At 45.4% G+C, this 127890-nt stretch overlaps 3 protein-coding genes and 1 long non-coding RNA gene across 12 annotated transcripts; 2 read left to right on the top strand and 2 right to left on the bottom strand.

The window, feature by feature from the left end:
- Nucleotides 1-6826: 6826 nt before the first annotated feature.
- Nucleotides 6827-34489, top strand: LOC100432263 (tumor necrosis factor receptor superfamily member 10D). 3 transcript variants are annotated; one of them, XM_009243620.4, is made up of 9 exons: nt 6827-7342; nt 15976-16081; nt 22389-22502; nt 23842-23953; nt 24996-25255; nt 25833-25864; nt 26287-26472; nt 31824-31896; nt 32081-34489. In XM_009243620.4, exons 1-9 carry the CDS (start codon nt 7226-7228, stop codon nt 32212-32214), a joined length of 1134 nt encoding a protein of 377 aa, XP_009241895.3. In that variant the 5' UTR covers nt 6827-7225; the 3' UTR covers nt 32215-34489. The 3 variants fall into 3 exon arrangements, with proteins under 3 accessions (XP_009241895.3, XP_063582657.1, XP_054417325.2); XM_063726587.1 differs by having other exon boundaries at nt 6828-7342; nt 26386-26472; XM_054561350.2 differs by having other exon boundaries at nt 6830-7342; nt 26320-26472.
- Nucleotides 34490-40599: 6110 nt separating this feature from the next.
- LOC100431896 (tumor necrosis factor receptor superfamily member 10D-like) lies at nt 40600-70577 on the top strand. Of its 5 annotated transcripts, none has more exons than XM_054561347.2 (9): nt 40608-41174; nt 49864-49969; nt 60162-60275; nt 61010-61121; nt 62161-62417; nt 62996-63099; nt 63547-63633; nt 69987-70059; nt 70244-70577. In XM_054561347.2, the coding sequence occupies exons 1-9, from the start codon at nt 41058-41060 to the stop codon at nt 70375-70377; spliced, it is 1104 nt and encodes a 367-aa protein (XP_054417322.2). In that variant the 5' UTR covers nt 40608-41057; the 3' UTR covers nt 70378-70577. The 5 variants fall into 5 exon arrangements, with proteins under 5 accessions (XP_054417323.2, XP_054417322.2, XP_063582658.1 ...); XM_063726588.1 differs by having other exon boundaries at nt 40610-41174; nt 62161-62354; XM_009243621.4 differs by having other exon boundaries at nt 40612-41174; nt 62996-63027.
- Nucleotides 70578-83173: 12596 nt separating this feature from the next.
- TNFRSF10C (TNF receptor superfamily member 10c) lies at nt 83174-102273 on the bottom strand. Of its 3 annotated transcripts, none has more exons than XR_008527817.2 (6): nt 101781-102273; nt 93142-93247; nt 90226-90339; nt 89382-89490; nt 87794-88358; nt 83174-87523 (listed from the first exon to the last, which is right to left on the bottom strand). XR_008527817.2 is itself a non-coding variant. In XM_024250839.3 (6 exons), the coding sequence occupies exons 1-5, from the start codon at nt 101838-101840 to the stop codon at nt 88148-88150; spliced, it is 600 nt and encodes a 199-aa protein (XP_024106607.3). In that variant the 5' UTR covers nt 101841-102273; the 3' UTR covers nt 83174-87523; nt 88102-88147. The 3 variants fall into 3 exon arrangements, 1 of the variants encoding a protein (XP_024106607.3); XM_024250839.3 differs by having other exon boundaries at nt 88102-88358; XR_010141073.1 differs by lacking the exon at nt 90226-90339.
- Nucleotides 102274-113831: 11558 nt separating this feature from the next.
- Nucleotides 113832-122452, bottom strand: LOC112134638 (uncharacterized). The gene is made up of 3 exons (XR_002916005.3): nt 122066-122452; nt 116338-116478; nt 113832-115549 (listed from the first exon to the last, which is right to left on the bottom strand). It is a non-coding gene; the product is annotated as an uncharacterized LOC112134638 (long non-coding RNA).
- Nucleotides 122453-127890: the final 5438 nt, after the last annotated feature.

Raw genomic sequence — 127890 nt, 5'->3', positions numbered from 1 at the left:
ACTGCCTGTGTGTGTTGACTATATTTGCATGAGTGCTTACGTGCAAAAGCCACACAATAAACTGTGAATTCATAAGAATTTCATTGGCCATTGAGTCATTGTGAAACCTCCTGGTCCCCCCACAACTAGGCTAATTGGAACCCGACATGGGAGCCACCAGCTGGAAATTCCCATGATCCCCTTCTCAGGTTTCATCATTCACTAGGCCGGCTCACAGAAGCCAGGAACGCAGTTTACCTGCTATTGCCAATTTATTACAGAGGATATTTTTAATGATATCAATCAACAGCCAGATGAAGAAGGTGAGGGTTGTGAGGGTGCCCAGTGCAGGAGCTCTGTCCCTGTGGAATTAGAGGGTGCCACCCTCCCTACATATGGATGTGTACTTGTTCACAAACCCAGAGGCTCTCTGAACTCTGTCTTTTTGGGCTTTTTTTTTTTTTTTGGGCTTTTTTTGAGGCTTCATTGCTCAAGCATGAGTGATCACTGGCCATTGGTGATCACCTCAACATTCAGCCCCCCTTCTCTCAGCAGAAGCTGGGACGGGGGAGGGCATTTGCAGCTTCCACCAGGTAAGCAAAACCCAAGCAAAACTTCAGCAGGGGCTGAAGGTTCAACCCTCTGATCACAGGCTGGTTCCCCCTCCCGAGGCTGTCCAGGAGCCTCCAGCCATCAGTCATTTCACTAGCATAGAAAAAAAAACATTGATCACTTGAGAGATTCCAAGGATTTTCAGAGCTTTACTGCAGGAAACACGGCAGAGATCAAACATGGCACAAATAAAATAATACATATTTAATCTTTTGAGTTGCATATCCTTTTGCTATGAGGGAGTCCATGGCCAGAGACCAGACTGATCTCTGGCCATAGACTCCCTCATAGCAAAACAATACACAATTCAAAAGATACTGGTAGGTTACTAGGTCCTCCTCAGTCATTTATAATTAGTCCACTGCAGCAGCATATCATATAAAAATGTCTCCCAGGGGCCGGGTGTGGTGGCTCACACCTGTAATCCCAGCACTTCGGGAGGCTGAGGCTGGTGGATGATCTGAGATCAGGAGTTCAAGACCAGCCTGACCAACATGGAGAAACCCCATCTCTACTAAAAATACAAAATTAGCTGGCTGTAGTGGCACATGCCTGTAATCCCAGCTACTTGGAAGGCCCAGGCAGGAGAATCGGTTGAACCCAGGAGGTGGAGGTTGCAGTGAGCCGAGATCGCGCCATTGCACTCCAGCCTGGGCAACAAGAGAGAAACTCCATCTCAAAAAAAAAAAAAAAAGTATCCCAGGATGAGACCACTCAGGTTTTTAGGCCTCCATTCCATCTGTCAGGTTCCAAAAGCAGTACAGGTCTCAGCAAATATGGAGCTTCCCCCTCTCAGACATCTGAGATAATTGAGCTAAGAGACAATGTCTTCCCTTCCTCTGCGTCTCTTTCTTGGTATTACTGTAATAGAAGATTTTCCTCATTACATAAACCATTTATTCATTCTTTTACTCTCAGCTCCTCCTCCTTCTTCTTTTCACTTATATTCAAAGTTTTCCACTTTAAAAGGAATAGTGATGGGCCAGCTTGCTGACAGCAATACTCATGCAGCAAGCGTATCCCCTCAGTCCACTTCCATTCATATAGGGCAGGGTTACACAGGTGCAGAACTAGTGGGCTATCTTACCAATAGGCAATGTATTAGTCCATGTTGTGTTGCTATAAAGGAATAGGTGAGGCTTGGTAATTTATAAAGAAAAGAGGTTTATTTGGCTCCTAGTCCTGTAGGCTGTACAAGCACGGCACCTGCATCTGCTCAGCTTCTGGTGAGGGCCTTAGGGAGCTTCCAATCATGGAAGAAGGCAAAGTGGAGCCAGCACATCACATGGACAGGGATCAAGAGACAGAGGTGAGAGGTGCCAGACTTCTTTAAGCAACCAGCTCTCGAGTGAACTAATAGAGGAAGGACTCATTCACTACTGTGGGGAGACAGAGAGCCATTCATGAGGGTTCTTCCCCCACGATCTAAACACCTTCACCAGGCCCATCTCCAACATGAGATCCTGTTTCAATATGAAATTTGGAGGGACACACATCCAAACCATATCAGGCAATGTAGCTGCATATACGGTTAGCCTCTATTTTGCCAGGTGGGGCAAAGCACAACCCACACCTGTCAGGTCTATAAGAAAATTGACAGAAAAGTCTAAACACATAGTCTCAGTTCCTGGCTTAGGAGTCGTCGCTACTTCCAGCACTTGTAGTTGTAGCCCTGGTCCTGTGGCCACTGCACCAGGTGGTGGGTGGGGAGGAGGGGAGGGTTGAGGTAATGCGGGGAAGAAAGACAAAAATCACAGTCCTGGCAGGGCGCGGTGGCTCACGCCTGTAATCTCAGCACTTATGGGAGGCCAAGGTGGGTAGATCACCTGAGGTCAGGAGTTTTGAGACCAGCCTGACCAACATGGTGAAACCCTGTCTCTGCTAAAAATACAAAAATTAGCTGGGCATGGTGGTGGGGGCCTGTAGTCCCAGGTACTCGGGAGGCATCACTTGAACCCGGGAGGCAGAGGTTGCAGTCAGCCGAGATCATGCCATTGCACTACAGCCTGGGCGACAGAGAGAGACTGTGTCTCAAAAAAACCTAACAACAACAACAAAATGACAGTCATTATACTAGCATCCTCCCCACCCCCTCATCCCCAGATCCACTGGAAAAATGGAGGAAAGTCTGGTGGGGACACTCCTTTAGCCCACTCGTGCGGAGTGGGGGCACACACCAGTGAAGGTGTGGAAGCCAGCCCTTCATGCCTGTATCTCCCCCCCATTTTAGACAATCAATGTTTCAGTTGACTGTTCTGCTTCCCTATCAAATTATTACTCTAAGGAGGATATCTCTCTGCCCATTGCTAAACATTATGCACTGAACAGCCTGTTTCTTGGTCCAAGGAAGTGCGACTTAGTGGTCCAAACTAGAATAATACCTTATTTCAGTTCTTTTATATTAATAGCACTCTGGGCATTTGCAGCCTCCACCAGGTAAGCAAAAGACAATCCACAGTCAGTTTCTGTTCCTGTCGAGACTCACCTGTACCCCCCACGGCACTGTCCTCAGTCTCACTTTCCAAGTATGTTGAGGGCCTCCCCATCAGGGAATCTGCCTCATAGCCATAGGCAGTCTGTGTCTCTCCTGCTGCTAGACAGAACAGCTCTTATTGGCGTTATGTGCCTGAGAGAGAGCAAGAGGAATGTGTTTCAATTCAGCCCATCTCTGCATCACTGTGGTTCCCCCATATCCACTTATTTTACTTCATGGCCTCTGGTGACCACCTCAAGGGAGTACACGGGGGTATCTCTTGCTGATTACAGTCACTTTCTAAACTTTAGGGTGGGTTCTACTGACCAGCATGAGCGTGTCCTACTTTAATGCACTCCTCAAGCTCCCCTAGAGATTTCCATAGGGTCGGGCCTCATATGGACATCCCTACACTAGGTCAGTTTCCCCTTACTCTTGGAAACAATGGAAAATGTAAAGATGAATATCCAAATTTAATACCCTTTATTTGGAAAGCAAGAATTGCAATTCTTGGCATACACAAAGACCAAGTTGTCTTTGGTACGTCCAAAGAACAAAGAGAAGTTTAGAAGTTTTTTTTTTTTGAGACGGAGTCTCGCTCTATTGCCCAGGCTGGAGTGCAGTGGCGCGATCTCCGCTCACTGCAAGCTCCACCCCTTGGGTTCATGCCATTCTCCTGCCTCAGCCTCCCGAGTAGCTGGGACTACAGGTGCCCGCCACCACGCCTGGCTAATTATTTTGTATTTTTAGTAGAGACGGGGTTTCACCGTGTTAGCCAGGATGGTCTCGATCTCCTGACCTCATGATCCGCCCATCTTGGCCTCCCAAAGTGCTGGGATTACAGGCATGAGCCACCGTGCACGGCCAGAGGTTTTTTTTTTTAAATGAGAAATACTATTTTTTTTCCAGAAAGTTCATTTGCGCTGTAAAATTTGAAGAAGTGGCATGCTCTGACTGGTGAGTGACTGCAGTGGGTCAGGCCGGTCTTAGAGCAGCAGCCGGTTGTGTCAATAGATATAAGATAGAACTATTAATAGTTTCAGGTTACAGCTGCCAGACTTACAGAGAATTGCAGTTTGGGGGTAATACAGTGATTATTTCCCCCATGGCCTCTTGACGCTGTTTTAGTTGGGTGTGACAAGAATGACCCAATTTGTGCGATCAACTTTCACATTCTCCTTCCCAACTCTATGATCAGGACGTTGACGACTGTTCATGAGCCAGAAAAAAACTCAAGTACAGGGGCTTTTGCTCCTGTTCAAATCTCCCATCACGCTAGGAAAAGAGCATGCAATCCAACCCACCTAGCCAATTTGCCTTTGCCTTCTTCCATCAGTGGGGTGGCCTTCCAAATAGGATGTTGTCCATTCACCTAGGAATGACTGTCTACAAACTAAGTAGCTCTTGGTCAGTCAGTAAAGAGCTGTGTATAGGGCAGTGTCCAAGTGACCACAGAGTCCAGCAGCTCCTCACTCAGTTCCAGACTCAGTCTGAGAGGAACAGAGGCTCCCTACTCATGAGTGTCTCCTGTTTGCCTTCCTCAGGCACCAGGATCCCATATAAACCATTTCCATTTTTTAGGCTGAGTGAGGTGGCTCACGCCTGTAATCCCAGCACTTTGGGAGGCCGAGGCGGGTGGATCACGAGGTCAAGAGATCGAGACCATCCTGGCCAACATGATGATACCTCGTCTCTACTGAAAATACAAAAATTAGCCAGGCGTGGTGGCATGTGCCTGTAATCCCAGCTACGCAGGAGGCTGAGGCAAGAGAATCGCTTGAACCCAGGAGGCGGAGGTTGCAGTGAGCCTGGATAGTGCTGCACTCCAACCTGGCAACAGAGTGAGACTTCATCTCAAAAAAAAAAAAAAAAAAAATCCATTTTGTAATAGAACTCTTCTGGGACTGCCCTCCCCGTTAGAGCTTTTCCAAGATCACTGAAGACATCATGAGTTTTTCAGGTTTCAAGATTATTTTATGTCCTTCAGTCACAGGGGAGACTTCAGTTAGTGTTCCATCTCAAGCTAGTAAGTGCCTCTTAAATGGAAACTTGAGTCTAAAGGCCCAGTTCCTTGGAGGTGCTCACAGCCTTTTGCCATTAGCCCTAGTCAGTGCTCCACACAGGGCACAGAGAATGCACTGTTACCCACAGTCTGGTTTCTGGTCTACACTGTGTGGTCCACCCTCCAGGGCCAAGGGAGTTAAGGTGTTCTAAGGACTCTCCTGCAGGCCCTGGTGGCTCTGTGTTGATGCTGTCAGTCTTCTTGAAGTCCCTGCCCTCTCACCTCCTGCCTGGATCTGCACCCCGCACACTTTCCTGACCCCACACATTTCTCAGTGCCTGGGTCCTGGCACACATTTCTGACTCTAGCTCAGTGTCTGGGGCCTGGCACACATTTCTGACCGTAGCTCAGTGCCTGGGGCCTGGCACACATTTCTGAGTCTAGCTCAATGCCTGGAACCTGGCGCACATTTCTGACTCTAGCTCAGTGCCTGGAACCTGGCGCACATTTCTGACCCTAGCTCAGTGCCTGGGACCTGGCTCACATTTTTTTTTTTTTCTTTTTTCTTTTTTTCCCACAGAGTCTCGCTCTGTCACCCAGACTGGAGTGTGGTGGCACGATTCTCAGCTCACTGCAACCTCCACTTCCTGGGTTCAAGCAATTCTCCTGCCTCAGCTTCCTGAGTAGCTGGGATTACAAGTGCCCGCCACCACGCCCAGCTAATTTTTGTATTTTTAGTAGAGATGGGGTTTAACCATGTTGGCCAGGCTGGTCTCGAACTCCTGACCTCTTGATTCGCCCACCTCAGCCTCCCAAAGTGCTGGGACTACAGGCGTGAGCGACCGCGCCCGGCCCTGGCACACATTTCTGACCCTAGGTCAGTGTCTGGACCCAGGAAGTTGCTCAGGGTGCTCCATGGCTCAAATCCAAGCCTGTGTAGAGAATGACATTTCATTCCCAGGTTTCTCATGAGCCCAAAAACCTTCATTTCTATAGCGCTATCCTCTTCTATCTACCATGTGAGGGGTCAGGAGCCGACTCACCCCAAGGGTCTAGGAGTCGGGCCATTGACCTTACTGTGTAGGGTCACAAGCTGGCACCCTTCAATACCACACATTGGGTCTGCCCTCACAGCAGCAGTGTTCTTAAGTGGATGGGGAGGTAAGTAGCCCAAGGTCAGACAGTTGGACCTGGGTAGACAATAGACGTGGGGACAGACTTTGGAAGCCACTCTCCTGATTCCCCTGTCTCCATGGGGTCTCAATACTAGAGCCCTCAAGGTTGGTCAGGGAGTGTTTGTGCCTTGACCATGCTAAGGATGCCCGGCTGTGGCTGGGGATGCCCCAGGCGTTCCTCTCCCTCCTACCTACTCCTCAGCCTCTGCAGGTGCCCGTTATGGCCTCTGTGTCCTTCATTCTGTCCACTGATGTGTTCACTGGGCCCCTCCTTGGTGCCAGGCACCTGCTACTGAGGGGTGCCAAGCCCCTGCCAGAGAAGCTTGGAGCTGGGTCACAGCAGCAAGGGGACTGGAGGCAGTGGCATCAGTGCACTGGTCAGTGAGGCCGCTGTGGGAGGAGGGAGTGGGAGCAGAAGCTAAGAGTGGACTGAAGTCCTTAGGCCAGGAGGTAGTTCAGGGTTTAAGAAGAGGAGAGACAGGCATCCCGGGGAGGGAGCAGGCTCAGGATGGGCCTCCAGTGCCGCCTCTGAACCTCACTACCCAGACTACAGCAGCGCAGTGGGAAGCGCCTCAGCTCCTGCCCCTTCTGCTGGCTACAGCCCGGACAGGACCCGGAATCAAACCACAGGCCCTGGGTCACCGCTACCGGCAAGAACTGGTTCCTCTCCGTCCATGCACCCACCCACACAACCTGGGCCCTCTGGGAGGTGCTGGGGGAGGCCATGCCCCTTTTCTGAGTGCCTGGAAGTGACTGCGGGAAGGGAGTACAAGTGACCACGCCTTTTTTCCGGGGTATTAAAGCGGAGGAGCACGCTTCAATTCTGGCAGTGTAGCTGGCACCCTTCAACGCGCACAAACTGCGGGGACGACTCCCGACGATTTCTGATTGATTTTGGCGCTTTTGACGGGAACTTCAGGGGGGCGAAGATCCTCCACCTCCTCCTTTCTCTTGGGACTTTGGGAACAAAGCGCCCTGACAACCATGAGGGCTCCAGTAGGGCGCTATCTAGCAGCCAGGACAGCGTCGGGAACCAGACCATGGCTCCCGGGCCCCAAGACCCTAAAGTTCGTCGTCCTCATCGTTGCGGTTCTGCTGCCGGTGAGTGTCCGCCGCGGTCCCTGGCAGGGGAAGAGCGCACCTGGCGCCGGGACTGGGCAGGGAGAGAGGGAGACACGGTGGGGATGCTTGCCCCGGGTCGCCTGCGGCCGGGCATGTCCGGGCAGGACGACCCCGCCATCGGAGTCAGGGAAAGAGCGGGGTGCCCGGGTTGGGCGGGAGCGACCCTTCCGCGAGGGAGCAGAGCGCGGGCTCCCCCTGGCTGTCCCGTGCAGCGAGGAACGCACTGAGCTGCCCCAGAGGAAGTTCCAGAAATCAGCAGAGGGAGGGAGTCAAGATGGAAACTCCCGAGTGAACCTCAGGAAGCCACAGAGCGGTTGCCTCTTTCCTTCTTTCGTTCGTTCCTTCGTTCCTTCCTTCTCTCCTTCCTTCGTTCCTTCGTAACATTAACGTAGGCCGCGCGCGGTGGCTCACGCCTGTAATCCCAGCACGTTGGGAGGCCGAGGCGGGCGGATCACCTGAGGTCAGGAGTTGGAGACCAGCCTGGCCAACATGGTGAAACCCCGTCTGTACTGAAAATACAAAAATTAGCCGGACGTGGTGGCGGGCGCCTGTAATCCCAGCTACTCGGGAGGCTGAGGCAGGAGGAGAATCGCTTGAACCCGGGAGGCGGAGGTTGCAGTGAGCCGAGATCCCGCCATCGCACTCCAGCCTGGTGGACAAGAGGGAGACTCTGTCTCAAAAAAAAAAAATTAACCCTATTTTTGCATTGTTAAACATGTTCCTTGGAGATCAGTTTAACAAACACGCGGTGAAAAAGCTTTCCAACGCTGTTTTTTGCGACTTTCATTTCCTATAGAACCCTGAAAGTGGCAGGAAGCGGTTAACCAAGGTGCTTGCAGTCAGTGTCTTCCACTGCCACCCGTGTGTCCCCTCTGTATCCCATAGGCAGGACCGCGGGGTGGCCCCTTCCTTCTGCATAAAAGGTGTAAAGTCCTTGTGAGTTGGCTTTGGAAACTGAGATTGGTAGTGGGGTGCACAAGAAGGACATAAAAATAAGATGTGCAGATTGCCAGGACTTTTTCAGAGTGATTGACGTTTCTGCCAACAGTGCTTTCTAAGGTTCCTTACATAATACCAAAAGACAAAAGGGGGAGGATAAAACAAGATTACAGGAACGACGAGAGTCTCCATGTTTTCTTTCAACTAGGTAATACTAAATTCAGAACAGCAGTGACATTTTCACCTCTCAAAAATTACACAACTGACTTCTACAATAGTTTATAGTGGGTGGACCTACCTGAGGCAGCTAGAAGAATGGCTGTGTCAGGACAGTGGCCCTGAAGAGAGAATGTGTGGATGACCTGTGTAGACAAGGCCAGCAACCTGAATTTCACGGTTTTGCAAATGTGAACTCTGTGCGTCCCAAAGGAGGCTTTGATCCCTCCACCAGTCTTGCCTTATTAAATGCATTTCAATGCACAATTGCTTTTTAAAATTTTGGAGCTAACACAAATCACATTAGATGTTTTATGGCAGTACATTCAGATTGATCTTCTTTTAAACAAAGGTATTGTATTTTACTACATGGGTAAGCCACAGGTTAATTCACTGTTGCCATCTAGAGGCAACTGGTTATATCCCATCCGGATGGGATATAACCCAAAGCAAATTTGCCTTTGCTAATTCTAACAGCATTGTACTAAATACCTTTGTATGTATCGTGTGTCCACATATCCGTGTGCACCCGCTTATTGGGCAACTCCATAGAAGTAGAATTTTACTTTTACTTCCGTGGGATAAATGATTTCAGAAGTTTCTTTAGATGTTCACAAATTTTCTTCCAAAAGACCCTTGAACTCAGCTTACACTCACACCTAGTCCACACATGTGCCTGTGTCCCTACACCCTTGCTACACTTAGCTTTATTCGTTGCTAATCTAGGAGGTAAAACATGATTCATCACATTGTTATGTATTTTCATTCTTTCATGGTATTAGGAATTTTCAAGGATACAGGAGTCTTTGGTAGTGGAAGTAGATGACCGGGGGATCCAGATGAGACAACAGGGGAGGGTGGCAGGGAAGACTGAATTCCCAGCTGTGAACTTGGAAAACCGTGGTCAGCTGGGGCCAGTCCTTGCCACCCGCCATGCCTGTAAATGGAGATAAGGTCTCCATCTTCAGGCTGTCAGGAGGACATCAGATGAGCCCGGAGCTGAGCTGAGTTCCTGACCCCAGGTCTTGGCTCTGTCAACGTTGGACTGGTCCAATCTGTGTGACAGGTGCTTCCACCCCGCCCCTCTCTTTATCAGAGTAGGAATCGAAAAGATCCAACAGCTCAGAATCTCGGACTCTGAGGCTCTCACGGACTCCTGAGATTGGAAGCTGGGAACAGCTGGGCCCTGCTGTGCTTCCCCTCCAGCTCTGTGACACTGGTGTGGCCCCAGCTCCTGCCTGTAAAGTAAAGAGGAGATAAAAATCTTCAGCAGTCCTGTGTAAACCTCAGAGGGCTGTGTTATCAGGTGTGGGAGGATGAATCACATCCTCAGGGCTGGTGTCAGTCACTCTGGACTGGATCCCCAGGGCACATGTCCTGCACCCAGCAGAGGCTGCACCTGTTCCTACCTGCACCTCCATACCGGGCTCCCTGAGCTTGGGGCAGAAGCTTCTGAAGACTGGAGTGGAGCACCATGCGGAGGGGCCATCGAGGATCAGAGGAGCCAGAGGTCAAGTGAGGACAGCGATGGCACTGCAGGGCCACAGCCTGGTTTACCTGCCATGCTTCCAGTTGTGCTTCTGGTAGGCGCCCGGCCCGGGTTGGAGTTTGAAGATGAGCAGGAAAGGTCTCCATCCAGGTGGCTGCAGATGGCTGCTCAGCCAGCCCCTACTGAGAGGCCACGGTCCCAGTTCTGGTCCTCTGTCCTGTATCTAGGAGTGGCAGTGTAGTGAGACTCTAGCTTTCAGGTTGGGGATGGGGACAGTGGGGACAGTGCCATGCCTCGAGCCTGTGCTGTTGGGCAGCTGGTATCCTGCTCCCAGCCAGAGACTACATCTTCATGTAGTGGATTTTCCTAAAAACCCGGGGACATGAGGGTAGGTTGTTTTCCCTGTTTTACAAGTGGTAAAATGAGATTCAGGGGCAATGTCTCCAGCATTTCTGTCTTCACCTTCTGTATAATTACAGTCATATTTGGGCCTCTGCAGGGCTAGAGTTATCTGAGCAGCTGCTTCTCTGATCTCTGTCCTGCACTTGGCCTCTGGGAGCTCCTATGGGTCCTCAGTAGAGTCCACAGGGCTCTTCGGGATCCCCTCCCAGTGCCACAGCCTGGAGCCTGTCCTTAGGCGGTAAGCTGAGGCCCCCGCTGTGCTCATCTCATGGGCTTGAGGGGAAAGTGATTCACCCAGGAAGTAGACAGTGAGCCCTTTATTGTCTTTGGAGTCTACTGGAGCCAGGGAGCACAGACGAACGCCATGTGAATCCTGCTCCCTGGAGCCCACAGTGTGGTGGGTCAGGTGACACCAGGAATCATATAACTAATAGGAGGTAGCATGAGGGAGGCCTGAGATCTGACCATCTCACTACCCTTGCCTCCCCCTCCTCCAGAGAGGCCGTGCGGGTGCAAGGCTGTAGGATGTGGTATTGTTGGCCTGGAGGATGGTGTTTGGTTAGAGTCACCATTGAGAGTCAGAGAGGGGGAAGCAAAGCTCCCCTCGAAGGGCTTTTTTTTTGGCTGGACCTGAGAATTAAATGGACATAAGACAGGTACACAGGAGAAAAGCACATACGACTTCTTTTTGCTTGAGATGGAGTCTTGTTCTGTAACCCAGGCTGGAGTGCAGTGGTGCAATCTCGGCTCACTGCAACCTCCGCCTCCCAGATTCAAGTGATTCTCCTGCTTCAGCCTCCTGAGTAGCTGGGATTACAGGTGCCTGCCCTTGCGCCTGGCTAATTTTTGTATTTTTAGTAGAGATGGGGTTTTGCCATGTCGTCCAGGCTGATTTCGAAGTCGAGCTCAGGTGATCTGCCCGCCTCGGCCTTCCAAAATGCTGGGATTACAGGCATGAGCCACCATGCCCAGCCAACACACACGTTTATTTAATGCAAGTTTTACCTGGCACAGAGGAAGCAGTGATAGTCAGTTACTCATATACTGAATTAGACCAAGTAACTTGTGAAGAAGCAAGTAAATATGTGGAGGCCAAAAAGATGAGTGGTTCTGTTCTAACAAGGTCTGCATGGTACTCTCTTGGCCTCGACTTCTCATCCTTAAAAATAAGGAGATTGTCCTATGTTTCCCTGGGGACTTTCATCTCCCGCTTTTAGGAAACACAAAAGAGGTCAAAGCATCATCTTGCACCTGCTGTTTTTCAACAGCCTTTAATTCATAATAGTCAGTGGGCCAGGGTGGGCGGGCAGGTGCGATGGCTCACATCTGTAGTCCTGCCCAGGTGGATGGATCCCTTGAGCCCAGGAGTTCAAAACCAGCCTGGGAAACATAGTAAAATGCTGTCTCAAAAACCAAAGCCAAAATACAACAAAAACCAAAACAAAAAATCAAAAACCACACACACACACACACACACACACACACACACACACACACACACACACACAGAAAATCATGTCGTGTGAAGGAACCCAGGCAGAATGCATACCATTTGATTCCTCATCTTATTAAAATACAAATAATCTATTTATTGTGACAAAAAGCAGAAGTGTTGCTGGGGGACATAGGAGCAAAGCAGAAGAGAGGATTACATTGAAAAACCAAGAAACACTGCAGGACGGTAGACAAGTCATTATCTTATCATGGTGATAGTTCAACGTTATATACATACATCTCAATCTACCAAACTACATGCTTCAACAGTGTACACTTTGTTTCATATCCATTATACCGCAATAAATCTAGTTTTAAAAAACCTTCAATAGAATATAAACACTTGAGTGTATACTGTATTCCCTATAGCACTTGCACATAGATCATGGAAATATGTATGCATAAAAAGTGAGTACCCAATTAAAATGTAATTCTAAAAGGTAATTAACATTAAAATGTGCAGGGGAAAAGGAGCAAAAAAATTAGACTAGACAACCATAGTTTAAATGGTAAACTTATAGGTCTATGTTGACTATCAATTATTGCACTAACTGTAAATCCACTGGGCACTACAGTTCAAAGATAAAAAGGGTTTGAAGGGCTGAAAAAACAAGACTCAGCTATATCTTGTCTATATGAGATGGGCCTTAAAAGGAAGACACAGATGCTGTCTGTGGAAAGCAAATAGATGGGAAAAGATACACCATGCAGAGTGTAAGGCCAAGAAAACTGCCGTGGCTATCTCAGTATCACATGAAGTTGATTTTGTTAGCGGTGGATGAGATCTGAGTTAGCCTACGTTGAAAGCGGCCAATCCGTAAGGGTCCACAGCACCTTCAGCTCTTCGCCTCCTGAGAAGAAAGAATTGGACTGAGGGGCATAAGGCAGAAGGAGAGACGGAGGCAAGTTTCAGAGCAGGAGTGAAAGTTTATTAAAAAGCTTTAGAACAGGAAGGAAAGGAAGGAACGGAAAGAAAAGGAGGAAAGTACAACTTGGAAGATGGCCGAGCAGGTGACTTGAGAAACAGTGCGCAGCTGGACCGCCTGAGTTGGGGTTTTATAGGGTGGCATACTTCCGGGATCCTGCCTTACTTCTCCCCACTCCTGAAATCTTATTGGGAAGCTGCTGATCAGTTTCAGGTGCTTTCTATGTATTAGGAGACTGCCTTTTTCTGGCATCGGCTGTAACCAGTTCTTACTTTAGAGACAGTTATCAACCACCTGATGGTCGCCCAACACTGCTGGTGTCAGAAGTGGGGAGCCCTCTCCTGCCTTGCTCATACCTGATTAGCTACCTACTGTAACAATTTTAGGACATAGAATATTATGGGAGCTCAAAAGGGACCCTTGTAGTTAAAAAGGTTAATTCTTCAAGGAGTATAATAATAATCACAAATTGTATATGCCTAGTAATACAGCTTCCAAACACGTGATGCAAAAAGAGAATGAAAAGGAGATTAAATCAGCTGTTTGTCTGTAATTGATAGAACGATCAGATGAAAACCCCGGTAAAGTGGCAAGCAATCTGCACACTATCAACCACCTTGATTTAACATTTAAAGAGCAGGAGTGGAACATCCACTGAACACTCATTCCTTTCTATGCTCATGATACTTTCAGCAAGATAGACTGGGTTCTGGGATATGAAACACGCTATATGACCTCTCAATGAAACGAGACTGGAAATCAGTAACAGTATCCATAGGGAATTCTAAAATTTGGTTATTGAACAATACACTTCTAAAAAATCTGTGGTTCAGAGAAGAAATCAAAAGGGAAGGTAAAATGTTTCAAAATAAATCATAATAATATAACATCAAAACTGGTGGGAAATGGCTAACAGTGCTCGGGGTGAAATAATACAGCTTTCAATGTTTCTATTAAAAAAATTGGGGGTTGGTGAGATGGGGAGTTACTCCTGAAGGGTATGCAGTTCCTTTCTGGAGTGATAAAAATATTCTAAGATTGATTATAGTGATGATTGCATACCTATGAGTATATTAAAAACTACTGAAATGTAGACTAAATGGGTGAATTATGTGAATAATCATAATTACTAATTATGTGAGTTGTGTCTCATTAAGTCTGTCAAAAAAAGAAAAACGTGAAATTTATGGCCTGAATATCTACATTAATCAATCATAAAATATAAGCATAAATTTAAACAAAAGTAACAAGGGGGAACATAAGGAAACAGAATAGAAGCCACAAAAAGAACTGACAAAACGGACTGTGTGTGGTGGCTTACGCCTGTAATCCCAGTACTTTGGGAGGCCCAGGCAGGCAGAACGCTTCAGCTCAGGAGTTAGACCAGCGTGGGCAATGTGGGGAAACTCCAGCTGTACAAAATACACGAATATTAGCCCAGGTGTTGGGGCACTCTCCTGTCTGTGGTCTCTGCCACCTGGGGACTGAGGTTGGAGGACCACTTGAGCCCGGGAGCAGAGGTTGTAGTGAGCAGAGATTACGCACTGCACTCCAACCTGGATGACAGAGGGAGATCCCGTCTCCAAAAAAGAAAAAAAAAAAAGAGTTGAGAAAATGAATAGTTGGTCTTGAAAAGGAGTAAGAGTGAGAGCAGAGAAAGGAGACAGAGACATCGCCTGAACCTAGAGGGACCCCAGCCCGAGAAGGAAGGATTTGGGAAACATGCATTAGCTTCACTGTCACCAACTACTAGGCAGGCTTTGGTGTGGAGGAAGGCTACATTTTGTCTTGTTGAGATCAAGGCAGTTGAACAGAGCCCAAGGGTAAGTAGCTTTTATTGTAACCATTTTGTTTTTGCTCAGGAGCAAGATTATATTAAATTTAATTCAATGTAAATTTATAATTAAATTAATTTTGTGCTTTTACACACTCCCAACTTAAAAGTTACAAAAACTATGCAAAAAAATTTGAAAAATAGCTGTTGGCATGATGAAAGCTATTATTGAATTCTTCAGTGTGTGCTTTCTACAAACAAGGAAATTAACATCAACACATTACCACTATCTAATACGCAGACTCTATTCCGATCCTCTAGTTGTCTTCTCGTCGTCATTTGTGACACAGAGATCATGGCCATAATCCCTGAATTGCTGTTTTATCTTTTTCTGTCACTCTTTGATATTTAGTGGGAACAGCTTGTCAAGGTCGTTTGTGAAGCAGAAATTACTTAATGTTTGATGCTATATCCTGACTTTCTTTAAGGTTATATTATAACCCTCATTTGTAAAAATGTGTATTTTTATGTGTGTGTCTGTGTGTGTGCGAGAGAGAGAATATTCACCCACTGGTCAATTAAACACTTGGTCAAACTAAATATATTAGATGCTATTTCTGTTTGAAGGGCTCATATGAGTTTTTTTTTGTTTGAGACAGAGTCTCACTCTTTCGTCCAGGCTGGAGTACAGTGCAAGCTCTGCCTCCTGGGTTCACACCATTCTCCTGCCTCAGCCTCCCAAGTAGCTGGGGTTACAGACGCCCGCCACCATGCCCAGCTAATTTTTTGTATTTTTAGTAGAGACAGGGTTTCATTGTGTTAACCAGGATGGTCTCAATCTCCTGACCTCATGATCTGCCCCCTTTGGCCTCCCAAAGTGCTGTGATTACAGGCGTGAGCCACCGCACCCAGCCTTTTGTGTTCTTATAAAATCTTTTCTTGCCAACTACAGTGGTGTGTTCCTGTTACCCAACTTGCTTGGGAGACTGAGGCAGGAGGATCACTTGAGGCCAGAAGTTCCAGGCTGTAGTAGACTATGATCACACCTGTGAATAGACACTGCATTCTAGCCTGGGCAACTTAGCAAGACTCTATGAAAATAAAAAAAGTAACTCTTCTGCTCACATTTTCTGGAGTAAAGATATTTTATGTTATAATATAGAAAAGGATACAGAGGTGTTTTTCTTTATAGAAAATAGCTGCCTAACAGGCCAAGAGACAAACATGGATGCAAAAGAATGAAAGTTTGGAGCAGGAAAAAAGTCCAAGCTCTGATGGGTTTTGTCACTTGGGGTGAAGGGAATGTGAGACGGAGTCTGGGGGAAGTAAGGTCTGGAAGCCACTCACAGCCATCTCTGCCTTGTCCCCACAGGTCCACGTTTACTCTGCCACCATCCCCCGGCAGGACGAAGTTCCCCAGCAGACAGTGGCCCCACAGCAACAGAGGCGCAGCCTGAAGGAGGAGGAATGTCCAGCAGGTGCACTCTTATTTTTAAAAATCAGTTTATTTTTAATTGACAGATAAACATTGTATATAATCATGGTGTACACCATGATGTTTTGAAATATGATGTTTTGAAATATGTATGCATTGTGGAATGGCTAAATCAAGCTAATTCACATACTTATCATGTATTTGTTGTAAGAACACTTAAAAGTCTACTCAGCAATTTTCAGCTGTATGGATACAGAGCCCTGGGATAAGCCCTCTTTGCCCTCCTCACCTGTGGGTTCTGTAGTCCTCCTCGTCTGTGGGTTTTGCATCCGTGGTTGCAACCAACACAGATCAAAAATATGTGGAAAAAATAATGAAAATGATAACATGTCAATAAAAGTAGATAAAAGGCAATGCAGTATAGCACCTAGTTACATAGCATGTCTATTGCATTAGGTATTACAAGTAACCTCAAAATGATTTAAAGCATATATTCCTGGAGTATATGCAATACTATCCCAATTTGTATCAGGGACTTGAGTAAGTCCAGAGTTTGTTCCATGGAATATATTCCCTGTGAATAGAAGGCAGGACTGTACAACACATTGTTTTAATAACTGTAGTCACCATATCACACAATACATCTCTTGAATTTATTTCCCCCTGTCTAACTGAAATTTTGTATCCTTTGACCAACATCTCTCCAACCCACCGTACAAATGCAGCGCTGGTAATCACCATTCTACTCTCTACCTCTATGAGATCAACTTTTAAGATTCCACATATGTGAGATCATGAGGTGTTTGTCTGTCTGTGCCTGGTTTATTTCACTTAGCATAGTATCTCCAGGTTCATCTATGCTGTCACAAATGACAGAAATTCCTTCTTTGTTAAGGCTGAATAGTATTCCATTGTGTCTATGTACTACATTTTCTTTACCTGTTCATCATCGATGGACACTTAGGTTGATTAATGTCTTGACCATTGTAAATAATGCTCCAATGCACATGGGAGGGAAGATGCCTCTTTAACATACCGATGTCCTTTCCTTTGGATGTATACACAATACTGGGAATGCCAGATGATATAGTTGTTCTATGTTTTGTTTTTTGAGGAACCTCCATACTGTTTTCCACAATCGATGTACTAATTTCCATTCCCACCAACAGTGTACCAGCGTTCCTTTTTCTCCTCCTCATCGTCAACACTTGTTATCTTTTGTCTTTTTGGTAATAGCCATTTTTACAGGTGTGAAGTGATTCTTCATTGTGGTTTTGATTTGCATTTCCCTGATTAGTGATGTTGAGCATTTTTTTCATATATCTGTTGGCCACTTCTATGTCTCCTTTCTAGAAGTGTCTCTTCAGGTCCCTTGCCCATGCATCCGTTTTAATTGGGTTATTTGATTGCATGCTATTGAGATGTTTTGAGTTCCTGTGTATTTTGGATATTAACCAAAATCTTGGATCTTTTGGATATTGATCTCTCATCCTGTATGTTGTCTCATCACTCTGTTCATTGTTTCCTTTGTTGTGCAAAACCTTTCTAGTCTGATGTAATCTCATCTGTCTATGTTTGCTTTTGTTGCCTGTGCTTTTGGGGTCATAGCCAAGAAATCATTGCCCACACCAACGTCATGAAGATTTTCCCCTATGTTTTCTTGTAGTAGTTTTACAATTTCACGGCTTATGTTTAATCTTTAGTTCATGTTGAGTTGATTTTTACATATGATGTGAGATAAGGGTCTTATTTCATTCTTCTGCAGGTCAATATCTACTTTCCTCTACACCATTTATTGAAGAGCCTGTCCTTTCCCCATTTTGTGTTCTTGGTATCTCTGTCACAATCAGTCAACTCTAAATGCATTGATTTATATCTGGGTTCACTATTTCATTCCATCAGTTTATCTTCGTTTATGCCATTACTATTCAGTTTTGATTACTACTTTGTAATATATTTAAAAGTCAGGTAGTATGATGCCTCCATCTTTGTTCTTTTTGTTTGTTTTGCTTAAGATCACTTTGGCTATTTGAGGTCTTTTGTGGTTCCATACACATTTTAGAATTATTTTCTCTATTTTGGCAAAAAATGTGATTGAAATTTTAATAGGCGTTGCTGAACCTGTAGATCACTTTGGGTCATATGGACAATTAAGCAATATTGAGTTTTCTAATCCATGAACATGTACTGTCTTTCCATTTATTTTTGTTACTTTCCATTTCTTTCATCAACATTTTACAGTTTTCAGACCTTTCACCTCTGTCATAAATTTATTAAAAAGAGTTGCTGCCTTGACATCCATTTTTATGCCCGATATAAGTTGTTTAAATCCCAATCATACCACAGCATCTTTTGCCCAATTAATAATTCCTTTCCCTGTTCAATTGTTTTTGATCTAGCACATGTGTTCATCATCTCTCTGACCCCAGACCCAACACATCCCGCAGCAGCTGACTACAATAAAACCTAATGGTTCACACCAGAGCAGTGTGAACCTTCTTTGCAGGTGTTGTCTTCCACAATCCCTGTGGGAAAGCCTAGGGTATAATGCCCATGGATCTTTATAAAGTTGTAGTCCCACAGGTCCTCTCTCTCTGTCTCTTGCTCCCCACACACCCGTTAGTGTCCTCGGACTGGATTGCTCCCCACTTCCTGTAAGTGCTGCAAAGTATCCTCTTCTCTCTGGAGTCTGTAAGTAATATACCACTTCTGTTTCCTATGTTTCGTTGTGTTGCTTCCTCTGTGTTTTCCTTAATTGATACGTCTGAACCTAACATCTTTCTCCATCTTGGCTCTCTTAAAGAGTGGCTATCTCCTAAAGAGTAGAGATAACTTAAAACTGGACATAGGTCAGACAAGAGCCACCAGGTCTTCTGCTAGTAAAAGTAATAGTCTTGTGGAAGGGACACGTACAAGATGAACACCTAATTAGGCATTAGACAGTCCACCGGGACAAATAAGTTTCCTGTGAACATCCGTGATGAAATCTTCTGGATCTCCCACCAGGGCAAGGCTAGAATTTATAGCCACTCTACAGAGAGAAACCTCAAGACCAAATTAGAAAAAAATACAGCTACCTCCTTGGTTGAATTTATTCCTAAGCATTTTTTTGTAACTATTATAAATGGGACTTTTCAGATAGTTTCTTGTTAGTGTATAAAAGCACTACTGAATTTGTAAGTTGAGTTCATGTCTAACTTTATTTTTCACTGATAACAATTTATCTTTGATCTCTTAAAAAAACTTGACACCTTTTCTTCCTCTGCTTTATTTTATGTTTGTGATGTCATTAGTTACATCTTTTTATGTTGTGTATTCCTTAAAAAATCGTATTAACTATCATTTAAAAAAATACTTTGGTCTTTTAACTTTTATACTAATGATATAAGTAATTTGTACACTATTGTGATTGTATTAGAATATTCTGAACTTGAGCAATTATTTAACCACCTAGTTTTATATTTTCACATGGTTGGGTGTATCTAGTTAGTGTTCTGTTCTTTCAGATTGAATAACTCTCTTTAGCATTTCTTGTAAGGCAATACATGCTAAAGATGAACTCCCCCGGTTTTTTTTTTTTTCTTTGTCTGATAAAGTCTTTACTGCTCTGCATTTCTAAAGCACAGGCTTGCCAGGTGTAGTATTCCTGGTTGGCAAGGATTTTTTCCTTTCTATACTTTGTATGATTCCACTCTCTCCTGGCCTGTAGATTTTCTGCTGAGAAGCCTTCAGTAGTTTTATAGGGGTTCCTTTGTACATTGCTTTTCTCTTGCTGGTTTCAAAATTCTCTTTGCCTTTGATGTTTGGGAATTTGTTAAAGATGTGTCTTGGTGAAGAGCTCTTCATATTTATCTGTTTGGGGTTTTTTGGGCTTCATGAATGTGGACGTGCATTCCCATCCTGATTTGGGACATTTTCTTTAATTATTTCTTTAATTACACTTTCTGTTCCTTTCACTTTCTCTGATGCTGCTTGGACCACAATAATGCATATATTGTTTTGCTTCATGGTAACCATTGGTACTGTTGGCTTTCTTCCCTCTTTTTCATTCTTTATTTTTTTTTCTTCCTGTGACTTGGTAATTTCAAATGATCTGTTTTCAAGCTCACTGATTCTTTCTTCCAGTTAATCAACTCTGCTGTTGACATTCTCTGTGGAATTTTCTTAGTTCAGATACTGTGTTGTTTAATTTTAGAATTTCTGCTTGGTTCTTTATTATGTTGTCTGTGTATATTAAACTACTCATTTTGTTCACGTATTGTTTTTCTGACATGACTTAGTTGTCTATCCATATTCTCTAGTAGCTGACTGAGCTTCTGTAAGATGAGTATTTTCAATTCTTTGTCAGGCTGTTGTAAATGTCTATTCGTTTTGGGTTGGTTACTTGTGCTTCATTTTGTTTCTTTGGTGCCATCACGGTTCCCTGACTGCTCAGGAGCCTGTGGCAATGTGTTGGAATGTGCACTTTGAAGAGGCAGGGACTTATTCCAGTATTTACAGACTGGCTTTCTCAGGGAACGCCCTTCACCAGTCAGCCTGTACACAGATTCTGGGCAGGCCATGTGGTGTGGTTCAAGGGTGGTCAGAGCCAGTATCCAGAGAGGTGACCTGAGGCCTGGCTCCATGGGGGCTGAACTGGCACTGGAGTAGGCCTTGTACTTGGGTCTGCAGATGTCAGCCAGGTGCTGTGATGGGTCTCATCGCTGGGTCCACAGGGAAGGGCCTGGAGCCTGAGTTCATGGGGACTGACCTGGCACTAGGGCAGATCTGGAAGCTGAATCTGTGGAGGTAGGTCAGGATCCTGGGTCTGTAGTGCTAGCCCGAAGGCACAAGCTAAGACCAATATCTTAGCTTATCATGCCTTTATCATGCCCTTATCTCTATGGGCTTCCAGACTTCTGTTTCCTGCACTTTCTGGTTCTTTATTCCATGGGGAGATGTTGGATGATTTCTGTCAGTCAGGCACCATGCTAATGGGGATAATTATAAGAGGCCCTGCCCTCATGGAACCTTTTCTCTGGGATAGTATTAAGACACACAGATCAAAATAACAGTCAGAAATTCCTGATAGGACCCTTGAAGAATAATTAAGTAATGAGTGAGACAGAGACGAGGTTGGTGGGGCCTCTCGGGGATGGTGATTTTGGCCAATCTCCAAAGTTGGACAGGGATAGTTGTGCAGAGAGCCAGAAATAGCACTCCTGAGCAGCCTCCCTAGGAATGACAGCCCCAGGGTGCAGGGGCTGGGGGATACTGAGCAAAAACAGGGCCACCGTAGTGAGTGGACAGCAAACAGGTCAGGTGGACCAGCATGGGGAGATCACATGTAGACGAGGTTGGATTTTATTTTGTTATTTTATTTTATTGTTAATAAAAAAAAAAAAGTAGACTGGGCGTGGCATGGTGGCTCACACCTGTAATCCCAGCACTTTGGGAAGCTGAGGAGGGTGGATCACCTGAGGTCAGGAGTTCGAAACCAGCCTGGCCAATATGATGAAACACCGTGTCAACTAAGAATACAAAAAATTAGCTGGGCGTGGTGGTGGGTGCCCGTAATCCCAGCTACTCGGGATTGAACCTAGGAGGTGGAGGTTGCAGTGAGCCAAGATCGCGCCATTGCACTCCAGCCTGGGTGACAAGAGTGAAACTCTGTCTCCAAAAAAAATAAAAGAAAAGATAAAATATTTCTTTTCTTTTTTTTTTTTTTTTGAGACACAGTCTTGCTCTGTCACCCAGGCTGGAGTGCAGTGGCACAATCTCAGCTCACTGCAAGCTCCGCCTCCTGGGTTCACACCATTCTCCTGCCTCAGCCTCCCGAGTAGCTGAGATTACAGGCGTCCGCCAGCATGCCCGGCTAATTTTTTGTATTTTTAGTAGAGATGCGGTTTCACTGTGTTAGCCAGGATGTTCTCGATCTCCTGACCTCGTGATCCACCCGCCTTGGCCTCCCTAAGTGCTGGGATTACAGGCATGAGCCACCGTGCCCGGCCAAAAAAAGATAAAATATTTCAAAGATTTATATTGATTACGTATTGAAATGTAGTGTTTTGGATATTTTAGGTTAAAAAATAGATAGTTAAAATTAATTTGACCTCATTCTTTTGACTATTTTAATGTGGCTTTCATAGAATTTGAATTTTGCATGTGGTTTGTATTATATTTCTGTCAGCAGTGCCAGTCAAAGATATGTAATAATGTAATAGATGCAGAATTGATGACAAGACCAAGCCAAGAAGAGTAGATTTCTCTGTCTGGATTCCACTGAGGGCCAAAAGAGAAATTTGCCAGCCACTGTCAGCCTCTGGGAACTCTGTGGAGACTCATTCATTAGCTTTTCTCTCCCTTCCCAGGATCTCATAGATCAGAACATACTGGAGCCTGTAACCCGTGCACAGAGGGTGTGGATTACACCATTGCTTCCAACAATTTGCCTTCTTGCCTCCTATGTACAGTTTGTAAATCAGGTACAGAATGTGTGGACCCCTTGCCCAGAGGTGGAGTGCATAGTGATGAGGTGGGAGCTGTAGCCGGTGTGAGTCAGGGAACCGAGTTCTAACCCAACTTGGTCGTCTTCATCATGCCCTGTTCCATGATTATAACTGGTTGATTTAAAAAAAAAAAAACTGAAATCTTTTTTTTCTTTTTTCCTTTAGGCAGTTTCGCTCTTGGTGCTGAGGCTTGAGGGCAATGGTGTGATCTTGGCTCACCACAACCTCTGCCTCCCAGGTTTAGTGATTCTTCTACCTCAGCCTCCTAAGTAGCTGGGATTACAGGCATGCGCCACCACGCCCAGCTAATTTTTTTTTTTTTTTTGAAATGGAGTCTCACTCTGTCACCCAGGCTGGAGTGCAGTGGCGTGATCTCGGCTCACTGCAAGCTCCGCCTCCTGAGTTCATGCCATTCTCCTGCTTCAGCCTCCTGAGTAGCTGTGACTACAGGCGCCCGCCACCACGCTCGGCTAATTTTTTTTGTATTTTTAGTAGAGACGGGGTTTCACCGTGTTAGCCAGGATGGTCTCAATCTCCTGACTTCGTGACCCACCCACCTCCGCCTCCCAAAGTACTGAGATTACAGGCATGAGCCACCGTGCCCAGCCAGATTTTTGTATTTTTAGTAGAGAGAGGGTTTCTTCATGTTGGCCAGGCTGGTCTCGAACTCTCGACCTCAGGTGATCCGCCCGCCTCAGCCTCCCAGAGTGCTGTGATTGCAGGTGTGAGCCGCTGCACCTGGCCAAAATCTTTTCTGTAATGCATGCCACCTGCCTGGGAAATCTTCTAAACTATTGCCTTCAAGTGGGTGGGGGCATCATTACAGCATAGAGGAGGCCTGGCCCAGTGGACAGGGCGGGTTCCAGCGGTGGCACAGGTCTGCTCTGCGGCCAGGCTCTCTCCTCCCCAGCTCTGTGCTCCTGACAGGTGCTTGGCCTCACTCAGCCTTCAGGGTCTCAGGCCCCTTCCTCCTCCGCAGCAAGGCCGGGGCTTTTGGGAAGTCCCCCAAGGGCCCCTCTCCTCGCAGAGTCTCTCAGGTGATGCCCTTGCGCCTTCCTTGCTACTGACCATGCCATCTAAATAATGCTTTTCCCCTAATCTGATGTAATAAATAATGAATCACGGTCCTTTTGTATCGGTCCTTACGTACAGGGTGGGTGTCGTGTATGAGTCCCGAGTGTGCTGGTCCAGAAACCGGCCCTCAGAACTCCTTGGTGAACTGAGTAGAGCTGAGTGGGAGGGGATGGGGTGGTGAGGAAGGGTCAACAGACATGTCAGGGAAATACATTCCCAAAACCTTATGCTCTGTTGTCAGGTCAAACCACTAAAAGTTCCTGCACCACGACCAGAGACACCATGTGTCAGTGTGAAAAAGGAAGCTTCCAGGATGAAAACTCCCCTGAGATGTGCCGGAAGTGTAGAGCAGGGTGAGACAGCAGCCAGGGGCTCCCAACAGCTTTCAGGAACCTGAAAAGACCTGAGTCACCTGGTACCTCTATCTGTCCCCTGACCCCATGGATCCTCCAGCCCCACGAGACATCCCTGAGCCTGTGGGGTTTCCTGAGCCTGTGGTGGCCCCTCCTAGTCCATCTGCCTTTCCCCAACCCTACCCCCTACAGCAGCCCTTTCCCATACCCTCCCCAGCAGGAGTCCCTTTGTCCAGGCTGAATTGTTCACTGGGCACAGGAGGTGACTTTCTAGTTCCCTTGAACCTTTTCAGGGGACCTAGGAAATGTGATTTCCTTTTGAAATCAGAAGAAAACACTTGAATCCAGCCTGGCTTGTATTTGTCCTTACTCTAAGTTGATTTAAAAAATGTAATTTTTAATATGTTTTAGGTGGGCAAGGACCCATAAAGACAAAAGTGCCCGTAGCCCACAAAAGTCATAATAAGGCCGTGGGTGGAGCTCCCTTAAGTTCCCATGAGGACCTGAGCCCACCCAGCCGGCCTCACCCCTGGCCCCTGATTTCTCACTAAGTCCTTCTTTTTCCTATTTGGGTTTTAGGGGCAAAGAGTAACTTGCTCTTCTCTGGCCCTCCAGTGTTTGCTGTGATTGGGAGGAACCAGCAGCAGACAGGGTGGGGTGTGGGCTCACTTGTACTGTGTGTTAACTGGAGGAAGGAGCTCAGTTTGTGGCCACAGGGGCTTGTGATATTCCCTGGAGTGCGGCTCCTCCTAACGCAGGCCTCCCCTGCAGCCCAGGGAAGCTCAGTGTGTGCCCAGCACAGAAGGCTCCTGGAGCTGCAGCTCTCACCCCAGAGCAGGGAGGCCGAGGGGCTGAAGTGCACTTGCTCAGACCCTTCCCCAGCCTCCAGAAGGGAGCATAGGGGGACCCCCTGCTGACATGAGGAGCCTGTCCTTCTCCTGACGCCTTCTCAGGGACTTTGAGCAGGGAGGTGGCTCCTCTTTCATCCCAGCTGGCCAGCTTTCCATCAAGAGTCCCCGTCTCCCTCTCTGTGTGTACCCAGGTGTCCCAGAGGGATGGTCAAGGTCCGTAATTGTACATCCCAGAGTGACATCAAGTGCAAAAATGAATCAGCTGCCAGTTCCACTGGGAAAACCCCAGCTGCGGAGGAGACAGTGACCACCAGCCTGGGGACTCTTGCCTCTCCCTGTTGCCTTGCAGCCATCATCATAGGGATCTTAGTCAGCATTCTGGTTGCGGCTGGGTTGGTTTACATTTTACGTCGGAAGAAACTCATTTCTTACCTCAAAGGCATCTGCTCAGGTAGGTGCTGGCTGAGGGTGGGAGCGCTGGGCACTTTCTGCCCTGCCCCCTCCCACTCCGTTCCCACAGAGAGTAATCCCTATCCCTGCCCCTGGTCCAAGTGTCTCCAGCCTGGCTCGATCTTCCTTCTTGTGATTGCCCCATCCCCACATCCCGTGTATCCCCCAGGACCCTAGTCTCATCAGTCCCTCTCTCGGGGCTGGGGGACCCCTCATCTCCCAGCCAACTCCAGGAAGGCAGGGCCAGTTTCTCCCGTCTTTAGGCCCAGCCAGGCAGGGGGCTGTCGGCTCCTCAACTGGGTGACAAGGTTCAGGATGAGAAGTGGTTGTGGGATTTAGTCAACCTCGGTCAGAGCAGAACACAGAGATTTTCCACGTGTTGGTTTTTACTCTAGTTCCCCTTCTCATCCCCCTTCCTCAGGGTGTCCCCGAATTGCAAGGTCCTATTCCTGTCCCCAGCCCCAGGGCTCCTTGTCCAGTGTCCCAGCCCCCAGCCAGCCCTGCGCCCCACTGTCCTCTGGGAGGGAGGTGCTGCATGGGCCCCTCCCCGTCTGCTCAGGAGACTCCTTCTTCTCCAGGTGGTGGAGGAGGTCCCGAACGTGTGCACAGAGTGAGTTGGTTTCTCCAGAACCTGGGGGCTTTGTGGGTTCAGGAACTGCTTCCCGTCCACTGCCGAGCCTGGGTGGGCACAATCCCTTGTCCTCATGGCTGCCCTGACTCTCTGACATGGCCTGGGGACCCTGGGGTGACTGTGGGGGACACATGGCCATTTTTAGCAGCACACAGACTGGCAGACCATGCTGCAGCCTTGTCCTTCCTGCAGCCTGGGTGACACCATCACTCCACAGCTGGCCCTGTGGGGATGGGGTGACCACCTGACCCACCTCAGCAGTGGGTCCTGGATGTGCCGAGCCTCAGCTGCCTGGGGTGACCTCATTGGAAGGGGTTGGGGATGGCAAGTCCAGCTGCGTACTGGGGACCCTGAAGCTGAGCCCTTGGCGTGGACTTGAGTGGGCTCTTTGTCTTCCCAAGTTCCTTTTCCGGCGGCATTCATCTCCTTCACAGGTTCCTGGGGCAGAGGACAATGCCCGCAACGAGACCCTGAGTAGCAGATACTTGCAGCCCACCCAGGTCTCTGAGCAGGAAATCCGAGGTCAGGAGCTGGCAGAGCCAACAGCTGTGACTGTAGAGTCGCCAGAGGAGCCACAGCGTCTGCCGGTGAGTTGAGGAGGGACTGTGCCATGCCTGGCCTGCTGCCTGCCCAGGACTTTGTAGACAGAGATGGCAGTGCCTCCTCTCTCCGGGGGTCCAAGGGGACATAGAGCCTTTGGGAGACAGGGGACTGCAGGGGATGGAGCAGCTGCACTGAAGTGGTGACTGTGCCAGTCTGCAGGACATCTGCTTCTTACTCCCTGTCCTGTCCTTGCTGTGTCCCCAGAGCCTGGAGCTCCACAGGCATAGAGTGGGTGTCACAGGGTTCATTGAGGACTGAATAAGGCTGCACAGTCTCCATCGTGTGCTCCTAACAGAACTCAGGGAGCCCTTGCTTGAAACAGCAGAAGTTTTAAATGTTCTTCAAAATTCTTACTACATTGAACATATTTCACGGTAAATCTTTGTCCAGATTTCTGATCAAGTATGTAAGGAGGCTTCCGGGAAGAAGTAGGATTTCTGAGTCGGCGCGTAGAAGTGCTTTTATATTACACAAACACACACATCGATAGTTATTCACATCGATTGACTAGTTTTGATAGGACATTGAGTAGGTGTGAAATCTGGACACATACTTGTTTTTTTTTTAAGCTTCGAAAGTTCTTTCCTTCAAGATAAGATAAGATGATCCTATCTAATTTCTCATGGACTTTTAAAGAACGATTTGGTTTGTAGCATACACCAGTGCAACGTAGGTGCCATTTCTTTTGTGATGCTGTGTGAAGTGAGGAACTCCCTGAATTGTTCTGGGTGACTGTCTCCTTCCTCCATGCCTGTTTAGGAACTGATTCTCTATTTTTCTCTGCTTTTGGCTCCTCTTTGATCACTTGTCCAATACTTACCTAGACAAGGATCACTTTCCACCCGTTTTCTTCCTTTCCTATAACTATACCCCATGTTTTCTTTTTTTAATGAAGAGAAGTATAAAAAGAGAAGAAAACAAACAAAAAATATCAACAATTACTCCACACTGCTGAATCGCATTGCACCTTTGTTTTAATTTGTAGAGATGTGATCTTGCTATGTTGCCCAGGCTGGTCTCAAACTCCTGGCCTCAAGTCATCCTCTCACCTTGGCCTGCCAAAGTGGTGGGATTACAGGCAAAAGCCACTGCACCTGGCCGCGCTGCACATTTTTTGAAAGTGGTAAATGCAGAGCCACACATCTGCCACACTACAGAAAGGTGCTGAGTCATAGTGGTAGTCCCCTAACACTTCCTCCAGCCCCCAGCCCTTCTTCATTCAGGTGAATACAACAGATAATTTCTTGTGATTCTTTGTAGAAATCTTTATGCATATGCCATGTATATTCATACAAGCATAAGTACATTTTGTTTACATTACAGGGATTATGTTATATATAATACACTGCCAAAGGAAACTTTTTTTCATTTTTTCTTTTTCCTTTTTCAAATTTATTTTGATTCAGGGGGTACATATGCAAGTTTGTTTGATGCTGAAATTTGGAGTATGAACGATTTTATCCAGGTTGTGGGCACAGTATCCAACAGGGAGTTTTTCCAACCTTCCTCCTCTTGCTCCCTCTCCGCCCTGGTAGTCCCCAGTGTCTATTGTTGCCATCTTTATGGTTGTTAAGTATCTGGTGTTTGGCTCCTACTTATAACTGAGAACGTGCAGTATTTGGTTTGGCGTTCCTACATGAATTCACTTAGGATGATGGCCTCCAGCTTCATCCCTATGGCTGCAAACAATATGATTTCATTGTTTTTTATGGCTGTGTAGTATCCTATGGTGTATATATGCCACATTGTTTTCATCCAATCCACTGTTGATGGGAACCTAGGTTGATTCCATGTCACTGCTATTATGGATAGTGGTGTCTTTTGGTAGAATGATTTGTTTTCCTTTGTTTTTGTTTGTTTTTTTTGAGACGGAGTCTCGCTCTGTCACCCAAGCTGGAGTGCAGTGGCGCAATCTTGGCTCACTGCAACCTCTGCCCCTCCAGGTTTAAGCAATTCTCTGCCTCAGCCTTCGGAGTAGCTGGGATTACAGACGTGTGCCACCACACCGGGTTAATTTTTTGTATTTTTAGTAGAGACGGGGTTTCACCATCTTGGCCAGGCTGGTCTTGAATTCCTGACCTCGTGATCCACCCGTCTCGGCCTCCCAAAGTGCTGGGATTACAGGCGTGAGCCACCGCACCTGGCAGAATTGTTTTCTTTTCTATGTATACCCAGTGGTGGGTTTGCTGTGTTAAATAGGAGTTGTTTTAAAATTCTTTGAGACCTCTCCAAACTCCTTTCCATAGTGGCTGAACTAATTTACATTCCCACCAAAAGTATATAAATGACCTTTTTCTTCATAGTCTTGCCAGCATTTACTGTTACTGGCTTTTTAATAATCGCCATTCTGACTGTATGGGATGGTATCTCATTGTAGTTTTGATTTGCATTTCTCTGATGATTCATGATGATGAGCATTTTTTCATATGTTTGTTGGCCACTTGTATGTCCTCTTTTGAGACATGCCTGTTTATATCTTTGCCCATTTTTAATGGGGTTGTTTTCTGTGTGTTCATTTAAGTTGCATATAGCTCCTGAATATTAGACCTTTGTCAGATGCATAGTTTGCAAATATTTTCTCCCATTCTGTAGGTTGTCTGTTACTCTGTTGATACTTTCTTTTTATTTTTTTTTTGAGATGGACTCTCGCTCTGTCACCTAGGCTGGAATTCAGTGGCATGATCTCGGCTCACTGCAACCTCCGCCTCCCTGGTTCAAGTGATTCTCCTGCCTCAGCCCCCCTAATAGCTGGGATTGCAGGCATGTGCCACCATGCCCAGCTAATTTTTGTATTTTTAGTAGAGATGGGGTTTTGTCTTGTTGGTCAAGCTGGTCTCAAACTCCTAACCTCAGGTGATCTGCCTGCTTCGTCCTCTCAAAGTGCTGGGATTACAGGCGTGAGCCCCCGCACCCAGCCTGTTGAGAGTTTCTTCTGCTGTGCAGAAGGTCTTTAGTTCAATTAGATGCCACTTGACAATTTTTGTTTTTATTGCATTGCTTTTGAGGACTTAATCATAAATTCTTTGCCATGGCTGATGTCCAGAAGGGTGTTTTCTAGGTTTTCTTCTAGGATTCTTATAGTTCGTGGTCTTACCTTTAAACTTTTAATCCACCTTGAGTTAATTTGTGTATATGGTGAAAAGTAGGGGTCTAGTTTTCATTCTTCTGCATGTGGCCAGCCAAATACCCGAAGCCTCTGCTGTTGAATAGGGAGTTGTATTACTCCATTTTCATACTGCTATGAAGAAATACTTGAGACTGGGTAATTTATAAAGAAAAAGAGGTTTAATGGACTCACAGTTCCACATGGCTGGGGAGGCCTCACAATCGTGGCCTAAGGTGAAAGATGAGCAAAGGCACATCTTACATGGCGACAGGCAAGAGAGCGTATGCAGGGGACTGCTCTTTATTAAACCATCAGCTCTTGTGAGTCTTATTCACTATCACAAGAACAAAACTGGAAAAACTAGTCCACGTGATTCAGTTACTTCTGATAATTTTTTCCAATTCTGTGGAAAATGACAGAAGTAGTTTGATAGGAATAGTATTAAATCTGTAGATTGATTTCGACAGTATGCCCATTTTAGCTATATTAATTCTTCCAATCCATGAGCATGGAATGTTTTTCCATTTGTTCATGTTATCTATGATTTCTTTTAGCAGTGTTTCGTAATTCTCCTAGAGATCTTTCACATCCTTGGGTAGAGGTATTTCTAGGTATTTTGTGTGTGTGTGTGTGTGTGTGTGTGTGTGTGTGTGTCTGTCTGTCTGTTGTAAATGGGACTGTGTTCTTGATTTGGTCCTTGGCCTGAACATTATTGGCATATAGATATGCTACTGATTTTTTTTTTTCTTTTTGAGACAGTCTCGCTCTTTCACCCAGGCTGGAGTGCAGTGGTGTGATCTTGGCTCACTGCAACCTCTGCCTCCTGGGTTCAAGTGATTCTCCTGCCTTAGCCTCCTGAGAGGCTGGTATTACAGGTGGGTGCCACTATGCCTGGCTAGTTTTTTTTTTTTTGAGATGGAGTCTTGCTCTGTCGCCCAGGCTGGAGCACAGTGGTGTGATCTCAGCTCACTGTAACCTCTGCCTCCCAGGTTCACGCCATTCTCCTGCCTCAGCCTCCCAAGCAGCTGGAACTACAGGCACATGCTGCCACGCCCTGCTAATTTTTTGTATTTTCAGTAGAGACAGGGTTTCACCGTGTTACTCAGGATGGTTTCGATCTCCTGACCTTGTGATCCGCCCCTCTTGGCCTCCCAAAGTGCTGAGATTACAGGCATGAGCCACTGCTCCCGCCTACGCCAGCCTAATTTTTGTATTCTTTAGTAGAGACGGGATTTCACCATGTTGGTCATGCTGCTCTTGAGCTCCTGACATCGTGATCCACCCGCCTCGGCCTCCCAAAGTGTTGGGATTACAGGTGTGAGCCACTGCACCTGGCCTGTATCTGCTGTGTTTTTAACATTCCTCCATACATACATTTCTATTTCCATATTGTAGTTTCATTCCTAGAGATTTTAAATGACATTGAAGATAATGATTATTGCGTCTGCCCTCTTCCAAGAGTCTTGCCTCACTTTAATTTTCCATCTTGTTGCCTAGGCCCGACCTTTCAGAACCATGTTCAGCTGTGCTTAGGGAAGGCAGGTGTTTGGGTCTTGATTTGAATTCTGGGGAAGACCTCCAAAGTGTCACCCTTAGCAATGGCGTTCCATTTTTGCTTTCATATAGAAATTCTCATCATGAAGAGTGCAGCCTACTTTTCTAAAGGTTTTGAAAAAAATCAGAATTGGTGTTTAATTTTACCAAATGTCTTTCCGGCCTCCATAGAGACTGGTGTTTTATTTAGCTACATTATTAATATGCTACAGTATTAATGATCAAAGATCATTTACAGTCTTGGGATAAATTATTTTGTTAGGTTTTCCTGGGTGCTCTCATATATAGTCTTCTGCCGAGACTCTGCTGGTAAGAATTCTGGAAGAAAGTGATCATTTCCTGTGAGGGTGGGTGGGAGTTGATGAGATGGTGCAGAAGGGGACTTTCTGGGGTGTGACAGTGTTCTATGTCTTGATCAGGGGATAATTACACAGGCGTATACAGTAGTCAAAGTTGGGCAGAACACTTACAAAGTGACACTGCATGTCACTTATGTCTCAATGAGCCACCAGCACACAGAGCCCAAGAGCTATGCAGGACCAGAGGTTTGTCTCCATCTCCATGGAGACCCGAGAGGGGAAGCGCTGCAGGTCTCTTGCTGGCTGGTGGTTGGGGTCAGTACTGGACTGCAGGACTCCTTACTCTGACCAGAGCATTCCCCACTGTGTGTTACAGGAACAGGCAGAAGCTGAAGGGTGTCAGAGGAGGAGGCTGCTGGTTGCAGTGAATGATGCTGACCCCACTGAGAGTAAGTGTTTTGTGCCTTGAGATGCAGCAGGAGGGCAGGGAATGGGGACAATGTCCTAACTGCTGTCCCTATAGCTGAGAGGACTCTTCTGGAGCATTTATTGCTGGAAGCAGGGGGTCCTATGTCGATCTTGTGCTGATTGTCCTTGGAGTATCAAGACCCTAAATCTCTTTTCTCTTCTCAGTCAGCACCTTGCTGGATGCCTCGGCAACACCGGAAGAAGGACATGCAAAGGAAACAATTCAGGACCAATTGGTGGGCTCCGAAAAGCTCTTTCATGAAGAAGACGATGCAGGCTCTGCTACGTCCTGCCTGTGAAAGAATCTCTTCAGGAAACCAGAGCTTCCCTCATTTACCTTTTCTCCTACAAAGGGAAGCAGCCTGGAGGAAACAGTCCAGTACTTGACCCATGCCTCAGCAAACTCTACTATCCAATATGGGGCAGCTTACCAAAGGTTCTAGAACTTTGTCAACACACTTGGAGTAATTTTTATGAAATACTGCGTGTGATAAGCAAACGGGAGAAATTTATGTCAGATTCTTGGCGGCATAGAGCTATATGATTGTGTATTAAGGGTAGTTTTAGGCCACGTGCGGTGGCTCATGCCTGTAATCCCAGCACTTTAGGAGGCTGAGGCAGGTGGATCGCTTGAGCTCTGGAGTTCGAGACCAGCCTGGTCAACACAGTGAAACTCCGTCTCAATTTAAAAAGAAAAAAAGTGGTTTTAGGATGTTGTTCTTTACAGTTCTTCATCATGAGACAAGTCTTTTTTTCTGTTTCTTATATTGCAAGCTCCATCTCTACTGGTGTGTGCATTTAATGACATCTAACTACAGATGCCGCACAACCACAATGGTTTGCCTTAGAGTTTTTTAACTTTAGAACGAGATTATCTGGTTATTACCTGTATTTTCAGTTTAGGACATTTTTGACTTGATGAGATTATCAAGACACAGCCCTATGAGAAGAAGTCATGAGCGTATGAACTTATGAGGGTTCGACTTAAAGTTTTGAGCTTTAAGATAGGATTATTGGGGCTTACCCTCACCTTAGAGAAACATTTGTATTGCTTACTACTATACGCTGTACATCTATTTTCCAACTTTTGTATAATGATGTAAACATGGAAAAACTTTAGGAAATGTACTTATTAGGCTGTTTACATGGGTTGCCTGGATGGAAATCAGCAGTCAAAAATGACTAGAAATATAACTAGTGACAGAGGGAGAAATCTTCCCTCTGTGGGAGGCACTGACTGTGTTCCAGTCTCCCTCATGCGCCCTGAGACTGTACCAGGGTGTGATGGCTGGTAACTTCTGAAGGGCCAGTCTGTCTTACTTGATAATTTTAGAGGTACGTAGCCGTGTTTATTTATAAATAAATATTTATTTATATTTATTTATAAGTAGATGTTTACATATGCTCAGGATTTTGAAGAACATGGTATCTTTGGGAAGCCATGTGTCTGGTTTGTCGTGCTGGGACAGTCATGGGACTGCATCTTGCTACTTGTCCACAGCAGATGAGGACAGTGAGAATTAAGTTAGATCTGAGACTGCGAAGAGCCTCTCTTTCAAACACCATTACAGTTGAACGTTAGTGAATCTTGAGCCTCCTTTAGGCTGAGGGCAGAGAGTGTTTATCTGCCCCGGCATCTGCCATGGCATCAAGAGGGAAGAGTGGACGGTGCTTGGGGATGGTGTGAAATGGTTGCCGACTCAGGAGCGGATGGGACCCTCTCGCTTCTGGTGGTCTGTGACCCTGAGTCCCTGGGATGCCTTGTAGGGCAGAGATTCCTGAGCTGCGTTTTAGGGTACAGATTCCCTATTTGAGGAGCTTGGCCCCTCTGTAAGCATCTGCCTCATCTCAGAAATATGAATTTTTAAACACTGTGACAATGGGCCCTAAAATGGCTGACACATTTGTCTTTGTGTCACATTCCATTATTTTATTTTAAAACCTCAGTAATCATTTTAGCCTCTTTCCAGCAAACTCTTCTCCACAGTAGTCCAGTCGTGGTAGGATAAATTACGGATGTAGTCATTCTAGGGGTTTCGGTCTTTTCCATCTCAAGGCATTGTGTGTTTTGTTCCGGGACTGGTTTGGCTGGGACAAAATTAGAACTGCCTGAAGATCACACATTCAGAGTGTTGTGTCCGTGGAGTTTTAGGAGGGGGTGGCCTTTCTGGTCATCGCACTTCCGTCCTCTCTCACTTCCATCTGGCGTCCCACACCTTGTCCCCTGCACTTCTGGAAGACACAGGGTGCTGCTGCCTCCTGGTCTTTGCCTTTGCTGGACCTTCAGTGCAGGACACTCAGCCTCAAAGCTCAGAGGGAGCCAGTCCGGTCCCAGCTCCCTTGTCCCTTCCTTAGAGGCCTTCCTTGAAGATGCATCTAGACTGTCAGCCTTATCAGTGTTTAAGCTTATTCCTTTAAAGTAAGCTTCCTGAGAATGTGAAATTATTGGGGTTTTTTGGCATTGGATGATTTGTTTAGGTTTTGCTTTATACCCAGGCCAAATAGTACAAAACACCTGGTTATATATGAAATGCTGTTATGTTTACGACCAAAATAAATGTGAAACCTCATAAAGAGGTGTGGTGTTCGTTTATTTCCCTGGCCCCCTCCTCCTGTGACACAGCTCTGAGTGACAGGAGGCCAGGGCTTCCTTCCTGCTGGGAATCCTTACTTGTCCCTTCTCTGCCTTCAGGCTTGGCTGGGGTGGGGGGCGTGGAGGGGGTGTGGGGGGTGTGGCGGGGGTGTGGGGGGCGTGGCGGGGGGATGTTCCTGCCTGTGTCTCCCTGGATTTTAAAGGGCCAGGTTCTTGGGCACTGGAATTCGCCCCTCCTCCCTCTGGGGAGAAGGACACCAGCCCTTGCCTGTATCCCCATCAGTGGACCCAGGTTGCTCAGCCCTGCAGGCACCTAGGAGACCCATTTCCCGCTCCCCTTGCCCTGGAGGACCAGCTTTCCCTCTCATCCACAACTCCCAGGAGGCCCAGGCGTGCCCCCATGCTGTCTGTCTTCCGCAGAGGGGAGATGGGGCTGTTCCAGCCACCCCCTATTTCCCTCCTGCACTGCCCATGGCCTCACTTGGAACCCTCGGCTGGGTGAGCTGCATGGAGGCTGAGCAGCCTGTAGAGGGCAGCACATGCCAGAGCTTCCCAGCCAGCTGCTCTGGAGGCGGTGGAGGGGAGGCAGCCACAGCCCTGGAGCCCTGGAGCCCTGGACCTGGACAACATGGCTTCCCCCAGGGTTGGAGCTGCTTGTCTTGCCACAGCCTGCTCTCTCTCAAGGATTTAACCCCTGATCTCCAGGTCTTGGTGCCACGCAGCCGTGCCAGAGGTTGTCTTTGTTTCAAGTTTGCTGTATCCCAGACCTAAGCAGCGTTTTCCTGGAGTCCACCCCATGGCCAGGCCCTCTCAGCTACGACACCTTTCTCAGGCGAGGTGACTCCTGAGCTCTGAGCCCACAGCCCCACTGGCTCCTGGCTCTGCCCCTCCTCCATGGGACTGCATCTTTTACACCTAAAAAGGATGGGGGCGGTGAAATTTGGGTCAGGGTTAGAAAACAGAAAGGGGTAGCCAGGCACGGTGGCTCAAGCCTGTAATCCCAGTGTGTCTGGAATTGGTGGGTTCTTGGTCTCACTGACTTCAAGAATGAAGCCGCGGACCCTTGCGGTGAGTGTTACAGCTCTTAAGGTGGCGCCTCTGGAGTTTGTTCCTTCTGATGTTCGGATGTGTTGGGGGTTTCTTCCTTCTGGTGGGTTCGTAGACTCGCTGGCTCAGGAGTGAAGCTGCAGACCTTCGCGGTGAGTGTTACAACTCTTAAGGCAGCGTGTCTGGAGTTGTTCATTCCTCCCGGTGGGCTCATGGTCTCGCTGGGTTCAGGAGTGAAGCTGCAGATCTTTGCGGTGAGTATTTCAGCTCATAAAAGCAGCGTGGACCCAAAGACTAAGCAGTAGCAAAATTTATTGCAAAGAACGAAAGAACAAAGCTTCCACGGTGTGGAAGGGGACCCCAGCAGATTGCCAATGCTGGCTCCGGCAGCCTGCTTTTATTCTCTTATCTGGCCCCACCCACATCCTGCTGATTGGTAGAGCCGAGTGGCCTGTTTGACAGGGCGCTGATTGGTGCATTTACAATCCCTGAGCTAGATACAAAGGTTCTCCACGTCCCCATCAGATTGGTTAGATACAGAGTTTCGACACACAGGTTCTCCAAGGCCCCACCAGAGTAGCTAGATACAGTGTCGATTGGTGCATTCACAAACCTTGAGCTAAACACAGGGTGTTGATTGGTGTGTTTACAAACCTTGAGCCAGATACAGAGTGCCGATTGGTGTATTTACAATCCCTGAGCTAGACATAAAGGTTCTCCAAGGCCGCACTAGAGCAGCTAGATACAGAGTGTCGATTGGTGCACTCACAAAACTTGAGCTAAACGCAGGGTGCTGATTGGTGTGTTTACAAACCTTAAGCTAGATACAGATTGCCGATTGGTGTGTTTACAATCCCTGAGCTAGACATAAAGGTTCTCCAAGGCCCCACCAGAGCAGCTAGATACAGAGTGTCGATTGGTGCACTCAAAAACCTTGAGCTAAACACAATGTGCTGATTAGTGTGTTCACAAACCTGGAGCTAGATACAGAGTGCCGACTGGTGTGTTTACAGTCCCTGAGCTAGATATAAAGACTCTCCACGTCCTCACCAGACTCAGAAGCCCAGCTGGCTTCACCTAGTGGATCCCGCACGGGGCTGCAGGTGGAGCTGCCTGCCAGTCCCGCACCATGTGCTGGCACTCCTCAGCCCTTGGGTCGATGGGACTGGGCGCCCTGGAGCAGGGGGTGGCACTCATCTGGGAGGCTCGGGCTGCACAGGAACCCACGGAGGCGGGGGAAGGCTCAGGCATGGCGGGCTGCAGTCCCGAGGCCTGCCCCGCGGGAAGGCAGCTAAGGCCCGGCGGGAAATCCAGCGCCGCACCGGTGGGCAGGCACTGCTGGGGGACCCAGTACACCCTCCGCAGCCGCTGGCCCGGGTGCTAAGTCCCTCATTGCCCGGGGCCGGCTGCTGGGAGTGCGGGGCCCGCCAAGCTCACGCCCACCTGGAACTCCAGCTGGCCCGCAAGCGCCGCATGCAACCCCGGTTCCCGCTCGCTCCTCTCCCTCCACACCTCCCTGCAAGCTGAGGGAGTGGGCTCCGGCCTTGGCCAGCCCAGAAAGGGGCTCCCACAGTGCAGCGGTGGAAGGGCTCCTCAAGTGCCGCCAAAGTGGTAGCCCAGGCAGAGGAGGCGCCGAGAGTGAGCGAGGGCTGTGAGGACTGCCAGCACGCTGTCACCTCTCACCAGCACTTTGGGAGGCCGAGGCGTGCAGATCACGAGGTCAGAAGATCGAGACCATCCTGGCTAACACTGTGAAACCACATGTCTACTAAAACTACCAAATATTAGCAGGGCGTGATGGCGGGTGCCTGTAATCCCAGCTAATTGGGAGGTTGAGGCAGGAGAATGGCGTGAACCCGGAAGACGGAGCTTGCAGTGAGCCAAGATCGCACAACTGCACCCCAGCCTGGGCAACAGACCCAGACTCTGTCTCAAAAAAAAAAGAACACAGAAAGGGGCAATTGTGGCCCAGCTTTTTCCCCATGGGGGGTGGGGGTACTGTTTCAATCCCCCACATTCCTCCAGCCCCACCCTCCTCCTCTCTGGACCCACCCTGCTTTTCCTCCTGCTCCATTCTCCCTCTTTTTCTTCCCGTTATCCCACCCAGGAGTAAGTAAGTGTCACAGGGGAGAGACAGGTATCTGGGCCAGTGGTGGGAAGATAGTGTGGCGATTCCTCAAGGATCTAGAACTAGAAATACCACTGGACACAGCAATCCCATTACTGGGTATTTACCCAGTGGATTATAAATCAGGCTACTATAAAGACACATGCACACGTATGTTTATTGTGGCACTATTCACAATAGCAAACACTTGGAACCAACACAAATGTCCATCAATAATAGACTGGATAAAGAAAATGTGGCACATATACACCATGGAATACTATGCAGCCAAAAAAAGGATAAGCTCATGTCCTTTGCAGGGACATGGATGAAGCTGGAAACCATCATTCTCTGCAAACTATCACCAGGACAGAAAACCAAACACCGCATGTTCTCACTGATAAGTGGGACTTGAACAATGAGAACACATGGATACAGGGAGGGGAACATCACACATCCGGGCCTGTTGTGAGGTGGGGGGTAGGGGGTGGGATAGCATTAGGAGAAATACCTAATGTAAATAATGAGTTGATGGGTGCAGCAAACCAACATGGCACACGTATACATGTATGTAACCAGCCTGCACCTTGTGCACATGTACCCTAGAACTTAAAGTATAATCATAAAATAAAAGAATTTTCCAAAACAGTTGTAGGTAAAGAAAAGCAGATTTCTGGCCAGGCGTGGTGACTCATGCCTGTAATCCCTGCACTTTGGGAGGCCGAGGTTGGTGGATATACCTGAGGTCAGGAGTTCAAGAAGAGCCTGGCCAACATAGTGAAACCCTGTCTCTACTAAAAAATACAAAAATTAGCTGAGCTTGTTGATGCATGCCTGTAATCCCAGCTATTCGGGAGGCTGCAACAGGAGACTTGCTTGAACCCGGGAGGTGGAGGTTGCAGTGAGCCGAGATCGCACCATTGCAGTCCAGCCTGGAAAAAAAGAGTGAAACTACATCTCAAAAAAAAAAAAAAAAAAAAAAAAAAAAAAGCAGATTTATTAGAGAAAGTAGGAAAATGTGTAGCAAGGAGGCAATGGGCAACCCGCAGAAGAGGAGCTGACTGCAAAGTAACAAAGACTTGCTGGAGATTTTATAGGCTAGTGTTTATGCTGACTGTTGAAGAGGGCTTTGTGCAGGACAGGTGAGCCAAAGTTGCAGTGAGCCAACTTGCATATGTCTGATGACAGCTGAGTGCGGGAAGATTGTGAGTTATTTGCACAGAAGGGCTCTCTGTCCTGGACCATGAAGAAAGGCAGACTTATGTAAACTACGAAAATCAGAGACAGGTTGAGGATGCAAGCCCATGACATAGCCACAGGAGCTTTTGATGACATGTGCCCAAGGTGGTTAGAGCACAGTTTGGTTTTATACAATTTTTTTTTTTTTTTTTTGAGACAGAGTCTCACTCTTGTTGCTCCATTCACCTAGGAATGACTGTCTACAAACTAAGTAGCTCTTGGTCAGTCAGTAAAGAGCTGTGTATAGGGCACTGTCTAAGTGACCATAGAATCCAGCAGCTCCTCACCCAGTTCCAGAGTCAGTCTGAGGGGAACAGAGGCTCCCTGCTCATGAATGTCTCCTCTTTGCCTTCCTCAGGCAGCAGGATCCCATATCAACCATTTCCATTTTGTGATAGAACTCTTCTGGGACTGCCCTCCCCATTAAGAGTTTTTCCAAGATCACTGAAGACCTCATGAGTTTTTCAGGTTTCAGGATTATTTTATGTCCTTCAGTCACAGGGGGAGCTTCAGTTAGTGTTCCATCGCAAGCTACTAAGTGCCTCTCAGATGGAAACTTTAGAGGCCCCGTTCCCTGGAGGTGCTCACAGCCTTTTGCCATTAGCTCTAGTCAGTGCTCCACACAGGGCACAGAGAATGTGTGGTTACCTGTACTTTGGTTTCTATTCTACACTGTGTGGTCCACCCTCCAGGGCCAAGGGGCCTGAGGTGCTCGAAAGACTTTCCTGCAGGCCCTGGTGGCTCTGTGTTAATGCTGTCAGTCTTCCTGAAGTCCCTGTCTCCTCATCCCCTGCCTGGATCTGCACCCAGCACACATTCCTGAACCCAGACACTCCTCAGTGCCATAAAGACCTGGCACACATTTCTGATCCTAACTCAGGGTCTGGGGCCTGGCAGGTGCCCAGGGCGCTCCATTGCTCAAATCCAAGCCTGTGGAGAGGATGACATTTCAATCCCAGGTTTCTGGTGAGCCATAAAACCTTTGTTTCTATAGCGCTATCCCCTTCTATCCACCATGTGAGGGGTCAGGAGCCAACTCACCCAAGGGTCTATGAGTCGGGCCATTGACCCTACTGTGTAGGGTCACAAGCTGGCACCCTTCAATACCACACATTGGGTCTGCCCTCACAGCAGCAGTGTTCTTAAGTGGATGGGGAGGTAAGTAGCCCAAGGTCAGACAGTTGGACCTGGGTAGACAATAGACTTGGGGACAGACTTTGGAAGCCACTCCCCTGATTCCCCTGTCTCCATGGGGTCTCAATACTAGAACCCTCAAGGTTGGTCAGGGAGTGTTTGTGCCTTGACCATGCAAAGGATGCCCGGCTGTGGCTAGGGATGCCCCAGGCGTTCCTCTCCCTCCTACCTACTCCTCAGCCTCTGCAGGTGCCCGTTATGGCCTCTGTGTCCTTCATTCTGTCCACTCATGTGTTCACTGGGCCCCTCCTTGGTGCCAGGCACCTGCTACTGAGGGGTGCCAAGCCCCTGCCAGAGAAGCTTGGAGCTGGGTCACAGCAGCAAGGGGACTGGAGGCAGTGGCATCAGTGCACTGGTCAGTGAGGCCGCTGTGGGAGGAGGGAGTGGGAGCAGAAGCTAAGAGTGGACTGAAGTCCTTCGGCCAGGAAGTAGTTCAGGCTTTAAGAAGAGGAGAGACAGGCATCCCGGGGAGGGAGCAGGCTCAGGATGGGCCTCCAGTGCCGCCTCTGAACCTCACTATCCAGACTACAGCAGCGCAGTGGGAAGCGCCTCAGCTCCTGCCCCTTCTGCTGGCTACAGCCCGGACAGGACCCGGAATCAAACCACAGGCCCTGGGTCACCGCTACCGGCAAGAACTGGTTCCTCTCCGTCCATGCACCCACCCACACAACCTGGGCCCTCTGGGAGGTGCTGGGGGAGGCCATGCCCCTTTTCTGAGTGCCTGGAAGTGACTGCGGGAAGGGAGTACAAGTGACCACGCCTTTTTTCCGGGGTATTAAAGCGGAGGAGCACGCTTCAATTCTGGCAGTATAGCTGGCACCCTTCAACGCGCACAAACTGCGGGGATGACTCCCGACGATTTCTGATTGATTTTGGCGCTTTCGACCGGAACTTCAGGGGGGAGAAGATCCTCCACCTCCTCCTTTCTCTTGGGACTTTGGGGACAAAGCGCCCTGACAACCATGGGGGCTCCAGTACAGCGCTATCTAGCAGCCAGGACAGCGTCGGGAACCAGACCATGGCTCTCGGGCCCCAAGACCCTAAAGTTCGTCGTCCTCATCATCGCGGTTCTGCTGCTGGTGAGTCTCCGCCGCGGTGTCTGGCAGGGGAAGAGCGCACCTGGCGCCGGGACTGGGCAGGGAGAGAGGGAGACACGGTGGGGATGCTTGCCCCGGATCGCCTGCGGCCGGGCATGTCCGGGCAGAATGAACCCGCCATCGGAGTCAGGGAAAGAGCGGGGTGCCCGGGCTGGGCGGGAGCGACCCTGCCGCAGCGGAGCAGAGCGCGGGCTCCCCCTGGCTGTCCCGTGCAGCGAGGAACGCACTGAGCTGCCCCAGAGGAAGTTCCAGAAATCAGCAGAGGGAGGGAGTCAAGATGGAAACTCCCGAGTGAACTTCAGGAAGCCACAGAGCGGTTGCCTCTTTACTTCTTTCGTTCGTTCCTTCGTTCGTTCCTTCTTTCGTTCCTTGCTTCTTTCCTTCTTTCGTTCCTTCCTTCTTTCGTTCCTTCGTAACATTAAGGTAGGCTGCGCGCGGTGGCTCACGCCTGTAATCCCAGCACGTTGGGAGGCCGAGGCGGGCGGATCACCTGAGGTCAGGAGTTGGAGACCAGCCTGGCCAACATGGTGAAACCCCGTCTGTACTGCAAATATAAAAATTAGCCGGACGTGGTGGCAGGCGCCTGTAATCCCAGCTACTCGGGAGGCTGAGGCAGGAGGAGAATCGCTTGAACGCGGGAGGCGGAGGGTGCAGTGAGCCGAGATAGCGCCATCGCACTCCAGCCTGGTGGACAAGAGGGAGACTGTCTCAAAAAAAAAAAAAAATTAACCCTATTTTTGCATTGTTAAACGTGTTCCTTGGAGATCAGTTTAACAAACACGTGGTGAAAAAGCTTTCCAACGCTGTTTTTTGCGACTTTCATTTCCTATAGAACCCTGAAAGTGGCAGGAAGCGGTTAACCTAGGTGCTTGCAGTCAGGGTCTTCCACTACCACCCGTGTGTCCCCTCTGTATCCCATAGGTAGGACCGCGGGGTGGCTCCTTCCTTCGGCATAAAAAGTGTAAAGTCCTCCTTGTGAGTTGGCTTTGGAAACTGAGATTGGTAGTGGGGTGCACAAGAAGGACATAAAAATAAGATGTGCAGACTGCCAGGACTTTTTCAGAGTGATTGACGTTTCTGCCAACAGTGCTTTCTAAGGTTCCTTACGTAATACCAAAAAACAAAAGGGGGAGGATAAAACAAGATTACAGGAACCATGAGAGTCTCCATGTTTTCTTTCAACGAAGTAATACTAAATTCAGAACAGCAGTGACATTTTCACCTCTCAAAAATTACACAACTGACTTCTACAATAGTTTATAGTGGGTGGACCTACCTGAGGCAGCTAGAAGAATGGCTGTGTCAGGACAGTGGCCCTGAAGAGAGAATGTGTGGATGACCTGTGTAGACAAGGCCAGCAACCTGAATTTCACGGTTTTGCGAATGTGAACTCTGTGTGTCCCAAAGGAGGCCTTGATCCCTCCACCAGTCTTGCCTTATTAAATGCATTTCAATGCACAATTGCTTTTTAAAATTTTGGAGCTAACACAAATCACATTAGATGTTTTATGGCAGTACATTCAGATTGATCTTCTTTTAAACAAGGGTATTGTATTTACTACATGGGTAAGCCACAGGTTAATTCACTGTTGCCATCTAGAGGCAACTGGTTATATCCCATCCGGATGGGATATAACCCAAAGCAAATTTGCCTTTGCTAATTCTAACAGCATTGTACTAAATACCTTTGTATGTATCGTGTGTCCACATATCCGTGTGCACCCGCTTATTGGGCAACTCCATAGAAGTAGAATTTTACTTTTACTTCCGTGGGATAAATGATTTCAGAAGTTTCTTTAGATGTTCACAAATTTTCTTCCAAAAGACCCTTGAACTCAGCTTACACTCACACCTAGTCCACACATGTGCCTGTGTCCCTACACCCTTGCTACACTTAGCTTTCATTCGTTGCTAATCTAGGAGGTAAAACGTGATTCATCACATTGTTATGTATTTTCATTCTTTCATGGTATTAGGAATTTTCAAGGATACAGGAGTCTTTGGTAGTGGAAGTAGATGACCGGGGGATCCAGATGAGACAACAGGGGAGGGTGGCAGGGAAGACTGAATTCCCAGCTGTGAACTTGGAAAACCGTGGTCAGCTGGGGCCAGTCGCTGCCACCTGCCATGCCTGTAAATGGAGATAAGGTCTTCATCTTCAGGCTGTCAGGAGGACATCAGATGAGCCCGGAGCTGAGCTGAGTTCCTGACCCCAGGTCTTGGCTCTGTCAACGTTGGACTGGTCCAATCTGTGTGACAGGTGCTTCCACCCCGCCCCTCTCTTTATCAGAGTAGGAATCGAAAAGATCCAACAGCTCAGAATCTCGGACTCTGAGGCTCTCACGGACTCCTGAGATTGGAAGCTGGGAACAGCTGGGCCCTGCTGTGCTTCCCCTCCAGCTCTGTGACTCTGGTGTGGCCCCAGCTCCTGCCTGTAAAGTGAAGAGGAGATAAAAATCTTCAGCAGTCTTGTGTAAACCTCAGAGGGCTGTGTTATCAGGTGTGGGAGGATGAATCACATCCTCAGGGCTGGTGTCAGTCACTCTGGACTGGATCCCCAGGGCACATGTCCTGCACCCAGCAGAGGCTGCACCTGTTCCTACCTGCACCTCCATACTGGGCTCCCTGAGCTTGGCGCAGAAGCCTCGGAAGACTGGGGTGGAGCACCATGTGGAGGGGCCATCGAGGATCAGAGGAGCCAGAGGTCAAGTGAGGACAGCGATGGCACTGCAGGGCCACAGCCTGGTTTACCTGCCATGCTTCCAGTTGTGCTTCTGGTAGGCGCCCGGCCCGGGTTGGAGTTTGAAGATGAGCAGGAAAGGTCTCCATCCAGGTGGCTGCAGATGGCTGCTCAGCCAGCCCCTACTGAGAGGCCACGGTCCCAGTTCTGGTCCTCTGTGCTGTATCTAGGAGTGGCAGGGTAGTGAGACTCTAGCTTTCAGGTTGGGGATGGGGACAGTGGGTACAGTGCCATGCCTCGAGCCTGTGCTGTTGGGCAGCTGGTATCCTGCTCCCAGCCAGAGACTACATCTTCATGTAGTGGATTTTCCTAACAACCCGGGGACATGAGGGTAGGTTGTTTTCCCTGTTTTACAAGTGGTAAAATGAGATTCAGGGGCAATGTCTCCAGCATTTCTGTCCTCACCTTCTGTATAATTACAGTCATATTTGGGACTCTGCAGGGCTAGAGTTATCTGAGCAGCTGCTTCTCTGATCTCTGTCCTGCACTTGGCCTCTGGGAGCTCCTATGGGTCCTCAGCAGAGTCCACAGGGCTCTTCGGGATCCCCTTCCTGTGCCACAGCCTGGAGCCTCTCCCTAGGTGGTAAGCTGAGAACCCCACTCTGCTCATCTCATGGGCTTGGGGGGAAAGTGATTCACCCAGGAAGTAGACAGTGAGCCCTTTATTGTCTTTGGTGTCTGCTGGAGCCAGGGAGGACAGACGAACGCCATGTGAATCCTGCTCCCTGGAGCCCACAGTGTGGTGGGTCAGGTGACACCAGAAATCATATAACTCTGAGGAGGTAGCATGAGGGAGGCCTGAGATCTGACCATCTCACTACCCTTGCCTCCCCCTCCTCCAGAGAGGCCGTGCGGGTGCAAGGCTGTAGGATGTGGTATTGTTGGCCTGGAGGATGGTGTTTGATTAGAGTCACCATTGAGAGTCAGAGAGGGGGAAGCAAAGCTCCCCTCGAAGGGCTTTTTTTTTGGCTGGACCTGAGAATTAAATGGACATAAGACAGGTACACAGGAGAAAAGCACATATGACTTCTTTTTGCTTGAGATGGAGTCTTGTTCTGTAACCCAGGCTGGAGTGCAGTGGTGCAATCTCGGCTCACTGCAACCTCCGCCTCCCAGATTCAAGTGATTCTCCTGCTTCAGCCTCCTGAGTAGCTGGGATTGCAGGTGCCTGCCCTTGCGCCTGGCTAATTTTTGTATTTTAGTAGAGATGGGGTTTTGCCATGTTGTCCAGGCTGATTTCGAAGTCGAGCTCAGGTGATCTGCCCGCCTCGGCCTTCCAAAATGCTGGGATTACAGGCATGAGCCACCATGCCCAGCCAACACACACATTTATTTAATGCAAGTTTTACCTGGCACAGAGGAAGCAGTGAGAGTCAGTTACTCATATACTGAATTAGACCAAGTAACTTGTGAAGAAGCAAGTAAATATGTGGAGGCCAAAAAGGTGAGTGGTTCTGTTCTAACAAGGTCTGCACGGTACTCTCTTGGCCTCGACTTCTCATCCTTAAAAATAAGGAGATTGTCCTATGTTTCCCTGGGGACTTTCATCTCCTGCTTTTAGGAAACACAAAAGAGGTCAAAGCATCGTCTTGCACCTGCTGTTTTTCAACAGCCTTTAATTCATAATAGTCAGTGGGCCAGGGTGGGCGGGCAGGTGCGATGGCTCACATCTGTAGTCCTGCCCAGGTGGGTGGATCCCTTGAGCCCAGGAGTTCAAGACCAGCCTGGGAAACATAGCAAAATGCTGTCTCAAAAACCAAAGCCAAAATACAACAAAAACCAAAACAAAAAATCAAAAACCACACACACACACACACACACACACACACACACAGACACACACACACAGAAAATCATGTCGTGTGAAGGAACCCAGGCAGAATGCATACCATTTGATTCCTCATCTTATTAAAATGCAACTAATCTATTTATTGTGACAAAAAGCAGAAGAAGTGTTGCTGGGGGACATAGGAGCAAAGCAGAGGAGAGGATTACATTGAAAAACGAAGAAACACTGCAGGACGGTAGACATGTCATTATCTTATCATGGTGATAGTTCCACAGTGTATACATACATCTCAAACTACCAAACTACATGCTTCAACAATGTACACTTTGTTTCATATCCATTATACCGCAATAAATCTAGTTTTAAAAAACCTTCAATAGAATATAAACACTTGAGTGTATACTGTATTCCCTATAGCACTTGCACATAGATCATGGAAATATGTATACATAGAAAGTGAGTACCCAATTAAAATGGAATTCTAAAAGGTAATTAACATTAAAATGTGCAGGGGAAAAGGAGCAAAAAAATTAGACTAGACAACCACAGTTTAAATGGTAAACTTATAGGTCTATGTTGACTATCAATTATTGTACTAACTGTAAATCCACTGGGCACTACAGTTCAAAGATAAAAAGGGTTTGAAGGGCTGAAAAAACAAGACTCAGCTATATCTTGTCTATATGAGATGGGCCTTAAAAGGAAGACACAGATGCTGTCTGTGGAAAGCAAATAGATGGAAAAAGATACACCATGCAGAGTGTAAGGCCAAGAAAACTGCCGTGGCTATCTCAGTATCACATGAAGTTGATTTTGTTAGCGGTGGACGAGATCTGAGTTAGCCTACGTTGAAAGCGGCCAATCCGTAAGGGTCCACAGCACCTTCAGCTCTTCGTCTCCTGAGAAGAAAGAATTGGACTGAGGGGCATAAGGCAGAAGGAGAGACAGAGGCAAGTTTCAGAGCAGGAGTGAATGTTTATTAAAAAGCTTTAGAACAGGAAGGAAAGAAAGGAACAGAAGGAAAGGAAGGAATGGAAAGAAAAGGAGGAAAGTACAACTTGGAAGATAGCCAAGCAGGTGACTTGAGAAACAGTGCACAGCTGGACCGCCTGAGTTGGGGTTTTATAAGTTGGCATACTTCCGGGATCCTGCCTTTTTTCTCCCCACTCCTGAAATCTTCTTGGGAAGCTGCTGATCAGTTTCAGGTGCTTTCTATGTATTAGGAGACTGCCGTTTTCTGGCATCGGCTGTAACCGGTTCTTACTTTAGAGACACAGTTATCAACCACCTGATGGTCGCCCAACACTGCTGGTGTCAGAAGCAGGGAGCCCTCTCCTGCCCTGCTCATACCTGATTAGCTACCTACTGTAACAATTTTAGGACATAGAATATTATGGGAGCTCAAAAGGGACCCTTGTAGTTAAAAAGGTTAATTCTTCAAGGAGTATAATAATAATCACAAATTGTATATGCCTAGTAATACAGCTTCCAAACACGTGATGCAAAAAGAGAATGAAAAGGAGATTAAATCAGCTGTTTGTCTGTAATTGATAGAACGATCAGATGAAAACCCCGGTAAAGTGGCAAGCAATCTGCACACTGTCAACCACCTTGATTTAACATTTAAAGAGCAGGAGTGGAACATCCAGTGAACACTCATTCCTTTCTATGCTCATGATACTTTCACCAAGATAGACTGGGTTCTGGGATATGAAACACGCTATATGACCTCTCAATGAAACGAGACTGGAAATCAGTAACAGTATCCATAGGGAATTCTAAAATTTGGTTATTGAACAATACACTTCTAAAAAATCTGTGGTTCAGAGAAGAAATCAAAAGGGAAGGTAAAATGTTTCAAAATAAATCATAATAATATAACATCAAAACTGGTGGGAAATGGCTAACAGTGCTCGGGGTGAAATAATACAGCTTTCAATGTTTCTATCAAAAAAATTGGGGGTGGTGAGATGGGGAGTTACTCCTGAAGGGTATGCAGTTCCTTTCTGGAGTGATAAAAATATTCTAAGATTGATTATCGTGATGATTGCATAGCCATGCTTATATTAAAAACGACTGAAATGTAGACTAAATGGGTGAATTATGTGAATAATCATAATTACTAATTATGTGAGTTGTGTCTCATTAAGGCTGTCAAAAAAAGAAAAACGTGAAATTTATGGCCTGAACATCTACATTAATCAATCATAAAATATAAGCATAAATTTAAACAAAAGTAACAAGGGGGAACATAAGGAAATAGAATAGAAGCCACAAAAAGAACTGACAAAACGGACTGTGTGTGGTGGCTTACGCCTGTAATCCCAGTACTTTGGGAGGCCCAGGCAGGCAGAACGCTTCAGCTCAGGAGTTAGACCAGCCTGGGCAACGTGGTGAAACCCCAGCTGTACAAAATACACCAATATTAGCCCAGGTGTTGGGGCACTCTCCTGTCTGTGGTCCCTGCCACCTGGGGACTGAGGTTGGAGGACCACTTGAGCCCGGGAACAGAGGTTGTAGTGAGCAGAGATTACGCACTGCACTCCAACCTGGATGACAGAGGGAGATCCCGTCTCCAAAAAAGAAAAAAAAAAAAGAGTTAAGAAAATGAATAGTTGGTCTTGAAAAGGAGTAAGAGTGTGAGAGCAGAGAAAGGAGACAGAGACATCGCCTGAACCTAGAGGGACCCCAGCCCGAGAAGGAAGGATTTGGGAAACATGCATTAGCTTCACTGTCACCAACTACTAGGCAGGCTTTGATGTGGAGGAAGGCTACATTTTGTCTTGTTGAGATCCAGGCGGTTGAACAGAGCCCAAGGTAAGTAGCTTTTATTGTAACCATTTTGTTTTTGCTCAGGAGCAAGATTATATTAAATTTAATTCAATGTAAATTTACAATTAAATTAATTTTGTGCTTTTACACACTCCCAACTTAAAAGTTACAAAAACTATGCAAAAAAATTTGAAAAATAGCTGTTGGCATGATGAAAGCTATTATTGAATTCTTCAGTGTGTATTTTCTACAAACAAGGAAATTAACATCAACACATTACCACTATCTAATACGCAGACTCTATTCCGATCCTTCAGTTGTCTTCTCGTCGTCATTTGTGACACAGAGATCATGGCCATAATCCCTGAATTGCTGTTTTATCTTTTTCTGTCACTCTTTGATATTTAGTGGGAACAGCTTGTCAACGTCCTTTGTGAAGCAGAAATTACTTAATGTTTGATGCTATATCCTGACTTTCTTTAAGGTTATATTATAACCCTCATTTGTAAAAATGTGTATTTTTATGTGTGTGTCTGTGTGTGTGCAAGAGAGAGAATATTCACCCACTGGTCAATTAAACACTTGGTCAAACTAAATATATTAGATGCTATTTCTGTTTGAAGGGCTCATATGTGTGTTTTTTTTTTTTTTTGAGACAGAGTCTCACTCTTTCGTCCAGGCTGGAGTGAAGTGCAAGCTCTGCCTCCTGGGTTCACACCATTCTCCTGCCTCAGCCTCCCAAGTAGCTGGGTTACAGGCGCCTGCCACCATGCCCAGCTAATTTTTTGCATTTTTAGTAGAGACGGGGTTTCATTGTGTTAACCAGGATGGTCTCAATCTCCTGACCTCATGATCGGCCCCCTTTGGCCTCCCAAAGTGCTGTGATTACAGGCGTGAGCCACCGCACCCAGCCTTTGGTGTTCTCATAAAATCTTTTCTTGCCAACTACAGTGGTGTGTTCCTGTTTCCCAACTTGCTTGGGAGACTGAGGCAGGAGGATCACTTGAGGCCAGAAGTTCCAAGCTGTAGTAGACTATGATCACACCTGTGAATAGACACTGCATTCTAGCCTGGGCAACATAGCAAGACTCTATGAAAAAAAAAAGTAACTCTTCTGCTCACATTTTCTGGAGTAAAGATATTTTATGTTCTAATATTAGAAAAGGATACAGAGGTGTTTTTCTTTATAGAAAATAGCTGCCTAACAGGCCAAGGGACAAACATGGATGCAAAAGAATGAAAGTTTGGAGCAGGAAAAACGTCCAAGCTCTGATGGGTTTTGTCACTTGGGGTGAACGGAATGTGAGACGGAGCCTGGGAGAGATAAGGTCTGGAAGCCACTCACACCCATCTCTGTCTTGTCCCCACAGGTCTACGTTTACTCTGCCACCATCCCCCGGCAGGACGAAGCTCCCCAGCAGACAGTGGCCCCACAGCAACAGAGGCGCAGCCTGAAGGAGGAGGAGTGTCCAGCAGGTGCACTCTTATTTTTAAAAATCAGTTTATTTTTAATTGACAGATAAACATTGTATATAATCATGGTGTACACCACGATGTTTTGAAATGTGATGTTTTGAAATATGTATGCATTGTGGAATGGCTAAATCAAGCTAATTCACATACTTATCATGTATTTGTTGTAAGAACACTTAAAAGTCTACTCAGCAATTTTCAGCTGTATGGATAGAGAGCCCTGGGATAAGCCCTCTTTGCCCTCCTCACCTGTGGGTTCTGTAGTCCTCCTCATCTGTAGGTTCTGCATTCATGGTTGCAAACAACACAGATCAAGACTATGTGGAAAAAAATAATGAAAATGATAATATATGAATAAAAGTAAATAAAAGGCAATGCAGTATAGCACTTATGTTCATAGCATGTCTATTGTATTAGGTATTACAAGTAACCTAAATATGATTTAAAGCATAATGTGCCTGGGTTATATGCAATACTATCCCAATTTATATCAGGGAGTTGAGTATCTGCAGTTTGTTTCATGGAATATATTCCCTGTGAATAGAAGGAAGGACTGTACAACACATTGTTTTAATAACTGTAGTCAGCATGTCGCACAATACATCTCTTGAATTTATTTCCCTCTGTCTAACTGAAATTTTGTATCCTTTGACTAACATCTCTCCAACTCACCATCCAACTGCAGCCCTGGTAATTACCATTCTACTCTCTACCTCTATGAGATCAACTTTTAAGATTCCACATATATGAGATCCTGAGGTGTTTGTCTCTCTGTGCCTGGCTTATTTCACTTAACATAGTATCTCCAGGTTCATCTATGCTGTCACACATGACAGAATTTCCTTCTTTGTTAAGGCTGAATAGTATTCCATTGTGTCTATGTATTACATTTTCTTTACCTTTTCATCATCAATGGACACTTAGGTTGATTAAATGTCTTGACCATTGTAAATAATGCTCCAATACACATGGGAGGGAAGATACCTCTTTAACATACTGATGTCATTTCCTTTGGATATATACCCAATAGTGGGATTTCTAGATGATATAGTTGTTCTATGTTCTGTTTTTTGAGGAACCTCCATAATGTTTTCCATAATGGATGTACTAATCTCCATTCCCACCAACAGTGTACCTAGTGTTCCTTTTTCTCCCCATCATCATCAACACTTGTTATCTTTTGTCTTTTTGGTAATAGCCATTCTTACAGGTGTGTAGTGATAATTCATTGTGGTTTTGATTTGCATTTCCCTGCTAAGTGATGTTGAACATTTTTTTCATATATCTGTTGGCCACTTCTATGTCTCCTTTTGAGAAGTGTCTCTTCAGGTCCCTTGCCTATGTGTCCATTTTAATTGGATTATTTGATTGCATGCTATTGAGATGTTTGAGCTCCTGTGTATTTTGGATATTAACCAAAATCTTGGATCTTTTGGATATTGATCTCTCATCCTGTATGTTGTCTCATCACTCTGTTCATTGTTTTCTTTGTTGTGCAGAAGCTTTTTCGTCTGACGTAATCTCATCTGTCTATTTTTGCTTTTGTTGCCTGTGCTTTTGGGGTCATAGCCAAGAAATCATTGCACAGATCAACATCATGAAGATTTTCCCCTATGTTTTCTTCTAGTACTTTTACAGTATCTGGTGTTATGTTTAATCTTTAGTCCATTTTGAGTTAATTTTTACATATGATGTGAGATATGGGTGTTATTTCATTCTTCTGCATGTCAGTATCTACTTTTCCCAACACCATTTATTGAAAATACTGTCCTTTCCCCATTTTGTGTTCTTGGTATCTCTGTCACAATCAGTCGACTGTAAATGCATTGATTTATATCTGGGTTCACTCTTTCATTCCATCAGTTTGTCTTCGTTTATGCCATTACTATTCAGTTTTGATTACTATACCTTTGTAATATATTTAAAAATCAGGTAGTATGATGCCTCCATCTTTGTTCTTTTTGTTTGTTTTGCTTAAGATCACTTTGGCTATTTGAGGCCTTCTGTGGTTCCATACAAATTTTAGAATTGTTTTCTCTGTTTTGGTGAAAAATGTCATTGGAATTTTAATAGGCATTGCATTGCATCTATGGATCACTTTGGGTAGTATGGATGATTAAACAATATTGAATTTTCTAATCCATGAACCTGTACTGTCTTTCCATTTATTTACATTACTTTCCATTTCTTTCATCAATGTTTTACAATTTTCAGACCTTTCTCCTCTGTCATAAATTTATTTAAAAGAGTTGCTGCTTTGACATCCATTTTTAGGCCTGATATAAGTTGTTTAAAACCCAATCATATCACAGCACCTTTGCCCAATTAATAATTCCTTTCCCTGTTCAATTGTTTTTGATCTAGCACATTTGTTCTTCATCTCCCTGACCCCAAACCCAACACATCCCACAGCAGCTGACTACAATAAAACCTAATGTTTCACACCAGAGCAGTGTGAACCTTCTTTGCAGGTGTTGTCTTCCACAATCCCTGTGGGAAAGCCTAGGGTATAATGCCCATGGATCTTTATAAAGGCATAGTCCCATGGGTCCTCTCTCTCTGTCTCTTGCTCCCCACACACCGGTTATTGTCCTTGGACTGGATGGCTCCCCACTTCCCGTAAGTGCTGCAAAGTGTGCTATCCTCTTCTCTGGAGTCTGTAAGTAATACACCACTTCTGTGTTTCCTGTGTTTTGTTGTGTTGCTTCCTCTGTGTTTTCCCTAACTGACACATCTGAACCTAACTTCTTTTCTGATCTCGGCTCTCTTAAAGAGTGGCTATCTCCTAAGAAGTAGAGATAACTTAAAACTAGACATAGGTCAGACAAGAGCCACAGGGGCATCTGCCAGTAAAAGTAATTGTCTTGTGGAAGGGATACCTAGAAGATGAACACATAATTAGGCATTAGACAGTCCACCAGGATAAAGAAGTTTCCTGTGAACATCCATGATGAAATCCCCTGGATCCCCATCAGGGTAAAGCTAGAGTTTATAGGCACCCTACAGAGAAAAACCTCAAGACCAAATCAGAAAAAAATTCAGCTACCACCTTGGTTGAATTTATTCCTAAGCATTTTTTTGTGGCTATTATAAATGGTATTTTCCAGATAGTTTCTTGTTAGTGTATAAAAACTTGACGATGTACTTACTTTAACCACCTAGTTTTATATTTTCACGTTGGTTTCATGTATCTAGTTAGTGTTCTGCTCTTTCAGATTGAATAACTGTTGGGGTGATCAGACCCAACACCAGGCTGGGGGCTACGAAGTCCAGCAGAGTTAAAGGAATGAGAAAAGACAAGTTGAGAGAGAAAGTGGGACCAGGGGGCCAATGCTAGCATGGAGGCTGTGAAGGCCCCAAGCTCTGGGAGCCCAGGCTATTTATTGGTGATCAAACAAAGAAACTGGTAGTGAGGATGTGGGGGTTGAAAGGAAACTATGTATCAAGTGCAGCTGTGATGGTTTAGCATTTTCTTTGAAACATATGGCTACTTGAGATAATGGGAGTGCTAGAAGCAAGGAACCAGCAAGTTCAGACACATTCCAAAGGCCAGGAGGGGTTTTAGAGCCTGGACCCTGGACAGGTTCCAAGCCCTGCCTCGGCTTCTCTCCCAACGTTCAGCTTTTTCCCCAACATGCCCCCCTTTTCTTTTTTGTAAAACCGCCACAGCTATCATTGCTTGTTCTCAATGGCGGCTTTTTCTCCAGTGGTGGTTTCCACATCTGCAGACTAAAAGGAGACAGCACAAGCATATAATTGTTAGAACTGAATTAGCAAGTGTAGAGCTTTCAATGGCCTTAATCCATTTAAGAGGATTGATTGTAGACAACGCACTGGCTGTCTTGTTCAAAATATCAGTTCCAGGGAACAAGTTCAAGTGAGCCTGAGAGGCTTCCAAAGCCTGCTCTTTTAGTTTTACAATATCGAGGGTGAGATTTTCATCTCTGCCCTCCAGATGGTGTTTAAGAGTGACATAACACAACTTTGAATCCAAAAGGCCCTCTTTTTGTTTTTAAATTAATTGAGCAAGGCAATTGCAGGCTGTGCAGCCCTTAATTGCTGGTTGGTGATCCAGCTTCATTTTTCTTAGCCCTTATTCAAAATGGAGTCGCTCTGGTTTGAATGCTTCTTACATATTTCCCCCTTCCCTTTTACAAGAGGACCCTTAATTCTAAGGGTTGCAGAAGGATAAAGGTCCATCTTCTGTAACTTCTTCGTGCTGAATAGGGGCAATGATATTCCTGCCTACCTATTAGGGTCTCTTGTATTCAGGGTAGAGAGGAGTTCAGTCAGAAAGCATTGGTCCGTTAAGCATCTATTGTACCTCTGAATCCCAACAAAAGGTAAAACCCTGGCGCTCCAGCAGTTTCTCAGCATGGTTCGTATTGGGGGAACCCGGTCCACGGTTGGGATCCATGGATCCCTCTAGTCTCCCATTCCATGGTTGTACATATCTTGGGGGCACCCACATGGTTTGTTCATCTCCTGCAAAAATGCAAACATACCCTCACCCCCACATTAGTAAATCTACTGAAACAAAAGCAAAGGCTTCCTTTTTTTTTTTTTTTTTGCTGATGCATTTGTAACTCAGCCTTTGCCTCTTCGGTTAATTACCACAGGGTAAAACTTAACATTGATAACAAGAAGCAGGCTTTTTCTGATAAACAGAAGGAATAGAGAAAGCAAATGGAGGCTTAATCTTCTTGTGCAACAGTATAGCAAAAAACAATCCTTAAACCTTCAATTTGCACTGTACAGGTGGGTCAACTAGATGGTGTTGTTCATGCTAGATCTTCAGATGTTTGGTGGGCATCCACACAGGCCTCTGATTGTCACCTGGAGCGACAAGCAAATCCTCTTCCTCATATTTAATATGAGCTTTAGCTTCCCCTGTTTGACATGTGGCCCCGATAAAATGTGAATAGGTATGTACTGAAACATGAATAAAGGACAATTTTCCAAAAGCGGGAATATGTGTTACATCCATCTGCCAGATGGAATTTGGAAATAAACCTCTAGAGTTAACTCTGTTCCTTGATGTGGCAGATGCAGGACTTGGCAAGCAGAACAGTGTTGCACAATTTCTTTAGCTTGTTTCCATGATATACCGTATCGTTTTCTAAGGCCTGCGGCATTAAGGTGGGTTAGAGAATGGAATGTTTGTGCATCAGCAAAGACCACAGACACCAAACCATCTGCCCTTTGATTAAGTTTAAAGGGCCAGGGAGGTTAGTATGTGTTCTCATATGAGTGATACAGAAAGGGGAATGCCTTTGTTGTACTGCTTGCTGTAAAGAGTGAAATAAAAGATTAAGTTGTTCATCAGTCACCTTTCGAATTAAGGCATATTCAGTATTTTGCATGGCTTGCACTACATAGGCTGAATCAGAAACCATGTTTACTTGTGTGTCCAAATTGCCCACAATTGAAACAAGAGCCTGAGAAAGGGGGCATTTTTTTTCGACTTTTGATCCATCCATAGCCTGAGCTAAAGGAGCAGCCTTATGTACGTTACCTCCAATGCCATCGCAAGCCTTAATATATTCAGCTAAATGAGGCTTCCCTCTCAGGGGTCTAATAGCAGTTTGACACTCTGCATTAACATTATTGTATGTGAGAGGCTGTATTACAACATCCTGAGCTGTTTTATCAGTTGTGGCTTTATGCACAGCCTCTTGGAACCGAGCAATAAAATCAATATATGGTTCTTTAGGTCCTTGTCGGACAGAACTGAAAGAAGGGTCTTTTTCTCCTGCAACATTTATCCTTTCTCATGCCCCTAAGCACACAGAGTGCAGCTGAACAATGGCAACATCTTGCATTACTGCTTGATTCTCTAATCGACCCCAATTAAGGCCAACTTCCGTTAACTATTCAAAGGAAACAGGCACAGGTGGCTGCGCTTGTGTGTTTTCCCTGGCCTGAGTTTGAGCTTCATCAGGCCACTAGGTTTTAAACTGTAAATACTGAGACAGAGTGAGAACAGATTTTGTCAAAGTATCCCAATCATACGGTATTAACGTATTATCAAGAGCCACATTTTTCAACAAAGTTTGCATAAAAGGAGAGTTCGTTCCATATTAACTAATGCCTTGCTTAAATTCCTTTAATAAAATTCCTTTAATAAAAGGCTGGACGTGGTGGCTCATGCCTGTAATCCCAGCACTTTGGGAGGCCGAGGTGGGTGGATCATGAAGTCAGGAGATCGAGACCATCCCGGCTAACACGGTGAAACCCCGTCTCTACTAAAAATACAAAAAATTAGCCAGGCACGGTGCAGGGTGCCTGTAGTCCCAGCTACTCGGGAGGCTGAGGTAGGAGAATGGCATGAACCCAGGAGGCAGAGCTTGCAGTGAGCCGAGATCGTGCCACTGCACTCCAGCCTGGGTGAAAGAGTGAGACTCTGTCACAAAAAAAAAAAAAAAAAAAAAAAAAGGAAAAGCAGCCCAATTAGCTATATTCTGTCCTCCTTGCTGGGTTATAGTAACTGGGAATTGCCATGCTTCAAGGTCTCCCTCAGCTCTAGCTTTTGAATAGAATTTTGTGTAGCATCACCAATTGCTCCAGGTTTTAATGTTGCAACTACAGAAACAGTAAGTTTTTCAGCTAATTCATTTTCTTGCCCATTAAGGGGAGAGAGAGGAGGTGGCCATTCACTTAATTCTGCAGGTGGAGCTGACAGGCTGGTAAAACATACCTTTTTTAGTTTTCCTTTCTTTTCTTTAATCTCCTCTGGTAGCTGTTCCTCACACTTAGAATCTGGAGTTAGTTTTTCACACTCGTCCTCCTTTACCTCATCTGAATCTGCCTCATCTGTTTGAAGTGGCTCAAGAGCTGCCTTTATTAGTGCCCACATTGGTCAAACAGAAATTGGAATTTTTGCCCCATCTTTATAGGCCATTTTAAAATCTCTTCTAATTCTCTCCCATTCATCCAATTCCATAGTCCCTTGTTCAGGAAACCATGGGCAAAACTGCTACTGTACTAAAGAGTGATAACAAATTATGAATACTAACTTTCACTCACCCTCTTCATAATAAATGCCTTAAGAAATTAAAATAAGCAGAATGTTTGCTTTCACTTTGTCCCATCGTTACCCTGGTTCTTCCCAGCACTCAGCTTTCCCACCGAGCTTCTTTCAGTCGTCCTCGGGTATCCTCCAATGATGCATCCTCCGCTTTCACACACCCTAGCATTCCTTCACCAGAGTCTTCATCGCCCCATGTTGGGCACCAGGAATGTTGGGGTGATCAGACCCAACACCAGGCTTTGGGGGCTACGAAGTCAGGTGGAGTCAAAGGAATGAGAAAACACAATTTGAGAGAGAAAGTGGGGCCAGGGGGTCAATGCTAGCATGGAGGCTGAGAAGGCCCCGAGCTCTGGGAGCCCACGCTATTTATTGGTGATCAAACAAAGAAACAGGTGGTGAGGATGTGGGGGTTGAAAGGAAATGATGTATCAAGTGCAGATGTGATGGTTTAGGATTTTCTTTGAAACATATGGCTGCTTGAGATAATGGGAGTGCTAGAAGCAAGGAGCTAGTAAGTTCAGATACATTCCGATGGCCACGAGGGGTTTTAGCACCTGGACCCCGGAAATGTTCCCAGCCCTGCCTCGGCTTCTCTCCCAGCACTCAACTTTTCCTAACAATAACTCTAGCATGTCTTGTAAGGCAAGAAATGCTAAAGATGAACTCTCACGGGGGTTTTTTTGTTTTTTTTTTTTTTGTCTGGTAAAGTCTTTACTGCTCTTCATTTCTAAGGGACAGGCTTGCCAGGTATAGTATTCTTGGTTGGCAAGGATTTTTCCTTTCTATACTTTGTATGATTCCACTCTCTCCTGGCCTGCAGGTTTTCTGCTGAGAAGCCTTCAGTAGTTTTATAGGGGTTCCTTTGTACATTGCTTTTCTTTTGCTGGTTTCAAAATTCTCTTTGCCTTTGATTTTTGGGAATTTGTTTATTATGTGTCTTGGTGAAGATCTCTTCATATTTAATCTGTTTGGGATTTTTTCATGAATGTGGATGTCCATTCCCATCCTGATTTGGGACATTTTCTTTAATTATTTCTTTAATTACACTTTCTGTTCCTTTCACTTTCTCTGATGCTCCTTGGACCACCATAATGCATATATTGTTTTGCTTCAAGGTAACCATTGGTACTGTTGGCCTTCTTCCCTCTTTTTCATTCTTTATTTTCTTCTTCTTCTTGTGACTTGGTAATTTCAAATGATCTCTTTTCAAGCTCACTGATTCTTTCTTCCAATTAATCAACTCTGCTGTTGACATTCTCTGTGGAATTTTTTAGCACAGATATTGTGTTGTTTAATTTTAGAATTTCTGCTTGGTTCTTTATTATGTTGTCTGTATATATTAAACTACTCATTTTGTTCATGTATTGTTTTTCTGACATGACTTAATTGTCTATCTGTGTTCTCTAGTAGCTGACTGAGCTTCTTTAAGATGACTATTTTAAAGTCTTTGTCAGGCTGTTGTAAATGTCTATTTGCTTCAGGTTGGTTAGTTGTGCTTCATTTTGTTTCTTTGGTGCCGTCACGGTTCCCTGATTGCTCAGGAGCCTGTGGCAATGATGTTGGAATGTGCACTTTGAAGAGGCAGGGACTTATTCCAGTATTTACAGACTAGCTTTGTCAGGGAACGCCCTTCACCAGTCAGCCTATACAGAGATTCTGGGCAGGCCATGTGGTGTGGTTCAAGGGTGGTCAGAGCCAGTATCCAGAGAGGTGACCTGAGGCCTGGCTCCATGGGGGCTGAACTGGCACTGGAGTAGGCCTTGTACTTGGGTCTGCAGATGTCAGCCAGGTGCTGTGATGGGCCTCTTCCTTGGGTCCACAGGGAAGGGCCCTGGATCCTGAGTGGCACTGACTGACCTGGCTTTAGGGCAGACCTGGAAGCTGAATCTATGGAGGTGGGTCAGGATCCTGGGTCTGTAGTGCTAGCCTGAGGGCACAAGCTAAGACTGATATCTTAGCTTATCATGTGCTTATTTCTATGTGCTTCCAGACTCTGTTTAGTGCACTTTCTGGTTCTTTATTCCATAGGGATACATTGGATGATTTCTGTCAGTGAGGCACCGTGCTAATGGGGATAATTATAAGAGGCCCTGCCCTCATGGAACCTTTTCTCTGGGATAGTATTAAGACACACAGATCAAAATAACAGTCAGAAATTTCTGATAGGAACCATGAAGAATAATTAAATGATGGGTGAGACAGAGACGAGGTTGGTGGGGCCACTTGGGGATAGTGATTTTGGCCAGTCTCCAAAGTTGGGCAAGGATATTTGTGCAGAGAGCCACAAATAGTGCTCCTGAGTAGCCTCCCCAGGAATGAGAGCCCCAGGGTACAGGGGCTGGGGGATATTGAGCAAAGACAGGGCCACCATAGTGAGTGGATAGCAAACAAGTCAGGTGGACTAGCATGGGCAGATCACATGTAGACAAGGTTGGATTTTATTTTGTTATTTTATTTTATTGTTAAAAAAAAAAGTAGACTGGGTGTGGTATGGTGTGGTGGCTCATGCCTGTAATCTCAGCACTTTGGGAGGCCCAGGGGGGTGGGTCACCTGAGGTCAGGAGTTTGAGACCAGCCTGGTCAATGTGGTGAAACACCGTATCTACTAAAAATGTAAAAAATTAGCCGGGCTTGGTGGTGGGTGCCTGTAATCCCAGCTGCTTGGGAGGCTGAGGCAGGAGAATCGCTTGAACCTGGGAGGCGGAGGTTGCAGTGAGCTGAGATCATGCCACTGCAGTCCAGCCTGCGCAACATGAGTGAAACTCCATTTCCAAAATCCATCTCCAAACAACAACAACCACAACAACAACAGCACAACAACAGCAAAAACACAAAAGTAAAATATTTCAAAGATTTGTATTGATTACATATTGAAATGTAGTGTTCTGGATATTTTAGGTTAAAAGTAGATTATTAAAATTAATTTGACCTTGTTCTTTTTACTATTTTAATAAGGTTCTCATAGAATTTAAATTTCTTGTGTGGTTTGTATTATATTTCTGTCAGCAGTGCCAGTCAAATGTATGTAATAGATGCAGAATTGATGACAAGAGTGGATTTCTCTGTCTGGATTCCACTGAGGGCCAAAAGAGAAGTTTCCCCACTACTGTCAGCCTCTGGGAATTCTGCAGTGACTCATTCATTGGTTTTTCTTTCCCTTCCCAGGATCTCATAGATCAGAACATACTGGAGCCTGTAACCCATGCAATGAGGGTGTGGATTACACCAATGATTCCAACAATTTGTTTTCTTGCTTCCCATGTACAGTTTGTAAATCAGGTACAGAATGTGTGGACCCCTTGTCCAGAGGTGGAGTGCAGGAATGAGGTGGGAGTTGTAGCCGATGTGAATCAGGGAACCAAGCTCCAGCCCAACTTGGTCTTCATCACCCTGTTCCATGATTATGACTTTGGTTGATTAAACAAAAATAGAAAGAAATCTTTTCTATAATGCATGCCACCTGGCTGGGAATTCTTCTAAACTATCGGCTGCAAGGAGGTGGGGGCATCATTACAGCACAGAGAAGTCCTGGCCAAGTGGACAGGGCTGAGTTTTAGTGTTGGCACGGGTCTGTTCTGGGGACAGGCCCTCTCCCCCGGGCTTTGTGCTCCTGGCAGGTGCTCGGGCTTGCTCAGCCTTCAGGTTCTCAGGCCTCTACCTCCTCCCCAGCAGGCTGGTTTTTTGGGAAGTCACCCAAGGGCTCCTCTCCTTGCAGAGTCTCTCAAATGATACACTGTGCCTCTTTTGCTACTAACCATGCTATCTAAATGGTGCTTTTTCCCTAATCTGATGTAATAAATAATGAATCATGGACCTTTTATATTGGTTCTTATGTACAGGGTGGGTGTCCCGTATGAGCCCTGAGTGTGCTGGTGCAGAAACCGGCCCTCAGAACTCCTTGGCGAGCTGAATTGAGCTGAGCTGAGCTGAGGGGGAGGGGGTTGGGGTGGTGAGGAAGGGTCAAGGGAAACATCAGGGAAACACATTCCCAAAACCTTGTGCTCTGTTATCAGAACAAAAGGAGATGAGTCCCTGCACCACGACCAGGAACACAGTGTGTCAGTGTGAACCAGGAAGTTTCCGGAACAACAATTCCATTGAGATGTGCCGGAAGTGCAGAACAGAGTGAGACAGCAGCCAAGGGGCTCCCAGCTGTCAGGAACCTGAGAAGACCTGAGTCACCTGGTGCCCCTATCTGTCCCCTGACCCCACGGATCCTCCAGCCCCATGAGGCATCCCTGAGCCTGTGGGGTCTCTTGAGCCTGCGATGGCCCCTCCTGGTCCATCTGCCTGTCCCCACCCCTATGCCCTGCAGCAGCCCCTTCCCATACCCTCCCCAGCACGAGTCCCTTTGGCCAGGCTGAATTGTTCACTGGGCACAGGAGTGACTTTCTGGGTCCCTTGAACCTTTTCAGGGGACCTAGGAAATGTAATTTCCTTTTGAAATCAGAAGAAAACACTTGAATCCAGTGTGGCTTGTGTTTGACCTTATTACAAATTGGTTTAAAAAATGTAATTTTTAATATTTTTTATGCAGGCAGGGACCCATAAAGACAAAAGTGCCCGTAGCCCACAAAAGTCATAATAAGGCCGTGGGTGGAGCTCCCTTAAGTTCCCATGAGGACCTGAGCCCACCCAGCCGGCCTCACCCCGGCCCCTGATTTCTCACTAAGTCCTTCTTTTTCCTATTTGGGTTTTAGGGGCAAAGAGTAACTTGCTCTTCTCTGGCCCTCCAGTGTTTGCTGTGATTGGGAGGAACCAGCAGCAGACAGGGTGGGGTGAGAGCTCACTTGTACTGTGTGTTAACTGGAGGAAGGGGCTCAGCTTGTGGCCACAGGGGCTTGTGATCTTCCCCGGAGTGCGGCTTCTCCTAACGCAGGCCTCCCCTGCAGCCCAGGGAAGCTCAGTGTGTGCCCAGCACAGAAGGCTCCTGGAGCTGCAGCTCTGACCCCAGAGCAGGGAGGCCCAGGGGCTGAAGTGCACATGCTCAGACCCTTCCCCAGCCTCAAGAAGGGAGCATAGAGGGACCCTCTGCTGACACGAGGAGCCTGTCCTTCCCCTGACATCTTTTCAGGGACATTGGGGAGGGAGGGTGGCTCCTCTTTCATCCCACCTAGCCAGCTTTCCATCAAGAGTCCCCCTCTCCCTCCCTGTGTGTACCCAGGTGTCCCAAAGGGATGGTGAAGGTCAGCGATTGTACGCCCTGGAGTGACATCAACTGCAGTGCATCAGCTGCCAGTTCCACTGGGAAAACCCCAGCTGCGGAGGAGACAGTGACCACCAGCCTGGGGACTCTTGCCTCTCCCTGTTGCCTCACAGCCATCATCACAGGGATCTTAGTCAGCATTCTAGTTGCGGGTGGGTTGGTTTACATTTTACCTTGGAAGAAACTCATTTCTTACCTCAAAGGCATCTGCTCAGGTAGGTGCTGGCTGAGGGTGGGAGCGCTGGGCACTTTCTGCCCTGCCCCCTCCCACTCCATTCCCACAGAGAGTAACCCTCATCCCTGCCCCTGGTCCAAGTGTCTCCAGCCTGGCTCGATCTTCCTTCTTGTGATTGCCCCATCCCCACATCTCGTGTATCCCCCAGGACCCTGGTCTCATCAGTCCCTCTCTCAGGGCTGGGGGACCCCTCATCTCCCAGCCAACTCCAGGAGGGCAGGGCCAGTTCCTCCCATCTTCAGGCCCAGCCAGGCATGGGGCTGTCAGCTCCTCAACTGGGTGACAAGGGTCAGGATGAGAAGTGGTTGCGGGATTTATTTAGCCTCAGTCAGAGCAGAACACAGAGATTTTCCACGTGTTGGTTTTTACTCTAGTTCCCCTTCTCATCCCCCTTCCTCAGGGTGTCCCCAAATTCCAAGGCCCTTTTCCTGTCCCCAGCCTCAGGGCTTCTTGTCCAGTGTCCCTGCCCTCATCCCACCCCTGTGCCCCACTGTCCTCTGGGAGGGAGATGCTACATGGGCCCCTCCCCGCCTGCTCAGGAGACTCCTTCTTCTCCAGGTGCTGGAGGAGGTCCCGAACGTGTGCACAGAGTGAGTTGGTTTCTCCAGAACCTGGGGGCTTTGTGGGTTCAGGAACTGCTTCCCGTCCACTGCCACGCCTGGGTGGGCACAATCCCTTGTCCTCATGGCTGCCCTGACTCTCTGACATGGCCTGGGGACCCTGGGGTGACTGTGGGGGACACATGGCCATTTTGAGCATCACGCAGACCGGCGGGCCGTGCTGCGGCCCTGTCCTTCCTGCAGCCTGGGTGACACCATCACTCCACAGCTGGCCCCGTGGGGACGGGGTGACCACCTGACCCACCTCAGCAGTGGGTCCTGGATGTGCCGAGCCTCAGCTGCCTGGGGTGACCTCATTGGAAGGGGGTTGGGGATGGCAGGTCCAGCTGTATACTGGGGACCCTGAAGCTCAGCCCTGGGTGTGGACTTGAGTGGGCTGTTTGCCTTCCCAAGGTACTTTTCCAGTGTTCATGTCCTTCACGAGTTCCTGGGGTGGAGGACAATGCCTGCAATGAGACCCTGAGTAACATATACTTACCTCCCACCCAGGTTTCTGAGCAGGAAATCCAAGGTCAGGAGCTGGCAGAGCCAACAGGTGTGACTGTAGAGTCGCCAGAGGAGCCACAGCATCTGCTGGTGAGTTGAGGAGGGACTGTGCCATGCCTGGCCTGCTGCCTGCCCAGGACTTTGTAGACAGAGATGGCAGTGCCTCCTCTCTCCGGGGGTCCAAGGGGACATGGAGCCTTTGGGAGACAGGGGACTGCAGGGGACGGAGCAGCTGCACTGAGGTGGTGACTGTGCCAGTCTGCAGGACATCTGCTTCTTACTCCCTGTCCTGTCCTTGCTGTGTCCCCAGAGCCTGGAGCTCCACAGGCATAGAGTGGGTGTCACAGGGTTCATTGAGGACTGAATAAGGCTGCACAGTCTCCATCGTGTGCTCCTAACAGAACTCAGGGTGCCCTTGCTTGAAATAGCAGAAGTTTTAAATGTTCTTCAAAATTCTTATTACATTGAACATATTTCACGGTAAATCTTTCTCCAGATTTCTAATCAAGTATGTAAGAAGGCTTCTGGGAAGAAGTAGGATTTCTGAGTCAGTGTGTAGAAGTGCTTTTATATTACACAAACACACACTTCCAGTTATTCACATCAATTCACTAGTTTTGATAGGACATTGAGTAGATGTGAAATCTGGACACACACTTGTTTTTTTTTTAAGTTCTCTCCTTCAAGATAAAATAAGATGATCCTATCTAATTTCTCATGGACTTTTAAAGAACGATTTGGTTTGTAGCATACACCAGTGGAACATAGATGCCATTTCTTTTGTGATGCTGTGTGAAGTGAAGAACTCCCTGAATTGTTCTGAGTCACTGTCTCATTCCTCCACGCCTGTTTAGGAACCGATTCTCCTATTTTTCTCTGCCTTTGGCTCCTCTTTGATCACTTGTCAAATACTTACCTAGACAAGGATCACTTTCCACCCATTTTCTTCTTTTCCTATAACTATACCCCATTTTTTTTAATGAAGGGAAGTATAAAAAGGTAAGGAAACAAACAAAAAAAATCAACAATTACTCCATGCTGCTGAGTCGCATTGCACCTTTGTTTTGTAATTTGTAGAGATGTGATCTTGCTATGTTGCCCAGGCTGATCTCAAACTCCTGGCCTCAAGTCATCCTCTCACCTTGGCCTCCCAAAGTGGTAGGATTACAGGCAAAAGCCACTGCACCTGGCTGCGTTGCACATTTTTTGAAAGTGGTAAATGCAGAGCCACACATCTGCCACACTACAGAAAGGTGCTCAGTTGGCCGGGCATGGTGGCTCATGCCTGTAATCCCAGCACTTTGGGAGGCCGAGGTGGGTGGATCACAAGGTCAAGAGGTCGAGACCATCCTGGCCAGCATGGTGAAACCCTGCCTCTATTAAAAATACAAAAATTAGCTGGGCGTGGTAGCAGGTGCCTGTAGTCCCAGCTACTCGGGAGGCTGAGGCAGGAGAATGGTGTGAACCCGGGAGGTGGAGCTTGCAGTGAGCCGAGATCATGCCACTGCACTCCAGCCTGGGCTACAGACTGAGACTCCGTCTCAAAAAAAAAAAAAAAAGAAAGGTGCTGAGTCATAGTGGTAGTCCCCTGTAACACTTCCTCCAGCCCCCAGCCCTTCTTCATTCAGGTGAATACAACAGATAATTTCTTGTGATTCTTTGTAGAAATCTTTATGCATATGCCATGTATATTCATACAAGCATATGTACATTTTGTTTACATTACAGGAATTATGTTATATATAATACACTGCCAAAGGAAACTTTTTTTCATTTTTTCTTTTTCTTTTTTCAAATTTATTTTGATTCAGGGAGTACATATGCAAGTTTGTTACCTGGTTATATTGTTTGATGCTGAAATTTGTGGTATGAATGATTTTATCCAGGTTGTGGGCACAGTATCCAACAGTTAGTTTTTCAATCCTTCCTCCTCTCCCTCCCTCCCCACCCTGGTAGTCCCCAGTGTCTATTGTTGCCATCTTTATGGTCGTAAGTACCTGATGTTTGGCTCCCACTTATAAGTCAGAACATGCAGTATTTGGTTTGGCGTTCCTACATGAATTCACTTAGGATGATGGCCTCGAGCTTCATCCCTGTGGCTGCAAACAATATGATTTCATTGTTTTTTATGGCTGTGTAGTATCCTATGGTGTATATATGCCACATTGTCTTCATCCAATCCGCTGTTGATGGGAACCTAGGTTGATTCCATGTCACTGCTATTATGGATAGTGGTGTCTTTTGGTAGAATGATTTGTTTTCCCTTTTTTTTTTTGAGAGGGAGTCTCACTCTGTCACCCAGGCTGGAGTGCAGTGGAATGATCTCGGCTCACTGCAACCTCCGCCTCTCCAGGTTTAAGCAATTCTCTGCCTCAGCCTCCAGAGTAGCTGGGATTACAGGTGTGTGCCACCATAACCTGCTAATTTTTTGTATTTTTAGTAGAGACGGGGTTTCACCATCTTGGCCAGGCTGGTCTTGAATTCCTGACCTCGTGATCCACCTGCCTCGGCCTCCCAAAGTGCTGGGATTACAGGCGTGAGCCACCGCGCCCGGCAGATTTGTTTTCTTTTCTATGTATACCCAGTTGTGGGTTTGCTGTGTTAAATAGGAGTTGTTTTAAAATTATTTGAGAAATCTCCAAATTCCTTTCCATAGTGGCTGAACTAATTTACATTCCCACCAAAAGTATATAAATGATCCTTTTTCTTCATAGTCTCACCAGCATTTACTGTTACTGGCTTTTTACTAATCGCCATTCTGACTGTATGAGATGGTATCTCATTGTAGTTTTCATTTGCATTTCTCTGATGATTCATGATGATGAGCATTTTTTCATATGTTTGTTGGCCACTTGTATGTCTTCTTTTGAGACATGACTGTTTATGTCTTTTGCCCATTTTTAATGGGATTGTTTTCTGTGTGTTCATTTAAGTTGCATATAGCTCCTGAATATTAGACCTTTGTCAGATGCATAGTTTGCAAATATTTTCTCCCATTCTGTAGGTTGTCTGTTACTCTGTTGATACTTTCTTTTTATTTTTTTTGAGATGGACTCTCGCTCTGTCACCTAGGCTGGAATTCAGTGGCATGATCTCGGCTCACTGCAACCTCCGCCTCCCGGGTTCAAGTGATTCTCCTGCCTCAGCCCCCCTAATAGCTGGGATTGCAGGCATGTGCCACCATGCCCAGCTAATTTTTGTATTTTTAGTAGAGATGGGGTTTTGTCTTGTTGGTCAAGCTGGTCTCGAACTCCTAACCTCAGGTGATCTGCCTGCTTCGTCCTCTCAAAGTGCTGGGATTACAGGCGTGAGCCCCTGCACCCGGCCTGTTGAGAGTTTCTTCTGCTGTGCAGGAGATCTTTAGTTCAATTAGATGCCACTTGACAATTTTTGTTTTTATTGCATTGCTTTTGAGGACTTAATCATAAATTCTTTGCCATGGCTGATGTCCAGAAGGGTGTTTTCTAGGTTTTCTTCTAGGATTCTTATAGTTCGTGGTCTTACCTTTAAACTTTTAATCCACCTTGAGTTAATTTGTGTATATGGTGAAAAGTAGGAGTCTAGTTTTCATTCTTCTGCACGTGGCCAGCCAAATATCCGAAGCATCTTCTGTTGAATGGGGAGTTGTATTATTCCATTTTCATACTGCCATGAAGAAATACTTGAGACTGGGTAATTTATAAAGAAAAAGAGGTTTAATGGACTCACAGTTCCACATGGCTGGGGAGGCCTTACAATCATGGCCTGAGGTGAAAGATGAGCAAAGGCACATCCTACATGGTGACAGGCAGGAGAGCGTGGGCAGGGGACTGCTCTTTATAAAATCATTAGCTCTTGTGAGTCTTATTCACTATCACAAGAACAGAACTGGAAAAACTAGTCCACGTGATTCAATTACTTCCAATAATTTTTTCCAATTCTGTGGAAAATGACATTGGTAGTTTGATAGGAATAGTATGAAATCTGTAGATTGATTTCAACAGTATGCCCATTTTAGCCATATTAATTCTTCCAATCCATGAGCATGGAATGTTTTTCCATTTGTTCATGTTATCTATGATTTCTTTTAGCAGTGTTTTGTAATTCTCCTAGAGATCTTTCACATCCTTGGGTAGAGGTATTTCTAGGTATTGTGTGTGTGTGTGTGTGTGTGTGTGTGTGTCTGTTGTAAATGGGATTGTGTTCTTGATTTTGTCCTCAGCCTGAACATTATTGGTATATAGATATGCTACTGATTTCTTTTTCTTTTTGAGACAGAGTCTTGCTCTGTCACCCAGGCTGGAGTGCAGTGGTGCGATCTTGGCTCACTGCAACCTCTGCCTCCTGGGTTCAAGTGATTCTCCTGCCTTAGCCTCCTGAGACACAGGGATTACAGGCAGGTGCCACCATGCCCAGCTAATTTGTTTTTTTTTTTTTTTGAGACGGAGTCTCCCTCTATCGCCCAGGCTGGAGTGCAGTGGTACGATCTCAGCTCACTGCAAGCTCCGCCTCCCAGATTCACGCTATTCTCCTGCCTCAGCCTCCCGAGCAGCTGGGACTACAGGTGCACGCTGCCACACCCGGCTAGTTTTTTGTATTTTTAGTAGTGACGGGGTTTCACCGTGTTAGCCAGGATGGTCTCGATCTCCTGACCTTGTGATCTGCCCTCCTCAGCCTCCCAAAGTGCTGAGATTACAGGCATGAGCCACCGCACCCGGGTATGCCCTGTTAATTTTTGTATTCTTTAGTAGAGACGGGGTTTCACCATGTTGGTCGTGCTGGTCTTGAACTCCTGACATCGTGATCCGCCTGCCTCGGCCTCCCAAAGTGCTGGGATTACAGGTGTGAGCCACGGTGCCCATTGCTACTGATTTTTATACATTTATTTTGTCTTCTGAAATTTTGCTGAAGTCGTTTATTAGTTCCAGGAGCCTTTTGGTGGAGTCTTTAGGGTTTTCAAGGTATAGAATCATATCGTCCATGAAGAGTTTTGACTTCTTCATTTCATATCTGGATGCCTTTTCTTTTTTTCTCTTGTCTGAGTCCTCTGGCTAGGACTCCAGTACTATGTTGAATGGGAGTGGTGAGCATGAGCATCTTTGTCTTCTTCCAGTTCTCAAGGGGAATGCTTCCAGCTTTTGCCCATTCAGTATGATGTTGGCTGTGGGTTTGTCATAGATGGCTCTTACCATTTTGAGGCATGTTCCAATGAGAACTTTCTAATGTTTTTTAACATCCAAAAGACCAAACACCTCTTCCATACTTTTTCAAAATGTATTATTTTACCCAGACAAAATCTAGAATTAAAAGATTTCCTCCATCCTTCCCTCCTGAAAAACCTCAGTGGCTGTTTTATCAATTCGCTTTAAAATTAAAAATTAATCTAGAAATACTGAATATTTTATTAATATTCAGTATTTCCTTATCAAAGGAGATAACATTTGGTGTCAAGTATTTTATTGTAACTGAGTTGTGATTTGTGTTCCTCTTCAAATAAATTATTTCTGTTTCTTATGGCTGTTTAGTATTTCGCATCCATTATGAGTTGGATAGCCTTGTAATTGTTTGCTAATTTATCGCATTTGCTATGTTTTTAACATTCCTCCAGACATACATTTCTATTTCAATATTGTAGTTTCATTCTTAGGGGTTTTAATTGACATTGAAAATAATGATTATTGTGTCTGCCCTCTTCCAAGAGTCTTGCCTCATTTTAATTTTCCATCTTGTTGCCTAGGCCAGACCTTTCAGAACAATATTCAGCTGTGCTTAGGGAAGGCGGGTGTTTGGGTCCTGATTTGATTTCTAGGGAAAACCTCCAAAGTGTCACCCTTAGGAACGGCGTTCACTTTTGGTTTCATATAGAAATTGTCATCATCAAGAACGCAGCTTACTATTCTAAAAGGGTTTGAAAAAAATCAGAATTGCTGTTTAATTTTACCAAATGTCTTTCCAGCCTCCATAGAGACTGCCATTTTATTTAATTATGCTATTGATATGGTAGAGTATTGATAATCAAAGATCATTTACAGTCTTGAGATAAATCATTTTGTTAGGTTTTCCTGGGTGCTCTCATATATAGTCTTCTGTTGAGACTCTGCTGGTAAGAATTCTAGAAGGAAGTGATCATTTCTTGTGAGGGTGGGTGTGAGTTGATGAGATGGGGCAGAAGGGGACTTTCTGGGGTGTGGCAGTTTGTCTTGATCAGGGGATGATTACACAGGCGTATAGTCAAAGTTGGGCAGAACACTTACAAAGTGAGCATTTACTGCATGTCACTTATGTTTCAATGAGCCACCAGCACACAGAGCCCAAGAGCTATGCAGGACCAGAGGTTTGTCTCCATCTCCATGGAGACCCGAGAGGGGAAGCGCTGCAGGTCTCTTGCTGGCTGGTGGTCGGGGTCAGTACTGGACTGCAGGACTCCTGACTCTGACCAGAGCATTCCCCACTGTGTGTTACAGGAACAGGCAGAAGCTGAAGGGTGTCAGAGGAGGAGGCTGCTGGTTCCAGTGAATGACGCTGACTCTGCTGACAGTAAGTGTTTTGTGCCTTGAGATGCAGCAGGAGGACAGGGAATAGGGACAGTGTCCTAACTGCTGTCCCTATAGCTGAGAGGGCTCTTCTGGAGGATTCACTGCTGGAAGCAGGGGGTCTTATGTCGATCCTGTGCTGATCATCCTTGGAGTATCGAGACCCTAAATCTCTTCTGTCTTCTCAGTCAGCACCTTTCTGGATGCCTCGGCAACACCGGAAGAAGGACATGCAAAGGAAACAATTCAGGACCAATTGGTGGGCTCCGAAAAGCTCTTTTATGAAGAAGATGATGCAGGCTCTGCTACGTCCTGCCTGTGAAAGAATCTCTTCAGGAAACCAGAGCTTCCCTCGTTGACCTTTTCTCCTACAAAGGGAAGCAGCCTGGAAGAAACAGTCCAGTACTTGACCCATGCCTCAGCAAACTCTACTATCCAATATGGGGCAGCTTACCAAAGGTTCTAGAACTTTGTCAACACACTTGGAGTAATTTTTATGAAATACTGTGTGTGATAAGCAAACGGGAGAAATTTATATCAGATTCTTGGCGGCATAGAGCTATATGATTGTGTATTAAGGGTAGTTTTAGGCCACGTGCGGTGGCTCATGCCTGTAATCTCAGCACTTTAGGAGGCTGAGGCAGGTGGATCGCTTGAGCTCTGGAGTTCGAGACCAGCCTGGTCAACACAGTGAAACTCCATCTCAATTTAAAAAGAAAAAAAGTGATTTTAAGATGTCGTTCCTTTCAGTTCTTCATCATGAGACAAGTCTTTCTTTTTTTCTATTTCTTATATTGCAAGCCCATCTCTACTGGTGTGTGTATTTAATGACGTCTAACTACAGATGCCGCACAACCGCAATGGTTTGCCTTATAGTTTTTTAACTTTAGAACAGGATTATCTGGTTATTACCTGTATTTTCAGTTTAGGACATTTTTGACTTAATGATGAGATTATCAAAACGTAGCCCTATGCTAAGTCATGAGCATATGGACTTATGAGGGTTCGACTTAGAGTTTTGAGCTTTAAGATAGGATTATTGGGGCTTACCCCCACCTTAATTAGAGAAACATTTGTATTGCTTACTGTTGTATGCCATACATCTATTTTCCTATTTTTGCATAATGATGTAAGCATGGAAAAACTTTAGGAAATGCACTTATTAGGCTGTTTACGTGGGTTGCCTGGATACAAATCAGCAGTCAAAAATGACTAGAAATATAACTAGTGACGGAGGGAGAAATCCTCCCCCTGTGGGAGGCACTTACTGCGTTCCAGTTCTCCCTCCTGCGCCCTGAGACTGGACCAGGGTTTGATGGCTGGCAGCTTCTCAAGGGGCAGCTTGTCTTACTTGATAATTTTAGAGGTATATAGCCGTATTTATTTATTTATAAATAAATAAATATTTATTTATTTATTTATAAGTAGATGTTTACATATGCCCAGGATTTTGAAGAGCCTGGTATCTTTGGGAAGCCATGTGTCTGGTTTGTCATGTTGGGACAGTCATGGGACTGCATCTTCCTACTTGTCCACAGCAGATGAGGACAGTGAGAATTAAGTTAGATCTGAGACTGCAAAGAGCTTCTCTTTCAAGCGCCATTACAGTTGAACGTTAGTGAATCTTGAGCCTCCTTTGGGCTCAGGGCAGAGCAGGTGTTTTTCTGCCCTGGCATCTGCCATGGCATCAAGAGGGAAGAGTGGACGGTGCTTGGGAATGGTGTGAAATTGTTGCCGACTCAGGAGTGGATGGGCCCCTCTCGCTTCTGGTAGTCTGTGACCCTGAGTCCCTGGGCTGCCTTTTAGGGTAGAGATGCCTGAGCTGCATTTTAGGGTACAGATTCCCTTATTTGAGGAGCTTGGCCCCTCTGTAAGCATCTGACTCATCTCAGAAATATCAGTTCTTAAGCACTGTGACAACGGGATCTAAAATAGCTGACACATTTGTCCTTGTGTCATGTTCCATTATTTTATTTAAAAACCTCAGTAATCATTTTAGCCTCTTTCCAGCAAACTCTTCTCCACAGTAGTCCAGTCGTGGTAGAATAAATTACGGATGTAGTCATTCTAGGGGTTTCAGTCTTTTCTGTCTCAAGGCATTGTGTGTTTTTTTCTGGGACTGGTTTGGCTGGGACAAAGTTAGAACTGCCTGAAGATCACACATTCAGAGCATTGTCTCCGTGTAGTTTTCAGAGGGGGTGGCCTTTCTGGTCTTCACACTTCCATCCTTTCCCACTTCCATCTGGCATCCCATGTATTGTCCCCTGCACTTCTGGAAGACACAGGGTGCTGCTGCCTCCTGGTCTTTGCCTTTGCTGGGCCTTCTGTGCAGGAGACTTGGCCTCAAAGCTCAGAGAGAGCCAGTCTGGTCCCAGCTCCTTTGTCCATTCCTCAGAGGCCTTCCTTGAAGATGCATCTAGACTATCAGCCTTATCAGTGTTTAAACTTATTCTTTTAAAGTAAGCTTCCTGAGAACATGAAATCGTTGGGGTTTTTTGGCCTTGGTTGATTTGTTTAGGTTTCGCTTTATACCCGGGCCAAATAGCACATAACACCTGGTTATATATGAAATACTCATATGTTTATGACCAAAATAAATCTGAAACCTCATATTAAAAAGGTGTGGTGTTCATTTATTTCCAGCCTCCTCTCCTCCTGTGACACAGCTCTGAGTGACAGGAGGCCAGGGCTTCATTCCTGCAGAATTTTTAATGTTAAGAAGCTTAATCTATTGATATATTTATTTTGTCATTGATTATAATCTTATGAAAGTCCCCTCCTGGACAAAAGGTAATGTAAAATTCTTTCGTTTTTTTTTTTTGTTTGTTTGTTTTTTTTTTTTTGAGATAGGGTCTTACTCTGTCACCCAGGCTGGAGCACAGGGCTCACTGCAGCCTCGACCTCCTAGGCTCAAGCTTCCTGCTTCTGTCAAGGGTTTATCCTTCTATTTTATTCTCTGTAGTCATCATGAATGGGACTGTCTTACAGTTATGCCATTTCTCATCAGACCAATAGAATCCTAAATCCTCTTCTCTCACCCTTTTCTCCTCCCCCTACTGTATCCGACCTTGTCCCCTAACAACACCCTACACCGATCTGTCTTTCCCTTCCTCTTTCGCCTTCCCTTCTGGCTGTAGTTCAGGGCCTACGTCAGCTAGAGGGCCTCCTGAGGGGCTGCGGAGTCCTGCATGACAGGAACTGGCCCCCGGATTCCTGAGCACTGGAGCTGAGGCTAACCTGAATTTGATGAGCAATTTGATTGCCCTGTTTCAAGAATTTAGTGTACTAGGCCGGGCACTGTACCTCATGCCTGTAATCCTAGCACTTTGGGAGGCAGAAGTAGGTGGATCACCTGAGGTAGGGAGTTCAAGACCAGCCCAACCAACATGGAGAAACCCCATCTCTACTAAAAATACAAAATTAGCAAGGTGTGGTACTGCATGCCTGTAATCCCAGCTACTTGGGAGGCTGAGGTAGGAGAATCACTTAAACCCTGGAGGAGGAGATTGCGGTGAGCTGAAATCGCCCCATTGCACTGTAGCCTGGCCAACAAGAGCAAAAGTCTGTCTCAAAAACAAAACAAAACAAAACAAAAAAAGAATTTAGGCCGGGCATGGTGGCTCACGCCTGTAATCCCAGCACTTTGGGAGGCTGAGGCAGGTGGATCAGAAGGTCAGGAGACTGAGACCATCCTGTCTAACATGGTGAAACCCCGTCTCTACTAAAAATACAAGAAAAAATTAGCTGGGCATGGTGCCGGGTGCCTGTAGTCCCAGCTACTTGGGAGGCTGAGGCAGGAGAATAGCATGAACCCGGGAGGTGGAGCTTGCTATGAGCCGAGATCGCGCCACTGCACTCCAGCCTGGGCGACAGAGGGAGACTCTGTCTCAAAAAAAAAAAAAAAAAAAAAGAATTTAGTGTACTAAAGAATGTAAAATGTTTCATTAATACTTTATTGTGCATTCATTACATGTTGAAATGAGAAAAGCTTGGCTATATTACATTGAATAAAATGTCGTGAACATTAATGTCATGTACTTCTTTTTACTTTTTTCATGAGGATATTAGAAAATAGAAATTTGTGGCTTGGCACAGTGGCTCATGCCTGTAATCCCAGCACTTTGGGAGGCCAAGACAGGCAGATCACGAGGTCAAGAGATCAAGACCATCCTGAACAACATGGTGAAACTCCATCTCTACTAAAAATACAAAAATTAGCTGGGCATGATGGTGTATGCCTGTAGTCTGAGCTACTCAGGAGGCTGAGGCAGGAGAATCATTTGAACCAGGAGGTGGAGGTTGCAGTGAGCCAAGATTGCACCACTGCACTCTAGCCTGGTGATGGAGTGAGACTCTGTCTCAAAACAAACAAACAAACAAAAAAAAACAAAAACCAGAAAATATAAATTTGTATTCCTGACTTGCCTTATATATCATCGGGTAGTGTATATAGTACATTTCACACACATCTCATTTAATCCTCCTTATAGTCCCTGAGCTGGTAATTCTTGCTCCATTATACAAGGTAAATTATCCCTCAGTCTGTTTCCCCCCACCTAGCTCTGCATAGTACCCATGAGTGAAGCTAAGTTAGGTTTAAAACCAAGTTTCTGTCATCAGCAAGATAATTCTACAGGAGGCTCTCCACTTTTCCTCTCTTTGTGGAAGCACCAAATAAACATCTACGCATGAATCAGTTTTATCTGAGAGAAAGCCAGAAACTAGTGGAGAGACTCCTAAACATGGGAACTGAGAAAACTCCACATTGAAATGGGCAAGGAAAGCTGGGACACATTCACACACAAACACCACCCCATGCGCACTGCTGTGCAATCAGGAGAAAACTCCCAACTCCCAGCTTCTCCCCCGAGTAGTCAAGTGCTTAGGCCACCCATATAGTACCCCAACTTTTACACTTCCGCTGAAGGGTTTAGCTTTTATATTACCTAGATGTGGGAGCGACAGATACCTTTCCTGCTCACTCTTCAAACAGCAACCTGGGTCAGGCACCCACCAGAAGGACAACTGGAAATGTGGCAGGTAAACCAGGCTGTGGCCCTGCAGTGCCATCGCTGTCCTCACTTGAAGTCTGGCTCCTCTGTTCCTCCATAGCCCTTCCCCATGGTGCTCCATCCTAGTCTTCAGAAGCTTCTGCCCCAAGCTGAGGGAGCCGGTACTGAGGTGGAGGTAGGAACAGGTGCAGCCTCTGCTGGGTAGAGGACATGTGCCCTGGGAATCCAGTCCAGAGTGACTGACACCAGCCCTGAGGATGTGGTTTGTCCTCCCACAACCTCACACAGTCCACTGCCAACACAATCCACTGTGGCTTATACAGGGCCTCTGCATAAATAAGGCCTCTCTGTCTTATTTTACAAGAAGGAGCTGGGCCACACCAGAGTCACAGAGTTGAAGAGGAGCACTGCCAACCCTGGCCGTCTTTAGCCTCCAATCTCTGGGCTCTTTGACAGCCTGAGTGTCTAAGCTTCTGAGCCTTCAGAATTTCTCAGTTCCTACTTTGATAGAGAGAGGGGCGGGGAGGAAGGACCTGGTAAAGAGATTGGACCAGCCCAGCATTGACAGAGCAAGGACCTGGGGTCAGCAACTGAGCTCAGCTCCAGACTCATTTGAGGTCATCCTGACAGCTTGAGGACAGAGACGTTATCTCCATTCACAGCCATGGCGGGTGGTGGGGACTGGCCCCAGCTGACCACGGTTTTCCAAGTGCACAGCTGGGAATTCAGTCTTCCCTGCCACCCTCCTCTGCTGTCTCATATGAGGTCTGCGGATCATTTACACTCAGTCTCGGAAAACTCCCGGACCCTGGAAAATCCTCAAATAATGCTGAGAAATCAAAAACACGACAGTGAGATGTACCATTGTTTACTTCTTAGACTAGCAAAGAATGAAAGTTCAGAGTAGCAAGGGTGTAGGACTCTTGGTGTGAGAGTAAACTTGTTGTAATTTTCTTTTGGAGGATAGTTTGTCAAAATCTAAACAAAATTTTTAAATCATTAACTCATTGACTCCGCAATTCTGCTTTTAAGTAGTGCACATGACTATCTGGATATATGATACCTACAAGATGATTGCTGTTCGAATTTTCAAAAACAAATGCAACTATCCACAGAAGGCAACAGTAGAATGGGCCATAGTTCCACTATGAAAGAAGCTACTATGCTTTTGTTAAAAAGAATGAAACAAATGAATGTATTGACCAAAACATCTAATATAATATATTAGCTTCAGAGTTTGGTTTTTTTTGAGATGGAGTCTTGCTCTGTAGCCCAGGCTGGAGTGCAGTGGTGCAATCCCAGCTCACTGCAAACTCCACCTCCCGGGTTCATGCCATTCTCCTGCCTCAGCCTCCCGAGTAGCTGGGACTACAGGCACCTGCTACCACGCCTGGCTGATTTTTTGTATTTTTTAGTAGAGATGGGGTTTCACCATGTTAGCCAGGATGGTCTCGATCTCCTGACCTCATGATCCACCCACCTCAGCCTCCCAAAGGGCTGGGATTACAGGCATGAGCCACTGCGCCCGGCCTAGCTTCAGAGTTTTTTAAAAAATAATTATGCCTGTAAATACTTCTTTCTGCCAGTGTTTCCAAGGCATCCTGCAGGGTGTGGACCAAGGGGCCCCACCTGGTTTTGCTGACCCATCTCACCAGCATCCATACAAGGCATTCCCCATGATTGCTGCATCAGCTCTGGCCATGAGGATCTCATTGTCCATGAGGCTCGGCTGCCTCATGAGCGGGTTCCAGGAGTTAAAGGGCAGGATCTGTCCAAAGTTGTAGAAGCACAGCCTCTGAGCTGGGTGGAGAAAGCCATGTAGCGAGCCAGGTGAATTGGGACTCAGTTCAGAAAGGACAGAAGCTCCCACATCAGGCCCAGAACCCAAGGGGGGGACCTGGAGAGCTCCCTGCATGGATGAACCTACTGCTCCAGCACCCACCTGCTTCCCATCCATAGACAGTGCGCCCACACTGCCTGGCCTCCCTGGCACCCAAGGCGCTGCAGGGAGTCAAGGTCATCAGAGAATCAGCCCTCACACAGGGCTGAGAGAGAACCCATCTGGTGAGGCTGGATGGACGTTACAGAGGCAGAAAGCAAAGTGGGTGAGAGTCCGAGGGAGGGAGAGACAGTGGCTGCAGTGGGAGCTCAGAGGAGGGAGGAGGCTGCCTGGGCTGTGCTTGTCATGGGAGCAGGCCCCAGGGCGGCCACTTCTGTATCTGTGGAAAGTGCAGGGTCTGCGGTAGGGGACCTCTGTTTACACCCAGCTCAGCCTCATTCCCTGAGTTTGGGGCAGAGGTAGGTGGGGGCAAACAGATCCTGAGCAATAAGTGAACCCCAAAAGTGAGCAACCCCACCCAGATCTCAGGACTGTGAGGGTGCAAACCCAAAATATCTGAGACAGGTCTCAATCAAGTTAGAAAGTTTATTTTGTGGCCAGGCACAGTGGCTCCTGCCTATAATCCCAGCAATTTGGAAGACCAAGGCCGGCGGATCACTTGAGGTCAGGGGTTTGAGACCAGCCTGGCCAACTTGGCAAAACTGTGTCTCTACTAAAAATACAAAAATTAGTTGGGGGTGGTGGCATATGCCTGTAATCCCAGCTACTCGAGAAGCTGAGGCACAAGAATCTCTTGAACCTGGGAGACAGGGGTTACAGTGAGCGGAGATCCTGCCACTGCACTCCAACCTGGGTGACAAAGTGAGACCCTGTCTCAAAAATAAATATATAAATAAATAAAAATTTTTTTAAAGTTTATTTTGCCAAGGTTGAGGACACGCCCATGACACAGGCTCAGGAGGTCCTGAGGACATGTACCCAAAATGGTTGGGGTCAGCTTTCTGTTATACATTTAGGGAGAGATGGGACATTAATCAATATGTGTAAGATGTACATTGGTTCTGTCCAGAAAGGTGGGACAACCAGAAGTGGAGGCTTCCAGGTCATAGGTAGCTCTAAGAGACAAAAGGTTGCACTCTTTTGGGTCTTTGACCAGCCTTTCACTGAATACACAGCTTATATGTAAAAGAGTAGAGGTAGAGGAATAGTCACTCATGCCTTAGTCTGGCTCAGTGAATCTGCATTTTTCATAAACAATAGGGTGGAGGAAGCAGTCAGATATGCATTTGCCTCAGGTGGGCAGAGGGATGACTTTCTGTCCCACACCTGTGAAGATGAGTTGTCAATTTACATTGCCAGAGTGAAATTCAGCAGAACTATTTTAGGGTAAGGATCTTGAGGCCCACAAAGAATTCCCTCATGGGCAAATTGTGAGGGAGGTATGTAGCCTTTTAATCTTTGTAACTATCTTATTTAGGAATAAAATAGGAGGCAGGTTTGCCTGACAAAGTTCGCAGCTTGACTTTTCCCTTTGGCTTAGTGATTTTATGGCCCCAAGATTTGTTTATTTTTTCAGAAGGGATTCAATAAAATGTGTGTGCATCGCACTGCACACCACCTTCCTTAGAGAGAGAGGGGGCCAGGAATACGAGCTTATGTTTTGTACAGCCTCGTTTAAAGAACATAAAAAGAAACAAGTGACATTCACTGATATTCATTCACCTTTTTCATCTGAGACACTTCAGCTTTTAGGTGTCTGTAAAAGACAGTGGGCCGGGCGCGGTGGCTCACTCCTGTAATCCCAGCACTTCAGGAGGTCAAGGTAGGCGGTCAAGGAAGCCAAGATCAGGAGATCGAGACCATCCTGGCCAACATGGTGAAACCCCATCTCTACTAAAAATACAAAAATTAGCTGGGCATGGTGGTGTGTGCCTATAATCCCAGCTACTAGGGAGGCTGAGGCAGGAGAATCGCTTGAACCAGGGAGTTGGAGGTTGTGGTGAGCGGAGATTGCGCCACTGCACTCCAGCCTGGTGACAGAGCGAGACTCCATCTCAACAACAACAAAAAAGACAATGGAGAACCCCCTTGATCAGAGTCAGAAGTCGTGGATTCCAACAGTGACCCTGAGAAGCCACCAGCTGTGGGACCTGGTTCACGTCACCTCCCCTCTTTGGTCTCCATGGAAATAATAAACCACCCATCCTGCAGGGCTCACAGATTCTCTGTCCCTGTTTGACCACTAAGATGTAAGTTAATGCAGTAAACTATTCACTTAAAAAACAAACAAACAAACAAACAAACAACAGGGCCTTACTCTGTCACTCTGGCTGGAATGCAGTGCTGCAATCTCAGCTCATCGAATCTCAGTCTCCTGGGCTCAAGTAATCCTCCCACCTCAGCCACTTAAGTAGCTGGGACTAGGTGCACACCACCACGCCTGGCTAATTTTTGTATTTCTAGTAGAGACGGTATTTCATCATGTTGCCCAAGCTGGTCTGGAACTGCTGAACTCAAATGATTTGCCCATCTCCGCCTCCCAAAGTGCTGGGATTACAGGCATGAGCCACCGGGCCCCAGTCTCAGCTGTTCATTTCTTAAGTGTTTCATTTCCTCTATGACAACTATATACTCACACGTAACCATTATGCAATCAAAACGGAGAATTTCTACCATTCCCAGAAAGTCCCTTTCTGCCCCTTTTAGGCAATTTTCACTACCCCAACAAGACACAGCTACCTCCTCCCTGGCTTTTAGGAGACTAATGACTTACATATATATGAGGGTACTTTGGAAAATCTAACATAAAAGCTCATTCAGAGAATGTGAATGTGTTGAAAAATAATGTACTGTATCAATAGTATCAATAAGCAAACATCATATAGACTCAATGGAGGCTGAAACGCCATTTAGCAGAATTATTCACCTATTCTTGTTCTTAGAACGGAATAGGAGGACAATTCACAATGGTAAGAATTTTTGTAGAAAAACAAGAGCCAGCCGGGCGCGGTGGCTCACGCCTGTAATCCCAGTGCTTTGAGAAGCTGAGGTGCGTGGATCACCTGAGCTCAGGAGTTCAAGACCAGCCTGGCCAACATGGTGAAACCCCGTCTCTACAAAAATACAAAAATTAGTCGGGCTTGATGGCGGGTGCCTATAATCCCAGCTACTCGGTAGGCTGACCCGGAAGAATGGCTTGAACCCGGGAGACAGAGGTTGCAGTGAGCCGAGATCGTGCCATTGCACTTCAGCCTGGGCAACAGAGGGAGACTCCAAAAAAAAAAAAAGAAAAAAAGAAAAGAAAAACAGAGCCAATTAATGGTGAAAGACCTAGGTCTTCCCAATGAAATAAAATCAAGATTGGGCCAGATGCGGTGGCTTATGCCTGTAATCCCAGCAGTTTAGGAGGCCGAGGCAGGTGGATCACCTGAGGTCGGGAGTTTAAGACCAGCCTGACCAACATGGAGAAAACTTGTCTCTACTAACAATACAAAATTAGCCAGGCCTGGTGGCGCATGCCTGTAATCCCAGCTACTTGGGAGGCTGGGGCAGGAGAATCACTTGAACCTGGGAGGTGGAGGTTGTGGTGAGTCGAGATCACGCCATTCCACTCCAGCCTGGGCAACAAGAGCGAAAACTCCGTAAAAAAAAAAAAAAAAAAAAAAAGAGGCCGGGCACAGTGGCTCACACCTGTAAGCCCAGCACTTTGGGAGGCCAAGGTAGGCAGATTAGTTGAGGCCAGGAGATCGAGATCAGCTTGGCCAACATGGCGAAACCCCGGCTCGCCAGGGTAAAAATACAAAAATTATCTGGGCATGATGGCACACGTCTGTAGTCCCAGCTACTCAGGTGGCTGAGGCAGGAGAATTGCTCGAGCCTGGGAGGCATAGGTTGCACTGAGCCAAGATCATGCCACTCCACTCCAGCCTGGGTGACAGAGTGAGACTATCTCAGCAAAAAAAAAAAAAAAAAAAAGGAATAACTTATCTGAAAAAAATCACAAGATCTAATTGAGTTATAAGAAAATACTTGAATTAAAGCATGTTCTATGATTTAAAAAAAGTATTGAAGAGATCTTAATTCTATCTTTTTCAAGTATTTATTTTTAAGTATATAAAATTTTTTTGTCTCACTAGGTTGGTCTTGAACTCCTGTCTCCAGTGATCCTCCCTTGGGGCTTCCCAAAATGCTGCGATTACAGCATGAGCCACTCAGCCCAGCCTCTTATGATCAGTTTTTTGGTAAGGAAACTGTTCCTCATTGTACAATTTTACAAATGGCCCTTGTTCTCATTAATCTGAATTTAAGACGACATATGTTATCCTTCTAGAGGCAGGTGGCACCACAGTAGTTAGAAATTTCATGAGGGGATTCTGGTAGGAGTGCCCAAGAAATCAATGGTGGACAACATGGATGAGATGTCTATTCTCTTGTGCTCTCTGAATGACACAATCCGTCTGTCCTTCCTTCATGCACTCGTGCAGTAAACATTTACCAACACGTGCTTTGAGCCAGGCACTGCTCAAGGTTCTCGTGGCATATAAGGTGATGAAACAAGATGGGGCACCTCCCACACGGAGGTGACAGTCTCCTGTGTAATATGTGTAGCCTGGGCTACATCGTCCAGGCAAACTTTTTGGTGAATTATCAAGTAGACAGGAAAAGCAGAATTGGGAATCAGACAAGGGAGGCTCAAGTGCAGCTGAATTGTTAAAGGCAGGGACCATTCCTGAACACATTGAATTGTCTTTCTGGGTCTCGGCTTTCCTCATCTGCAATAATGGGCTGCTAATACCTCCTCAAAGAACTATTGTATTAATTAAAGAAGGTAGTGTATATAAAGCAGTTAATTCACTGTCTGTAAATATTGGAGCCCAACAAAAGCTGGATCCCTTAAGTCTGTGATATAGATATTTTTGATGAGACAGAGTCTCACTCTGTTGCCCAGGCTGGAGTGGAGTGGCACAACATTGGCTCACTGCAACTTCCGCCTCCCAGGCTTAAGCAATTCTCCTGCCTCAGCCACCCAAGTAGCTGGGATTACAGACGTGTGCCATCATGCCCGCATAATTTTTGTATTTTTGGTAGAGCCGGGGTTTCACCATGTTGGCCAAGCTGGTCTTGAACTCCTGGCCTCAAGTGATCTCTGCCTTTGTGACTTTAGGCGTTGGCAGTTTGCACATTCCTAAGGAACACACCCACAGTGCCGCAGGGGGTTCTGGGCTGTGTCCATTGACAGTTCCCTTTGACTGTGAGGATGGAGCTGTACTGCTTTACACAGATGTCTGACAGCAGGTCCTCAGGCTGTGATCATCCATGTCAGGTCACAGATCAGGAAGGTGCAATATAAGAGCCAACTCTGAACTTTCTAAAGTCCTCAATTCCTACCTGTGGCATTACCATTATCATCATTTCCATGTACAAGATTGAGGATGAAAAGGATTTCCACCAGATTCAAGTCAGGTGTGGCTGAGAGGGAAAGGCCCTAGGTAGATCTTTTTTTTTTTTTTTTTTTTTGAGATGGAGTCTCGCTCTGGCTCTGTCGCCCAGGCTGGAATGCAGTGGCGTGATCTCGGCTCGCTGCAAGCTCCGCCTCCCAGATTCACGCCATTCTCCTGCCACAGCCTCCCCAGCAGCTGGGACTACAGGCGCCCGCCACCGTGCCTGGCTAATTTTTTTGTATTTTTAGTAGAGACAGGATTTCATCGTGTTAGCCAGGATGGTCTCAATCTCCTGACCTTGTGATCTGCCCGCCTCCGCCTCCCAAAGTGCTGGGACTACGGGCGTGAGCCGCCGTGCCCAGCCTCATCATTGTAAGCTTTTAAATGATAAATTCCAATTCTTAGATAGCTGTAGAAATATTTAAATGATCTTTACCTCTTGTGACTATTTTGCTAAGTAGGGTTTTTCAAGAAATTTCTCTATTTCATCTAAGTTGTCGAATTTTTTTCGCATAAAGTTATTCATGAGATCCTACTATTATACTTTTAATGGCTGTATAGTTTGTAATAATATCCCATCATTAATTAATTCTTGATATTGGTGTTTCATGCCATTGTTCTTTTTCTTTTGAGGTTTGGTTTATTAATTTTATTAATTGTGTTCATCATTTCTGAGACCCAACTCTTGGTTTCTTGATTCTTTTTATTCTTTGTATTCTATTTCATTAATTTCTACTCTATTATTTCTTTCCCTTCCTGCTACTGCCTCTGAGTTTAATTTACACTTATGTTATGGGTGAGTAATGCAGACCTCTGATTCATTGATTGTGATACCATTCTTCTTTTAATCCTTAAGAATTTTACAGAGATATACTTTATATATTACATATATATCATATAATTCTTCCATTTAAATATATTTATAGACGTCTATAACCATCAACAAAATCAATTTTTGAACATTTTCATCATCACCCCAAAAAGACTGCATACCCATTAGCAGTCACTCCTTGTTTCCCCAAATTCCCAACTCTTTTAACAGAAGCCTTGGAAGCTGTGCATTTCACTCTAAGCACTGGTGTAGTGGCATCCCACACATTTCCACATGTTATATAATCCTCATAATTTATTTTGAAATATTTTGAATTCTCTTTTGATTTCATCCATGAACTATGAATTTTTTATAAGTATGTTGCTTAATATTCACGTATTGGGAGTCTTTCTAGATATAGTTATTAATTTAATTTCATTGAGATCAGAGAACATATTTTATATAATTTCCTTCATTTCAAATGTTTTTAGATTTGTTTTATAGTTCACAATGTGGTCTATCTTGGTGAAGTACCATGTTCATAGAAAAGAAGGAATCTCCTGTAGATGTTGCATGTGTGCTCTATCAATGTCAATTAACCCATTTATACCTGAGGTTGCAATTTTTTGAAATTTAAAATTAGACCTTGGCGATGACCTTGAGCAGTAGGATATAAATAATTCCACATGTTTAGTGTTCCAGTAATGGAACACTAGGCATAAATGTTTGTCAAGATGGTTGACAGTGTTCAGATCTGTTCTTATTTTACTGTTTTCATCAGATCATTCTATGACTTGGTAAGAAGGGGGTGATATGATCTCCCTTTAATCCTTTTGAGTGTTGCTTCATGCCTTTTAAAGTTCCATTATTAGGCATATACACATTTATGATTATTATGCCTTCTGATGAATTCACCCTTTTAACACTACAAATAGTGCCTTAAAAAAAAAAAATCTCTGCGAATAGCAAGTGAAAATCTGACAACAAGTTCTTGGTGACTCTGGACCTGGGCAGTCCTCAGCCTTCTCTTCAGCTGTTCTTCCCACCTCTCACATGAAACATGTCTACGAAAGGCTGAGGACATCACATCCGCGTTCATGCGGGCTTCCTAGAACTCACATTATTCATTCATCCAAGGAAAGCACGTCGGCGCCTGGTGACCACATCGTACAAGGAATCGTGGAGTATCAGGAATAAGGCACGACCCTCCCTTTCCTTAGGACAGTTCCAGTTCACAGGGAGATAAGGCACAGACATCAATAACCCCAAAGTCCATGAAGGTGCAAAGAGTCATGTGGGGCTGCCCAGGCAGAGGTGACAAATGCCATTGGTGACAGGACACTGGTGGACATAGAGGGAAAAGTCCACACAGACAGGTTCCCAGGCAGACAGGAAGTCAAGGCAGTGGGGGAGGGGAGTCAAAACGAGTGATGCTGGGACACAGCTCTGAGGTTTGTGGGCGTCTCTGATTGAAGGAGATGGAAGGTGAGGTCAGAGAAGTGAGGTTCTCAGTTCACAGATTTGGGCTCATAGGAGTGTGAGAGAGAGAGAGAGTGTGTGTGTGTGTGTGTGTGTGAAAGAGAGGAAGAGAGAGAGGTCTTGTTCCAGCTCTTCTCCTCCATAGACTCTCCTGACCCTGCCCTGCCTCTTCCTGAGATGAGTCATTCACCAGGGAGTTTCCTTGCCTTGTTCCTCCTGGAGCAGTGTTGTGTTAGGCTGTTTTAGAGGGAAGTTTGCCATTCACACTGATTTCCTCTCTCAGGCGTACATGCCCTAAAAATGCCTCGTTGATCTTAAAATGAGCAACTCATAATTGTTCTGAGGTTGTGCTGTGGTGGGAAATCTGCTTCTTTTGAGTCTTTTGTGGCTTTTTTCTTTCTTTGTTCTTTTGGTATAAGAAGAACCTTGGATTAAGAAGCCAGCCATCTGTCTTGTAGTCTTGGGCCAGCATCATGGTCCAGGGGAAGCCACTTCTTACCTAAATATGTCTCATTCCTGAAATAAGAGGTGACCTTAAATGACTTTTCAGAGACCCCCAGCTGTGACCCAGCGCTAGGTGAAGGCAGGCCTCATGAACAAGCACCAAATACTCCCCTGGGAAAGGTCAGCAGAACCCAGTGACCCAATCATTGCTGCTGCTCCTGAGGGTCACTCATCTCCCTGCCCAGCCCCTCCACTGAACGAATGTTCTGTGTCTCATGCTGCTCGTCTAAAACAAGGACAATGAGGGTTCCTGTACTGTCTGGTTGTATGAGGATTAAGTGTGTTCATATGTGTATAAAGTGCTGAGAACAGAGCTTGGCACGCGCAAGTACTGTATTTCAGCACATGCTGTTGTTAGTACAATCATTCCCCTCAGTGTTGATTTTAATGAAATCACATCCTCCAAGCCAACAATACCATGACCTGGGGCCTTGCAACCGCACAGCCTCCCTCTGCCAGAGTCAAGTAGGGAGGGATGACATTCCTGGAGCCGGCACAGCCTCTCTGGAGGTGGGGGGTGGGGGAGGTGGCCCCCATGTTTCCTGATAGCTATTTAGGTCCCTGGTGACACCTCCTCCACCAGACTGTGGGCTTCAGGGAGCAGGACTGACACAGGGCTCATTTGTCCTCCCACCGCCACCAGGTGCAGACATTCTCAGAGTAAAGGGCTCATCACCTACTTCCTGGGTGAATGACTTTCCCTCCAAGCCCATGAGGTGACCCCAGTGGTGGCCTCAGCTCACCGCCTCAGGTCACAGGTTCCAGGCTACAGCACAGGGAGGGGACCCCAAAGATCCCTGTGGACTCTGCTGAGGAACACCAGGAGATCCCAGAGGCCAAGTGCATGGCAGAGATGTGGAGAAGCAACTGCTCAGAGGACCTTAGCCCTGCAGAGGCCAAAACATGGCTGCTGTTATGCAGAAGGGGAGGCCACAAATGCTACAGACATGGCTTCTGCAGCTCCTTTTTGCCTCAATCGAATTGCTGAAACCACTGTTAAGGAGAAAGTCTTAAAAGCAGCCAGAGAACAAAGATCTCCCCACAGACAAGCCAGGTGAGAGGGGCAGTCTAAGCCCCAGAAACCACAGCAGGAAGAGGCAGCGGCAGAGGCCCCACCCCAGCTGGTGCCGCTCCCCTCTCCTCTTCACCAGGACTATTGCCCCTCCCTCCACCCAGTGCTGAGACCAACAGCAGACATGGGGTGAGGGGGTGATGTGCATAACATGACCTAAGCCATACAAATATATTACCAACAACCTCCAATGACTTAACTTTGAAATTCTTTCTTTCTTTCTTTCTTTGGTTGTTTTTTTTGTGTGTGTGTGTTTTGAGATGGGGTCTCGCTCTGTCCCCCAGGCTGGAGTGCAGTGGCGCGATCTCGGCTCACTGCAAGCTCCGCCTCCCGGGTTCACGCCATTCTCTTGCCTCAGCTTCCTGAGTAGCTGGGACTACAGGCGCCTGCCACCACACCCAGCTAATTTTTTGTACTTTTAGTACAGACGGGGTTTCACCATGTTAGCCAGGATGGTCTCAATCTCCTAACCTCGTGATCCGCCCATCTCCGCCTCCCAAAGTGCTGGGATTACAGGCGTGAGCCACTGCACCCGGCCTTGAAATTCTTCTCATCTAACTTTTTAAAGTGGTCATTCCTAGTTCCCCTCATTCCTACCAGTGCTCTGGACAGACTTGCCTGTGGCCTGGTGCACACACTTCCCCCACTCTGAGCTGCAGTCTCCTCCTCTGTAAAATGTGATGATTCCTTCAATTTCCTGCCCAGAGACCTGGATGGGCTGCGAGTCTCTGTTACTCAGGGTCTCCTTGTGGGCATTGTTCTCACCCCAGGCCTTGGTGGGCGACGTGAGTGCCGGAAAAAGACCTCAGAAAGGCAAAGAAGTGACTCAGGAGTCCACATCCAGGGCTTGCTGCAGGGTCCCCAGTACGCAGATGGACCTGCTGTCCCCACCTCCTCCCAATGAGGTCAACCCAGGCAGCCGAATCTCAGCACATCCAGGACCTGCTGCTGGGGCCCGGCCCCGATGCTGTGCTCAGGCGGACACCCCATCCTCAGGGTGCAGGCTGTGGAGTGAGGGTGTCCAGTGAGGGTCACTCACTGTGGAGTGAGGCTGTGGAGTGAAGACTGCAGGAAGGACAGGACTGCAGCAGGACCCACCGGTCTGTGTGATGCTCAAGATGGCCATGTGTCCCCTACAGTCAGCCCAGAACCCCAAGCCACTTCAGAGAGTCAGAGCAGCCATGAGGAGAAGGGATTGTGCCCACTCGGGCTCTGCTGTGGGTGGGAGGCAGTTCCTCAGCCCATGAGGCTTCTAGTTTCTGGAGAAACCAAGTCACTCTGTCTACACGCTCAGGGGCCCTTTCACCACCTGGAAGAGAATGAGTCTCCTTAGCAGGCGGGGAGGGGCCCATGCAGCACCTCCCTCCCAGAGGACAGTGGGGCACAGGGCTGGGCTGGGGGCTGGGACACTGGACAAGGAGCACTGGGGCTGGGGACAGGAATGGGGCCTTGCAATTAGGGGACACCCTGAGGAAGGGGGATGAGAAGGGGAACTAGAGTAAAAACCAACATGTGGAAAATCTCTGTGTTCTGTTCTGACCAAGGATGAATAAATCCCACGACCACTTCTCATCCTCACCGTTGTCACCCAGTTGAGGAGCCAGCTGCCCCCTGCCTGGCTGGGCCTGAAGATGGGAGGAACTGGCCCTGCCCTCCTGGACTTGGCTGGGAGATGTGTGGACCCCCAGCTCCAGGAGAGGAACTGATGAGACCAGGGTCCTGGGGTGTGCACGGGATGTGGGGATGGGACGATCACAAGGAGGAGGATAGAGCCAGGCTGGAGACACCAGGACTTGGGGCAGGGGCAGGCGTTTCTGTCTGTGGGAACACAGCAGAGGGAGGCAGGGCAGAGAGTGTCCAGCGCCCCCGCCCTCAGCCAGCGCCTACCTGAACCTTTCAGGTAAGGAAGGAATTTCTTCCACAGTGAAGTCTTTCAAACAAACACAATCAAAAGCACAATTAGAACTATGATCCCTACGATGATGCATGAGAGGAAATGAGAAAAGCCAGGAGTCCCCAGGCTGATGTTCATTGTCTCTTCAGCAGCTGGGGTTTCCACAGTGGCATTGGCACCAAATTCTTCAACACACTGGATATCATCCCAGGACGTACAATTACTGACTTGGACTTCCCCACTAGGGCACCTGGGTACACACAGAGAGGGAGATGAGGACTCTTGAGGGAAAGCTGGCCAGGTGGGATAAAAGGGGAGCCACCCTCCCTCTCCAATGTCCCTGAGGCTCCTGAGGGGAAGGACAGGCTGCTGTCTGGAAGGGGTCCCCCAAGCTCCCTTGTTGATGCTGAGGAAGGGTCTGAGCATGCGCATTTCAGTCCCTCAGCCTCCCTGCTCTGGGGCCACAGGAGCCTTCTGTGTTGCGCACACACTGAGCTTCCCTGGGCTGCAGAGGAGGTCTGCGTTAGGAGGAGCCACACTCCAGGGGAAGGTCACAAGCCCTTGTGGCCACAAGCTGAGCCCCTTCCTCCAGTCAACCCACAGTACAAGTGATCTCTCACCCCCAACTGTCTGCTGGTTCCTCCCAATCACAGCAAACATTAGGGGGCCAGAGAAGAACAAATTACTCTTGGCCCTTAAAGCCCAAATAGGGAAAAGACAGGACTTATTGAGAGATTGGGGCCAGAGGTGAGGCTGGCTGGATTGGCTCAGGCCTTCATGGGAACTTGAAGGAGCTCCACCCACAGCCTTCTTATGACTTTTGTCGGCCATGGCCACTTTTGTCTTTATGGGTCCTGCCTGCATAAAAAATATTAAAAATAACATTTTTTAAAACAGCTTGGTATAGCAACGAATACAACCCAGACTGGATTCAAGTGTTTTCTTCTCATTTCAAAAGGAAATCGCATTTCCTAGGTTTGCTGAAAAGGATCAAGGGATCCAGAAAGTTGCCTCTTGTGCTCAGTGAATAAGTCGGTCTGGCCAAGGGGACTTGTGCTGGGGAGGGTCTGGGAAGGGGCTGCTGCAGGGGGTAGGGGTGGGGACAGGCAGATGGAACAGGAGTGGCCACTGCAGACCCAAGAGACCCCACAGGCTCAGGGACACTCCATGGGGCTGGAGGCTCCATGGGGTCAGCGGAGAAATAGGGGTACCAGGTGACTCAGGTCTTCTCGGGTTCCTGAAAGCTGTCGGGAGCCCCTGGCTGCTGTCTCACCTGCTGCACTTCCGGCACATCTCAGGGGAGTTTTCATTCCAGAAGGTGCCTTCTTCACACTGACACACTGTGTCTCTGGTCATGATGCAGGAACTTTTATTTTTTTGATCTGACAACAGAGCATAAGGTTTTGGGAATGTGTTTCCCTGATGTATCCCTCGACCTTCCTTACCACCCACCCCCTCCCACTCAGCTCAACCAAGTTCACCAAAGAGTTCTGAGGGCCAATTTCTGCACCAGCACACTCAGGGCTCATACAGGACACCCACCCTTCAGCTGTCACCAACACCCAGAGGAGTCATAAAAAGGAGCATGATTCATTATTTATTACATCAGATTAGTGGAAAAGCATTGTTTAGATGGCATGGTCAGTAGCAAGGGAGGCGCAAGCGCATCACCTGAGAGACTCTGCAAGGAGACAGAGGCCTTGGGGGACTTCCCCAAAGCCTGGGGCCTGCTGGGGAGGAGGAAGGGGCCTGAAAACCTGAAGGCTGAGTGAGGCCGAGCACCTGCCAGGAGCACAGAGCCCGAGGGAGAGAGCCTGGCCCTGGAGCAGACCCGTGCAACTGCTGAAACCTAGCCCTGTCCACTGGGCCTGGCCTTCTCTGTGCTGTAATGATGCCCCCACCCTCTTGCAGCTGATAGTTTAGATTACCCAGCCAGGTGGCATGCATTATAGAAAAGATTCCTTTCTATTTTTTTAATTGGTCAAATATATAATCATAGAACAGGTTGATGAAGACCAGGTTGGGCTGGAACTTGGTTCCCTGACTCATATCGGCTACAACTCCCACCTCATTGCCCCACACTCCACCTCTGGACAGGAGGTCCACACATTCTGTACCTGATTTACAAACTGTACATGGGAGACAAGAAAACAAATTGTTGGAAGCGTTTGTGTAATCCACACCCTCTGTGCACGGGTTACAGGCTCCAGTATGTTCTGATCTATGAGATCCTGGGAAGGGAGAGAAAAGCTAATGAATGAGTCTCCACAGAATTCCCAGAGGCTGACAGTGGTGGGGAAACTTCTTTTTTGGCCCTCACTGGAATTGAGACAGAGAAATCCACTCTTCCAGGCTTGGTCTTGTCATCAATTCAGCATCTATTACATACCTTTGACTGGCACTGCTGATAGAAATATAACACAAAATTCAAATTCTATGCAAAATTCAAATTCTATGAGAGCCATATTAAAATAGTAAAAAAATGAGGCCAAATTAATTTTAACAATATAGTTTTAACCTAAAATATCTAAAATACTACATTTCAACATGTAATCAATACACATCATTGAGATATTTTACTTTTTTTACGCCCTCACTCACAAAATAACATCCAACCTACTGTACATGTGATCTGCCCATGCTGGTCCACCTGACCTGTTTGCTGTCCACTCACCACAGTGGCCCCCTGTCTTCGCTCAGTCTCCCCAAGCCCCTGAAATCTGGGGTTCTCATTCCTGCAGGGCCTTCTCAAGAGCACTTTTCCTGGCTCTCTGCAAGACTGGCCCTGTCCAACTTTAAATATCAGCCCAAATCACCATCCCTGAGAGGCCCCACCAACCTTGTCTATCTCACCTATCACTTAACTATTCTTCATGGTTCCCATTAGGACATCCTGACTGTTATGTATATTCGTGTGTCTTTTTTTTTTTGAGACAGAGTCTTGCTCTGTCACCTGGCTGGAGTACAGTGGCACAATCTCGGCTCACTGCAACCTCCAACTCCCTGGTTCAAGCAATTTTCCTGCCTCAGCCTCCCGAGTAGCTGGGATTATAGGCGATGCACCACCACGCCCGGATTTGTATGGAACTACAAAAGACCTCAAATAGCCAAAGTGATCTTAAGCAAAACAAACAAAAGAACAAAGATGGAGGCATCATACTACCTGATTTTAAAATATGTTACAAAAGTATAGTAATCAAAACTGAATGGTAATGGCATAACAATGGTAAATAAACTGATGGAACAAAATAGTGAACCCAGGTATAAATCAATGCATTTACAGTTGATTGATTGTGAGAAAGATACTAAGAACACAAAATGGGGAATGGACAGTCTCTTCAATAAATGGTGTTGAGAAAAGTAGGTATCGACATGCAGAAGAATGAAATAAGACCTCTATCTCACATCATATGTAAAAATTAATTCAAAATGGACTAAAGATTAAAACATAAGATCTGAAATGGTAAAACTACCACAAGAATACATAGGGGAAAATTTTCATGATGTTGGTCTGGGCAATGGTTTCTTGACTATGACCCCAAAAGCACAGGCAACAAAAGGAAAAAGAGACAAATGAGGTTACATTAGACTAAAAAGGTTCTGCATGACAAACTAAACAATGAACAGAGTGAAGAGACAACCTACAGAATGAGGGTCAATATTCAAAAGATCCAAGATTTTGGTTAAAATCCAAAATACACAGGAACTCAAACATCTCGATAGCATACAATCAAATAATCCAAGTAAAATGGATACATGGGCATGGGACCTGAATAGAGACTTCTCAAAAGGAGACATAGAAGTGGCCAACAAGTATATGAAAAAAATGCTCAGCATCACTAACCGTCAAGTGCCAAATATCACTTCACACCTGTAAGAATGGCTATTACCAAAAAGACAAAAGATAACAAGTGTTGATGATGATGGGGAGAAAAAGGAACGCTGGTACACTGTTGGTGGGAATGGAAATTAGTACAGCCATTATGGAAAACAGTATGGAGGTTCCTCAAAAAACAAAAAATAGAACTACTATATGATCTGGCAATCCCACTATTGGGTATACATCCAAAGGAAATGATGTCAGTATATTGAAGAGACATCTTCCCTCCCATATGCATTGGAGCATTATTTACAATGGTCAAGACATGGAATCAACCTACTTGTCCATGGATGGACGAAAAGTTAAAGAAAATGTGGCACATAGATACAATGGAATACTATTCAGCCTTTAAAAAGAAGGGAATTCTGTCATTTGTGTCAGCATGGATAAACCTGGAGGATACTACGCTAAGAGAAATAAGCCAGGCACAGAAAGGCAAACACCTCACGATCTCATAGAGGTGGAGAGTAGAATGGTGATTACCAGGGCTTGAGTTGGATGGTGGGATGGGGAGATGTTAGTCAAAGGATACAAAATTTCAGTTAGACAGGGAGAATAAATTCAAGAGATGTATTGTTGAACATAGTGACTACAGTTATTAAAACAATGTGTTGTACAGTCCTGCCTTCTATCCACAAGGAATATATTCCATGGAACAAACTCTGCACATACTCAAGTCCCTAATATAAATTGGGATAGTATTGCATAAAACCCAGGCACATATACTTTAAATCATCTCTAGATTACTTGTAATACCTAATGCAATAGACATGCTATGTAAATAAGTGCTATACTGCATTGCTTTTTATCTGCTTTTATTGACGTATTATCATTTTTATTTCTTCCGCATATTTTTGATCTGTGGTTTGTTGCAACCATGGATACAGAACCAACAGATAAGGAAGGCTACAGAACCCACAGATAAAAAGGGCAAAGAGGGCTTATCCCAGGGCTCTGTATCCATACCGCTGAAAATTGCTGAGCAGATTTTTAAGTGTTCTTACCACGATTACATGATAAGTATGTGAATTAGCTTGATTTTAACCATTCCACAATGTGTACATATTTCAAAACATCATGGTGTACCTCATAAATATATACAATGTTTATCTATCAATTAAAAATAAACTGATTTTTAAAAATAAGAGTGCACCTGCTGGACACTCCTCCCCCTTGAAGCTGTGCCTCTGTTGCTGTGGGATCACTGTCTGCTGGGGAACTTCTTCCTGCCGGGCAGTGGTGGCAGAGTAAGCTAGGACCTGTGGGGACAAAGGAGTAATGGGTGTGAGTGACTTCCAGACCTCAGCCCTCCCAGGCTCCATCTCACATTCCCTTCACCCCAAGTGACAAAACCCATCAGAGCTTGGACATTTTTTCCAGCTCCAAACCTTCATTCTTTCGTATCCTTGTTTGTCCCTTGGCCTGTTAGGGCCAGCTATTTTCTATAAAAAAAAAAAAAATACGGGCAAGCGCGATGGCTCATGCCTGTAATCCCAGCAATTTGGAAGGCCGAAGTAGGTGGATCACAAGGTCAAGAGATCGAGACCATCCTGGCCAACATGGTGAAACCCCGTCTCTACTAAAAATACAAAAATTAACTGGGTGTGGTGGCACACACCTGTAATCCCAGCTACTCGGGAGGCTGAGGCAGGAGAATAGCTTGAACCTGAGAGGCAGAGGTTGCAGTGAGCCGAGATCGCACCATTGCACTCCAACGTGGCGACAGTGCAAGACTCTGTCTCAAATAAAAAAAAAAAAAAAGAAAGAAAAAACGAAAAGAAAAAGAAAAACACTTCTGTATCCTTTTCTCATATTATAACATAAAATACATTTACCCCAGATAATGTGAGCAAGAAGAGTTATTTTGTTTTTTTGATACAGTCTTGCTATGTTGCCCAGGCTGGAATGCAGTGGCTATTCACAGGTGTGATCATATCTTACTATAGGCTCGAACTCCTGGCCTGAAGTGATCCTCCTGCTTCAGTCTCCCAAGAAACGTGAATAACAGGCACATGCCACCGTGGTTGGAAAGAAAAGATTTTATAAGAATTTTTAAAAACCACACACATATGAGGCCTTCATGCAGAAATAGCATTTAATATATTTAGTTTCACCAAGTGTTTAATTCACCAATAGGTGAATTCTGTCTCTCTCACTCACACACACACAAATACACACAGACACACACGTAAACATACTCAGTTTTACAAATGAAGGTTATAATATACATAACCTTACAGAAAGTCAGGATATAGCATCAAACATTAAGTAATTAATTACTGCTTTACAAAGGACCTTGACAAGCTGCTCCCACTAAATATCAAAGTGACAAAAAAGATGACACAGCAATTCAGGGATTCTGGCCATGATCTCTATGTTATAAATGACAACTAGAAGACAACTGGAGAAATCAGAATAGAGTGCGTATTAGATAGTGGTAATGTGTTGATGTTAATTTCCTTGTTTGTAGAAAGTACACACTAAAGAATTCAATAATAGCTTTCAACATGTCAACAGCCATTTTTTCAAATGTTTTTATTGTATAGTTTTTGTAACTTTTCTTTAAGTTGGGAGTGTTTTAAAGTAGGAAATTAATTTAAGCAAAACCAAAATGGTTACAATGAAAGCTGCTTATGTTGGGCTCAGTTCAACTGCCTGGATCTAAACAAGACAAAAGGTAGCTTTCTTCCACATCAAAGCCTGCCTAAGCAGTTGGTGACAGTGAAGCTAACCCACTTTTCCCAAATCATTCCTTCCCGGGCTGGAGTCCCTCTAGGTTCAGGCGATGTCTGCGTCTCCTTTCTCGGCTCTCACACTCTTACTCCCTCTCATTTAATGAGGGGTTTATTAGTGTTTTTTAAAATCCTTTCAGAAGACCAACTTTTCATCATTTTGTCTTTTTTTTTTTTTTTTTTTTTTTTTTTGGAGACAGGGTCTCCCTCTGTCCTCCATGTTGGAGTGCAGAGTGCAGTGGTGTAATCTTGGTTCACTACAACCTTTGCCTCCTCTGCCTCCCGGGCTCAAGTGGTCCTGCCACCTCAGTCCCCACAGACAGGTGTGTGCCACAATGCCCATCTAATTTTCGCATATTTTGTAGAGCTGGGGTTTCGCCATGTTGCCCAGAGTGGTTTAACTCCTGAGCTCAAGTGATCTGCCGGCCTGGGCCTCCCAAAGTACTGGGATTACAGGCGTAAGCCACCGCACACAGTTCGTTTTGTCAGTTCTTTCTGTGGTTTGTATTCTTTGATTTATGTTCCTTCCTGTTACTTTGTTTGGTTTAAATTTACACTTATATTTTATGATTGATTAATGTAGCTCCTCAGGCCATAATTTTCTTTTTTTTTTTTGAGACGGAGTCTGGCTGTCTCCCAGGCTGGAGTGCAGTGGCGCAATCTCGGCTCACTGCAAGCTCCGCCTCCCGGGTTCACGCCATTCTCCTGCCTCAGCCTCCCGAGTAACTGGGACTACAGACACCCGCCGCCATGCCTGGCTAATTTTTTGTATTTTTAGTAGAGATGGGGTTTCACTCTGTTAGCCAAGATGGTCTCAATCTCCTGACCTCGTGATCCGCCCTCCTCGGCCTCCCAAAGTGCTCGAATTACAGGCGTGAGCCACCGTGCCCGGCCCATAATTTTCACGTTTTTTCTTTTTTTGACAGCTTTAGTGAGACACAATTCACATAATTAATAATTATGATTATTCATATAATTCACCCATTTAAAGTCTACATTTCAGCAGTTTTTAATACACTCACAGCTATGCAATCATCACTATAATCAATTTTAGAATATTTTTATCACTCCAGAAAGGAACTACATACCCTTCAGTAGTAACTCCCCATCTCCCCAACCCCCAGTTTTTAATAGAAACATTGAAAGCTGTATATTTCACCATGAGCACTGTTAGCCATTTCCCACCAGTTTTGATGTGTTATACTGTCATTATTACTTACTTTGAAATATCTTACCTTCCCTTTTGATTTCTTGTCTGAACTACAGATTTTTAGAAGTGTGTTGTTCAATATCAAAATTTTAGAATTCTCCATGGATATTGTTACTGATTTCCAGTTTAGTTTCATTAAGTTTAGAGATCATATTGTGTGTTTTATAGCCCAGAACCTGGTCTATCTTAGTGAAAGTATCATAAGCATAGAAAGGAATGAGTGTTCAGTGGATGTTCCACTCCTGCTCTTTAAATGTCAGTTAAATCAAGGTGGTTGATAGTGTGCAGATTGCTCGCCACTTTACTGGCGTTTTCATCTGATCATGCTATCAAGTGCAGAGAAACAGCTGATTTAATCTCTTTTTAATTCTATTTTTGTGTCATGTGTTTTGAAGCTGTATTACTAGGCATATACAATTTGTTGTTATTATTATTATACTCCTTGAAGAATTAACCCTTTTAACTACAAAGGTCCCTTTTCATCTCCCATAATATTCTATGTCCTAAAATTGTTACAGTAGGTAGCTAGTCAGGTATGAGCAGGGCAGGAGAGGGCTCCCCGCTTCTGACACCAGCAGTGTTGGGTGACCATCAGGTGGTTGATAACTGTGTCTCTAAAGTAAGAACTGGTTACAGCCGATGCCAGAAAAAAGCAGTCTCCTAATACATAGAAAACACCTGAAACTGATCAGCAGCTTCCCAGTAAGATTTCAGGAGTGGGGAGAAGGAAGGCAGGATCCCGGAAGTATGCCAACCTATAAAACCCCAACTCAGGCAGTCCGGCTGCGCACTGTTTCTCAAGTCACCTGCTTGGCCATCTTCCAAGTTGTACTTTCCTCCTTTTCTTTCCATTCCTTCCTTTCCTTCCTGTTCTAAAGCTTTTTAATAAATTTTCACTCCTGCTCTGAAACTTGCCTCCATCTCTGCTTCTGCCTTATGCCCCTCAGACTATTCTCAGTAGGCGAAGAGCTGAAGGTGCTGTGGACCCGTATGGATTCACTGCCTTCAACGTAGGGTAACTTGGATCTCATCCACCGCTAACAAAATCAACTTCATGTGATACTGAGATAGCCACGGCAGTTTTCTTGGCCTTACACTCTGCATGGTGTATCTTTTTCCATCTATTTACTTTCAACAGACATCTGTGTCTTCCTTTTAAGGCCCATCTCATATAGACAAGATATAGTTGAGTCTTGCTTTTTCTGCCCTTCCAACCATTTCTACCATTGAACTGTAGTGCTCAGTGGATTTACAGGGAGTGCAATAATTGATATAGTTGAAATAGACCTGTAAGTTTACCATTTAAGCTATGATTGTCTAGTCTAATTTTTTTGCTCTTTTCCCCTGCACATTTTAATGTTAATTACCTTTTAGAATTCCATTTTAATTGGATAAACTGACTTTTTATGCATACATATTTCCATGATCTATGTGCAAGTGCTATAGGGAATACAGTATACACTCAAGTGTTTATATTCTATTGAAGGTTTTTTAAAAATGGATTTATTGAGGTATAATGGGCATGAAACAAAGTGTACATTTTTGAAGCATGTAGTTTGGTAGATTGAGACATGTGTATACATTGTGGAACTACCACCACGATAAGATAATGACATGTCCACCACACCCCAGAATTTCTTCATTCTTCAATGTAATCCTCTCTTCTGCTTTGCTCCTGTGTCCCCAGCAATAATTCTGCTTTCTGTCAGAATAGATTGGTTGAATTTTAATAAGAAATAGAATCAGATGGTAAGCATTCTGTGTGGATTCTTTCACGTGACATAATTTTCTGTGTTTTTCTGTTTGTTTGGTTTTTGTTGTTGTTGTTGTTGTTGGGACAGGGTTTTGCTATGTTGCCCTGGCTGGTCTTGAACTCCTGGGCTCAAGTGATCTGCCTGTGTTGGCAGGACTTCAGGTGTGAGCCATCGCACCTGCCCACCCTGGTCAATTGACTATCATGAATTAAAGGCTATTGAAAAACAGCAGGTGCAAGAAGATCCTTTGACCTCTTTTGTGTTTCCTAAAAGCAGAAGATGAAAGTCCCCAGGGAAACATAGGACACTCTCCTTTTTTTTTTTTTTTTCCTGAAAGCTCCGCCTCCCGGCTTCTCACCATTCTCCTGCCTCAGCCTCTCCAGTAGCTGGGACTACAGGCACCCGCCACCATGCTCCACTAATTGTTTTGTATTTTCAGTAGAGACGGGGTTTCACCGTGTTAGCCAGGATGGTCTCGATCTCCTGACCTCGTGATCCACCTGCCTTGACCTCCCAAAGTGCTGGGATTACAGGCGTGAGCCACCGCGCCCGGCTGACAATCTCCTTATTTTTAAGGATGAGAAGTCAAGGCCAAGAGGGTACTGTGCAGACCTTGTTAGAATGGATCCACTCTCATCTTTTTAGCTCCTCACATAGTTACTTGCTTCTTCATGAGTTACTTGGTCTAATTCAGTAAATAAGTAACTGACTTTCACAGGTTCTTCCATGCCAGGTAAAACTTGCATTAAATAAATGTGTGTGCTTGTCTCCTGTGGACCTTTCTTATGTCAATTAAATTCTCAGGCCCAGCTAAAAAAAAAAAAATCGGGGTGGGGGGGCATGTAAAGGAGAGCTTCGCTCCCCTCCCTGACCCTCAATGGTGACTGTAATCAAACCACATCTTCCAGGCCAACAGTACCACATCCTATAGCCCTGCAACAGCATGGCCTCCCTCCAGCACGGCCTCTCTGGAGGAGGGGGAGGCAAGGGTGGTGAGATCTCAGGCCTCCCTCATGCTACCTCCTATTAGTTATATGACCCCTGGTGTCACCTCTCCCACCACACTGTGGGCTCCAGGGAGCAGGATTCACATGGGGTTCATTTGTCCTCCCAAACTCCAGCAGACTCCAGGCACAGGTGTTCCCAGAGTAAAGGGCTCACTGTTTACTTCCTGGATGAATCACTTTCCCCCCAAGCCTATGAAGTGAGTGCAGTTGTGGCCTCAGCTCAAGGCCGAAGGACAGGCTCCAAGAGCCCTGTGAACTCTGCTGAGGAACCATAAGAGCTCCCAGAGGCCAAGGGCAGGACAGAGATCAGAGAAGCAGCTGCTCAGAGAACTCTAGCCCTGAATCTCATTTTGCCACTTGTAAAACAGGAAAATCAACCTACCTTCATCTCCCCGGGTTGTTAGGAAATCCACTACATGAAGATGTGCATTCTCTGGCTGGAAGCAGGACACCAGCTGCCCAACGGCAGAGGCTCGGGGCATGGCACTCTCTCCACTGTCCCTATCCCTGACCTAGAAGCTAAAGCCTCACTGCCCTGCCACTCCTGGATACAGGACAAAGGACCGGAACTGGGACTGTGGCCTCTCAGTAGGGCCTGGGTGAGTAGCCATCTGCAGCCACCTGGATGGAGACATTTCCTGCTCACTCTTCAAACTACAACCCGGGCCAGGCGCCTACCAGAAGGACAACTGGAAGGTAGGTGGCAAGTAAACCAGGCTGTGGCCCTGCAGTGCCATCGCTGTCCTCACTTGAGGTCTGGCTCCTCTGATCCTCGATGGCCCCTCCCCATGGCGCTCCACCCTAGTCTTCAGAAGCTTCTGCCCCAAGCTCAGGGAGCCAGTACCAAGGTGCAGGTAGGAGCAGGGGCAGCCTCTGCTGGGTGGAGGACAGGTGCCTGGGGATCCAGTCCAGAGTGACTGACACCAGCCCTGAGGATGTGATTTGTCCTCCCACACCTGGTAACACAGCCCTCTGAGGTTTACACAGGGCTGCTGAAGATTTTTATCTCCTCTTCACTTTACAGACAGGAGCTGGGGCCACACCAGTGTCACAGAGCCAGAGGGGGAGCACGGCAGGGCCCAGCCATTCACAACCTTCAGTCTCAGGAGTCCTTGACAGCCTGAGAGTCAGAGATTCTGAGCCGTTGGAACTTCTCAATTCCTACTTTGATAGAGAGAGGAATGGTGTAGAAGGACCTGGCACAGAGATTGGACCAGCCCAGCATTGACAGAGCCAGGACCTGGGGTCAGGAACTGAACTCAGCTCTGGGCTCATCTGAAGTCACCCTGACAGGCTGAGGATGGAGACCTTATCTCCATTCACAGGCATGGTGGGTGGCAGGGACTGGCCCCAGCTGACCAGGGTTTTCCAAGTGCACAGCTCAGAATTCAGTCTTCCCTGCTGTCTCATCTGGATCCCCTGGTCATCTACTCCCAGAACCAAAAAACTCCTATATCCTTGAAAATTGCTAATACCACGAAGAAACAAAAATACATAGCAATGTGATGTGTTACGTTTTACATCTTAGACTAGTAATGAATGAAAGCTAAGTGTAGCAAAGGTGTAGGGACACAGGCACATTTGTGGACTAGGTGTGACTATAAGCCGGGTTCCGTGGTTTTTTGGAGGAAAATTCGTGAACATTTAAAGAAACTTCTGAAGTCATTTATCCCTCAGAAGGAGTAGAATTCAGCTTGTAAGGAGTTGCCCAATAAGCTGGTGCGCATGGATATGTGGACACACGATACATACAAGGGTATTTAGTACAATGCTGTTGGAATTAGCAAAGGCAGTCAGGATGGGATCTAACCAGCTGCCCCTAGGCACCAACAGTGAATTAACCTGTGGCTTACCCATGTAGTAAAATACAATACCCTTGTTTAAAAGAAGATCAATCTGAATGTACTGCCATAAAACATCTAATGTGATTTGTGTTAGCTCCAAAATTTTAAAAAGCGATTGTGCATTGAAATGCATTTAATAAGGCAAGACTGATGGAGGGATCAAAGCCTCCTTTGGGACTCATAGAGTTCACATTCGCAAAACTGTGAAATTCAGGTCTCTGGCCTTGTCTACACAGGTCATCCATGCCTTCTCTCTTCAGGGCCACTGTCCTGACACAGCCATTCTTCTAGCTGCTTCAGGTAGGTCCACCCACTATAAACTATTTTAAAAGTCAGTTGTGTAATTTTTGAGAGGTGAAAATGTTACTGCTTTTCTGAATTTAGCATTAATTTGTAGAAAGACAACATGCAAACTCTCATGGTTCCTGTAACCTTGCTTTGGCCTTTTCTTTTCCTTCTTTCTTTCTTTTTTTTTTTTTTTTGGTATTACATAAAGAATCTTAAAAAGGGCTGTTAGCAAAAACCTCAATCAATCTGAAAGAGACCTAGAAGTCTGCACATTTTATACATAATATGTCCTTGCACTCACACTACTACCAATCTCAGTTGCCAAAGCCAACTCACAACAACTTTACACCGTTTATGCTGAAGGAAGGGGCCAGCCCCTGGTCCTGCCTATGGGATACAGAGGGGACATACGGGTGGCAGTGGAAGACACTGACTGCAAGCACGTTGGTTAACCGCTTCCTGCCACTTACCCGCTTCCTGCCACTTTCAGGACAGAGGAGGTGAAAGTTGCAAAAGACAGCGCTGAAAAGTTTTTTCACTGGCTGTTGGTTAAACCGATCTCCAAGGAACACGTTTAAGAATGTAAACATGGGGTTAATTTTATTAACTAACTAATTAATTAATTAATGAGAGAGGCAACCGCTCTGTGTCTTCCGGAGGCTCACTCTATGGGTTCCACCTTGACTCCCTCCCTCTCTCGATTCTGGAATTTCCCTCCCTTCGCGGGCTCGGGGAAGCCAGGGGGACCCCGCTCTCTGCTCCCTCGCGGCCGGGTCGCTCCTGCCCAGCCCGGGGACCCAGTTCTTCCCCTGACTCCGACGACGAGTTCGTCCTGCCCGGACATGCCCGGCCGCAGGTGACCAGGGCCAGGCATCCCTGCCGTGTCCCCCTGTCTCCCTGCCCCCTCCCGGCGCCAGGTGCGCTCTTCCCCAGCCAGGGACCGCGGCGGGGACTCACTGGCAGCAGGACAGCGACGATGACGACGACGAACCTTAGGGTCTTGGGGATCCGGGCCATGGTATGGTTCCCGACGCCGTCCTGGGTCCTGGGTCGCACCCTGCCTCGGCCATCAGGCGGCCGGGGCGCTCTGTCCCCAAAGTTCCCTAGCGGTAGGAAGCGCTCCTTCACACCCTGCACCTCTGGTCAAACTCCCAAAAATCTATCAGAAATCGTTGGCGGAGTTCGTGCGCGTGGAGAGGTTCCCACAGCTGCACTGCCAGAATCGGAGCACAGCGCCTCTGCTTTTATACCTGCGGGAAAAAGGCGTGGTCACTTGTTGTCACTTGCAGCAGTCACTTCCAAGCACTCAGAAAAGGGGCATGGCCTCCCCTAGCACCTCCAGGAAGGCCTGGGTTGTGGCGGTGAGTGCATGGACGGACAGGAACTGGCTCTTTCCGGCAGCGGTGACCCAGGGCCTGTGGTTTGATTCCAGGTCCTGTCCGGGCTGTAGCCAGCAGAAGGGGCAGGAGCTGAGGCGCTGCCCACTGCGCTGCTGTAGTCTGGGTAGTGAGGTTCAGAGGCGGCACCGAAGGCCAATCCTGAGCCTGCTCCCTCCCCGGGATGCCTGTCTCTCCTCTTCTTAAACCCTGAACTACTTCCTGGCCTAAGGACTTCAGTCCACTCTTAGCTTCTGCTCCCACTCCCTCCTCCCACAGCGGCGTGGCTGACCACTGCACTGATGCCACTGTCTCCAGTCCCCTTGCTGCTGTGACCCAGCTCCAAGCTTCTCTGGCAGGGGTTGGTATCCCTCAGTAGCGGGTGCCTGGCACCAAGGAGGGGCCCAGTGAACACATGTGTGGACAGAATGAAGGACACAGGGGCCATGATGGGCACATGCAGAGGCTGAGGAGTAGGCAGGAGGGAGAGGAACCCCGGGGTCATCCCTAGCCACAACCTGGCACCCTTTGCATGGTCGAGGCATAGACACTCTCTGGCAGACCTTGTGGGCTCTAGTATTGAGGCCCCATGGACAGAGGAGGCCCAGGGGAATGTCTTCCAAGGTCGGTCCCCAAGTCAAGTGTCTATCCAGATCCAACTGTCTGACCTTGGGCTGCTCACCTCCCCATTGAGTTAAGCACACTGCCGCTGTGTGGACAGATCCAATGTGTGGTATTGAAGGGTGCCAGCCTGTGACCCTAGGCAGTAAGGTCAATGGCACAACTTCTAGACCCTTGGGGTGAGTCGATTCCTGACCCCTCACGTGGTGGATAGAAGAGGATAGCACTATAGAAACAAAGATTTTTTTTTTCTGCTCATCAGAAACCTGGGAATGATATGTCATCCTCTCCACAGGCTTGGATTTGAGCGATGGAGTGCGCTGGGCACCTGCTAGGCCCCAGGCACTGAGTTCGGATCAGAAATGTGTGCCAGGTCTCAGGCACTGAGAAATGTGTGGAGTCATGAATGTGTGCTGAGGGCAGATCCACGCAGGAGGTGAGAAGACAGGGACTTCAGGAAGACTGACAGCATTAACACAGAGCCACCAGGGCCTGCAGGAAAGTCTTTAGAGTACTTCAGGGCCCTTGGCCCTGGAAGGTGGACCACACAGTGTAGACTAGAAACCAGACTGCAGGTAACACACATTCTCTGTGCCGTGTGTGGAGCACTGCCTAGAGCTAATGGCAAAAGGCTGTGAGCACCTCCAGGGAACTGGGCCTTTAGACTATAAAGTTTCCATCTGAGAGGCACTTACTAGCTTGCGATGGAACACTAACTGAAGCTCCCCCTGTGACTGAAGGACATAAAATAATCTTGAAACCTGAAAAACTCATGATGTCTTCAGTGATCTTGGAAAAGCTCTAACGGGGAGGGCAGTCCCAGAAGAGTTCTATTACAAAATGGAAATGGTTTATACGGGATCCTGGTGCCTGAAGAAGGCAAAGAGGAGACACTCATGAGTAGGGAGCCTCTGTTCCCCTCAGACTGACTCTGGAACTAGGTGAGGAGCTGCTGGATTCTGTGGTCACTTGGACACTGCCCTATACACAGCTCTTTACTGACTGCCCAAGAGCTACTTAGTTTGTAGACAGTCGTTCCTAGGTGAATGGACAACATCCTATTTGGAAGGCCACCCCTCTGATGGAAGAAGGCAAAGGCAAATTGGCTAGGTGGGTTGGATTGCATGCTGTTTTCCTAGCGTGATGGAAGATTTGACAGCAGCAAAAGCCCCTGTACTTGAGTTTTTTTCTGGCTCATGAACAGTCGTCAACATCCTGATCATAGAGTTGGGAAGGAGAATGTGAAAGTTGATCGCACAAATTGGGTCATTCTTGTCACACCCAACTAAAACAGAGTCAAGAGGCCATGGGGGAAATAATCACTGTATTACCCCCAAACTGCAATTCTCTGTAAGCCTGGTAGCTGTAGCCTGAAACTATTAATAGTTCTATCTAATATCTATGGACACAACCTACTACTGCTCTAAGACCAGCCTGACCCACTGCAGTCACTCACCAGTCAGAGCACGCCTCTTCTTCAAATTTGACAGTGCCAATGAGCTTCCTGGAAAAAAAAAATACTTAGTATTTCTCCTTTTTTTTTTTTGAGATGGAGTCTCGCTCTGTCACCGAGACTGGAGTGCAGTGGCACGATATTGGCTCACTGCAAGCTCCGCCACCTGGGTTCACACCATTCTCCTGCCTCAGCCCCCCAAGTAGCTGGGACTACAGGCGCCCACCACCACGCCCAGCTATTTTTTTTGTATTTTTAGTAGAGATAGGGTTTCACCGTGTTAGCCAGGATGGTCACGATCTCGTGACATGGTGATCTGCCCGCCTCGGCCTCCCAAAGTGCCAGGATTACAGGTGTGAGCCACCGCGCCTGGCCAGAATTTCTCCTTTTAAAAAAGCCTCTAAACTTCTCTTTTTGGTCTTTGGACATATCAAAGACAAGTTGATCTTTGTGTATGCCAAGCGTTGCAATTCTTGCTTTCCAAATAAAGTGTATTAAATTTGGATATTTGTCTCTACATTCCCCATTGTTTCCAAGAGTAATGGAAAACTGGCCTACTGAAGGGATGTCCATATGAGGCCTGACCCTCTGGCAATCTCTAGGGGGACTTGAGGAGCGCATTAAAGTAGGACACATCCATACTGCTCAGTAGAACCTGCCTCAGGTTTGGAAAGTGATTGCAATCAGCAGGAGATACCCCCCACCATGTACTCCCTTGAGGTGGTCACCAGAGGCCATTAAATAAAAGGAGTGGATATAGGGGAACCGCAGTGATGCAGAGATGGGCTGAATCAAAACACATTCCTCTTGCTCTCTCTCAGGCACATAACGCCAGTAAGAGCTGTTCTGTCTGCCAGCGGGAGAGACACGGACTGCCTACGGCTATGAGGCAGATTCCCTGATGGGGAGGCCCTCAACATACTTGGAAAGTGAGACTGAGGGCAGTGCCCTGGGGGGTACAGGTGAGTCTCGACAGGAACAGAAACTGACTGTGGATTGTCTTTTGCTTACCTGGTGGAGGCTACAAATGCCCAGAGTGCTATTAATATAAAAGAACTGAAATAAGGTATTATTCTAGTTTGGACCACTAAGTCGCACTTCCTTGGACCAAGAAACAGGCTGTTCAGTGCATAATGTTTAGCAATGGGCAGAGAGATACCCTCCTTAGAGTAATAATTTGATAGGGAAGTGGAACAGTCACTTGAAACATTGATTGTCTAAAATGGGGAGAGATACAGGCATGAAGGGCTGGCTTCCACGCCTTCACCGGTGTGTGCCCCCACTCCAGATGAGCGGGCTAAAGGAGTGTCCCCACCAGACTTTCCTCCATTTTTCCAGTGGATCTGGGGATGAGGAGATAGGGTGGGTGCTAGTATGATGACTGTCATTTTGTTGTTGGTGGTGATGGTGGTAGTGGTTTTATTTTTTGAGACACAGTCTCGCTCTGTTGCCCAGGCTGGAGTGCAATGGCATGATCTTGGCTCACTACAAACTCCACCTCCCGGGTTCAAGTGATTCCCCTGCCTTAGCCTCCTGCCACCACGCCCAGCTAATTTTTATATTTTTAGCAGAGATGGGGTTTCACCGTGTTGGTCAGGCTGGTCTCAAACTCCTGACCTCAGGTGATCTACCTGCCTTGGCCTCCCTTACAGGCGTGAGCCACCGCGCCCGGCCAGTGACTGTCATTTTTGTCTTTCTTCCCTGTGTTACCTCAACTCTCCCCTTCTCCCCACTGACCACCTGGTACATTGGCCACAGGGCCAGGGCTACAACTATAAATGCTGGAAGCAGCAATGACTCCTAAGCCAGGAACAGACTATGTTTAGACTTTTCTGTCAATTTTCTTATGGACCTGATGGGACCCCAATCTTGCAAAATTGGGGCTAACAGTAAATGTAGCTACATAGCCTGATACAGTTTTGATGTGTGTGCCCTCCAAATGTCATATTGAAATGTGATTCCTGAGGTTGGTATGGGCCTGGTGAAGGTGTTTCCGTCATGGGGGAAGAACCCTCATGAATGGCTCACTGCCCTTTCCACAGTAAAGAGTGAGTTCTCACTCTATTAGTCACTAGAGAGCTGGTTGTTTAAAGGAGTCTGGGACCTCTCACCTCTCTCTCTTGCTCCCTCTCACCATGTGATGTGCTGGCTCCTCCTTTGCCTTCTTCCATGATTGGAAGCTCCCTGAGGCCCTCACCAGAAGCTGAGCAGATGCAGGTGCCATGCTCATGCAGCCTGCAGAACCGTGAGCCAAATAAACCACTTTTCTTTATAAATGACCAAGCCTCAGATATTCCTTTATAGCAACACACAATGGACTAATTTATTGCCTATTGGTAAAATAGCCCACTAGTTCTTCACCTGTGTAACCCTGCCCTGTATGAATGGATGTGCACTGAGGGGACACATTTGTTACACTAGTATTGCTGCCGGCCCATCACAGTTATTTCCAAAGTAGAAAAGTTTGAGTAGAAACAAAAACAAGGAGGAGGAGTTGCTGAGAGTAAAGGAATGAACACGTGGGTTATGTAATGAGGGAAATCTTATGTTACGTTAGTACTGAGAAGGAGATGACATTGTCTCTTAGCTCAATTATTCCAGATATCTAGGAGGGGGAAGCTCCATGTTTGCTGAGACCTGTCCTGCTTTTAGGACCTGACAGAGGGAATAGAGGCCTGCAAACCTGAGTGGCCTCATCCTAGGAGACATTTTCATATAACATGATGACAGACTGGACTAATTATCAATGGCTGAGGAGGCCTAGTAACCTACCAGTATCTTTTGAGTTGCATATCGTTTTGCTGTAAGGGAGTCCAGAGACCTGGCTGTGGACTGTGAAATAATAAGAGATACATATTTGATCTCAGCTCCTGTTTCTTGCCACAAAGCTCCTGAAATCCTTGGAATCTCTGAAGTGATCAATGTCTCTTTGTACAACAGTGAGATGACTGATGGCTAGGGGCTCCTGGACAGCCTTGGGAGGGGGAACTGGCCTATGATTAGAGGGTTGAACCTTCAACCCCTGCTGAAGTTTTGCTTGGGTTTTGCTTACCTGGTGGAAGCTGCAAATGCCCTCCCCCTGTCCCAGCCTCTGGTGAGAGAAGAGGGGCTGAATGTTGAGGTGATCACCAAAGGTCAATGATGTAATCACTCAAGCTTGAGCAATGAAGCCTCCAAAGAAGCTTAAGAGGACAAAGTTCAGAGAGACTCTGGGTTTGTGAACAAGTACCCATCCACATGTCGGGAGGGTGGCACGCCCTAATTCCACAGGGACAGAGCTCCTGCACTGGGCACCCTCACGACCCTGACCCTGTGTATCTCTTCATCTGGCTGTTGATTGATATCATTAAAAAATCCTCTATAATAAATTGACAATAGCAGGTAAACTGTGTTTTTGGCTTCTGTGAGCCGGCCTAGTGAATGATGAAACTTGAGAAGGGGGTCATGGGAACTTCCAGTTGGTGGCTCCCATGTCGGGTTCCAATTAGCCTAGTTGTGGGGGGACCAGGAGGTTTCACAATGACTCAATGGCCAATGAAATTCTTATGAATTTGAAGTAGAAAAATTAAAAGATATTAATTGTCCTTATAGAATGAAAAAATACAGAAAAAGTAAAGCTGCAATGGGCATTAGTGACCACCCCACCAAAGTAAGAGCTAAGAAAGAATATTAACTGCCTTTCTGTAAAGACCCTGAGACATTAACCTTGTCTCTTTCCACATACCTTGTAGTTTCTGTTTCTCTTAACTTATACTTACTAAATAAGCATAAGTTACAGCACATGCTTTCCCAAAATGTAAGCTAAAGAATGTTACATGATAATTAACTGTCTTTGTTCTCCCTTCTGTAAGTCTGCTTCCAGCATCAGGTAACTCCTGCCACAAACTGCTTAAAAGGTGACTGCTTTCTTTGTCTGCTGCTCAGACTTTCAGGACACATGTCTGCTGAGCCGGTGTACACCTAAAATAAAAACTCTCCTGCACCCTGATCAGTCTCTCTGGTTCCTTAATTCCCTGCAGCAAATTCAAAGTTTATTGTGTGGCTTTTGCATATAAACACTCATGTAAATATAGTCAACACATACAGGCAGTGATGAGATGGTGGGGAAGGGACCACAGTGAGCATGTCAGGAGACCAGCATGCTGACTGACACACTGGCAGGTCCGGGTTTCCTCAGAATATGGACCAGGGTGGGGGTCGCTGCTCTTCTTCCAATAGCCCATGGGAAAGAGGTCTCTGAGTTTTCATGGGCAGCGCTGCAGCAGCTGCTTGGCTATGGTCAGAGTCTTTGCGGTTTTTATGGCCCTCTGCAGGCTTGTCTGTAGCCAAGATCTCAGCTGACTTCTGGCTTCACTTGCTTGTCTGGTCTAGGGGGTGCCTGTCCACAGCAGGTCCTCCCATCACCTCAGTCCACCACACATACGCTTCTCACTCTGAGGGGTCAGCAGTTTCACTGTGGGCTGATCACCTGCCATAAATGACTCCATTTTTAGACATTTAGGGTCACCAAACACTATTATTTATCAGTAGCTAAGTCAGACAGAAGGTGTGGATGACTTGGGGACCCTGTTTTAGTCCATTTTCACCCTGCTATAAAGAGATACCTGAGACTGGGCAATTTATAAAGTAAAGAGCTTTAATTGACTCACAGTTCACCATGGCTGGGGAGACCTCAGGAAACTCACAATCATGGTGGAAGGAGATGGGGAAGCAGGCACCTTCTTCACAAGGTGGCAGGAGGAAGAGAAGAGAGTGAAGGAGGAACTGCCAAACCCTTATAAAACCATCAGAACGTACTCACTATCATGAGAACAGCATGGGGGAACCACCCCCAAGATCCAGACATCTCCCACCAGGTCCCTCCCCTGACCCACGGGGATTACAATTCTAAAGGAGATTTTGGTGGGACACAGAGCCAATTCAAGATGAAATCTGGATGCGGACACAGACCTCCTACTTGTGGTTTGCCCCTGAAGTGGGGGGAGTCTTGTGGGACTGAGTTTTTACCCTGTGGGGTCAGCACTACCTCTGATTAGTGTCAGAAGTGAATTGAATTATGGGCAGTCATCTGTTGTGGGAGAATTGATCAGAGTGAAGAAAATCCACACATCTGTTCACAGAAGTGTCTTGAACTATGAACATATTGCTCACTGTAATTTGTTAATATTCTCTCAGCTAGAACTTTGCCATTTTGTCTGAGCCTATAGCACTCAGAGTTTTTGGTAGTAGGGCTGGTACCTCATGTTTCTTAGATCTGTTAATGAGTGGGACCAATGTCTGAGCTCAGGTGGTCAGGCCAATATCAGATGGGTCCCTGGCAGAATATTTTTTCCTAACACATTCCTCCACTAGTTTCTAGGGGTCAGTTGATGTCAATATGGGTTGTGTGGTGTAATTTCTTTAAATATTTCATGGCCAGGTGCAGTGGCTCACGCCTGTAATCCCAGCACTTTGGGAGGCCAAGGAGGGCAGATCATGAGGTCAGGAGATCGAGATCGTCCTGGCTAACACGATGAAACCCCGTCTCTACTAAAAAGTACAAAAAAAGTTAGCCAGGCGTGGTGGCGGGCACCTGTAGTCCCAGCTACTCAGGAGGCTGAGGCAGGAGAATGGTGGGAACCTGGGAGGCGGAGCTTGCAGTGAGCCGAGATCGTGCCACTGCACTCCAGCCTGGGAGACACAGCAAGACTCCGTCTCAAAAAAAAAAAAAAAAAAAAAAAAAATTCACGAAGGCCTCAAAACATAATTAAATATAATTTTTAATTTTTTCTTTTCTTCTGTACAGAGTATTTATGCTAAATCTTTATGCAGAAATCTAACGATTGCAGAGAGATCAGGTTCCTGAAACAGCCAATCCATACTCCAGTATGTAGTGCTAGAACTCTGATTCAGGAACCACCAGAAAACAGAGGGTCCAGCTAGTCCCACATTAGCAAACATTTGCCATCAATCACATTCCTCATCCACTCTTTTTCTTTCTGACCATGACCCTTCCCTGAGCGCACATGGAGCCCATGGTAAACAGCTTCTGAAATGGCCCCAGTGATCCTCTCTCCTGGTATTCATGGCTGGGATATAATAAGGAACATCTATTTTTTTTTCTCTGCTCCTGGCTCTGGGAACAGAGCTTTAAAATATTGAAGTTTCTTGAGTAATTGTGGTGAGAGGGGCTTTATTTTTTATTCATAAAATGATTTCCAGCATTCCTGAGTTGATACTGATGAGGTGGCTCTTGCAGGAGAGGGGCTGGTTGCCAGTGGAACCAACCACGTGATCAGAGCACTGCAACTTTCAACACTACCACACCCCTCAGCTCAGAGCAGGGAGATGCCTGAGGACTAACCACCTGAGATTAATGATTGACACCTTCATGCTACGGAATGAAGCTTCCATAAACACCACAAAGTTCAGAGAAAGGGAATAATCAGTGGCTTACTGGGGTTGGACAGATGAGAGTAACTCAGAACAATGAAGGGGAACACTACACTTTCTATATCAAAAATAATGTCCATGTACTTTACACGATGATATGCTACAAATCTAATCATTTAATAAAACCTCCCTAAGAAATTAGAGATAGTCTTATTTTATACAGCTATATGCTACAAATCTAATCATTTAATAAAAATCTCCCTAAGAAATTAGAGTTCTCTTATTTTATGTTGGGCAAAGGACTTTCTAAGTTTATGACCATAAAAAAAAATAAGTGTACCTATAGATTCAACTACTTAAAATTTAAAACTTCTGTACATTAAAATCTAAGACAAAAAGAAGAGGCAAATTAAAAAGACTAGAAATTTGTTATTAGTATTTGGGAAGCATGCAGTCTGTCTTCCCAGACAATACACAAATCCTAAAAAATTCAGCTTGAACAAAGAAATTCAAACAACACATCAATACACGGGACACAATTCAATAAGCAGAGAATTGCATATCGAGGTCAATTAATTATTTCCTAGTTAGCAAAAGTGAAAATCAAAGAGCAGTGATGTCAAATCTAAAGTGATGCACTGTTGGTAGGAATCACAGCTGTGTGTGTGTGTGTGTGTGTGTGTGTGTGTGTGTGTGTGTGATATTCTACTTCTTCTAGGAAGCCACCTAATGAAGGTGATTAGAAATTTGGCCAAAGATGTATTCACAAATATTCACAACTTCTTTGCCCTCAGCATAATGGTGATTGAGGTTTTGGGGATAGGGGCTGGTATTTGGGTGGAGCATGACACTGAACTCTCACCTTTGCCCATCTCAAGAACATAGGCCATCCTCTCCATCTTTGGAGTGGGACTCACAGAATTTTATTGACCGTATGTTTTGGGGGCTCAGGGTAGAGGCCAAATGTCAGGAAAAAGGGCACAGAGTTGAAGAACAAGGGTCGCCTGTAATGAAGGGTCACACACGTAGAGCCCTACCTAGTGTTGACTTGGAGGAAAAGGGAAGAAAAAAAGGGAGAATTGAGTAGGAGGAAAAGCATGGTCAACAATAAGAGGAGGAAAGATGAGACTGGAGGATTGTGGAGGATTCAAACCATAGCTCACAGCCCATGACTCCAAGTGAGGCTGAGGAGCTCATGGGCAGGGCAGGAGGGAAGCAGTGGGGAGCACAGAGCAGCCCCATCTCTCCTCTAGGGGAGGTGGACAGTGGGGGGCATGCCTGGGCCTCCCAGGAGCTGTGGATGAGAGGGAGAGCGGGTCCTCCAGGGCAAGGGGAGTGGGAAATGGGTCTCCCAGGTGCTTCCAGGTCTGAGCAACCTGGGCCCACTGATGAGGATGCAGGAAGGGTTGAAGGAGAAAAAGTGAAGGTCTGCCCAGGGCTGGAGGAAGCCACAGGAGAGGGACCATGGGACTCCCCCAGAACCAGGACTTCCCCAGCAACCAGGGCCAGTTCAACTCTCAGGGACCTACTGCCTCTTCCCTGACAGCTCCATCAGAGCTGGACTGCAGCACTCAGAAGCCCCAGGTGCAGCCAGAGAACCCCAGGGGAGGCTGTGGGTGAGCCAAGCCAGTGCTGGTGTCCCTGTCCCCACAGGGAGAGGAAGAAGGAGGTGCTGAATTCCAGTCCCCAAGACTCTGTCACTTTAAATTCCAGGGAGTCCAAGGCAGGAAACAACCCCCCACCGACTTCATCAAGCCTGCAGGAAGAGAAGGCAGGGAGGTGTGAGTCACAGCAAGAACACAGCCTGTGTTACTCAGAGCTGTTTCAAGGAAGAATGGGAGGACAGGGGCAAAAAGAAAAACAAACAAAACCTCTACACATCTTAAGTAAGTTCCCATAGTTAATTTGGTCATTAAATCATACATACCTCAGGATTTTACCCCTAATTACCATCTTCTTATGCTTGATGTTAACAACACACTCTTCAAAGACAGGATCATCTACTGCTTTCTCTAGTGTGAGAAAAGACAAGCAAGGGAAGGTGTGCTTTTGTGAAGCAGTTCCTGCCCTCCGTGCACACCACAGAGGCTCTCTGGCCTGTTCTTTTCTCCTATCTTCAAATTAGCAGATTCCTTCTTCTGCCTGATCAAATCTGCTGTGGAATCCCTCTGCTGTGTTGTTTACTTCAGCTACTTTATTTTTTTTAGCCCCAGGATTTCCACTGGGGACCTTTTAATAATTCGTATCTCTTTATGGATATTCTCTATATGTGCATACAGGTATGTATAGATATCTATAGATGCATCGATGTTTCCCCAAAAGAAAGGTGTAGGTGCTGCTCTGGGTTTCCCTAGAATATTTCCCTCCAGCTCCTGCCCATGGACTCCTCAGCCTCATCCTGGAAGCCACGGGCTGCGAGCTACTGTTTTAATCCTCCGCAATCTTCTAGAACACACATACACACACACACACACTCACACACACACATGCACGTCCTTTAAATATCTGAGCATATTTAAGATTGTTGATTTAAAGCATTTGCCCAAAAAGTCCAATGTCTGAACTTCCCCAGGTATCTGTCAATTTCTTCTTTCCCTGTACATGGACCATATTTTCTTGGTATGCTTTTATGGGTTGAATGTGTCCCCCTAAAGCATATTTTGAAGCCCTACACTCTGATACCTGTGAATGTGATCTTATTTAGAAATGGGTTCTTTGCAGATATAATTACTTAAGAAGAGGTCATATTGGATAAGTTTGGGCCCTAAACCCAGTAGCTGGTGTCTTTATGAAATTGGAAAACTTCCCTTGTCCCACTCACAGGGCGTGATCTTTTCACACTTGCTGTTTTTCAAGTATCTTTAACTTAAATAGTCAATATGCTAAAATAGCATATTTTAACCCCCTCATTTCCCTCATCTGGAACTTCCCGAGAAGTTTCATGTATTAAAAGTTGAGTTGATGGCTGTGGAGAGAAGAATGAGGTTAGTAACTGAGTGGCAAGAGACCTATAAAGGAAAACAGGAACATAAATTGCAAGAGACCAGACATAAGTCTAACTATATTGCCCCATATCTTATTGAATAAGTCTCTTAGTCATGAGAAGAGTTTTATCCAGTTAGGCAGTTGTATCTCATTTTAGGAGGTGATTTTTTTTTAAAGTTTTATAATCACTTTATTTTATTTTATTTATTTATTTATTATTATTACACTTTAAGTTTTAGGGTACATGTGCACAATGTGCAGGTTAGTTACATATGTATATGTGTGCCATGCTGGTGCGCTGCACCCACTAACTCGTCATCTAGCATTAGGTATATCTCCCAATGCTATCCCTCCCCCCTCCCTCCACCCCACAACAGTCCCCGAAGTGTGATGTTCCCCTTCCTGTGTCCATGTGTTCTCATTGTTCAATTCCCACCTATGAGTGAGAATATGCGGTGTTTGGTTTTTTGTTCTTGCGATGGTTTACTGAGAATGATGATTTCCAATTTCATCCACGTCCCTACAAAGGACGTGAACTCATCATTTTTTATGGCTGCATAGTATTCCATGGTGTATATGTGCCACATTTTCTTAATCCCGTCTATCATTGTTGGACACTTGGGTTGGTTCCAAGTCTTTGCTATTGTGAATAATGCCACAATAAACATACGTGTGCATGTGTCTTTATAGCAGCATGATTTATAATCCTTTGGGTATATACCCAGTAATGGGATGGCTGGGTCAAATGGTATTTCTAGTTCTAGATGCCTGAGGAATCACCACACTGACTTCCACAATGGTTGAACTAGTTTACAGTCCCACCAACAGTGTAAAAGTGTTCCTGTTTCTCCACATCCTCTCCAGCACCTGTTGTTTCCTGACTTTTTAATGATCGCCATTCTAACTGGTGTGAGATGGTATCTCATTGTGGTTTTGATTTGCATTTCTCTGATGGCCAGTGATGGTGAGCATTTTTTCATGTGTTTTTTGGCTGCATAAATGTCTTCTTTTGAGAAGTGTCTGTTCGTGTCCTTTGCCCACTTTTTGATGGGGTTGTTTGTTTTTTTCTTGTAAATTTGTTTGAGTTCATTGCAGATTCTGGATATTAACCTTTTGTCAGATGAGTAGGTTGTGAAAATTTTCTCCCATTTTGTAGGTTGCCTGTTCACTCTGATGGTAGTTTCTTTTGCTGTGCAGAAGCTCTTGAGTTTAATTAGATCCCATTTGTCAATTTTGGCTTTTGTTGCCATTGCTTTTGGTGTTTTAGACATGAAGTCCTTGCCCATGCCTATGTCCTGAATGGTAATGCCTAGGTTTTCTTCTAGGGTTTTTATGGTTTTAGGTCTAACATTTAAGTCTTTAATCCATCTTGAATTGATTTTTGTATAAGGTGTAAGGAAGGGATCCAGTTTCAGCTTTCTACATATGGCTAGCCAGTTTTCCCAGCACCATTTATTAAATAGGGAATCCTTTCCCTATTGCTTGTTTTTCTCAGGTTTGTCAAAGATCAGATAGTTGTAGATATGCAGCATTATTTCTGAGGGCTCTGTTCTGTTCCATTGATCTATATCTCTGTTTTGGTACCAGTACCATGCTGTTTTGATTACTGTAGCCTTGTAGTATAGTTTGAAGTCAGGTAGTGTGATGCCTCCAGCTTTGTTCTTTTGGCTTAGGATTGACTTGGCAATGTGGGCTCTTTTTTGGTTCCATATGAACTTTAAAGTAGTTTTTTCCAATTCTGTGAAGAAAGTCATTGGTAGCTTGATGGGGATGGCATTGAATCTATAAATTACCTTGGGCAGTATGGCCATTTTCACGATATTGATTCTTCCTACCAGGAGGTGATGTTACAGGTGGTCTTTCACCTAGGTTAGGCCTCTATATGGTGTGGTCAGTCAGGTATTTAATAAGAGGCATTTCTATGGAAACAAAAGAAAAGTAAAGGTTAATGGTTGGAGCAAATGATACAAGCCCAGTTTTTAGTCCAGAGGACAGTCAGTTGAGATTTCTAGATGTTGGGCTTGAAGCATCTTTAGATGGAGGAATGACAAAAAGTAGTAGTAATTTTGATGAATTTCCTGGTATGTAGTTTATATTAGTTGTTGTGGTGAACTTTCTGAGCAACCCATAGAGACACAGGCATGAAAATTGTCCATAGGTGGTAAGCTATTCTTGTTACTGAAACACCAGAGTTTTGGCCTAGGTCCTGCTGCTTGATGCACAGATGGCCAATCACTGAGACAACAAGTATTCCCAGGGAAAATTAAAGGATTATATAGCAGAGAAGAAATGTAACCAAATGCTGGAAAACAGGAATTAGAGAGGGGCAAGGAAAGTAAACGTGTGTGAGAAAACAGGAACTAGAGAGGGGTAAAGAAGGTAACCATGTGCAGGAAAACAGGAATTAGAGAGCAGGTAAGGAAGAGAGGCTGGTCAACAGGAAGCATGTGGTTGGTTAGGCAATTATGGTGATGAGGGGCCTGGCATCTCTCACTGTTCAGATGCAGTGATCTCAGGAAGTTTCAGCTCCTTGATACTGTCTGGGAAGCTTGATGGTGGGTTTCCTGATAAAGGAACTCAGTTAAGACAAACATAACTTTCTCAAGTTTTAACACCGGGAGGATAAATCTCTATGTTTTTTCAAAGAAACCATAAACATCAGCTCTATGGGACAATTGGGCTGGTTTCAGTCCTCCTTTCTACTTACCAACTCCCCAATCCTGGAGAACCTGGCCCTGAATTTTTCAGGATGCTTCATGCTGAGAAGGGCGTTGTGGGCAGCTCCATGCCATGGGTGACCTCGTGGCCAGCCAGGAATCACAGGTTAATCTAATCCTACGGTTTTCTTCTGAAACACAGATTTATAAATGTTACTATTCTTTTCAAATAGCTATGCTGTCTGTGTTAATTTCTTTATTATTTTCAGGGTGTTCCTGTTTCCTATTCTATAGTTTTCCTCTCCTGATTATTGCCTTTCTTATACTTATTCTGGGTTTATATTGCTCTTCTTTCTCCAGCTTTTAAGTGGAAGCCTGGATCATTGTTTTCTGTCTTTTTTTCTTTACTAATATAAGCACTCATACTCTCTATGTCCCGTAGTTACATCCTATCAATTTTGATATTTTGCATTATCATTTAGTTTGAAATATTTCTGATTTCCATAAGGTTTCTTCTCTGGCCCATGGTTGTTTAAATTGCAATATGATAGTCTTTTCTATATCTCTTATTCTTACTGATATCTAATTCAATTCCTCTGCAACCTAAAGAATATATTCTGTACAATTTCAATTCTTTTGAATTTATCAAGACTGTTTTTAAGGCCCAGAATAGGGTCTACCTTAGTGAACATACTATATGCACTCAAAATGAATGAACATTCTATAGTTGTTCAGTGTAGTACTCTATAAATGTTTATTAGCTCAAGGTGGTTGATAATTTTTTCAGATTGTCTATGACTTCATTGATTTTTTTTTACTGGTTCTATCAGTTGTTCAGCAAGGGATGTTAAAAATCTCTAGCTATGATCATGCATTTGTCCATTTCTCTCACTAATTCTGTCCGTTTCTGCTGCAAATCTTTGAAGCTCTGTTATTAGGTACACACATATTTTTAATACATTTTTAAACTTTATTTTAGGTTCAGGGCTACGTGTCCAAGTTTATTATATAGGTAAACTTGTGTCATGGGGGTTTGTTGTACAGATTATTTCATCACCCAGGTACTAAGCCTAGTACCTAATAGTTATTTTTTCTGATCCTCTCCCTCCTCCCACTTTCTACCCTTAAGTAGGCCCCAGTGTCTGTTGTTCCCTTCTTTGCATCCATATTAGATACACACTTTTTTTTAGTATTATGTCATTCTGATGAATTGATCCTCTTATCATTATACATCCCTCCTTATCTTTGCTAATATGCCCTATCTTGAATCTACTTTCTTTGACATGAAGAAAGCCACACTAGCTTTCTCATGCTTTACAGTTGTGTTTTATATCTCTTCCCATCTTTTACTTTCAATCTATCTGAAGCTTTATATTTAAGGTGCATATATTTTACATAGTTTATAATTTCTGCTTGCTTTTTTTTCCAGTTGGGGAAACTTCCTTTTAATTGGTTTGTTTATTCTGGTTACATTTATTGTTGTGGTCAAATTTGGAAAATACAATCTCTTACAATTTATTCCTTTCTCCTTTGTTTTTAAAGGATGTTTTCACTGGGTGTGAATAATGGGTCAACAGGTTTCTTTCACCATTTCACACATCCTGAGCCTCCATTGTTTTGGGTCAGCTGTCATTCATATCTTTGTTCCCTGTGAATGCACAAAATTTGCTCTGTATGATTGACTATGATGTGTCCAGGTAGGGTTTTCTTTACATTTATTTTTCTGAGGGGTTTATAAGCTTTTTGAATCGTTAAGTTGATGTTTTTTCACTACATTTGAAAATAAATCAACCATTTTTTTCCTCATCTTTTCCAGCCATTTCTTCTTGGTCCCTGGTTCCATGTGTGGTGCGTGATATTGTACCACAGGTCACTGAGACTCACTTCCTTGTTTTCTTTCAGTCCCATTTTCCCATGTACTTCAGATGGAATGGTTTCTATTGATCTCTTTTCAAGTTCACTCATTCTTCTATAATGTTCAATCTCTCTCTTTCTTTTTTTTTTTTTTGAAACAGAGTGTTTGCTCTTGTTGCCCAGGCTGGAGTGCAGTGGCATGATCTCGGCTCACTGCAACCTCCGCCTCCTGGGTTCAGGCAATTTGGCCTCAGGCTCCCAAGTAGCTGGGATTACAGGCATCTGCCACCACACCTAGCTAATTTTTTGTATTTTTAGTAGAGACAGGGTTTCACTATGTTGGCCAGGCTGGTCTTGGACTCCTGACCTCAGGTGATCCACCCACCTCGGCCTCCCAAAGTGCTTGGATTACAGGCGTGAGCCACCGCACCCAGCCCTGTTCAATCTCTCTTAAGAAAATCCACATAAATTTTTCATTTCAGAGAGTGGAATTTTCAGTTCTAAAATTTCCATTTGGTTCTTGTTTTATAGTTATCATATGTATGCTGAAATGGCTTATCTTCCACTCATGTCAAAAATCTTTTCTGTAGACCCAGCATATATTTTACAGCTCCCTAAGAGATTCTATTATGAATCAGCATTAAAAACCACTGTGAAGGCACAAACTCTACCTAGAAGAAAGAGGTTTTTTTTGTTTTTGTTTTTGTTTTCTTGAGACAGGATCTCACTGTGTTGCCCAGGCTGGAGTGTAGTGGCACAATCATGGTTCATTGCAGCCTCGACCTCCTGGGCTCAAGAGATCCTCCCACCTCACCCTCCTGAGTAGCTAGGACTACAGGCACAGGCCACCACGCCTAGCTAATTTTTGTAGGAACAATGTTTTTTGTATTGCCCAGGCTGGTCTCGAACTCCTGAACTCAAGCGATCCACCTGCCTCGGCCTCCCAAAGTGCTGGGATTACAGGCATGAACTACCATGTCCAGCCAGGAATGAGTTACCTAATGAGGAGTAACAATAACAGAAAATGTTTATTACCTCCTGCATACAATGATTTTACAAGTATTTAGTGAGAATTGATTTTGTACCAGGCAAAATGTATGGCAAGATTAAAATATGCAGTACCTGCTCTAAGGGACTTCCCACATTAGTAGGGACATAGTAAAACAATTATAATAAAATGCGCTATTTTTCATAATGCTCTCTCTCCCCCTACTCCACTCCAATTATTGCTATTTCTTACTAAGGCTGTTGCTTTGTATATTATGTGTTCTGTAACCCTTATGAAATGAATGCTCTTGTAAATACATTTTCTAAATGGTTATCTGCTATATTTTGTGCACATTCATCCACATATACATGTTTTAAATTACTATTGTTATAACTTACAGTTCTTAAGTATACAATCATACTGAATATTGTGATTTTTTTTTTCTTCTCTCTTTCAGGAGACCTGTCTCTGTTTTTGTTCTATGTCTTGTTGCATAGGTTAGAACTCTCAGGACGAGGAAGGGTGTTTAGAGAAGGCAGGCATTTTGATCTTCATTTGATTTCACTGGGAAAACCTAGGCCTTTCACCATTAATTGGCTCTTGTTTTCTTACAGAAATTCTTATCATTGTGAAGTGTCCTCCTATTCCGTTCTAAGAGCCAGAACAGGTGTCTAATTATCCTAAATGCCTTTTCAGCCTCCATTGAGACTATATGATGTTTGCTTATTGATACTGTTGGTATGGTACCTTATTTTTGAACACATTTACATTCTTGGAATACGCTTTTACTTGAGATTTTCCTAAGTACCTTCAGATATATGAAAGTCATTAGTCTCCTAAAAGCCAGTGAGGAAGTAGCTGTCTCTTGTCCAGGTGGTGGAAATTGCCTAAAAGGGGCAGAAAAGGATTTTTCTGGGGGTGGTGGGAATCTTCTGTGTCTTGATTGCATAATGGTTACATGTGAGTACACAGTTGTCATAGATGAAATGAAACACTTAAAAAGTGAACAGTTGAGGCCGGGTGCAGTGGTTCACGTCTGTAATTCCAGTACTGTGGGAGGCTGAGGTGGGCAGACCGCTTGAGCTCAGGAGTTCGAAACCAGCCTGGGCAACATGGGGAAATCCCATATCTACCAAAAATACTAAAATTAGCCAGGCGTCGTAGTGTGCACCTAGTCCCAGCTACTCAGGAGGCTGAGGTGGGAGGATCACTTGAGCCCAGGAGACCAAGGTTGCAGTGAGTTGAGATTGCACCACTGCACTCTATCCTGAGCGACACAGTGAGACCCTGTTTTTCTTTTTTCTTTTAAAGTGAACAGTTTACTGCATGTAACTTATGCCTCAGTGAGCAAACAGGGACAGAGAATCAGTGAACTCTACAGGATGGGAGGTTTATCTTCATTTCTATGGAGGGGAGGTGTCCTGTGCCAGGTCCCACAGCTGGCTGCTTCTCAGGGTCAGTGTTGGAATCCAGGACTCCTGACTCTGACTAAGGAGATTCTCCATTGTCTTACACAGACACCTAAAAGCTGAAGGGTCTCAGATGAAAAGGATGAATGAGTATCAGTGAATGTCATCTGTTTCTTTTCATGTTCTTTAAATGAGGCTATACGAAACACAGACTCGAATTCTGGGCCCTCTCTGTCTCTGAGGAAGGTGGTGTGCAGTGCATTGCACACACATCTCATTTAATCTCTTCTAAAAAGAAAATAATACCAGGACTCCAAAACCACTAAGCCAAAGGGAAAAGTCAAGCAGGGAACTGTGTCAAGCAAACCTGCCTCCCACTTTACTTCTAAATAAGATAGCTACAAGGATAGAAAATCTACATAGCTCCCTCCCAATTTGCCCACAAGGAAATTATTTGTGGGCCTCAAGATCCTTACCTTAAAACAGTTATGCTGAGTTTCACCCTGGCAATGTACATTGATAGCTGATCTTCACAGGTGTGGGACAGAAAGTCATCCCTCTGCTCACCTGAGACTGCATATCTGCTTCCTCCGCCCTATTGTTTATGTAAAAATGCAGATTCACTGAGCCAAAGGCATAAGTGACTATTCCTCTACCTCTACCCTCTTACATATATGTTGTGTATTCAATGAAAGGCTGATCGAAGACCCAAAAGAATGCAACCTTTTGTCTCTTATCTACCTATGACCTGGAAGCCTCCACTTCCAGTTGTCCCGCCCTTCTGCACCAAGTCAATGTACATCTTATACATATTGATGAATGTCTCATGTCACCCTAAAATATACAAAAGGAAGCTGATGCCAATCACCTTGGGCACATGTTGTCAGGATGGCTTAAGGCTGTGTCATGGCCGCTTGCTTAACCTTGGCAAAATAAACTTTCTAACTTGATTGAGACCTGTCTCAGATATTTTAGGTTCATACCCTCATAGGCCCCAGATCTGGGCAGGGTTGCTCTGTCTTCGGGTTTGCTTCTTGCTCAGGGTCTGTTTGCCCCCACCGACCTCTGTTCCAGCCTCAGGGAACGAGGCTGAGCTGGGTGTAAACAGAGGTCCCCTGCCCCAAGCCCTGTGCTTTCCACAGATGCAGAAGTGGCCGCCCTGGGACCTGCTCCCATGACAAGCGCAGCCCAGGCAGCCTCCTCCCTCCTCTGAGCTCCCGCTGCAGCCGCTCTCTCTCCCTCCCTCGGGCTCTCACCCATTTTGCTTTCTGCCTCTGTAGGGTTCATCCATACTCCCCGGGTGGGTTCTCAGCCCTCTCTGAGGGCAGATTCTCTGGTGACCTTGACTCCTGGCAGCGCCTTGGGTGCCAGGGAGGCCAGGCAGTGTGGGCGGGATCTCTGTGGACTGGAGGTGGGTGGGCGATGGAGCAGTAGGTTCGCCCACGCAGGGGGCTCTCCAGGTTCCCCCACTGGGTTCTGGGCCTGTTGTGGGACCCTCTGCCCTTTCTGAGCAGACTCCCAACTCACCTGGCTGTCTCCATGGCTTTCTCCATGCAGCTCAGAGGCTATTCTTTGATAACTCCTGGAACCTGATCATCAGGAGAAAGCAAACGGTGGGAGGACAAGCGGCTCTCACCCTGGGGGAAGCCATGTGGTCCAAGCCCAGGCCCTTCCAGGACTGGCTGCCTCCCCTCCACGTCCCTCAGGGCGGCTGGCTGGGAAGCCGCGCGTGTGCTGCCCTCTACAGGCTGCTCAGCCTCCCTGCAGCTCAGCCCAGCCCAGCCCAGGGCTCCAAGTGAGGCCCAGAATCCCATGGGCAGGGCGGGGGCAAGCCCCAGAGCAGCCCCACCCCCGCTCTGAGGAAGGTGGATAGCATGGGGCCACGCCTGGGCCTCTTGGGAGCTGTGGGCGAGAGGGAGAGGGGTTCTCCAGGGTAAGGGGAGCGGGATATGGGCCTCTCATGTGACTGCAGGGCTGAGCAACCTGGGTACACTTATGGGGATGCACGGAAGGCCAGGGCAGAGAAAGTGAAGGTCGGCCCAGGGCTGGAGGAAGCCGCAGGAAAGTGTCCACGGGACTCCCCCAGCGACCAGGGCCAGCTGCCTCTCAGGGACCCACTGACTCTCCCCCGACAGCTATCAGAGCAGGATGCAGGAACCTGGCTGCCCAGAGAACCCTCCTGAGAGGTTGTGGGTGAGCCAGGCCAGCACTGGTGTCCCTGTCCCCAGACGGAGGGGCAGGCAGAAGAGAGAGGGGGGAAGGAAGTATGAATTCCAGTCCCCAGGAACCTGGCACTTTAAACTCCGGGGACTCGGATGCAGGAAACACCCCCAGCAGGCCAAGCCTGAAGGCAGGGAGGGGAGGAAGGAAGGAAGGAGTCCTAGAAGGAGCACAGCCTGGCCTCCTGTCACTCAGAGCTGATTCACAGGAGGAGGGGAGAACAGGGAGAAAACAAAAAACACACCTCTTTTAATATAAGATTTCATATTTATTTTGGTCAAAATTCATAAACATATGAGCATTTTCTGTATAATGTGCCTCCTTGTATTGTTTGATATTACAACATAGTCTTCAAATAGGGTCCATAGGGCAGAAACATCAAAGGACTCTAACCACGAGTGACACACTGTCTTAAGTGGCTGTCGTGTGTCATGTGCTGTTTGGCCTGGGGATAAAGCAAATCCCATACAAAGCAAACAACTCCAGAAAACCCCAACAATTTCATGTTGTCAGGAAGCTTACTTTAAAAGAATAAGCTTAACAAACACTGATAAGGCTGACACTTTAGATGCATCTTCAAGGAAGGCCTCTACGGAAGGTACAAGGGAGCTCGGGCTGGACTGGCTCCCTCCGGGCTTTGAGGCCAAGTGTCCTGCACAGAAGGCCCTACAAAAGCAAAGACCAGGAGGCAGCAGCACCCTGTGTCTTCCAGACGTGCAGGGGACAACGCATGGGATGCCAGATGGAAGTGGAGAGGACGGAAGTGTGAAGACCAGAAAGGCCACCCCCTCCTAAATCTCCACGGACACAACACTCTGAATGTGCCTAAATCTTCAGGCAATTCTAACTTTGTCCCAGCCAAACCAGTCCTGGAACAAGACAACACACAATGCCTTGAGATGGAAAAGACCAAAATCCCTTGAACGACTACATCCATAATTTGTCCTACCACTACTGGACTACTATGGAGAAGAGTTTGCTGGAAAGAGACTAAAATGATTACTGAAGTTTTTAAATAAAATATTAGAGCGTGACACAAGGACAAAGCCTTAATGTGTCAGCCATTCTAGGTCCTGTTTTCACAGTGTTTAAGAATTGATATTTCTGAGATGAGTCAGATGCTGCAGCTCAGGAATCTTTACTGTAAAATGCAGCTCAGGGGCTCAGGGTCACAGACCACAAGAAGCGAGAGGAGCCCATCCACTCCTGAGTCAGCAACCATTTCACACCATTCCCAAGCACCGTCCACTCTTCCCTCTTGCTGCCATGGCAGATGCCGGGGCAGATAAACACCTGCTCTGTCCTGAGCCCAAAGGAAGCCCAAGATTCACTAATGTTCAACTGTAATGGCGCTTGAAAGAGAAGGTATTTGCAGTGCCAGATCTAACTTAATTCTCACTGTCCTCATCTGCTGTGGACAAGGACGAAGATGCAGTCCCATGACTGTCCCAGCAGGACAAACCAGACACATGGCTTCCCAAAGATACCAGGCTCTTCAAAATCCTGGGCATATGTAAACATCTACTTATAAATAAATATTTGTTTATTTATGAATAAATATATCAATAAATATTTGTTTATTTATAAATAATATATATCAATAAATATTTGTTTATTTATAAATAATATATATAAATAAATATTTGTTTATTTATGTAGAAATATATAAATATTTGTTTATGTATAAATAATATATAAATATATAAATATATATTTATTTATTTATAAATATATATATAAATATATATATATATTTATTTATTTATAAATATATATATAAATATATAAATATATTTATTTATTTATAAATATATATATAAATATATAAATATATTTATTTATTTATAAATATATATATAAATATATAAATATATTTATTTATTTATAAATATATTTATTTATAAATATATTTATTTATAAATATATTTATTTATAAATATATTTATTTATAAATATATTTATTTATAAATATATTTATTTATAAATATATTTATTTATAAATATATATATTTATTTATAAACATATATATTTATTTATAAATATATATATATTTATTTATAAATATATAAATATTTATTTATAAATATATAAATATATAAATAAATATTTGTTTATTTATAAATAATATATATAAATATATACATATATTTATTTATTTATAAATATATATAAATATATAAATAAATATTTATTTATAAATACATATAAATAAATATTTATAAATACATATTAATAAATATTTATAAATACATATTAATAAATATATAAATACATATTAATAAATATTTATTTATAAATAAATATTTATTTATAAACAAATATAAATAAATATTTATTTATAAATAAATATATAAATAAATATTTGTTTATAAATAAATATATAAATAAATATTTATTTATAAATAAATATATAAATAAATATTTGTTTATAAATAAATATATAAATAAATATTTGTTTATAAATAAATATATAAATAAATATTTGTTTATAAATAAATATATAAATAAATATTTGTTTATAAATAAATATATAAAGAAATATTTGTTTATAAATAAATATATAAAGAAATATTTGTTTATAAATAAATATATAAAGAAATATTTGTTTATAAATAAATATATAAAGAAATATTTGTTTATAAATAAATATATAAATAAATATTTGTTTATAAATAAATATATAAAGAAATATTTGTTTATAAATAAATATATAAAGAAATATTTGTTTATAAATAAATATATAAAGAAATATTTGTTTATAAATAAATAAATATATATAAAAATATATAAATAAATATTTATTTATAAATAAATATATAAATAAATATATAAATATTTGTTTATAAATAAATATATAAATAAATATATAAATATTTGTTTATTTATAAATAAATATATATACATATTTATTTATAAATATATACATATTTATTTATTTATAAATATAAATAAATATTTGTTTTAAATAAATATAAATATTTGTTTATAAATAAATATATATAAATATTTGTTTATAAATAAATATATATAAATATTTGTTTATAAATAAATATATATAAATATTTGTTTAGAAATAGTGTATAAATAAATATTTGTTTATAAATAAATATAGAAATAAATATTTGTTTAGAAATAAATATAGAAATAAATATTTGTTTAGAAATAAATATAGAAATAAATATTTGTTTAGAAATAAATATAGAAATAAATATTTGTTTAGAAATAAATATAGAAATAAATATTTGTTTAGAAATAAATATAGAAATAAATATTTGTTTAGAAATAAATATAGAAATAAATATTTGTTTAGAAATAAATATATAGAAATAAATATTTGTTTATAAATAAATATATAGAAATAAATATTTGTTTATAAATAAATATATAGAAATAAATATTTGTTTATAAATAAATATATAGAAATAAATATTTGTTTATAAATAAATATATAGAAATAAATATTTGTTTATTTGTAAATAAATACCTCTATATACCTCTAAAATCATCAACTAAGACAGACCGGCCCCTTGAGAAGTTGCCAGTCATCAAACCCTGGTCCAGTCTCAGGGCGTAGGAGGGAGAACTGGAATGCAGTCAGTGCCTCCCACAGAGGGAGGATTTCTCCCCCCATTGCTAGTTGTGTATCTAGTCATTTTTGACTGCTGATTTGCACCAGGCAGCCCATGTAAACAGCCTAATAAATGCATTTCCTAAAATTTTTCCATGCTTACATCAACATGCACAAAAATAGGAAAACAGAAAGATGTACATCATATAGTATTACACAATACAGATGTTTCTCTACTTAAGATGGGGGTAAGCCCCAGTAATCCTATCTTAAAGCCGAAAAATCTAAATTGAACCATCGTAAGTTCACATGCTCATGACTTAGCATGGGGCTATGTCTTGATAATCTCATTGTAAGTTGAAAAGATCCACATTTAAAACGAAGGTAATACCCAGATAAACCAGTTATAAAGTCAAAAACTCTAAGTCAAACCACTGTGGTATTACACCATCTGTAGTTAGATGTCATTAAATGCATATATCAGTATAGAAGGAGCTTACAATATAAGAAAGTTTTTTCTCATGTGACTTCTCTCATGAAAAGGACTTCTCTCATGATGAACTGAAAAAAAAATGACATCCTAAAACCACCCTTAATACACAATCGTATAACTCTATGCCACCAACATCTTATATAAATTTCCACAGTTTGCTTATCACACACAATATTTCATAAAAATTACTCCAAGTGTGTTGACAAAGTTCTAGGACCTTTGGTAAGCTGCCCCATATTGATAGCAGGGTTTGCTGAGGCATGGGTCAAGTACTGGACTGTTTCTTCCACGCTGCTTCCCTTTGTAGGAGAAAAGGTAAACGAGGGAAGCTCTGGTTTCCTGAAGGAATTCTTTCACAGGCAGGACATAGCAGAGCCTGCATTCACCTTCCTCATAGAAGAGCTTTTTGGAGCCCACCATTTGGTCCTGAATTATTTCCTTCGCATGTCTTTCTTTCAGTGTTTGAGGCCTCCAGCAAGGTGTTGACTGAGAAGAAGAGGAAAGAGAGGGATTTAGGGTCTTGATGCTCCAAAGACCATCAGCACAGGATCGGCATAGGACCCCCTACTTCCAGCAGGGAATGCTCCAGGAGAGCACTCTCAGCTATGGGGCTAGCAGTTAGGACATCGTCCCTATTGCCTCCATTCCTCCTACATCTCCAGGCACAAAACACTTACTCTCAGTGGGGTCAGCGCCATTCACTGGAACCAGCAGCCTCCTCTCATGACACCTTTCAGCTTCTGCCTGTTCCTGTAACACACAGTGGGGAATGCTCTGGTCAGAGTCAGGAGTCCTGCAGTCCAGTACTGACCCCAACCACCAGCCAGCAAGAGACCTGCAGCGCTTCCCCTCTCGGGTCTCCATGGAGATGGAGACAAACCTCTGGTCCTGCATAGCTCTTGGGCTCTGTATGCTGGTGACTCATTGAGACATAAGTGACAAGTAGTAAATGCTCACTTCATAAGCGTTCTGCCCAACTTTGACTACTGTATACACCTGTGTAATCATCCTATGATCAAGACATAGAACATCGCCACACCCCAGAAAGTCCCCTTCTTCCCCATCTCATC

The sequence above is a fragment of the Pongo abelii genome, chromosome 7 (assembly GCF_028885655.2).
Source record: "Pongo abelii isolate AG06213 chromosome 7, NHGRI_mPonAbe1-v2.0_pri, whole genome shotgun sequence".
Classification (NCBI taxonomy): Eukaryota; Metazoa; Chordata; class Mammalia; order Primates; family Hominidae; genus Pongo; species Pongo abelii.
Note: the sequence above shows the minus strand (reverse complement) of the source record. Positions and strands in the feature narration are given on the sequence as shown.

What these genes read in the sequence shown, in the direction of transcription:
- LOC100432263 (XM_009243620.4), top strand. Translation starts at nt 7,226, where the DNA reads ATGAGGGCTCCAGTAGGGCGCTATCTAGCAGCCAGGACAGCGTCGGGA. An exon ending in TGCCGGAAGTGTAGAGCAGG is followed by an intron (nt 23,954 to 24,995) that starts GTGAGACAGCAG and finishes GTGTGTACCCAG; the next exon opens with GTGTCCCAGAGGGATGGTCA. An exon ending in GTCCCGAACGTGTGCACAGA is followed by an intron (nt 25,865 to 26,286) that starts GTGAGTTGGTTT and finishes TGTCTTCCCAAG; the next exon opens with TTCCTTTTCCGGCGGCATTC.
- LOC100431896 (XM_054561347.2), top strand. Translation starts at nt 41,058, where the DNA reads ATGGGGGCTCCAGTACAGCGCTATCTAGCAGCCAGGACAGCGTCGGGA. An exon ending in TCATCGCGGTTCTGCTGCTG is followed by an intron (nt 41,175 to 49,863) that starts GTGAGTCTCCGC and finishes TTGTCCCCACAG; the next exon opens with GTCTACGTTTACTCTGCCAC. An exon ending in TGCCGGAAGTGCAGAACAGA is followed by an intron (nt 61,122 to 62,160) that starts GTGAGACAGCAG and finishes GTGTGTACCCAG; the next exon opens with GTGTCCCAAAGGGATGGTGA.
- TNFRSF10C (XM_024250839.3), bottom strand. Translation starts at nt 101,840, where the DNA reads ATGGCCCGGATCCCCAAGACCCTAAGGTTCGTCGTCGTCATCGTCGCT. An exon ending in GGGGGAGGAGTGTCCAGCAG is followed by an intron (nt 90,340 to 93,141) that starts GTGCACTCTTAT and finishes CTCCCTTCCCAG; the next exon opens with GATCTCATAGATCAGAACAT. An exon ending in ATGTACAGTTTGTAAATCAG is followed by an intron (nt 89,491 to 90,225) that starts GTACAGAATGTG and finishes CTCTGTTGTCAG; the next exon opens with ATCAAAAAAATAAAAGTTCC.